The following is a 144,179-nucleotide window of genomic DNA, read 5'->3' as shown; positions in this document are numbered from 1 at the left end:
TCCTTTCAATAAGTAAGAGTGTCGAACCCAACGAGGAGCAGAAGGAAATGATAAGCGGTTTTCAGCAAGGTATTCTCTACAAGCACTGAAATTATATGTAACAGATAGTTTTGTGATAAGATAATTTGTAACGAGCAACAAGTAACAAAGGTAAATAAAGTGCAGCAAGGTGGCCCAATCCTTTTTGTAGCAAAGGACAAGCCTGGACAAACTCTTATATAGAGAAAAGCGCTCCCGAGGACACATGGGAATTATCGTCAAGCTAGTTTTCATCACGTTCATATGATTCGCGTTCGGTACTTTGATAATTTGATATGTGGGTGGACCGGTGCTTGGGTGCTGTCCTTACTTGGACAAGCATCCCACTTATGATTAACTCCTATTGCAAGCATCCGCAACTACAAAAGAAGTATTAAGGTAAACCTAACCATAGCATGAAACATATGGATCCAAATCAGCCCCTTACGAAGCAACGCATAAACTAGGGTTTAAGCTTCTGTCACTCTAGCAACCCATCATCTACTTATTACTTCCCAATGCCTTCCTCTAGGCCCAAACAATGGTGAAGTGTCATGTAGTCGACGTTCACATAACACCACTAGAGGAGAGACAACATACATCTCATCAAAATATCGAACGAATACCAAATTCACATGACTACTAATAGCAAGACTTCTCCCATGTCCTCAGGAACAAACGTAACTACTCACAAAGCATATTCATGTTCATAATCAGAGGAGTATTAATATGCATAAAGGATCTGAACATATGATCTTCCACCAAATAAACCAACTAGCATCAACTACAAGGAGTAATCAACACTACTAGCAACCTACAGGTACCAATCTCAGACTTAGAGACAAGAATTGGATACAAGAGATGAACTAGGGTTTGAGAGAAGATGGTGCTGGTGAAGATGTTGATGGAGATTGGCCCCCTCCCGATGAGAGGAGCATTGGTGATGACGATGGCGATGATTTCCCCCTGCCGGAGGGAAGTGTCCCCGGCAGAACAGCTCTGCGAGAGCCCTAGATTGGTTCCGCCAAGGTTCCGCCTCGTGGCGGCGGAGTCTCGTCCCGAAAGCTTGCTTATGATTTTTTCTCGGCCGAAAGACTTCATATAGCAGAAGATGGGAACCGGAGGGCCACCAGGGGGCCCACGAGGCAGGGGGCGCGCCCAGGGGGTAGGGCGCGCCACCCACCCTCGTGCGCAGGGTGTGGACCCCCTCTGGATTTTCTTTGCTCAGTATTTTTTATTATTTCCAAAAATAACTTCCGTGGAGTTTCAAGACTTTTGGAGTTGTGTAGAATAGGTCTCTAATATTTGCTCCTTTTCCAGCCCAGAATTCCAGCTGCCGGCATTCTCCCTCTTCATGTAAACCTTGTAAAATAAGAGAGAATAGGCATAAGTATTGTGACATAATGTGTAACAACAGCCCATAATGCGATAATATCAATATAAAAGCATGATGCAAAATGGACGTATCAACACCCCCAAGCTTAGACCTCGCTTGTCCTCAAGCGGAAGCCGATAACGATGAATATGTCCACATGTTTAGAGATAGAGGTGTCGATAAAATAAAATACGGACATGAGGGCATCAAGATCATTCTTATAACAGCAACATATATGGATATTGTCATATGATTTCTTATGCTCAAGTAATAATCTATTCACAATGTCAAGTATGTATCAGAAACTTCATTGAGAACTAACGAACTATAATCTCAGTCATTGAAGCAATTGCAATTTATCATAACATCAGGCAGAGTCAATATAAGAGCTTTTCAGCAAGTCCACATACTCAACTATCATTTAGTCTTTCACAATTGCTAACACTCACGCAATACTTGTGGTTACGGAGTTTTAATCAGACACAGAGAAAGATAGGGGCTTATAGTTTCGCCTCCCAACCTTTTACCTCAAGGGTAATGTCAACAATAATAGTTCATGCTAACTTACATCCAATTAGATATATATATATCAGGATCTTTCCAACACACTGTGCTTGCCAAAGGATAAAATGTAAAAAGGAAAGGTGAAAATCACCATGACTCTTGCATAAGGTAGAAGATAAAAGTAAAAGATACGCCCTTCGCAGAGGGAAGCAGAGGTTGTCATGCGCTTTCAGGGTTGGATGCACAAAATCTTAATGCGAAAGAACGTCACTTTATATTGCCACTTCTGATATGGACCTTTATTATGCAGTCCGTCGCTTTTATTTCTTCCACATCACAAGATCGTATAAAGCTTATTTCCTCCACACTAATCAATCATACATATTTAGAGAGCAATTTTTATTGCTTGCACCGATGACAACTTACTTGAAGGATCTTACTCAATCCATAGGTAGGTATGGTGGACTTTCATGGAAAAACTGGGTTTAAGGATATTTGGAGGCACAAGTAGTATCTCTACTTGGTGCAAAGAACTGGCTAGCATGAGGGAGAAAGGCAAGCTCAACATGTTGGATGATCCATGACAATATACTTTATTTCAGATATAAGAAAACATAACCCATTACGTTGTCTTCCTTGTCCAACATCAACTCTTTAGCATGTCATATTTTAATGAGTACTCACAATCATAAAAGATGTCCAAGATAGTATATTTATATGTGAAACCTCTCTTTCTTTATTACTTCCTATTAATTGCAACGATGACCAAAGCTATGTTTGTCAACTCTCAACAACTTTTAATCATCATACTCTTTCTATGTGAAGCCATTACTCTCCATAAGATCAATATGATCTCCTTTTATTTCTATTTATTCTTTCTTTTTTCTTTTATTCCCTCAAGATCATGGCAAAATAATCAAGAACTTGACTCAACAGTAATCTTTATTATATATAGCTCACAGACTCGATTACATAAAAGGATCATAAAGCAAAACTCAAAGCTAAATCATACTAAAACTTTATTCTACTAGATCAAGATATTACTAAAAGGATCGAACTAAGAAAACGGTAAAGATAGAGATGTGATGGTGATACGATACCGGGGCACCTCCCCCAAGCTTGGCAGTTGCCAAGGGGAGTGCCCATACCCATGTGATTATGTCTCCTTTGCTGGTGAAGAAGATGTCGGTGATGATGGGTAGTCGCACATCGAGCGTAATAGATCTTCCAACTTGCGGATAATGCCCTTGAGTGCGACGATATGCTCCTTCAACAAAATATTTTCACGTGTGAGATACTTGTTTTGTATACGAGCTAACTCAATCATGTTGAAAGCTTCGATCTCAGTTGGGGTAAGAAGATTGTGATCAAGTTGAAGGATGTCTTCTGCTGCCGGAACTTGGTCCTCCGTGGCCTTCTTGATCCCTTCATCCTTGTTGATCTCCATGGGTTCTTCCTTCTTCAGCTCTATCTTCATTAGCCAAGCATCGTTGTCACCATTGTTGGTGGAGGGGGACGACATGATGCCTGGCCTTGACAACCCTGACAGAAAACAGCTCGAAACAAGAACAGAGGATAATTGCGTGATACGGTGGTCAAAACCTTCGGGAGATTATATAATGAATTTTTACCGACTGAAAGAAGTATCGTGCAAGAAAACAGAGTCCGAAGAGCGCACGAGGTGCCCACGAGGCAGGGGGCGCGCCCAGGGGGGTAGGGCGCTCCCTCCACCCTCGTGGAGGCCTCGTGTCCTTCCAGGACTGCTTCTTATTTTCCTATTTTTCTAAATATTCCAAAACAGAGAAAAATTGCCATTAGAACTATTTTGGAGTCGGTTTACTTACCGTACCACTTACCTATTCCTTTTCGGAGTGTGAAACATTCTGGAAAGTGTCTCTTATGTATTCCTCCGGTGTTACGGTTTCAATAACATTAGTTTCAACATTTATAGGATTGCCTGAGATATAATGTTTGATTCTTTGACCGTTCACCACCTTCGGATTTGTGCCTTCGAAGTTGTTGATTTTTATGCCACCAGAACGATTGACCTCCTCGATAACGTAAGGACCTTCCCATTTAGAGAGAAGTTTCCCTGCAAAAAATCTTAAACGATAGTTGTATAGCAATACATAATCACCTACATTAAACTCACGCTTTTGTATCCTTTTGTCATGCCATCTTTTAACTTTTTCTTTAAACAGTTTGGCATTCTCATAAGCCTGGGTTCTACATTCATCAAGTGAGCTAATGTCAAATAACATCTTCTCACCGGCAAGTTTCAAATCATAATTGAGTTCTTTAATAGCCCAATATGCCTTATCTTCTAATTTGAGGGGTAAGTGACATGCTTTTCCATAAATCATTTTATACGGAGACATGCCCATAGGGTTTTTATATGCAGTTCTATAGGCCCATAATGCATCATCAAGTTTCTTGGACCAATTCTTTCTAGATCGATTAACAGTCTTTTACAAAATTAATTTGAGCTGTCTGTTACTCAATTCTACTTGACCACTAGACTGTGGGTGATAAGGGGATGCAATTCTATGATTAACATCATACTTAGCAAGCATTTTACGAAAAGCACCATGAATAAAATGTGAACCACCATCAGTCATTAAATATCTAGGGACTCCAAAGCTCGGAAAAATAACTTCTTTAAGCATCTTAATAGAGGTGTTATGATCAGCACTACTAGTTGGAATAGCTTCTACCCACTTAGTAACATAATCAGCAACTAAAATATGTGTATATGCATTAGAGGCAGGAAACGGTCCCATATACTCAAAGCCCCAAACGTCAAATGGTTCAATAACAAGTGAATAATTCATAGGCATTTCTTGACGTCTACTAATGTTACCAATTCTTTGACATTCATCACAAGACAAGACAAACTTACGAGCATCCTTGAAGAGAGTAGGCCAATAAAAACCGGATTGCAATACCTTATGTGCAGTTCTATCTCCAGCGTGGTGTCCTCCATAAGCCTTGGAGTGACACTTGCGTAGGATCTGTTCCTGTTCATGCTCAGGTACTCAACGTCTAATAACACCATCTACTCCTTCTTTATAAAGATGTGGGTCATCCTAGAAGTAATGTCTTAAATCATAGAAAAACTTTTTCTTTTGTTGGTATGTGAAACTAGGTGGTATAAATTTAGAAACAATGTAATTAGCATAGTCAGCATACCCTGGAGCAGTACGAGAAGCATTTATGACATTCAGTTGTTCATCAGGAAAGCTATCATCAATAGGTAGTGGGTCATCATCAACATTCTCTAACCTAGACAAGTTGTCTGCAACGGGGTTCTCAGCTCCCTTTCTATCAATAATATGTAAATCAAATTCTTGTAGCAAGAGAACCCATATAATAAGTCTAGGTTTGGCATCTTTCTTTTCCATAAGATATTTAATAGCAGCGTGATCCGTGTGAATAGTTACTTTAGAATCAACAATATAAGGTCTGAACTTGTCACAAGCAAATACAACTGCTAAGAATTCTTTTTCAGTAGTAGCATAATTTCTCTGGGCATTGTCTAGAGTTTTACTAGCATATTGAATAACATTTAATTTCTTATCAACTCTTTGCCCTAGAACAGCACCTACAACATAATCGCTAGCATCACACATAATTTCAAAGGGTAAATTCCAATCAGGTGGCCGAAAAATAGGTGACGAAATCAATGCTTTCTTAAGTATTTCAAATGCTTCTACACAATCATCATCAAAGACAAATGGTATATCTTTTTGTAATAGATTAGTCAGAGGCCGAGAAATTTTTGAGAAGTCCTTAATGAACCTCCTATAAAATCCTGCATGACCAAGGAAGCTTCTTATACCTTTGATGTCCTTGGGACATGGCATCTTTTCAATAGCATCAACTTTAGCTTTATCAACTTCAATGCCTCTTTCAGAAATTTTATGCCCCAAGACAATACCTTCATTAACCATAAAGTGTCACTTCTCCCAATTCAAGACAAGGTTAGTGTCTTCACATCTCTGCAAAACTCGATCAAGGTTTCTCAAGCAATCATCAAAAGAGGATCCATAAACGGAGAAATCATCCATGAAAACCTCACAAATCTTTTCACAAAAATCAGAGAATATAGCCATCATGCATCTTTGAAAGGTAGCAGGTGCATTACATAAACCAAAAGGCACATGTCTATAAGCAAAAGTACCGAAGGGGCAAGTAAAAGTGGTCTTTGCTTGATCATCAGCTGACACGGGTATTTGAGAGAAACCAGAATAACCATCTAGAAAGCAAAAATGTGTATGTTTGGATAACCTTTCTAGCATTTGATCAATAAAAGGTAAGGGGTAATGATCTTTTTTAGTAGCCTTATTTAATTTGCGAAAATCAATTACCATCCTATAACCTGTAATAATTCTTTGCGGAATCAGTTCATCTTTATCATTAGGAACGACAGTAATACCTCTCTTCTTAGGGACACAATGGACAGGACTTACCCACTGACTATCAGCAACGGGATAGATTATACCTGCCTCAAGGAGCTTTACTATTTCCTTTCGTACCACTTCTTTCATCTTAGGATTCAGCCGTCGTTGGTGATCAATAACTGGTTTGGCATCTTTCTCCAAATTTATTTTGTGTTGACATAGAGTGGGACTAATGCCCTTAAGATCATCAAGAGTATATCTAATGGCAGTGCGGTGCTTCTTCAGAGTTTTCAATAATTTTTCTTCTTCCTTCTCTGAAAGGTTAGCACTAATAATAACAGGATATATCTTCTTTTCATCAAGATAAGCATATATAAGAGTATGAGGCAATGGTTTGAGCTCAAACACGGGATCACCCTTTGGTGGAGGAGGATCCCCTAGGATTTCAACAGGCCAGTTGTGTTTCAGAATAGGTCCCCGTTTAAAGAACACTTCATCTATTTCCCTTGTTTCATTCATAAACATATCATTTTCATGGTCAAGAAAATATTGTTCCAAAGGATCACTAGGAGGTACGGCAATAGAAGCAAGACCAATTATTTCATCTTTACTAGGCAATTCCTCATCATGAGGTTGTCTACGAAATTTAGAGAAATTAAACTCATGAGACATATCATCCAAACCAATAGTAACAATATCCTTTTCGCAGTCTATCTTAGCATTAACAGTATTCAAGAAGGGTCTACCGAATATAATGGGACAAAAGCTATCTTGTGAGGAACCAAGAACAAGAAAATCAGCAGGATATTTAGTTTTCCCACACAAGACTTCAACATCTCTAACAATCCGAATTGGTGAAATAGTATCTCTATTGGCAAGCTTAATGGTAACATCAATTTCTTCTAACTTAGCGGGTGCAATATCATGCATAATTTCTTTGTATAAGTCAATAGGTATTGCACTAGCACTAGCACCCATATCACACAAGCCATGATAACAATGATCTCCTATTTTAACAGAAATAACAGGCTTGCCTACCACAGGTCTATGTTTATCTTTAGCATTAGGTTTAGCAATTCTAGCAGTCTCATCACAGAAATAAATAACATGCCCATCAATATTATCAGCCAAGAGATCTTTAACCATAGCAATACTAGGTTCAACTTTAACCTGCTCAGGAGGTGTATAGGTTCTAGTATTACTCTTATGAACCACGGTTGAAGCTTTAGCGTGATCCTTTATCCTAACAGGGAAAGGTGGTTTCTCAACATAAGCAGTAGGAACAATAGGATCATTATAAGTGATAGTCTTTTCTTCAACTTTAATAGGTTCAACTACTTTTACTTCTATCGGAGGATGATATTTAAACCACTTCTCCTTAGGGAGATCAACATGAGCAGCAAAAGACTCACAAAAAGAAGCTACTATCTCAGAGTCAAGTCCATATTTAGTGCTAAATTTACGGAAATCATCAGTATCCATAAAAGATTTAACACAATCAAACTTAGGTGTTATACCTGACCCTTTACCTTCTTCGAGGTCCCAAACTTCAGAGTTGCGTTTAATTCTTTCTAATAAATCCCATTTGAATTCAATAGTCTTCATCATAAAAGAGCGAGTACAAGAAGTATCGAGCATGGTGCGATTGTTGTCAGAAAGCCGAGCATAAAAATTTTGAATAATCATTTCTCTTGAGAGCTCATGATTGGGGCATGAATATAACATTGACTTAAGCCTCCCCCAAGCTTGAGCGATTCTTTCTCCTTCGCGAGTCCAAAAATTATATATATAATTACGATCATGATGAATAAGATGCATAGGATAAAACTTCTTATGAAATTCCAATTTCAACCGTTTGTAGTTCCATGATCCCATATAATCACATAGCCTATACCATGTCAATGCATCTCCCTTCAAAGATAAAGGGCGGGCATACCTGCAAGCTTAAATAATCCACAAACTCCATCCACATAGATTAGGTGCTCATCAGGATGTAATGTTCCGTCTCCTGCAGAAGGATTAGCTAGCAGTTTCTCTATCATACCCGAAGGAATTTCAAAGTAAACATTTTCATTTTCACTAGGTTAAGTAGGTTGAGGAGCAACTCTTTGCTCTACTGGTCGGGGTGAAGATACCCCAAACAAGCCCCTCAGAGGATTACTTTCCATGCAACAAGTGACAGTAAATTTCAGCACACTATATAAATTTTTCCTTACCAAATTCCACCTACCAAAGGCGCTTCACTCCCCGGCAACGGTGCCATAAAAGAGTCTTGATGACCCACAAGTATAGGGGATCTATCATAGTCCTTTTGATAAGTAAGAGTGTCGAACCCAACGAGGAGCAGAAGGAAATGATAAGCGGTTTTCAGCAAGGTATTCTCTGCAAGCACTGAAACTATAGGTAACAGATAGTTTTGTGATAAGATAATTTGTAACGGGTAACAAGTAACAAGAGTAAATAAAGTGCAGTAAGATGGCCCAATCCTTTTTGTAGCAAAGGACAAGCCTGGACAAACTCTTATATAGAGAAAAGCGCTCCCGAGGACACATGGGAATTATCGTCAAGCTAGTTTTCATCAGGTTCATATGACTCGCGTTCGGTACTTTGATAATTTGATATGTGGTTGGACTGGTGCTTGGGTGCTGTCCTTACTTGGACAGACATCCCACTTATGATTAACTCCTATTGCAAGCATCTGCAACTACAAAAGAAGTATTAAGGTAAATGTAACCATAGCATGAAACATATGGATCCAAATCAGCCCCTTACGAAGCAACGCATAAACTAGGGTTTAAGCTTTTGTCACTCTAGCAACCCATCATCTACTTATTACTTCCCAATGCCTTCCTCTAGGCCCAAACAATGGTGAAGTGTCATGTAGTCGATGTTCACGTAACACCACTAGAGGAGAGACAACATACATCTCACCAAAATATCGAACGAATACCAAATTCACATGACTACTAATAGCAAGACTTCGCCCATGTCCTCAGGAACAAACGTAACTACTCACAAAGCATATTCATGTTCATAATCAGAGGGGTATTAATATGCATAAAGGATCTGAACATATGATCTTCCACCGAATAAACTAACTAGCATCAACTACAAGGAGTAATAAACACTACTAGCAACCTACAAGTACCAATCTCAGACTTAGAGACAAGAATTGGATACAGGAGCTGAACTAGGGTTTGAGAGGAGATGGTGCTGGTGAAGATGTTGATGGAGATTGGCCCCCTCCCGATGAGAGGAGCGTTGGTGATGACGATGGCGATGATTTACCCCTCCCGGAGGGAAGTGTCCCCGGCAGAACAGCTCTGCCGGAGCCCTAGATTGGTTCCGCCAAGGTTTCACTTCGTGGCGGCGGAGTCTCGTCCCGAAAGCTTGCTTATGATTTTTTCTCGGCCGAAAGACTTCATATAGCAGAAGATGGGCACCGGAGGGCCACCAGGGGGCCCACGAGGCAGGGGGCGCGCCCTGGGGGTAGGGCGCACCCCCACCCTCTCGTGCCCAGGGTGTGGGTCCCCTCTGGTATTTTCTTCACTCAGTATTTTTTATTATTTCCAAAATAACTTCCGTGGAGTTTCAGGACTTTTGGAGTTGTGCAGAATAGGTCTCTAATATTTGCTCCTTTTCCATCCCAGAATTCCAGCTACCGGCATTCTCCCTCTTCATGTAAACCTTGTAAAATAAGAGAGAATAGGCATAAGTATTGTGAAATAATGTGTAATAAGAGCCCATTATGCGATAAATATCAATATAAAAGCATGATGCAAAATGGACGTATCACTACTCCACAGCCGTCAGCATCGCGAACGGCAACAAGCACGTTGCCGTGAAGTACGTTCCGCTCATGCTCCAAGGCACAGCCCGGACATGGCTGAACAGCCTGAAGCTCCGCAGCATCAATAGCTGGGTTGATTTCACCGAAGCCTTCATCCACAACTTCACCAGCACTTACAAGTAGCCGCCCAAGCCTCGCCAGCTCTCCTTGTGCGTCCAAGGCCCCAACGACTCGACTCACGACTACCTCACGCGCTGGGCCGAGCTGCGCAACTCTTGCGAAGGCGTGCACGACGTGCAGGCCATCGAGCACTTCACTACTGGGTGCCAAGAAGGCACCCTCCTCAAGCACAAGCTTCTCTGCGACGAGCCGACGACCCTCGACGAACTGCTAATCATAGCAGACAAGTACGCCACGGGCGACTCCTCCATGAAGGCGGAGATCCAAGTTGACGCATCTGGCAAAGTGGCTCCTCAAGCTCCTCGGACTCCGGCTGGCGACACCAGTCGGCGTCAGCAACCGAATGACAACAAGCACAAGGCCACGCAGCCGGCTTCCACAAGCCAGCAGGTGGCGACAGTCGAAGATCAGCAGCCAGAAGGGCAGCCTCTACCCAAGCGTGAAAAGGGCGGCAATCCCAACTGGCTACCCGCCTTCTCGTATGAGCAAACTCTTGATGCACCTTGCAAGTTTAACAGCGGCACGAAGCCGTCCAACCACACCACTCGGAAGTGCCACTGGCTCACCAGGATCACCAAGGGTGACGGACTCCTGCCTCCTCCGCCTGCCGGGCCGCTGCCTCCTCTTCCTCCCCAGCAGCCGGCGGTTCGGCCAATTGGCGCCATACAAGACGAGTATCCTGAAGAGCATGGAGCTTATGTCGTGTTCACCAGCGTGGCCGACGATAAGCACAGCAGACGATAACGGCAACAAGAAGTACATGCAGTAGCATCAGAGACTCCCGAGTTCATGCATTGGTTCGAGAAGCCTATCAGTTGGAGCAGAGCTGACCACCCGGAGGTGATGCCCTCTCCCGGTTCTTATGCCCTGGTTTTGGATGCCACTTTCGCCACAGAGAGGCGGGCTGCTCGCTTCTCCCGAGTTCTGGTAGATGGTGGCAGCATCATCAACATCCTGTACCGAGACACTATGGAGAAGTTAGGAATCAAACAAAGGCAGCTTCAGCCCAGTCGGACTGTATTCCATGGCATAGTTCCCGGCCTTTCCTGCTCACCAATCGGCAACACATAGATAGACGTCCTCTTTGGGGACAAAGATCACTTCCGCCGAGAGCCAGTCTGGTTTGAGGTGGTGGACCTTGAGAGCCCCTACCATGCGCTACTTGGCCGGCCTGCTCTGGCCAAGTTCATGGCGGTCCCCCACTATGCTTACCTCAAGAGGAAGATGCCGAGCACCAAGGGAATCCTGACCATAATCGGAGACTACAAGAAGTCGTCCGCCTGTGCAACAGATAGCAGCCGGCTAGCCGACTCCCTCGTAATCGCGGCAGAGAAGCGGCTCCTCGACCGGGTTGTGGCAATGGCCGCCAAGCAGCCGGAAATGTCACCCAACCCCAAGGAGTCGGTAGCTGAGGGCTCATTCAAGCCGGCAAAAGAAACAAAGAAGATACCCATGGACCCGGAGCACCCGGAGAGGCAGCTGTCATAGGTGCAAACCATGACAGCAAATAGGAAAGCGAGCTCGTCGATTTCCTTCGTGAGAATCGGGACATCTTTGCATGGTCTCCCAAGGACATGCCGGGTGTTCCGACGGATTTCGCCGAGCACAAGCTACATGTCTGACCTGGTGCCAAGCCAGTCAGGCAGCCCTTGCACCGCCTGTCAGAAGAGAAGAGAAGAGTTGTTGGAGAAGAGATAGCCCGGCTTCTAGCAGCCGGCTTCATCATGGAAGTGTTCTTTCCATAATGGTTAGCCAACCCAGTCCTTGTACTGAAGAAGAATAAGCAGTGGCGCATGTGTATCGATTATACCAGCCTCAACAAAGCTTGCCCCAAAGATCCCTTTGCCCTGCCAAGAATTGACCAAGTGATAGACTCCACAGCCGGATGCGAGCTGTTGAGTTTTTTGGATGCATACTCAGGGTATCATCAGATCAAGCTGAACCCGACCGACAGGCTGAAGACCGCCTTCATTACACCATTCGGAGCCTTCTGCTACTTTACCATGACGTTCGGCTTGAGGAATGCCAGCGCCACGTTTCAGCGTTGCATGCAGAAGTGTCTCCTCAAGCAACTCGGCAGAAACGCCCATGTCTATGTGGACGACGTTGTGGTGAAGACGGAGAAGCGTGGCACGCTGCTAGAAGACCTCAAGGAAACCTTTGAAAACTTGCGCCGATTTCAAATCAAGATCAACCCGGAGAAATGCGTCTTTGGAGTACCAGCCGGCCAGCTTCTTGGCTTCCTGGTCTAAGAGCGTGGCATAGAGTGCAACCCTGTGAAGATCAAGGCCATCGAGAGGATGGAGGTGCCCACCCGACTGCTGGACATGCAAAAATTCACCGGCTGCTTGGCATCCATCAGCCGTTTCATCAATCGGCTGGGCGAGAAGCCTCTTCCCCTGTATCAGCTCATGAAGAAGACCACTTTTTTTGAGTGGAATGACAAGGCGGATGAAGCTTTTCTCCAGCTCAAGAACATGTTAACCACTCCGCCTGTCCTGGCGGCTCCGACTGCTAAGGAGCCCATCCTTCTCTACATCGCCGCTACCAGTCGGGTGGTCAGCACAGTCATAGTTGTGGAGCGCAAGGAAGAAGGCAAGGCACTACCAGTCCAGAGGCCGGTGTATTACCTGAGTGAAGTGTTGTCCGCCTCCAAGTAGAACTACCCTCACTATCAGAAGATGTGCTACGGCGTACATTTTGCCGCCAAGAAGCTGAAGCCATACTTTCAGGAGCACTCAATCACTGTTGTCTGCACTGCTCCGCTTGCCTAGATCATTGGAAGCCGAGATGCTTCGGGCCGAGTGGCCAAATGGGCCATAGATTTGGCCCCCTACACCGTCTACTACCAGCCTCACACCGCCATAAAGTCCCAAGTACTGGCCGACTTCCTCATCGACTGGGCCGAGACCCAGTACCTGCCGCCAGCACCGGACTCCACCCATTGGTAAATGCACTTTGATGGTTCCAAGATGCGTACCGGTTTGGGAGCCCGTATCGTTCTCACCTCTCCCAAAGGCAACAAGCTCAGATATGTGTTGCAAATCCACTTCTCCGCCTCCAACAACGTAGCTGAATACGAAGCACTCATACACGGGCTCCAGCTTGCCAAGGAACTCGGCATTCGCTGGATCCTGTGCTATGGTGATTCCGACTTGGTGGTCCAGCAGTCGCCACGCGACTGGGACGCCAAGGATGCAAATATGGAAAGCTACCGCTTCCTCGTCCAGCAACTTAGTGGATACTTCGAAGGGTGCGAGTTCCTCCATGTGCCAAGAAATGACAATGAGCAAGCAGATGCCTTGGCACGGATCGGCTCTACCCGACAAGCAATACCAGCCGGCGTAGCCCTACAGCGCCTCCTCAAACCGTCTGTCAAGCCGTCGCCAGAATCAGACTCCATCTTCATGCCGGCTCCTCCTGAAGCAGTCGGATCCGACTTGAGGACCCCAGCAGCCGGCGCAGGGACTTCGCCAGGCGGCTCGGGGACTACGACAGTCGCACCAGGCCCGAGGACTTCAGAACCTGGCCCAGGGACTGCAGCAGTCGGCCCGGGGACTTCACCGACTCAGCAAGCGGCAGCCGACTCCAACCCGCCGCCTCCCGGCCCAACCGCCCTCGTGCAAGTAGCAGTCCTAGCATTCGAAGGAATAGCAGCGGCTCAGCCCATCCTCAACTTTCTGGTGAACAAAGAGCTGCCGACTGATGAGATCTCGGCCCGACAAGTGCAACGACGGGCAGCATCATACACCATTGTTAACAAAGAACTTGTGAGGCGCAGTGTCACTGGTGTGTACCAGCGCTGCGTGGAGCCGGAGAAAGGCCAAGCAATCCTCAAAGATATCCACCAAGGCAAGTGTGGTCACCACGCGGCTTCAAGATCACTTGTTGCCAAAGCTTTCCGCCATGGTTTTTTCTGGCTGACTGCTCTGGAAGATGCCAAAGATTTGGTTCAGAAATGTAAGGGGTGCCAGAAGTTCTGCTCCAAGCCACATCTGCGGGCTTCTGCACACAAGACTATCCCCATTGCCTGGCCCTTTGCCATCTGGGGCCTGGACATGGTGGGACCATTCAAGACAGCACGCAGCGGCATGACTCATTTGCTTGTCGCCGTGGACAAATTCACCAAGTGGATAGAAGCAAAGCCAATCAAGAAGTTGAATGGTCCGACTATTGTGACTTTCATCGCTGACATCACCATTCGGTATGGCATACCACACAACATCATCACCGACAACGACACAAACTTTGACAAAGGCGCCTTGGCTCGTTTCTACGCGACGTAGGGCATCCGACTGGACTTAGCATCCGTTGCCCATCCGCAGTCAAACGGCCAAGTAGAGCGAGCAAACGGCCTCATTTGTCCGGCATCAAGCCCCGGCTGGTCGAACCTCTGGAGCGTTCGGCTGGCTGCTGGGTCGACGAGCTGCCGGCTGTCCTCTGGAGCCTGTGCACAACTTTGAACAAGTCAATCGGCTTCACGCCTTTCTTCCTCGTCTACGGTGCCGAAGCCGTCATCCCGACGGACATAGAATTCGAATCACCTCGAGTCACCATGTACACCAAAGAGGAGGCCAAAGAAGCACGAGAAGACGGCGTCGATCTGCTGGAAGAGGGCCGGATGTTGGCACTCAGCCGGTCCACCATCTACCAGCAGATTCTACGCCGGTACTACAACCGGAAGGTCAAGCCAAGATCCTTCCAAGAGGGAGACCTTGTGCTCCGGCTGATCCAGCGAACAGCCGGCCAGCACAAGCTTTCGGTACCTTGCGAAGGCCCCTTCATCATCAGCAAAGTTCTGGGCAAGGACTCCTACTACCTGATCGATGCTCAGAAGCCCAGAGCACGCAAAAGAGACGACTCCGGCAAGGAGACAGAGCAGCCATGGAATGCAAATCTCCTTCGAAGATTATACAGTTGATGCAGTATGTACCATGCTACCTTTTGTATTAAGTACGAAGACCTCGGGTCCCCTGAGAAGAGCTTGGGGACTACCCTCTTTTATCTATATGATAAGTATTATGCCTATGAATGTGTTATTTCATTATTTCGCCTGGCACCGGGTTCGACCAGTCGGCCTGGGGGCTCGCCGCCTTGTACTATGCAGTGCTTCCTCCAGCCGGACAAGTAGTGTGTTGGCACTTAAACCTTCTCCTGCCAAGGCCGCAGCTTGCAGAGCGACTGTCCGGTAGGCTTAAAGGCAGAAAAGGGTGCCCACATGAAAAATGACTAAGGACCCAAAGCATGTACATAGTTCAAGCCGGCTTCCCGCCTCATCGACCGGCTGCTAAGCAGTCGGCCGACCGGCTTCTACTTAACTTGCTAGCGCTCTAGTCGGCTAAGTACTTTCCCTCCCAAAGTAGCTAAGTACTGGACCCAGCCACAGTCCGCAGAGCGGCTGTTTGGCTGGTAGGGCGGCAACCAAGGGAGGGCGGCAAAGGAAAAAGCCAAAGAGCAGAAAGCAAGAAAGACAGAACTCGGTAAAAATATTTACATATCAAAAGGCCCTTGGCCAGCATTCAACAGAGTTTGAAATACACCCCACGGGTGGAATTGTGCAAATTTAACAAAGTTTATCGAGACTGGTAAAGCAGGAAAAGTAAAGATAAGACGGCAGCCTAGGGAGCAGCTGAGGGGGCCGGCTGGTTGGCGGAGTTGGTGGTGCCGGTTGGTGGAGTGGACAGCTGGTCAGTCTCTGCTTGGTCGCCTCGAGTAGCAGTCGGCGCGCTCGAGCATGACTCGTTGCTCGAGGCGCGGTCAAGCTGAGGCTGGCCGTCCGCTCCGACCACTGGCACATCTTCACCTCTTTCCTCGTCCTCCTCTCCTTCTCCCTCGTCGCTGGAGTCGATCACCTCGGCCAAGTCCTCGTCGTCCTCCGGGTTCAGTCCAAACCACTCCGGTGACGCCTCGGCGCCATTCTCAGTCAGCTCCGGGATAAAGATGCTGGTGTTGGTGTACTCAGCGATCGCCGCCGCCCGTTTGACAAGATCACGCTCCACCACCACCAACTCCTCCTAGGCTTCCTGCCGAAACATGGTCAACTGGGCTAGATTTAGCCCACGGTACCACATGCCTTGATGAACTCCAAGGTCCGGCATGCTCCAGCCCGGGCCAACGAACCTTTCCAAGCCTCAAGGCGGCCGGCCGCCACCTCCAGCCAGTCGGCAGTCCGACTAGGAGTGCGCGGGGCCGGCATGTCTGGCCAGAGGGCGGAGATCGCGTGGGCCCTGACACACTGAAGACGACGCATCATCCGATGAGCTGGCCGAAGGCGGGCCTGGATGCTAAGAAGCTGCTAGCTAAGGGTCCGGGGGGCATCGACAGCGATCTGCGCGCCTTCCGCCCTCCGTTCCCCGCGATAAGCCTCCATAGCCTGGTTGGCGGCACCAGAGAGGCCAGGGAAGAAGTCTGCACGAGCAGAAAGCAAGTAAGGCAGAAGTCAGAAGCTTGAAGCCGGCCTGGTCGGCAGCCGGCGGCTCAAAGAAAGAAAAAAGAAGAAGCTTACCATCAACCATGTCTTCAATACTACCAAAGCCAGCAGTCAGCGCGTCTCTTTGTCGGCCCAGGCGAAGGATTCGGTCTCGAACTCGGCAAGGAGATTGGACACTTTCACCTTCGCCTCGTTCTGAGCCTTCTGAAGAAGCTCCGCCTGCTCTGCCAGCTGCATGGCCAGCCGGTCACGCTCCTCGGCCAACATGTTGCATTCTACCTCCATAGCACGCAACGCGGTGTTGTCTTCGCCTAGCTGCTGCTGCAGGATGACATTGGCCTCTGTAAAAGTAGAGGAAGAAAAAGACGTCAATAGTCAACAAGGGAGAAGTACAGTTGCCGGGGAGATCCGGCCCGACTGCTCAGCAGTCGGCCCGAATCTCGGGGACTACAGCCCGCTGGTGCGCTGTCGCGCCCCCGCCGAGAAAGAAGTTATCAACGATCAGAAAAGAAGAAGTGCAGTTGCTGGGGAGATCGGGCCCGACTGCTCAGCAGTCGGCCCGAATCTCGGGGACTACAGCCCGCGGGTGCGCCAGCGCGCCCCCGCAGAGAAAGAAAACGAAGACTTACTCCGGCTTTCCGACAAGTCGTGGGTCCGTTGGTCCAGCTCCCGGACATTGGAGTTGAAGGAGGCCGCGCGAAGGTTGTGATAATCCTACAACGGGGATATCAGACAAAGTTAGCACTCGGAGCCTGCAGGTTAAAGTTCCGAGCCGCCTGCTCAGCAGCCGGCCTGAAACTCGAAGGCTACATCCAGTGGGTGCGCTGGCGCGCCCCCACAAAGAAGTACAAGAATCAGAGACAGAGAAGTAAGAAACATACCCGGATGGCCGCTCGCGAATCCAGGAACGCCTTGTTGCACTGCTTGAGGGCGTCAGCCTCAGCTCGGAATTTGGCCTGGACGTCAAGGACCGCCTTGCTTAAGGCTCCTGTCCCGCCTCCCCGCACCCAGTCAGCGGGCGCGGCGCTAGTCGCTTCGGCATCTGGGGCTGATAAGCTCGCGGCGCCGGCTTCCAGTGGTCGTGGCACTGAGGCCGCCTTAGCAAGACGACGGCGCGTTGGTGTGAGGGCTTCAGGAGTCGGGCCCGTCACCATCTTGTTTCCGGTTGGTGGCGCCGGCGGGGCAGCCGGCTGCTTGTCTCGCGGCCCTTCAGATGGCGGTGGCGGGGGCACGACCACGTCCGGCATGATGACATCGCCGCCTTCCCTCTCCATGATCGGGTGCTTGTCGCCGGCTCCCCCAGTTGGTGCCATGAACTCTGGTGGAGGCGGCGCGGAGTTCAAGGGAACAATGAATAGCGGCTCCTGGCGGCGCGCGGCTTCTTCAAGCCGCTTTTTCGCTGCGGCATCAGCCTCGGCCTCCGCCAGCTTCTTCAGCGTGGCGGCCTCCGCCTTATCCGCCTCCGCCTTCTCCAGGCGGGCGGCTTCCTGCTCCTCGTGCACCTCCCGCGCGTTTCGCTCCTGCGCCTCCCGGAGGTCGGCGGCCGGATCGATTCGCCGGGTGGTGGTGGAGGTCTCCGCCGACCCAATGACGGAGGCGGCGGTCGACTTCTCAAGGGAGAGCGGGGCTCTAAGTCAAGGAAAATCAAGCATGGAAGCATAGACAGAATCAGCAAGAAAGGAAAAGCACAAGAAAAGATACTTACGCCGACACCATGGGAGGCGCCTTCGGGAGCTTCTGAAACTTGGCCGCCTTCGCTGCGGCCTCCTTCCACCTGGTCGCAGCAGTCGGGTTCTTGGCCTTCTTCGGCGCGCTGCCAAAGAAGACGACGCCCTGTTTACGCTTACGCGTGCCACCTCTAGCAGTCGGCTCGGCGGAGGGGCCCGCGTCCGCCTTGCCGGCGCCTCGCGCTTGGCGCGGCTCGTCTTCCTCATCGTCATCATCAGGCCAAGTCTCGATGCCGCCTCCTTCTTCGGAGCCGCCTACTCCGTCACCGCCGCCTATGGCGTCGTCCTCCAGGGCGGCTGCCCCCAAGTCGGGGTCGTCCATGTCTCTCACCTCCCGATCCAGCTGGTAGTCTCGACCCGGCCCTATGACGGCGGCCATTGCCGGAGACATATAGATCTACGATCGAAAGACCAACAGTTCAAGACTAAGATCAAGACCAAGACAAGTACTAAAAAGAAAGAGTTGAAAAACTTACCGCAGGCGGCGGGTCGGCACGGGAGTATGGCCGCTTGCCGAGCCGCCATGACGCCTCCGACAGCTTGAGGTCGGCGATCTCATTCACCATCTTGGCCACCTCAGCAGTCGGCATGTCCCTTGTGAACATCCGGCTCGGGTCGTGGTGCCCGCTCATCCGATAGATTAGATGAGGCCGGCCTTGGAGCGGGAGAACCCGGTGCTCGACGAAGGCGACCAGCAAGTCGGATGCCACGAGGGACTCCGCCTCTGCCAGCACCCGGAGCCGGTTGATAGCGGCGGCGGCGGCCATATGGGCTTCGGCTTGTAGCCGCAGTTGGCCCGAGGCTCAGCCGGAGGGCCGGCTTCGTAGGGCGGCAAGTTGATGAAGTAGATTGCTGGGTCGATGTTCTCCACATAGAAATACGATTTCTGCCACAGTTTCACGGACTGTGACAGCTTGATGATGGGGAAGACATTCTTCGGCGACGGCCTGCGCACCGCGACGAAGGCACCACACTGGGCCGCCTTCTCCTTGGCAGAGGTGCCCAGTTTGGTATAGAAGAAGGCTCCCCACAACTCGATGGTCGGGAGGATGCCGAGGTAGCCCTCGCATGCCGTGACGAAGGCGGACAGCAGCTTCACGGTGTTGGGCGTCAGGTAGTGCGGCTGAAGATGGTAGAATTCCATGAAGGAGCGGAGGAATCCGCTCGCCGGTAGGCCGAAGCCGCGGAGGAAGTGCGAGCGGAAGAAGACCCGCTCGCCTCCTTGCGGCACCGGCGAGAACTCCTCCTTCGGCGGCACGCGCACCTTAACGAAACCCTCGCTGGGCAACCGCCGTGTGGCGCGGAGGAAGGAGAGATGGTCGTCGATGACGAGCGAACCATCCCAGTCCCCTCCCCTCTCGCGCGTCATGAAGACCGAGCGGGATCGTGCAGAAAGCTTGGGGCGGAAATAGCCTGACGGCGGCGAGCTGCGGCGGTGCCTCGACGGAGCACGGAGGGGCGGCAGCAGCAAGAGGAGGAAGAAGATGGAAATGGCGAACGAAGGAGAGGGCGCGCGTGCAGCACCGCTCCCCCTCCTCCCCCTACTTATAGCCCTCGGGCTACGAAGCCGAGGGGGCGAGGCGTGGGATCGTGGGATTAACTGCGCCCATGACCCCACGACCCCTCGGAATCGCAACCGCTCGCCTCGGCCGCAGCGAACCCGGCCGCGCGCCGAGGCCCGGTAGTGGCGGGCCCGGCCCACTGTCACATCCCAGCGTGAGCGTGGGTTGGCAGGTTGGCCCGGCTGGCTGGCGCCGCGTGGCGTGCTTGCAGCGGGCGGCAGGCTAAGAGGCTTAGCAAGCACGCCACCTGGTTCCCGCCTTGGCGTTTCGAAATCATCACACGAAGCCGCCTGGTCGCGTCCGACTCCTGACAGGCGGCGCGCCAGGAGACGGACAAGGCACTCAGCCAAAGCACTCGAAGAAGGAAACTGCTGAGGATTCTCAACTTATCAGCCACGACGCCTCACCAGCTTCGGGGACTACTGTCGGAGTAATGGGCCACGGGTAGCCTAACCCGAGTCCCTAAACCTTTCAAGACATTGGGCCGGCTGTGCCCCACAAACATACAGAATTAAGCGCCGCCTTCTGGTGGTCGGCTGGCTCAAGTGGCCGGCTGCCGAAAGGCGGCCAAGCTCCAGAAGACGGCACCAAGACGGGCCGACTCCTAGCAGGCGGCCTCCAAGCATAAAAGAGGATGGGTCACCCTTCACCGCAGATGACTTTTTTGACACCTATTTTTTTACACCTTCACCGCAGATGACTTCGCTGCCCTTACAAGGGAAATGTGTTCTTTGGCTAGCAAACTTGCTGAAGATACTGATCTAACACATTACCAACTGGTTTATGATGCCAACAAGAAGGTGAAGGCTCCGACTCATGATGCTCCAGATCTGACTCCTCCAATTCGTAAGCACACTTATGCCCCTGACGTTGACCCAAACACACTTATAACTGATGAAGCTGTATTCAGAGCTTTAACTGGGATCGACTGGTCGACTACTGACTTCCAGCCATTGGGTGAAGAGGAGGGAGATGAACCGGTGCTGGACAAGCCGCAACCTTCAACTCAGCAAGGTCAAGGGTCATAACTCGCAGGTCGACTTAACATCTGCTTTCCGCAATACTGCTAAAACAATTATTCCTGTGGGGCATCAGATGCCTTTGTAATAGACTTAGTTAAACTCTTGATCTGCCATGCCATCGTGCATGTTTTTTTATGATACTACTGATCTGTCAAGGTGAAGATCTGCCACTTATGTTTATGATTTCATCAACTATGAGCACCAGATTAGTTATTGTACCTGCACAGACATACATGACAAGGATCCTGGCGGTTTCCCGCAGGACGGGTCACAATACCTTACAAAGAAACATTGGTGGTTAAAGATAATCCATAACCAGGGCCGGTTTAATCATAACCTTTAATAAAAATATCATACATGTGATACACCACCGGCTTACCAGCAGAATAAGGGTGGAAATCCAAAAGATGGAACGTACCAAGCTCTGTGCAAGTTGACACATACCACCGGCTTAATACACTATATGCAGCAAGTGGTGATATCCCAAACTTAGAGCATAACGCTTCCAAGCAAAACAAAATCCTCATACCCTGGTGACTTATAGTCTTAAAGCCAGGTCGGGTTAATAAAATCCAGATATGCTCAAATATAAGCCATAGAGACGAAGGCTACATGTCCTGAATTGTCTCAAGCCATATGTGAATACGGCTTAAATATAGGAATCCCAAAAATGCTCAGAAAAAGATAACAAATCAAAATCGAGAAAACGAGGCTTTCATAGGCCGCCAAGCCACTGAGTTAACCTTTTGCACTTTGTGAATTCGGCCTCACATGACCATAGGTTTGACGTACAAGTTCAGGGTCTGTAGAAGATTGACTGTCAACAGTTCGGCTTGTCATTCTAGGATTACCCAGGCGGAGTGGCAGATTCTACAAAGCAGGATTACCCGGAAGGTTTTGGTGAATACACCTGGTGTTCCAAGTCAGTTCACGATGGTAGTAACGCTATGTTCTCTTTAGTGAATACACCTATGTTTGAACAGGAAGCCCCCACGTGCTTTAGGGCGTATAAGCCGGACCAAGAGTGATATTCACAGCTATGCTCAATGAGCAGGAAGCCCCCAAGTGGTTTGTGGCATTGAGCCGATCAAGAGGGATATTCACACCTATGCTTCAAATATGAGCAGGAAGCCCCCAAGTGACCATAAGTGTGGCATTGAGCCGATCAAGAGGGATATTCACAGCTATGCTTCAAATATGAGCAGGAAGCCCCCAAGTGACCATAAGTGTGGCATTGAGTCGATCAAGAGGGATATTCACAGCTATGCTTCAAATATGAGTAGGAAGCCCCCAAGTCACCATAAGTGTGGCATTGAGCCGATCAAGAGGGATATTCACAGCTATGCTTCAAATATGAGCAGGAAGCCCCCAAGTGACCATCTGAAGACGTGGCGTTGCACTGGATCAAGAGGGATATTCACAGTTATGCTCAATGAGCAGGAAGCCCCCAAATGTCCATTTATAGTGAAAAGACTATTTATTCTTTGATATGAAACGAACAGAGGCCCTGTATTAGCAGGGGTGCCATCTTTATTATAATCATCATAATATATACATTGTCAAGATATGAACATTGTAAGAGCCGGTGGCTCAAGTGTAGTAAGGCCGAAGATGAACAATATTCCACGGCCGACGGGTCTCCTCCTCCGATGTGTGTGAGTCCTTGTGGTCTCGAACATCAATAAGATAGTATGACCCGTTGTTCAGATTCTTGCTGACCACAAAAGGCCCTTCCCAGGGCGGGTATAGTTTATGCATATCAGTCTGGTCCTGAATAAGTCGGAGCACCAAGTCACCTTCTTGAAAGGTTATGGTCTTAACCCGGCGGCTGTGATAACAGCGCAGATCTTGTTGGTAAATCGCCGAACGAGCCGCCGCAAGGTCATGATCCTCATCTAACAGGTCGAGTGCTTCCTGACGTGCTTTTTCATTGTCAGCTTCAACATAAGCCGCCACCCGGGGTGAGTCGTGACGGATGTCACTAGGGAGAACCGTCTCAGCTCCGTAAACCATGAAGAAAGGCGTGTAACCCGTAGATCTATTGGGGGTAGTATTGATACTCCCTATGACTGAGGGTAACTCCTCCACCCAACAACTCGGCGTCCTCTGCAAGGGAACCATAAGCCGGGGCTTGATGCCTCTCAGGATCTCTTTGTTGGCTGGCTCGTCTTGACAATTAGATTGGGGTTGAGCCACTGATGACACATCAAGCCGGATATGCTCACGTTGACAAAATTCTTTCATAGCACCCATGGATAGATTAGTGCCATTATCAGTTATAATACTGTGGGGAAAGCCAAAACAGAAAATCACCTTTTTGATGAACTGAACCGCCGTTGCCGCATCACATTTACTGACTGGCTCTGCTTCAACCCACTTTGTAAATTTGTCAACTACTACCAGGAGGTGTGTCTTTTTATCCTTGGATCTTTTGAAAGGCCCAACCATATCAAGCCCCCAGACTGCAAACGGCCAAGTAATTGGAATCATCCTCAATTCTTGAGCTGGCACATGAGCTCGTCGTGAAAATTTCTAACAACCATCACATTTACTGACTAGATCCTCAGCATCAGCGTGAGCCTTCAGCCAATAAAATCCTTAGCCACAAGAGACTTAGAGCCGGCATGATGGCCACAATCTCCTTCATGAATCTCACGTAGAATCTCATGGCCCTCCTCTGGGGAAACGCAACATTGAAACGCCCTTGTAACACTGCAATGGTGTAGCTCTCCATTGACAATTGTCATCGACTTAGACCGCCGGGTTATCTGCTTGGCTAAAGTTTCATCTTCAGGTAACTCGCCCTGGGTCATATAAGCCAAATATGGAACTGTCCAATCAGGAATCGCATGAAGAGCTGCCACCAATTGTGCTTCGGGGTCAGGAATAGCCAAATCTTCCTCTGTAGGAAATTTGACAGAAGGGTTATGCAAAATATCCAGAAAAGTGTTAGGTGGCACCGGCTTACGCTGAGACCCTAACCGGCTTAAAGCATCAGCCGCCTAATTTTTCCTGCGATCAACATGTTCAACTTGATAACCCTTTAAGTGACCTGCAATAGCATCAACCTCTCGACGATAAGCCGCCATGAGTGGATCCTTAGAATCCCACCAGATCTGAGTCGCCGACACACCTCACCCGGCTTAAGCTCATCTCCTTAGCCATCCGAAGACCATGGAGCAAGGCCTCATACTCAGCTGCATTGTTAGTACAAGGGAGCATCAGCCAGAGAACATAAGAAAATTTATCACCTCGTGGGGAAGTTAATACAACTCCAGCCCCTGAGCCTTCCAACTACCTAGACCCATCAAAGTGAATAGTCCAATATGTGTTCTCCGGCTTCTCCTTAGGCATCTGCAATTCTGTCCAATCATTGATAAAATCCACAAGTGCTTGAGACTTGATGGCTGTACGGGGCACATACTTTAAACCATGAGGTCCAAGCTCAATGGCCCACTTGGCTACCCGACCTGTGGCTTCTCTGTTTTGAATGATATCTCCTAAGGGGGCAGAACTAACCACAGTGATAGGATGACCCAAAAAATACTGCTTAAGCTTCCGGCTAGCCATAAAAACCCCATACACAAGCTTCTGCCAATGTGGATACCTCTGTTTGGACTCAATAAGGACCTCACTGATATAGTAAACCGACTGTTGAACCGGATATTCTTTGCCTGTTTCCTTCCTTTCCACCACAATGGCAACACTAATAACTCGGCTATTGGCAGCCACATATAACTTCAAAGGCTCTTTATCAATGGGAGCAGCTAGAATGGGCGGCTCAGCAAGCTGTTTCTTCAAGTCCTCAAATGCTTGATTAGCAGCACCACTCCAGACAAAGTGATCTGTTTTTTTCATCATGTGGTACAGCGGTATAGCCTTTTCACCCAACCGGCTTATGAACCGGCTTAAGGCCCCAATACGACCTGCCAGACGTTGAACATCATTGACACATGCCGGCCTAGCCAAGGAAGTAACGGCCTTGATCTTCTCCGGGTTAGCTTCAATGCCTCTGTTGGAAACCAGAAAACCCAAAAGCTTACCAGCTGGTACACCAAAAACACACTTGGCTGGGTTAAGCATCATCTTATAAACCCGGAGATTATCAAAGGTCTCCTTCAAATCATCAATCAGGGTTTCCTTCTTTCTGGATTTCACCACAATGTCATCCACATAAGCATGAACATTACGTCTGATTTGATTATGAAGGCAATTTTGCACACACCTTTGGTAAGTCGCCTGGGCACTCTTGAGCCCAAAAGGCATGGACACATATCAGAAGGATCCAAACGGAGTAATGAAAGTTGTCTTCTCCGGGTCCTTAACAGCCATTTTGATCTGATGATAACCAGAATAAGCATCCAAAAAGCTCAAACACTCACAACCCACCATAGCATCAATAATTTGACCAATACGAGGGAGAGCAAAAGGATCCGCCAGACAAGCCTTATTTAAGTCCATGTAATCCACACACATACACCAAGTACTGTTCTTCTTAAGCACTAGCACCGGGTTAACCAACCACTCAGGATCACAAACTTCAACGATGAACCTGGCCGCCAAGAGCCGGGCCACTTCTTCACCAATGGCTTTACGCCTCTCTTCATTAAAACAACGAAGAAACTGCTTGACCGGCTTAAACTTCGGATCAATATTAAGAGTGTGCTCAGCGAGTTCCCTCGGTACACCCGGCATGTCAGAAGGTTTCCATGCAAAGATGTCCCGATTCTCATGGATGAACTCGATGAGCGTGCCTTCCTATTTCGGATCCAAATTAGCACTGATGCTAAACTGCTTGGATGAATCGCCAGGAACGAAATCAACTAGCTTGGTGTCATCCGCTGACTTAAACTTGAAGACCGGATCATGCTCCGTAGTTGGCTTCTTCAAAGATGTCATATCTGCCGGGTCAACATTATCTTTGTAAAACTTCAATTCCTCTATTGTGCCGACAGACTCAGCATAAGCCGCATCACCTTCTTCCGACTCCAAAGCTATCTTCCGGCTTCCATGCACTGTGATAGTTCCCTTGTGACCCGACATTTTGAGCTGCAGATAAACATAACAAGGTCGTGCCATGAACTTGTCATAAGCCAGCCATCCAAACAGAGCGTGATACGGAATCTGAATCTTGACTACTTCAAAGGTCAACGTCTCAGATCTGGAATCATAATCATCTCCAAAAGCAACCTCCAGGGCTATTTTACCAACCGAATACGCCGACTTACCAGGCACCACACCGTGAAAAACAGTGTTCGATGGCTTAAGATTTTTATCAGTCAGCCCCATGTGGCGGAAACTTTCATAATAAAGGATATTGATGCTACTACCTCCGTCCATGAGTACCTTAGTGAATTTATATCCTCCCACTTGAGGCGCCACCACCAAAGCCAAGTGACCCGGATTATCAACCCGGGGCGGGTGATCTTCTCGTCTCCACACATTGGGCTGCTCGGACCATCATAAGTAAAGGGGAACCGCCGGCTCAACGGCATTCACGGCCCTTTTATGGAGCTTCTGATCCCGCTTGCATAAACTTGTGGTGAAGAAGTGGTACTACCCACTATTCAACTGCTTCGGGTTACTCTGATACCCAGATTGCTGCTGATGATTCCCCTGACCGGACTGTTGATGATAACCACTCTGATTGCCTTGATTGCTTGGGTGACCCTGGAAACCGGAATTAGAACCGCCACCACCGTAACCCGGACCATGAGAGCCGGAACCTGAGCCGCCGCCTGGCCCATGATTGTTCTGGAACAAATTTGAATTTTTGAACTCCTTCATAATTTGGCAATCTTTCATAAGGTGACCGGGCGGTCTTTCCCGCCTACCATGCTTTGGGCAGGGATCATTCATCATCTGCTCAAGATTGATAGCTGTCCCTCCTGCCCGAGGAGGCGGCTTTCCCTTACGACACTGACCATTATTCTGTGTGTTGGTGTTGGCCACAAAATCTGAATTGCCATCGGCCTTGCGCTTACCATTGCCCCCCACTGATTCGTCGGGTTATGATGCTGGCCCTTGGAGTTGCCATTCTTCTTTCCCTTTCCCGTCTTTTCACCATCAGACTCGGGGTCCTTGGTACTATCAGAGTCGGCATATTTAATCAGAGCTGCCATCAGCTCCCCCATGTCATTGCAGTGGCGCTTGAGTCACCCTAGCTTCTGTTTAAGAGGCGAAAAATGGCAACTTTTCTCCAACATTAGGACTGCTGAGCCGGCATTAATGTTATCCGATGAGTGCAGGATGGCTTTGACCCGGCGAATCCAATGGGTCATTGACTCACCCTCTTCTTGGGCACAGGCATCCAAATCCACAATTGACATGGGCTTCTTGCACGTATCTTTAAAATTCTGGATGAACCAGGCCTTCAACTCGACCCACGATCTAATTGAATTGGCAGGCAGTCCCTTTAGCCAAGTACGGGTCGTCCCGTCCAGCATCATGGTGAAGTACTTGGCACACACGGCATCGCTGACCTCCAACAGCTCCATGGCCATCTCGTAACTTTCAATCCATGCCTCAGGGGGTAAGTCGGCTGTATAGTTAGGCACCTTATGATGTCCTTTGAAATCCTTGGGCAAACGCTCATTCCGCAAAGCCGGTACTAAACATGGTACGCCCGTGGTCCTAGAGGTCACAACTGCCTCCACCGAAGTCGTTGGATAAGCCGGAGATGGTTGATGAGCTGTGTACTGAGCCGCCAGCTCAACCTCTCGACGTGCTCTATCCTGATCCATTAGGGCCTGAGTATTAACACCACCATGCACTAGGCCATGTCCACAGGGTGGGTTACGGCGCTACTCACTGCTTGATACTGTCGGGGAGTCCATGTGCCTGCTATAACTCCGGCTCGGGCGAGGGGTTGAATGGATCCTCTCAGGATTGCAAGAATAAGCCTCCTGCTGCACCAATGTAGTCTCAAGAAGCTCTCTAGCCCTCCACGTTTCCACCACAGCTGGAGACTCGCCTTCAACCAGGAGAGCCACCAATCGCGACGCCGCAGCGATCATATTATCCAAAGGGTTAGAATAATGACCCGGCGGCGCTGGCACATATTGCTGCGGAAAATTGTTCGGACGAGGTGGACCCGTTGCGTGTGGTTGAGCCGGCGCTCCAGCCCCAGGCGCGGCTACCGCCTGGTTTACCTCTGGCGGGTCACTGGCCCCTGCACCAGGTGTGTTGAAGAGGTTCCTCGCCTCGTAAACCGGAGGTAGACGACTCCGGTGTCTTCTCCTCATGACTTCGTTTGAAGCATTCTGATCCAACGAGAGCCGGAAGGAATCAGCTTGGATCCGTTGTGCATGAGCATCCAGAGCAGCTCGCTCCGCAGTCATCCTCGCGTCTTCGGCCGCTAGATCTTCCTTGGCCTGAGCTATCTCATCCCGTAGCTTTGCAACTTCCGCGTTATGCTGAGTTTGATTTGTCGGGTTAACCTCTCCTGTTAACAAGGTTGTCAAGGTGTCCAATAAGTCGGACAAGACCTGAGCCGGTGGGCGCATAGGGCCTCCTGCCCTGGCCGCCGTCGTGGACCTGGGAACCATTGCCGCTGCAGTCGAAGAATTCGGCCCCGGCTGGGTACCGGCCATGAAAATCGCAACCCAGCTTGGCGGCTCATAGGGGTCCGGAATACTGTCGCCATCGAAACAGCCCCCAAGCCTGCCGTCTTGCAGTTGATACAATGAAGTAGTCTCGCCTGTGGGTGACTCACCATCAGAATGAATGGTTGTCTCACCGCCAGACATGGATCCTTCCTCCAATTCCGCCCCATGGATGAATCCAACGAAGGCGTGCTTCACGGCGGGTTGAACCCGGGAGGGTAGTGCACGCTGAGCCGTCTCGATGATGTCGGTGCTGATGTCCGGCTCAGGGCCCGGTTCGCTGATCTCGCCGATGAAGACGTGGATTCTGCCAAAGGGGACGCGGTACCCATACTCGATTGAGCCGGCCTCGGGGCCCCAGCCTGCGTCGTCGATGTAGAGCTTACCGCGACGACTCTTGGTCATCCGGCCCACAACTTATCCCTTGATCCCTTCGAAGCTGCCCTGTAAGAACTCAAAACCACCTTGCGCTGGCCCCACGGTGGGCGCCAACTGTCATGGAATTGTCAAGGCAGATGTCCTAGTGTGAGGACTTAGTCATGGAGCCATCGCAACAGGGTTAGCTTAAAGGGGATAAACGGGACAAAGGACACAAAGAGTTTATACTGTTCGGCCCCTTGCGGTGAAGGTAAAGGCCTAATCCAGTTTGAGGTTGTATTGCTTATGTATCGATTACTAGGGAGCGAATCCGTTTAACCTAGCTTTCGATTTGTTGTTTCTTACCCTAAGTCACCGCCGGGTCATAACTTTATATACACAGGTCGATGCCCGGCGGCTCGCGGAGTCCCGGCCGGCTCATAACAACGTGTCCGGCTCGGTGACTAACTATTCATGCCTTATAATACAAGTCATACATATACAACGATTTACACTTGTCTGGGCCTTAAGCCGCCTTTGGGCTTCAGGCCTTTGATGAGTCTGCGTATTGAACCACTGTCTTAAGCTTCTTCTTGGCCTTTGTTCCTATGAGCCGCCAGGGGCTTAACCCGGCCCCTCCTGGGCGGGTTAACCCAAAAGTTATATCCCCAACAGGAGATGAGGTTAATTGTAGTAGATTGATAGATCGAACGCCAAATAAAATAAATAAAGATAAAATGCAGCAAGGTATTTTTGTAATTTTTTGTTTAATAGATCTGAATAAAAATGCAAAGGAAAAGTAGATCGGAAGGCAAATATATGAGAAAGAAGACCCGGGGGCCGTAGGTTTCACTAGTGGCTTCTCTCGAGAAAATAGCAAATGGTGGGTAAACAAATTTCTGTTGGGCAATTTATAGAACTTCAAATAATTATGACGCTATCCAGGCAATGATCATTACATAGGCATCACGTCCAAGATTAGTAGACTGATTCCTGCCTGCATCTACTACTATTACTCCAGACATCGACTGCTATCTAGCATGCATCTAGTGTATTAAGTTCATGGAAAAACGGAGTAATGCAATAAGAACGATGACATGATGTAGACAAGATCCGTTCATCTATATGGCGGTAGATATAGATCTCATATTTTTATCATTAGTAGCAACGATACATACGTGTTGTTTCCCTTTCTGTCACTGGGATCGAGCACCCTAAGATCGAACCCACTACCGGGCACCTCTTCCCATTGCAAGATAAATAGATCAAGTTGGCCAAACAAAACCCAAATATCTGAGAAGAAATACGAGGCTATAAGAGATCATGCATATAAGAGATCAAAGAAACTCAAATAACTTTCATGGATATAAAAAGATATAACTGATCATAAACTCGAAGTTCATCAGATCCTAACAAACACACCACAAAAGTGTTTCATCATATAGATCTCCAAGAGACCATTTTATTGAGAATTCAACGAGAGAGAGAGAGAGAGAGAAAGCCATCTAGCTACTAACTACGGACCCGAAGGTCTACAAGGAACTACTCATGCATCATCGGAGAGGCTCCAAGGGAAGTGGTGAACCCCTCCGTGATGGTGTCTAGATTGGATCTGGTTGTTCTGGACTCTGCGGCAGCTGGATGAATATTTTGTTGACTCCCCTAGGGTTCCGGTATTTTGGGGGTATTTATAGAGCAAAGAGGCTGTCCGGGGGGCACCCGAGGTGGACACAACCCACCAGGGCGTGCCAGGGCCTCCTGGAGCGCCCTGGTGGGTTGTCCCCTCCTCGGGACTCCCCCTAGGTGCAACCAGGACCCATCTGCTTCCTTTTGGCCCATAAAAATCATCATGAAGTTTCGTGGCATTTGGCCTCCTTGATATTGATTTCCTACGATGTAAAAAACATGGAAAAAACAGCAACTTGCACTTGGCACTATGTCAATAGGTTAGTACCAAAAAATTATATAAAATGACTATAAAATGATTATAAAACATCCAAGATTGATAATAAAACAACATGGAACAATAAAAAATTATAGATATGTTGGAGACGTATCGGCATCCCCAAGCTTAAATCCTACTCGTCCTCGAGTAGGCAAGTGATAAAAACAGAATTTTCGATGTGGAGTGCTGTTCATCAAGTCATATCATATTCTTTTCTTTATAGCATGGAAATTTGGACTTTTATGTGATTCAAAGCAATAGTCTAGTTTTGACATAATAATTTAGATACTCAAGCATATCAACAAGCAACCATGTCTTTCAAAATATCAATGCTAAAACAAGTTATCCCTAGCCCATCATGCTCAAATATTGATCCATTCATAAAACAGACTCGAATATTAACTACACCCAATACTTGAGCACGATCATTTTGCCTCCTAGTTGGTGCTTTTTATGAGAGAAGATGGAGACTCAAATTTCAAAATAAAAAATGCATAAAGTAAAAGAAGGGCCCTTCGCAGAGGGATGTAGGGATTTGTAGAGGTGCCAGAGCTCAAAGCAAAAAATTAGAGATAAAAACATTTTGGGAGGTGTATCCATCCCACCAAAGAAAACGACTTATAGTTCCCAACACTTTCCATGCTAGATATGCCATAGGCAGTTCCCAAACAGAAAATAAAGTTTATTCCTTTTTCCACCATTCTTTCACTTTCCATGGCTAGCCGTATCCACGGGTGCCTTCCATACCAACAGTTTCCAAGGAATTTATTATTTGACAACATAAAGTAAATATTTTTTGCATTTCGGGACAGGGAATCCCTAGAACCTTTCCCTTACTCTCATGCAATGACAAGTGAATAAACACTCATCTTGAGAACAACACATCCAGCATGGAAAATATTAGCCACCCGTTACCGTTCCGCGAGCGAAACAAACACACAAAAGAGAAGTTTATTTTGAAAATTAGAGATGGCACATGCAAATTTGCTTAGAACGGCAAAAGAATACCGCATATAGGTAGATATAGTGGACTCATGTGTCAAAACTAGTTTGAAGGATTTTGGATGCACAAGTAGAGATCATACTTGGTGCAAAGTGAAGGCTAGCAAAAGATTGGGAAGCGACCAACTAAGAAACGAATAATATCATAAGCAAGCATTAAGCATAATTAACACCGAATAATGCACCACAAGTAGGATATAATTTTCATTGCATGATTATTGACTTTCGTGCATGCATAGGAATCACAAACCTTAACACCAATATTCTTACTAGAGCACAATTACTCATCAACATAACTCACATATCACATCATCATATCAGAAAACTATTACTAAGAATCAAGTTTATTTTGTCCAATGATCTTCATGACATTTCTTTTTAATTTATCCTTCTTGGATATCTATCCCTTTGGGACTAACTTTTATGTGTTGCTTTTCATAAGCCCAAACAAGTATAAGTGAATATCATGAGCATAACAAATTTTCTTTCTCTCAAAATAATTTAAGTGAAGCAAGAGAGAATTTCTTCAGAATTTTACTAACTCTCAAATAAATCTAAGTGAAGCAAGAGAGCATTTCTTAAAAAATAACAAAGCACACCGTGCTAAAAAGATATAAGTGAAGCAGTAGAGCAGGTCCTAGCTCATAAAAGATTTAAGTGAAGCATAGAGAGCAACTCTAACAAGTCATGTTATAATTTTGGCTCTCTCAAAAAGGTGTGTCCAGCAAGGATGGATGACTTAAAACACAAAATAAAACAATAAAAGACTCATATCATACAAGACGCTCCAAGCAAAACACATATCATGTGACGAATAAAAATATAGCCTTGAGTAAAACACCGATAGTTGTTGGAAGAAAGCGGGGATGCCACTCGGGGGCAACCCCAAGTTTAGTTGTTTGCTCATTCTTGGATAATAGCTTGGAATACCGGGGCATCCCAAGCTTAGGCTCTTACATCCTTCCTTCATCCATCGTAAGATAACCCAAAACTTGAAAACTTCAATCACACAAAACTCAACAAAACCTTCGTGAGATCCGTTAGTGAAAGAAAAATAAACCACTACTATAAATTCTGTATCAAACCAATTCTTATTTTGTTTTTGTATTATATCTACTGTATTCCAACTTTTCTATGGCAAAAACTCATCAAAGAAAACCATAGAGCCATCAAAATAAGCAGACAACACAAAGAAAACAGAATCTGTCAAAACAGAACAGTCTGTAGCAATCTGATTTTTTCAAATACTTCTGGACCTCTAAAACTTCTTAAAATCTTGTAAAATCTGTATAAATTGTATATTGATCTGCTGCAAAAAGAATTAGCATTTTATCACGTTCCAGTGAATTTTAACAATTATGTTCGTGAGCACAAAGTTTCTGTCTTTTTGAGCAAGATCAAACAACTATCACCCAAGAAGATCCTATTGGTTCTACTTGTCACAAACACTAATTAAAACACAAAAACATAATCATAAAAGTAGAATAATTTTGCTAACACTCAATAACAGAAATCAAAAAGCAAAAATAAAATTTTATTCATTGTGTTGCCTCCCAACAAGCGCTATAGTTTTACACCCTTAGCTAGGCATAAAGCAAGGATCTAAGTTTTGTCATCTTTGGTTCGAGATCCATAAGATGCCCTCATGATTGATTCATAAGGTGTCTTAATTCTTGTTCTAGGAAGGTGTTCCGTACCCTTCCTCAAAGGAAATTAGAACTTAATATTGCCTTCTTTCATATCAATCACGGCACCGATAGTGCGTAAAAATTGTCTACCAAGAATAATTGGACATGACGGATTGCAATCAATATCAAGAACAATAAAATCTATGGGCACATAATTCCTATCTGCAAGAATAAGAACATCGTTAATTCTTCCCATAGGCTTTTTAATAGTAGAATCCGCCAAGTGCAAATTCAAAGAACATTTTTCAAGATTAGTAAGACCAAGCACATCACATAAAGAATTCGGAATTGTAGAAACACTAGCACCCAAGTCACACAAAGAAAAACACTCATAATTTTTAATCTTTACTTTGATAGTAGGTTCCCATTCATCATGCACTTTTCTAGGAATTGAAACTTCGAATTCCAGTTTCCTTCAAGAGCTTTCATCATAGCATCAACAATATGTTTAGTAAAAGCTTTGTTTTGTTCATAAGCATGGGGTGAATTTATAGTGGATTGCAACAAAGAAATACAATAATCAAAGAGCAACTATCATAATTAAAGTCTTTGTAATCCAAAAGAGTGGCACATCACTAGTTAGAGTTTTGACCTCTCCAAACCCACTTTTATCAATTTTCTCAACAAAATTTTCACCCACCGAAATATTGGGACGCCTTCTACCTAAAGTTGACTCTTCTCCAGTCCCTTTTTCATCATTCTTAACTTTACTAAACAAGGAATCAATAGAACAAACACCAATCATTTTAAGATCTTCATCATCTTTGCAAGAATAATCACTAGAAAAATCTTTCTCTAAAAATTCTCTTTTAGCTGTAAGCATAGCAGTTCTTTTCTTACTTTCATTCATAGAAACATAAAGAGCTTTAATTGATTCATCTACTTTAGGCACAAAAAATTTCATCTTGAGATTTTCCACATCATGAGCAATTCTATCAACACATCTAGACAAATCATCAATCTTATTCAACTTTTCTTCTATGGAAGTGTTGAAGACTTTTTGTGTATTGAAATTATTTAATATTATTCTCAAGATCAGAGGTGTTCCTATTATTATTATAAGATTGATTTCCATAGGAATTACCATAATTATTAGAGGAATTACTAGGAAAAGGCCTAGGAATAAAATTACCTCTATAAGCATTGTTGTTGAAATTATTTCTAGAGATAAAATTCACATCAATGGCATCACTATTTTGCTCAATCAAAGTAGGCAAAGGCATATCATTAGAATCAATAGGAGCACTTTTACTAGCAACCAATTTCATAAGAGCATCAAATTTATCACTCAAAGAAGAAATTTCTTCAACCGAATTAACTTTTTTACTAGTAGGAGCTCTTTCGGTATGCCATTGTGAATAATTTGCCATGATATTATCAAGCAATTTGGTGGCTTCACCCAAAGTAATTTCCATAAAAGTACCACCCGCGGCGGAATCTAAAAGATTACGAGAAACAAAATTCAATCCCGCATAAAAAATTTGTATGATCATCCAAAGATTTAACCCATGAGTTGGGCAATTCCTTAGCATCATTTTCATCCTTTCCCAAGATTGTGCAACATGCTCATGTTGAAGTTGCTTGAAATTCAAGATCCGGGTTCAAGGGAAATAATTTTTGCGGGAGGAAAATACTTAGTGATAAAAGCATCTTTGCACTTGTTCCAAGAATTGATACTATTACGAGGCAAATAAGAGAACCAAATTTTTGCAAAATCACGCAAAGAGAATGAAAATAATTTCATCTTGACCACATCATTGTCCACATCTTTTTTCGTTTGCATATCGCATAATTCCACGAAGGTATTAAGATGGGACGCGGCATCCTCATTAGGAGTACCATAAAATTGGTCTTTCATAACAAGATTCAGCAAAGTAGTATTAATATCACAAGTCTCCGCACTAGTGGCGGGAGGAGCAAGCGGGGTGCCAATAAAATCATTGTTGTTGGTATTTGAGAAATCACATAATTTGGTGTTCTCTTGAGCCATGATGACCACACAACAAGATTGCACTCAAAAACAGATCCGGCAAGAAAACGGCGAATGGAAAAGAGAGGCGAATAAAACGGCAAATTTTTGTGAAGTGTGGAGAGGAAAACGAGAGGCAAATGGCGAATAATGTAAATTGCAAGGAGATGAGATTTGTGTTAGGAACCTGGTTGTGTTGAAGATCCTCCCCGTCAATGGCGCCAGAAATTCTCCTTGATGGTAGCTGCAACTACATCGGTATTTCCTCGGAGAGGGAGGGATGATGTAGCACATTGACGGTAGGTATTTCCCTCAGTTATGAAACCAAGGTATCGAACCAGTAGGAGAACCAAGCAACACAACGTAAATAGCACCTGCACACAAACAACAACACCTCGCAACCCGATGAGTTAAAGGGGTTGTCAATCCCTTCCGGGGTACGACGCCTCAAGATAGGCAAGCAGACATGAGGTAAATTGTAGTAGATTGATAGACCGAACGCCAAATAAAATAAATAAATATAAAACACATCAAGGTATTTTTGTATTTTTTGGTTGAATAGATCTGAATAAAAATGCAAAGGAAAAGTAGATCGCAAGGCAAATATATGAGAAAGAAGACTTGGGGGCCGTAGGTTTCACTAGTGGCTTCTCTCGAGAAAATAGCAAACGGTGCGTAAACAAATTACTCTTGGGAAATTGATAGAACTTCAAATAATTATGATGATATACATGCAATGATCATTTCATAGGCATCACGTCCAAGATTAGTAGACCGACTCCTGCCTGCATCTACTACTATTACTCCACACATCGACCGCTATCCAGCATGCATCTAGTGTATTAAGTTCATGGAAAAACGGAGTAATGCAATAAGAATGATGACATGTGTCGGCGTCCTGGGAACGGGGGTACCCAGACCTGCCTGCCTGCGGCCCACGACGCGGCTCCACCAACAGCCCGGTACGGCCCATCTTCAGTAGCGACCACTCAAGACCCTCGCAAGGGGCCAAGCCTCGCGAGGCGGACGACACCAAACCTCCTCATGGCAGCCTCACTAGGCTGGCTCTCGAGGAGCGGAGATATCTATGCAAGGGGCACCTCGCGAGGTTCACGTGACGTGATCCATGACGATCAAGGCCATGCGGGCGCCAGCGGGCGCAGAGTGCCAGTTTCCTCTTTGGTGCTAAAGAGGCAGGCGCAGGCGAGGAGTCCTGAGGAGTCAGGCAAAGGTTTCCATATCGGTGCAACGAGACCAAGACCAGCAGGACGGCAGCACAGAGGTCACCGCGGAGCCCACGGCGGCGCCACCAGCAGAGCCTTTGGCAGGCAAAGACCACCTTTTGTCAGGATAGCTTGTACTAGTTGTCTCCCTTTGAAATTGGCCGTTATGGGATCCCTTCCCGCCTAACATTTGGGAAGAGGACCAATGCCTCTATAAATAGGACTAGCCACGACCACAGGAGGCAACTCATCTTGGATCGGATCCATTCCACCAAGGCCATCCCACCAGCTTACCGAGCCCAAGAACACCTCTCCTAAGGAGGCTGTTCTTACCTTGTACTTATTCTTCCTCAGCCTACGAGGCAATCCACCACACCACACTGGAGTAGGGTATTACACCACAACGGTGGCCCGAACTAGTATAAACAGTATAAACTCTCGTGTCTCTTGTTCTTTGGGTTCGTCTAGCTAGGCCTTGAGATCCTTGTGCGAGCGAGCTAGGGATAGAGAGAGTTGTTCGTGCGAACCCCAGTGTTCGAACCTCAAGGGTTTGCCGGAACCCGTAATCCGACATTTGGCGCGCCAGGTAGGGGTGCGCCGGAGCTTTCCTTTCATTGATCAACGCTCTGCTACTCCGCCGCATCCATGGCTGACGCTCGCCGAGCCCGTGCCGAGCGCCCGGCCGCCCTTGCCGCTTGTGTCTCTCAGACGGCGCCCGTCGGCGGACCTCCCCGCCGTTCTCCATCACCCGCTGCCAACGCTGCCTCCGGCCCGGCCGGAAACGAGCAGCAAGCCTCATCGTTGCACCCCTCTGTGCGGCGGGACAGACGCACCGCTACCCCACTGTTGACTCCGGCCGGCTCGTCGTCCCACGCTCGTCGTGCGCCCATGGACGCACAGGCCACGCTGCTCATGGCACGTGAGCTCCTGCGTTACCGCCAGGTCGACGACCTCTACGAAGATTGGCTGGACCACATCACCGAGCTCGTCAGCGCCGCTGGAGGATCTCCTGCACCGTCTCTCTTGCTACCTCGCCCACCTCCAGCTGCAGGCGATGTAGCCCATGGAGTGCTTCCACCACCTCCTCATCAAGACGCCGCCCTCGCACCAAGACGCGCAGCCTCGTAGCGCGACTCACTGTGCAGGGCACCTGCGCATGAAGAAGTAAGCTGCCAAGAAGTCCCTCGGCCGCAAGAAAATGATCCCGTGCTCCCAGCACCACCGTGTCAAGACAGCGTACCGCCTGCAGCGGCGGCGCGTGGATACCAAGACCAGGTTCCGCGACGGGCTCCGGTGACCACAGCAGGCTGTCATGCCTTCACTCCCGAGCTGCCAAGCGTCGTCTGGCCCGACAAGTTCAAGCCCGACCTGCCGCCGTGCTATGACGGCACCCCCGACCCTGCAGAGTTCTTGTAGCTCTATGAACTGAGTATCGAGGTGGCCAACAGGGACGAGAAGGTCATGGCAAACTGGTTTCCCATGGCCCTCAAGGATGGCGCGCGCTCGTGGGATCGATCTCCTCCTGGGGTGAGATGCGTGAGCGTTTCATCGCCAACTTCCACGACACTCGTGATTGCCCACCGGCCGCAGGTGACCTGCGGCGCATCAAGGTAGCAGCCAGGGGAGACCATGCAGAAGTACATCCAGCGCTTCAACAACGTCCGCCTCAAGATCCCCAAGGTGACGGATGAGACCATCATCTCCGTGTTCTTCTATGGCGTCCGCGACATCAAGATGAAGGAGGAGCTCGCCATCCACAAAGACGTATGCACGGCCCTGGAGATGTTCAACATGGCAACCAAGTGCGCGAGGGCCGAGGAAGGGCGCCTTTCTCTCCTCGAGCTCCCAGCTAGCGATCAGAAGGACAAGAAGGCCAAGATCAAGGACGTGAAGCGCAAGGGGGCTGCCGTGCTCGCGGCGGAGCCGGAGATGAAGCGCGGTCGTGACCACCCCGAGTCATCCAAGGCCAACCGCTCGTTCTGCCCCTTCCACAGCGTTCACAACCACAACACCACCAACTGTCAGGAGCTCAAGGCCATCCACGATGGGCGCTTCGGTCAACGCCCCGAGTGCAACGAACGTGGCTATGGCCGAGGAGGAGGACGAAGTGGGGGATGCTGGGACGACCGCGGCCCCCGCCAGGAGTGGCGCGACCGGCCTCTTGAGGACCGCTGGCAAGACCAGCCTCGCGAGGGCACCTGGAGAGACCAGCCTCGTGAGGATCGCCCCCAGGGCAACGCTAGCCTCCCTCGGCTGCCACCACCACCAAGAAGGAATGAAGACCATCATCAGGACGAGGGGGATGGGGGCTTCCAGGAGCCACGCGCCATCGCCTGCATCTTGGGTGGCGCTCGGGCCCCAGCCTCTCAGCGTATCTTCAAGCAGTTTGCTCGTGAGGTGAACGCGGCCCTTCCCAGGCTCGAGGCCACGCGCCCGCTCAAGTGGTCCAAGTGCGCCATTACCTTCAGCTCGGCAGGCCAGCTCAAGTGTGCGGCAACTGCCGGCGCCCTCACGATGCTCTGCTCGCCCATCATCAGTAATGTCCCAGTCACCAAGACCCTCATCAGCGGCGGTGCAGGGCTCAATGTTCTGTCCGTTGAGACTTTCGACCACCTCCAAGTGCCATAAGATCAGCTACAGCCTACCAAGCCCTTCTCAGGAGTGACTGACGGCTCCACCACCCCGATAGGGCAGGTTTGCCTTCCTGTCACCTTCGGCCAGCGCGACAATTACGGCACAGAGCTCGTTGACTTCGACGTCGCCCACATCCGCCTACCATACAAAGCCATCCTTGGGAATCCAGCCCTGGCCAAGTTTATGGTGGTGACCCATCATGGCTACAACGTCCTCAAGATGCTAGAGAGCGGTGGCGTCATCACGATCGCCTGTGAGGAAAGGGATGCGGTGTGCTCTCTCGAGCGCCCTTACCAGGCGGCAGCAGCCGAAGACCCAGACAATGAAGGTGCCATGTACCCTCCTGAGGCCATCCCCAAGAAGAAGAAGCAACTACTCCACCAAGGGCCTCAGGAGAGCAGCGTTTTCCAGTGGCACCACCTCAGGACTTGCGCCCACGGACGGGGCGCCTCCCTCCCTCGCATAGGAAGGCGCGCCCGGCGCCTTCCTCAGGTTGGGCTCGGGGGATCTCTTCTGGAGGGCCTCAGACTTGGCCAACGTCACGAGGGAGGCGCTCGGGCACCACGTGGAGGCGTGCTTCACTGCACGTTTCCCTCAGGAGGGCACAAGGCGTGGAGCGCCCAGTGCTCAGGTGTTCATCACCAAGGCAACCCAGGAGCTTCAAGAGGCAAGGACCATACGCGGCGACCGCCGCCCACCACCCGGCGCAGCTCCCCATCCTGGCGAGGACGGCGGGCTGCGCGTCTGCGTCAACATTCCAGGGCCGCATCTCAGGGGTGTCTCTAGCATTCGCGCATTGGACGGTGCGAGGGTCCACCCCACAGCTATGTTCGCATGCCATTTGTCTTGCCTAACGCGACTGTCACCTTCTAGTGCCACTTGCAGAGCATTCTGGCGGCTCAGGAGGCCAGGCATCACGTGGTCCTGGAAGAGAGGACGACGGTTCTTCATGAGCCGCCTGGGCCCCCAGAACCTCCCGAGGCTCAGGACCCTAGCGACTCTTGATGAGCAACTTCTCCAGGACGCATCTTCAGCTACTACAACACCACTCCAGCAACAGTATCAGGTGACTCTTTCCGGTTCTTTCAATTGGGAGCGCCCGTCGGGCAGCATCATCCCCAAGTCTCACGGGCCTATCCCTGCGAGGTGTATCCTTTTGCATCTTTAGCTTACTCTAATTGGGGGCGACCCTCGGGCTGCATCATCCCCAGGCGACTCGGGTCCGTCCTAGTGGCATGTATCATTCTTTCATCTATCTGAACTAGCTTGCCTCCTTGCATGATTCACCCTATGATTGTCATTTGCCTGTCCGATACTAACTTGCCTCATTGCTTGAGTCATTTCATGATAATCACTTGCTTGCCCGTGACCCCTCGCGGCCGCCCACGTTGCTGACCGGCCTCCTGCTCATCCCGCAATGGGGGCTACTCATGCTGGCACGTCGCTTGTGCTCGGGTCCGTCCCTGCAACGCTGACAAACCTGAGTGGTCGAGCTCTGGCTCGCGGCATGCCCCGCGCACGTCACCTCACCAGGCCCTCAGTGCCTTCATCTTCTTGTGGAAAGACCAGCGGTAGGCCAGTGAACGCGATTGCAATCTGTATTCCTCACTCGCGCTAACCTACAGGAACCTCCGGAGACCGACAACGGGCAGCGCCACAGGCTCCTTCCTTTTTCACGCAATTTGCTTGCGCGTTAAAGGGGGTCCTGAGCATCGCATCCCAAGAGCTCTTACTGACTCTACACCCCACACCGCCTGGACTTGACCACGGCACCGCGACCTCACATACCAGCGGCGGCTGAGCTCGCTCGAGGGTCGGGACCCGAGGACGCAGAGCACCTAGAAGGGCGTGAAAAAGAGAGGGAAGCTGGCGCGGGCCTACCCCAGCCATACCACCTCCACTAGTGCATGAATCGGGCACTACACTAGAGAACCACCTCAGGCTTGATAAGATAACTCACGTATTCAAGTCAAGCCCAGCACGCGACTTAGGATTTTCGGCTCCTACAGCCTTACTCGAGCAATGCCGCCTTCCTTTCTATCTTTAGGAAGTTGCTTGCACGCTAAGGGGGACCTCTTGAGCATCGTGCCTCAGGAGCTCTTACCGGACCCTGGGCCGCTCACCTCCTAGCCTTGACCACGGCATCGCGACCTGGTATACCAGCGACGACTGAAGCCTGCCTGGGGACTGGGAGCTGTCGGCGTAAGCACTAAGCTGCCACGAGGGCGAAAAAGGGGAACAATGCCGAAGCAAGGAGTGCAATCACGGATTTCATAATAGGATTAACATCGCTACAAAAGTACTACAGATCCTTTACACACCCCCATGGGGTTCATCTTGATTCCTCGCAGGGAACAAAAGAAGAAGGTTTCCAGGAGCCATATCTACAGGCGTCGCCGCTGACGCCATCATCAACAGTGGGCCATGGGAGGCCGGCGCCAACCCCATCCAGATCAACGGCAATGACCAGCGGACGCCGCTGCTGTGCTCCGGGCGCGCTGAGAGCTCGGAGGCACATAGCTGGCGTCGCTCGTCTCCAGAATCTCGTCAGGCTCGGAGAGTCGCTCGACTCCCAGGTGCCATCACTGCTGCTGGAGGAGCTGTCGGCGGGGCCAAGGGCGGGTACATCGCCAGCCCTCGCACCGTCCAGGCGACCCCCTCCAGGGCAGCACTCCAGGCGATGACCTTCCTCATCAAAGACCTTGAAGGACATGGTGGAGGCGCCGTCGTACTCGAAGTGGATGGCGAGGGCCCCCTCCACGCAGCAGGCGTGGGTGACCTCACCCCATCCGCGGGTCATGAAGAACTTGCCCGGGGAGACGACCTTGACCTCTACTCCCGTCGCCGGTGTGCCACACCCGGCGTGCTGTAGCCACAGCTCAAGTGGCCCCCTCGGTGGCATCTCTTCAGGGAAGAACTGCGGGAATCTGATCCACGTCTGCGGGGACATTGCTGGCCACACCACGAATTCGCGTGAGGAGCCCTCGGCATGAGTTCGTGGGCTGGCGGTGCGGGCCACAACAGCTCGGCCACCAAGGCCATGGCGCGAGCGGCGCGGCCCGCTGCTCCCTCCTCCGGAGCCTTCTGCCAGGGCGTACAAGGGCAGCGGGTAGCTGGGGGAGGCCGCTCCTGCCAAGGCCTCGTCACCTCCTGCCTCACAATGACATTGCAGGGGCGGGCCAACCTCTTCTTCGGCGGAAGTGGCCCCTGCTCTTCAAGGGTGCCTTTCCTTTTTCAGCGGCGGAGAACCTCCTTATCGGTGCCATGGGTGTTGCAGCCAGACGGTGGAGCATGGAGAAAGAAGAAAAAGCAGGCGAAGTGGAGAAAGAGATGAGCGACGGGGGCTCCGCTCCTCTCCTCATTTATAGCCAAAAGGAGGCCAACCGCCGACCTCCACGATCTAAGGTAATGATGGTTTTCTTCTGCATGCAGCAGGGTCTCGTCAAGTCGAGCAGTTGCTGAGGCGGCGTGGGGAAGCGGAGACGCCCATGTCCCGTCAGTCGCCACGCGTCAGTCAAGGCCGCAGGTGGTTGGGGCCTGCGGCGCTCCGTGTCAGTGTCAAAACCGGCGGATCTCAGGTAGGGGGTCCCGAACTGTGCGTTTGAGGATCGAAGGTAACAGGAGACAGGGACACGATGTTTACCCAGGTTCGGGCCCTCTTGATGGAGGTAATACCCTACTTCCTGCTTTATTATCTTGGATGAATATGGGGTTTACAAGAATTGATCTACCTCGAGATCGTAATGGCTAAACCCTAGCAATCTAGCCTATATGATTATGATTATTTCTCTATGGACTAAACCCTACGGTTTATATAGACATCGGAGGGACCTAGGGTTATACAGAGTCAGTTTGCAGAGAAAGGAATCTTCATATCCGAACACCAAGCTTGCCTTCCACGCAAAGGAGAGTCCCATCCGGACACGGGAAGAAGTCTTCTATCTTGTTTCTTCATGGCCCATTAGTCCGGCCCACGTCACATAGCCCGGACGCCTGAGGACCCCATAATCCAGGACACCCTCAGTAGCCCCTGAACCAGGCTTCAATGACGACGTGTCCGGCGCGCAGATTGTCTTCGGCATTGCAAGGCGGGTTCCTCCTCCGAATACTTCAAAGTAGTCCTCGAACACAGAAAACATATCCGGCTCTGCAAAACAGGCACCACACACAGCCGCAAAGAGTATAATATTTCGCAAGTCCCATCTACTGACAACCTTTGTAGTGAGACGTTACGTCCCTGCCCGGTCATTATTTTGTACCATTTTTTAGCCTCCCGCTCCATGTTTCAAGATGCGGTTTTCATTGGCACGTCTTGTCGAAGCAGAGATCGTGTCCCCCTATCACAGGATTCTCATTAATACGGGTGTGGGTAATCCAACCGCGCTGGCCGCACGACCCTTGGGGAATAGGCGAGTTTTAAGGTGAGTGGGGAGGCGTTTGATATTCGCTGCCTTTATAAGAGGATAAGGATTCACTCTTTCACCCACACCTTCTTCCTCTCTGCCCATCTGTTCTCGAACTCCAGCGCCCAAGCTTCCATCCTTTCCGCCCCCAAAAAGCACTCCGACCATGTCCGGATCTGGAGCACAGGGCAAGTGGATGGCCTCCTCCGTCACGGAGGAGAACATCACGGAGCACCAGGAAGCAGGGTACTTGGCCCAGGAAATCACCCACCGGCTTCCGGCCAAGGGGCAGATCGTCCCCACCCTGGAGCCCAACGAGAGGGTGGTATTCATTCCCCACTTCATCCGCGGGTTAGGATTTCCCCTCCCCCCTTCGTCCGCGGACTCATGTTCTACTACGGGCTAGATTTCCATGATCTAGCCCCAAATTCTTTCCTCAACATCTCGGCATTCATTGTCGTGTGCGAGGCCTTCCTCCGCATCCCACCCCACTTTGGATTATGGCTAAAGATCTTCAATGTGAAGCCAAAAGTGGTGGATGGTCAGCATGCAGAGTACGGAGGCGCCATGGTGAGCAAGCTGTCCAATGTCACATGGCCCACAGGCACCTTTGTGGAGACCGTCAAAGGGTGGCAACAACAGTGGTTCTACGTCACAAAGCCCCGTGACACCACCTGGGCCACGGCTCCTGAATTCAAGTCCGGGCCCCCAATGCGGCTTACCTCCTGGCTAAAAAAGGGCCTGGACTGGGCGTCGTCGGACAAGAACATGGTGGACAAGAACATCAAGCTTGTCAATGTGATCCAGGTGATGCTTTTTTGCCGGATCCTTCCTTGCCAAAGCCGGACCTGCCATTTGTGGGAGCTCGATCCGGCCAAGCACCAGACCTTGAAACAGTTCTTCGGCGCCACGCACGAAGGTATCTGGAAGGTGCTTTTCAAGGCCAATCAGACTTGGCCGAAGACCGAGGACCGCGGCTATAACCTGACTTATCCCGCCAATTCGGTAAGTTCCTCATATTTCAAGGTGTATCCTCTACCTATGCATTCAAGGAAGATGTCTAAGCATTTCCATTTGTCTTTTTAGCGCTGGATAAAGAAGGCGGAGCGGGTCCAGTGTCCAGCTCCGCTGCCTAAAAACCCAGCTATCCCACTTCTGATGAAGATGCTGGTTCCGGCGCCCTACCAGGCGCCGGAGAAGAAGGGCTAGAAGAAGGGTCAGGAGGCGAGAAGCAGCCTCCGCCGTAAAGGCACTTCGGACACAACGTCCGAAGACGCCAAAACCCACTCCTCCCCCGTCAGGAATGATGACGAGGAGGAGGAAAGCAATTCTCCCCCCGAGGGGGGAAGGAAGAAAAGGGCGGCCTCCACGGATTTGGAGGCGGAGGCGGATGCGTCCAAGAAAGGGAGGGTCTCCCTTGCGGACAATTCTGAACCGGACACCGATAGCAGCTTTGAGTGGCGTCCTAGGGCCGAATCGTAAGTACTAAAAGGCACTCATGCACATATATATCCAGCTCCTTTACTTCGTGGTTTTAACATGTTGAATCATGCGCTGCAGTCCGACTCACATCCACCTCCAGCGATCCTCATCTTCGGGGAATTCGCTGTATCCAAACGTGATGGACAGCGGGTCGCCTCCTCCAGCCTCCTCCCCCAAGGCTACGGACGACGCCGAGGTGTTGTCCCCAAGGACCCTCCCAGGCCAGGGAGAGGTACAGGAGGCTGTTGAGACGGTTCCAGAGGATGATACCTTGGCCGCCGGACACATGGGGGAGTAGATCCCTCTGGAAACTGGCAATGGGGGCCATACCCAATTCGGCCCCCTGCCGAATACTATTCTGGAGGCCCATACGGCTCCGGAATCAGGTAAGCAACCTCCTTCAAAAGAAGGAGGTGCACCTATTCCGCCGGTGACTTCTGTCCATCCAGAGGCACCGGATACTCTACTGGAAGGGCTTCAAGGTGCTTCCATTATAGAAGAACACCATATCCTTATGGGTACGGTGGTTGAGAGGGTTCAGTCTGCTAAGAGCGGACTGACCGAAGCCTGCGCCAGCCTTCTAACAGGCTTTGAGGTATGTGATGTAATTATGCAAAAAGAATGCCGTAGTATAGACAGTAGCCCCTGAGACTCTGTCCGGTGTTCAAAAAGAAAGGCCGGACAGAGGATCAAATAATTTTCGCAGGAGACTAATCATATATGTCTGTATGAATAAGAAGGCGTCGATGCTGGCTGCGACCTCCCATTCTGCCGAAGTCTCCAAACTGAAGCAGAGTCTGGAGCAAGCTGATGAAGAACTCGGCTGTGTCAAAAAACAACTAGAGGACAAGCAAGGTATGCAATGGCTTGTTCAGATCTAAAATGATATGAATTGTTTGTGTTCATCATGTTATTATGATGTTTCATAGGAGCTGGGGCCGAGGTGGAGTCCCTCAAGAACGCGTTGGCCGAGGCCTAGAAGAAAGCGGAGAAGGAACAAGCCGCCCACAAAAAACACAAGTCAAGGTTTGGGGAGGTTCAGCAGGAGCTCAAGGACGCCATAAAGAAATGCGAGTCCTTGGAGCGCAAGATTACGGACCAAGAGTCCGAACTTGCTAAGGCCCTCCAAAGCGCACAAGAGGCCCGGGTTGAGGCCCAGGGCGCCCTCCGGGAAATCCAGGAGGCCAAGTAGATTACGGCGGGTAATTCCTTTATTATGCAGAGCAAATTTGTGAAGAAAAGGTACCTCTTACTGACCCGGATTTGGAGTTCTCCAGGAGCGTTTGCGGATCTGCCTCGCAGTGTTGCTGATGCTGCGGAGTTCATCCGAGCCGAAGAGGGGAGCTCAATGGAGAAGCTATTCTGGTCACAATACCTTGCGCCAGAGCATCCAGTGCCCCTTAGCGATCAGCTGAAACAGCTGACCGAACTGCATAGGGTGGCCGGATTGGCCATGAAGGATTTGATGATCAGTCTGTGGCCTGCCGAAGCCATACCCAGCAGCCACTTCGGGATCGTGAAGTGGCTGGTCGATGCCTGCCCTCGGCTTGATGCCATAAAGCGATCGGTCTGCATTGAAGGTGCGCGGATGGCCTTCGCCCGTGTCAAGGTACAGTGGGCGAAGATGAACGTCGTCAAGCTTGCGACCGAGGGACCGCCTGTGGGCAAAGAGCACCGCACGCCCAAGCTGTGTTTTGATGATGTCCTGGAAGGATCCCACATTGCAGAGGGCTAGTATGCGAAGGACATTATTTTTGAATGAATGTATTCGTGTTATCCGGTCCTGTATTATGGAACAAAGCCTATATGTAATATATTGCTTGTTGTTTTGTGAAAATATTTCCTCCTATGCGGCCGTTTATTAAATCAGAGAATTGGACAGTCGTCGGCTTCTGCCCCCACGTAGGTAGTACGGGGGTGTTCGGGTTGGAACCTAAACACACTTGACCCAAGAGTTTGGTCCTTGAAGGAGGTGTTTAGTGCGTCAAACCAGGCAATCGGACTATGTGGCTTTATCACCCTCACTTAGCCATAGGAGTTTGACAATAGGAATGTAGGCGTAGGCCCTAGTTAGTATTTGTTTATCCAGACTAGGGCGCTGTAGACACCTGATCGGGTGGAGGCCGATCCGTCGCATAATGCGGAAAAAATCGCAAGAGATTTTAGCCGCATCATGACAGTCAGTTTTCAGCTTTCTCTACTGAGGTGTTTATCCGGATGAACCAGAAACACAATCGCAGTAGTTCTCCCTTTACTACCCTAGCCGATAAAACGGAACGTAAGGTAGCAAGCACAGGAGCCGGGCAACCCAACTATTGACCAAAGACATGATTCGGAGCCGATGCATATAATGCTATATTCGAGGCACCGAATTATACTGTAAAAGTGTTCAGACTTGTTGCAAACGTATGGAGTGCAATGGAGCCCCTGGCGATTTAAGTCAGACCAATGTGTACGAGTGCAATCAATAAAAATAGTGAAATATAATGAAGGAGTAGGCCAGTGCCATGTATGTTGGGCCAGAAACTATTTCCATTATAATCTGATTGATGCGTCAAAGCGTATTTTGTACAGGTAATGTGATAAGTAATAGGGCTATTTAACATGTCGAGACCAAGGGGAAGCTGCATGTGGGTCCTGAAAACAGGTAAAGTGATCGTCAAGAAGATCATCTAGGTATTCTGCCACACGTCTATGCTACTTGCCTCTTTGGTATGTTTATCCTTCGAAAGGATCAACGATCAGGCCGTCGTCAGTGGCCCGTGGAAAAGAAACCTGAAAAGGATAGAGAGAAAAGGGAAAGTATGAGTGCCCAGATGAGGTCGAGCCGTATTGTGGACCATGATCGAGTTATGCCTCCGTCTTTGCCCATGGTATTTTTAGTGCGTAGTTATGTATGCACGGTACGTACGCCGCAAGCCGGTCGGGACTGAGATGGAGGAAGAATTGCTAGTCGAACTCCTGATGAGCTGGACTGTCATGCTGCGGAGTAGTCCGGACTTGTTTAATAGTGTCCGGGGGCTTGGCCGCTGAATTGATGTTCTGCTTGATAAGGCCGCCCTGTACTTCCACTGCCAGGGCCGCGGTGTGCTCCTCGGTACGAAGGGAGCGTTCCATGTTTCCCTTGACTGTTATGACACCGCGTGGTCCGGGCATCTTAAGTTTGAGATAGGCATAGTGTGGCACAGCATTAAAGCGAGAAAATGTGGTTCGTCCAAGCAGTGCATGGTAGCCACTGCGGAAGGGGACGATGTCGAAGATCAAATCTTCGCTTCGGAAGTTGTCCGGCGATCCGAAGACAACTTCCAATGTGGTTGAGCCCGTGCAACGGGCCTCTACACCTGGTATTACTCCTTTGAAGGTAGTTTTTGTGGGCTTGATCCTTGACGGATCGATGCCCATCTTGCGGACTGTGTCCTGATAGAGCAGGTTAAGGCTGCTGCCACCGTCCATGAGGACTCGCGTGAGGTGGAATCCATCAATGATTGGGTCGAGGACTAGTGCAGCTGAGCCGCCATGACGGATACTGGTCGGATGGTCCCTGCGATCGAAATTGATCGGGCAGGATGACCATGGATTGAATTTTGGGGCGACTGGCTCTATGGCATAGACGTCCCTGAGCGCGCGTATGCGCTCCCTCTGGGGGATATGAGTAACGTATATCATGTTCACCGTTTTGACTTGGGGGGTGGGGATTTCTTCTGTCCCCCTATGTTCGGTGGACGGGGCTCCTCGTCGTTGTCCTCACTTGGAGACCCCTTCTCCTTATTCTCGGTATTTAACTTACCGGCTTGTTTAAAGACCCAACAACTTCTGTTGGTATGATTGGCGGGTTTATAGGGGGTGCCGTGGATCTGACATGGTCGATCGAGGATTCGGTCCAAGCTAGATGAGCCCAGATTGCTTCTTTTAAATGGCTTCTTCCGCTGACCGGACTTGGAGCCACTAAATCCAGCGTTGACCGCCGTGTCATCGGCATTGTCACCGTTATTCCGACGCTTGTGCCTGTTGCGCCGTGGTTTGGCACTTCTATTTCGGGCTTCAGAGGTGCCAGGTTCGCTTGCATTTTGCTGCTGCGGGCTAGCCAACTATCTTCGCCCGCGCAAAAGCGGGTCATAAGTGTCGTGAGGGCTCCCATGGAATTCGGCTTTTCTTGGCCGAGGTGCCAGGCGAGCCATTCGTCGCGAATGCTATGCTTAAAGGCCGCTAGGGCTTCAGCATCCAGACAGTCGATGATCTGGTTCTTTTTAGTTAGGAATCTAGTCCAGAATTTCCTGGCTGACCCTCCGGGCTATTGAACTATGTGACTTAGGTCATCGGCATCCGGAGGTCGGACATATGTACCCTGTAAGTTGTCACGGAAGGCATCTTCCAAGTCCTCCCAGCTGCCAATGGAGTTTTCTGGCATGCTGTTTAACCAGTGTCGGGCTGGTCCTTTGAGTTTTAGCGGGAGGTATTTGATGGCATGAAGATCATCACCGCGAGCCATATGTATATGGAGAAGAAAGTCTTCAATCCATACTGCGGGATCTGTTGTTCCATCATATGATTCGATATTCATGGGTTTAAACCCTTCTGGGAATTCGTGCTCCATTACTTCGTTAGTGAAGCAGAGGGGGTGTGCGGCGCCTCTATATCGGGCCAAGTCACAACGCAACTCGGATGGAGTTCGTCTGCGATTTTTGGCCCGGAGGTGGTTATGATTGTCGCGCCCGGCTAGATAGCCGTCCTTGCGCGTCGGGGCACGCCCCCGCGATCCGTAGATCGATATGGTCTGACCTACTCTATTTTCCAAGTCCTGCCGTAGGTCGTACGTATATCCCCGAGCTGTTGTGTCTCTATCTTTTCGGCGAGGTGGTACGAGCTGGTGTTCAGCTTGAGTTGTTGTTTTGTCACGGCCACGTGGTGGTCGGTCCGCCGCGTTACACGCTGATGGTATGGGCTCTAGCGCCTCGTCGTCGAATTGAGGTAGCAGCTTATGCTTCGGGTAACTCTTGGTTGGGCGCCTAAGGCCGTATTCCTCGGCTGCCAGAACATTAGTCCACCTGTCGTTGTGCAGATCTTGGTCAGCTTGAAGCTGCTGCTGCTTCTTTTTCAGGCTCCTTGCAGTGGCTATTTGCCGGCGCTTAAAGCGCTCCTGCTCAAGGGCTTCCTCAGGCACGATAAAGTCTTCGTCGCTGAGGCTCACCTCATCCTCGGAGAGTGGAAGATAATTACTATCCTCTGAGTCTTCGTTTACAGCCTGTTCATCCGGGCCAATTTGCCCATCTTCCCGGTCGTCCTGTTCGGAGGTTGGCTTGATGGGGTCTTCTTGGTCTTGCGCGTCGCCCGGAGTGTTGTTGTCCCCGGTGCCGGTATTGCTGTCTTTTCCACGACGTGATTTAGAGCGGCGCCGCTGACGTTGGCACTTTGGTTGTGTCTCAGGAGGTTTATCCACTACTGGGTTTTTCTCATTATTGCCATTACCCTCTTTGGGTGTAACGCCCCGAGACCGATGCTCGAGACGCCTTCCATGTTTTTTGTTATCGTCGCGTGTATTTATTTGTTTGTTGCATTCATCACCGCATGTTTTCATAAAACTTGCCGTTGCTCGTAGTTGCCACGTTCCCTTTGCCTTCGTTGACGTTCCGTGACCAACCAGATTTTGTTTCCCCCTGGCCTAGCTTCCTAACCTCTCTGCACATCCCTCAGACCCCTCGCGCACGTCCGAAAGTGTCCTGATCCCGATCCGCTCAGTCATCACCCTTGCATTCAGATCATCTCCTAACATCTATAAAACATCTCCGTTTTCTTATTTGGACTCCCTAACCTATCTATTCTCGACCGCCCGATTACGATCGGATGGACCAGATTAACCCCTACCCAAACTCAACCTACTATATAAACAGCCTAACCCTAGTCCAATCCATCCATCCCATTTCCGCCACCAGCCAACCAACTCCCTCCTTCCTCGGGATCCTCCCAGATCCCCTTCGCTCCAACCTGCGCAGCCAAGCCTCCACCTTCTCCTCCAAATTCCCACGCCGCCGTCACCCTCTCCATTTCCCTCGGGATCACCAGCAAGCCAACCACTAGCGCTCACCTCCAGATCCAAAAATCCATCCATCCTGCAGCCACCCCGCGCGCCTGCAGTCCGTCTGCCCGAGACCTCGAGCAGGAGCGCTCGGCTTCGTCTCCTCCGCCCGCTGGCCGCACGTCACCTCCTCACGTGCGCCTCCATCTCGCGCAGCCAGCCGTGCCTCCCCGCCGGCGATGAGCAGCAGCACCCGAGCCCCTGTGTCATGCTCCTCCTCGCCTCGTCGGTGCACGCCGTCAGGTCGTTGTCTCGTTTTTCTCCTCCTCCCTTCCCTTTATTTTCTCTCCGTGCTTTCTCTCTAATCTTTCTCCCTCTCCATGCATTTGCCTTCTCTACCAGGATCCGCATGGAGCGCCGGCCGGCCTGAGCCGCCCTTCTCCCTCCGCCTTGCCTGCTCGCCAGAGCTCGTGCGCTGCTTTGCATCGCGTCGCCGCACCTGCTGGCCCCTGTCGTGCTGCTCTTCTTCGCCCGCTCGACCCCGTTGACCCAGCCACGAGCCAACCCTGCCTCCTCGCCTCCCCGACGCGAACTGGCCCGATCCGGCCATCTCTGAAGCCTGCTAGCCGACCCGCTGCTTCCCGCGCCGCCGGACCCCACAGGTCACCGACCCCTTCTCTCCGTCCTCCGCTCCTCCTCTGTTTTCCTCTCTCTCAATCGCTGTCTCTGTGTCTCAGGGACGAACAAGGACGACCCACCCTCTGCTTCGATCGCCTGGACGCGCAGCCGGTCGCCCCGTTGACCGCGGCCCTCGCCCGCTTGTGCCATATCTGCGTCAGGCCCAGCGCGCCTCAGCCGCATGCATCGACCGGGCCAAGGCCCACTGGGTGAGGCCACACCCCAACGCCCTTCCTCTGTTATTTTTTCCTGTTGGGCCAGCCTGCCAGATTCAGCCTGCATCGTTTTTTCCAGTTCTAGACGATTTGCTATTTATCCAGAGAGTGCAGTTTTACCGAAAAATCCTCATGTTCATGCATGTAATAACTAATTAACCATGCATCATATGTAAAAACTTCATATATGTAAAGTGCTTAGAATTTCATCTAGTTTCATAATATGCAACTTTCATCCATGTTTAAAATGTTTAACTTGCTGTTTGCTTTAATTTGCATAAATGCCATGTTAAAATGATTTATTTCATTACTAATTAGCCGTTGCTCTGAATTTAATAAACTTTATATGTAAATGGGGTAAAAAATGCATAGATTAACATGGTGCAGTTTATTTTGCTTTTTAACAACATTAAAATATGGTTTAGGGCAGAATAGTAGCAAATTCGATATATGCATATGAGGATTTTCCGGAATTGTTGTTTGTTATTCCAGCCTCATTTGAACTTGCCTAAATAGGTAGTTTTCATATGCTTCACCCCTTGCCATGTTTAACAACATTTAATATTGTTGGGTACATAAATGAGAGAGAACTAAATAATTGATGTGGTGTTTCGTCAATATGCAACTCGTTGCATATTGAGCTCCACTTAATTTGTAGTATTGTTTGTGCACTTTGCCATGCCATGCCTACTTAAACCGGACATGCATCATACTTGATTGTGCATCATGCCATGTTTATGCTTGTGTGTTTACCATGTTGTTTGCTTCTTTCCGGTTTGCTTCTCTCGTTAGCTTCGGTTTCATTCCGGAGTTGTGAGGATTCGTTCGACTACATCCGTTTGTCTTCTTCATGGACTCGTTCTTCTTCCTAGCGGGATTTCAGGCAAGATGACCATACCCTCGATATCACTTCTATCTTTGCTTGCTAGTTGTTCGTTCTATTGCTATGCCGCGCTACCTACCACTTGCTATATCATGCCTCCCATATTGCCATGTCAGCCTCTAACCTTTTCACCCTTCCCAGCAAACCGTTGTTTGGCTATGTTACCGCTTTTGCTCAGCCCCTCTTATAGCGTTGCTAGTTGCAGGTGAAGATGAAGTTTGTTCCATGTTGGAACATGGATATATGACTTTTGGGATATCACAATATATCTTATTTTAATTAATGCATCTATATACTTGGTAAAGGGTGGAAGGCTCGGCCTTATGCCTGGTGTTTTCTTCCACTCTTGCCGCCCTAGTTTCCGTCATACCGGAGTTATGTTCCTTGATTTTGCGTTCCTTACGCGCTTGGGTGATTTATGGGACCCCCTTGACAGTTCGCTTTGAATAAAACTCTTCCGGCAAGGCCCAACCTTGGTTTGAACATTTGCCACCTAAGCCTTTTTCCCTTGGGTTCTGCAGACTCAACGGTCATCTTTATTTTAACCCCCCCGGGCCAGTGCTCCTTCGAGTGTTGGTCCGAACCGAGCAACCTGTGGGGCCACCTCGGGGCAACATGAGGACTGGATTTACTCGTAACTTGACTTATCCGATGTGCCCTGAGAACGAGATATGTGCAGCTCCTATCGGGATTTGTCAGCACATCGGGCGGCTTTGCTGGTCTTGTTTTACCATTGTCGAAATGTCTTGTAAACCGGGATTCCGAGACTGATCGGGTCTTCCCGGGAGAAGGAAAATCCTTCGTTGACCGTGAGAGCTTGTGACGGGCTAACTTGGGACACCCCTGCAGGGTATTATCTTTCGAAAGCCGTGCCCGCGGTTATGTGGCAGATGGGAATTTGTTAATATCCGGTTGTAGAGAACTTGACACTTGACTTAATTAAAATACATCAACCGCGTGTGTAGCCGTGATGGTCTCTTTTCGGCGGAGTCCGGGAAGTAAACATGGTTCTTGTGTTATGGTTGTGCGTAAGTAGTTTCAGGATCACTTCTTGATCACTTCTAGCTTCACGACCGTTGCATTGCTTCTCTTCTCGCTCTTATTTGCGTATGTTAGCCACCATATATGCTTAGTGCTTGCTGCAGCTCCACCTCACTACCTTCTTCTACCCATAAGCTTAAATAGTCTTGATCTCGCGGGTGTGAGATTGCTGAGTCCTCGTGACTCACAGATTCTACCAAAACAGTTGCAGGTCCCGATGAGACTAGTGCAGGTGATGCCACCGAGCTCAAGTGGGAGTTCGACGAGGAACTTGGTCGTTACTATGTTTCGTTTCCTGATGATCAGTAGTGGAGCCCAGTTGGGACGATCGGGGACCTAGCATTTGGGGTTATCTTCTTTTTATCTGGATTTGACCGTAGTTTGTCTATGTGTGTATCTTGAATGATGTGTGTTTAATTTATGTATTGTGTGATGTGGCGATTGTAAGCCAACTCTTTATCCCATTCTTGTTCATTACATGGGATTGTGTGAAGATGACCCTTCTTGCGACAAAACCACCATGCGCTTATGCCTCCAAGTCGTGCCTCGACACGTGGGAGATATAGCCGCATCGTGGGCGTTACAAGTTGGTAATCAGAGCCATCCCCGACTTAGGAGCCCCCTGCTTGATCGGATCGCTGACGTTGTTGAGTCTAGAACAAAAATGTTTTGAGTCTTAGGATTATATATATCGGAGAGTAGGATTCTTTTACTCCTCTGCCCCTTCGTCGCTCTGGTGAGGCCTCCTGACGTAGATGTTTTGACTTTTCCTCTCCTCAAATTTCACTAATTTTTTTCTTTTTTTAGGATCACGCGGGTATCTTGGAATCGTTCCGATGGTTTTGTGACAAGAACATTGTTCTTGGTGCCTCCTGACATTTAGGGGTTGTGGCAGTGTCCCGGGGAGTTGAGCTCCGAGGTGTTGTCGTCACAATTTTATCGTTGCAGTTCTGGAATACCTGAGTTTTTTTTCGCCGACATCGAAAATCACTTTTATGCAGTTGTTGGTGAGATCACCTCGACGCCACCCAGTACCGGGGCGGGAGTTCGGGAGTATTGCCATAGCTCGTACAACGGATGCTTTTCGAAGGTTGAGGTACACGATTTCCGGAGTTTCTTGGTTATGTGTTGACGGATGGATACAGCTGGATCTCGGGATTGTTAGTTTGGGTGAGATATATTGTGTCCCCTGTATCCCCAACACCAGATTGCATAACCAAAAAGTTTCGGGAGTTTTATAGGTGGGAGTTCAAGTAGCTCCTAGGATATCTTTTTGACGGATGTATGATTTGAGATTGGGGTCCAACGTCTAGTGGTTCGCTTTTCACAGTCGATTTACAGTGGTCACGAGACGTCTTAAAGAATCCTTGGCTATGCCGATTCGGGGACGTCTTGTTTGTCATTCATGACGTCCGCTGTACGTCGTGCCCGTGGGGCCTCATCCCGAACACTTTGGGCGAAATCTCTATCATATGTTTGTTTCCGGCTTATTCTGCGAGCCAATCCTTTGTTTTGTTTTAAGTTGTGGTATTCGAGTTGCTTCATTGTCAGGTCTTGATTCCTTACCTTTCCTAAGCGGTGTTCTCATACTTCTATGTGAATACCAATCCTTCTTCATCATCGAGATTGTCATGCCAATTCTTTTCCAACCGACGTGCTCTTTTTCAAGTGGATCCGATCATTTCAACATTCGCGAGATCAATTCTCAGTTCTTTGCAACGGTGTTTGCTTCATCCGTCCCAAGTTGTCTTTGTTTTCCCCGCCCTCCCACCCTTTTCTTCAAGGACTCAGATTTCTTAACCAAGTATCCATTTTATTGAGTGAAGTTTCTTCATTCTTTTCCTTTAATGTTTTTATCCGGTGATTTCTCATGAAGACGCTAAGGAAGCTTCAACTTTATCATTGTTCCATTCTAATTTTCTTCTCCGGTGGATTTAATTCAAGATTTTGGTGTTGATCTTATCCCTTTTCCTCTTTTCACAATGCTTTCCCATTTCGGTGCACCAATTAATCATTCACCTCTCACTATTCATTTGTTCCGGAGTGTTGAAGATATCTCAGAAGATTCAAGTTTCCATTCTCAATTCACTCAAGTTCTTTTGAGGATGCTATCTCATTCAAGCCATTTAATTCAACCGGTGCAATCTCTCTTTTCAAGCAATCATTCAACGGTGGTTCTTTTGAGTGGGCCCTAACCCACATGTCTTTTCCCAGGATCTTACCTGACTCTTCTAATTTTCCCGAGCTTCTAAAAATTCTTTTCAAAGTTTGACGTAAGAATGAATTGTCACCAGTCAAATGTCTTTCTCCAAGATCTTTCAAATTCTTTCATCGTTGGTTCAACCTTCTATTCTTCATTTCGGAGTGCCTCAACAATTCATGGTGGTGTTTACCGTCGTCATTCTCGGATTTTGAAGACCGAAGAAGAGTTCCTCTTAAACCCTTACCCGTTCTTCCAAAGATTCATGGTTCTAGCGTCATGCCATCCTCTCATAATTGTTTTCAATTGTGAGAATTCGTTTCACCCATCCAGAGCAATTCATGAGTCTTTTCAGTTTGATTCTCCGAAGGCCGTCATTTCAGAAGATTTATTCGTTCTCAACATTCAGCTCTCGTTCTCCAAATCTTACGAGTGCATCATTCAAGTATTCTCTAATCAGTTCATGATCTCTTCGTTTCACTTGTATCTAAATTATCTCAAGTATCTTCGTTCATTTTCTAATTTTTCCCGGTGTTTCTTTATCTTTTCTTCGTTCATTTTCAATTCTTACGGTGGTTCGTTCAAGAGTTCTCTTCCTTCATTATCATATAGATTCATTGGTTCTTTCCAATCCTACCGGTGGTTCTTTGAAGACCTTCGCAAGTTTGCGCCATATATATCTTAATCCTTTCTACGAGAATAAGTAGTATGCCAAATCCATTGCTTGTCATCAATTTAATTGGTGAAGGATGAGCATAATGTAATTCTTATTCTTGTTTCATCGAGTAAATGCAATTCCTTATTCCGGAGGTTCATCAAAATTCTTGTTTTCATTTGTTCATCTTTCTTTCCGGAGTTCCAAGTTTTCTCGGTTATATCATTTCAAAGCTTCATCTTATCACTGCAAGGCTTCACCTTGTGTTTTCAACTTCTCTTTCTTTCTATCATCCTTTTATTACCGGAGTTCTTCATGGAGTTTCTTCATGGTGGTTCATCAAGGATTTAATTCATTCTCGAAGTGTTCTCAAGATTCTTGTTGGAAGAGCTCAAATATTCTTCTTCATGCATTCCAAAGTGCAATTCGTTCTACCTTATCATTTGAGGTAGTGTTATGTCATTCTTGAAAATTTGAGTTCACGTTTCATGATTCACATGTTGTCAAGAATGAGATATTTTAAATCCACCAATCTCTTCGTTGGATTTATCTTGTGTCATGTTTCACCTAAAGCCTTCCCTAAGGAATGTTGCTTACTGTGGCGTCTATCAATGATCCAAGTTTTTTTTCACCTATCCTCTCGGCGAAAGGAGTTGTCATCTCCTTGTTGACCTCAATCCAATCTTTTGTTTCCGTAGTGGCAGTATTTCGCCTAAATTTTGAGAAGTTTTCCATAAGCCCACTACAAGTTTATTCGTTTCGTTGTTGGTTTTCCCAACAACTCCGTTATAACCTTCTTGGAAGGGTGCTCTCCGAGCTCTTTTGTGCCAGAAGTTGCATTTTCTTCTCCATTCTTTCATTCCAATGATCTATCTTCTATTCTTTCTTCTGGAGGCATTGTGACGTTGCTCTCTTCGCTCGTCATCTCGAATTGTGAGGATCGTGTTCTTTTCTTACTTATCCATTTAGCCGGAGTGTTGTGTCTATCATTCCTCTTTTAACCGGAGTCTCATCCAAGTGCTTTCATTTTGCCAAGTTCATATTCTATCCCTTCCATTTTCCAACCGGAGCGTTATCGTAATTGATCCTTATCGTTCCTTGTACATCTCGTTTCATCCAGAGTGCTTGCATGTACTTCTCGTCCATTGTTCTCGTCATTCATAGCTTTGCAAACTCCAAGGTTCACATGGTGTTCCTTGTTTCTCTTTTCTACCGGTGTGCTTTCATATTCCTTTTGATCCGTTAAGCTCTTGTTTCATATTCTTCAACCTACAAAGGTTCTCGCAATGTTCCTTGTTCCTCTTTGATAACGGAGTGTTTTCAATCTCGTTCATCTCCCATGTATTCTCTCTTTTCGTTCATTCAATCTCTCAAGGTTCGTGGTTTCACTCGTTTGTCAAAGAAGCAACTTAGCTTTACCTCTTCTCTTCCTCTTTCGCTTTTCTCCGGTGCCGTCCTTAGATCTCGGGACGAGATCCTCTTGTAGTGGTGGAGTGTTGTAACGCCCCGAGACCGACGCTCCAGACGCCTTCCATGTTTTTCGTTATCATCGTGTGTATTTATTTGTTTGTTGCATTCATCATCGGATTGCATCCGCATGTTTTCATAAAACTTGTAGTTGCTCGTAGTTGCCGCGTTCCCTTTGCCTTCGTTGACGTTCCGTGACCAACCAGATTTTGTTTCCCTCTTGCCAGGCTTCCTAACCTCTCTGCACATCCCTCAGACCCCTCGCGCGCGTCCGAAAGTGTCCTGATCCCGATCCGCTCAGTCATCACCGTTGCATTCAGATCATCTCCTAACATCTATAAAACATCTCCGTTTTCTTATTTGGACTCCCTAACCTATCTATTCTCGACCGCCCGATTACTATCGGACGGACCAGATTAACCCCTACCCAAAATCAACCTACCATATAAACAGCCTAACCCTAGTCCAATCCATCCATCCCGTTTCCGCCGCCAGCCGACCAACTTCCTCCTTCCTCGGGATCCTCCCAGATCCCCTTCGCTCCAACCAGCGCAGCCAAGCCTCCACCTTCTCCTCCAAATTCCCACGCCGCCGTCACCCTCTCCATTTCCCTCGGGATCACCAGTAAGCCAACCACTAGCGCTCACCTCCAGATCCACAAATCCATCCATCCCGCAGCCACCCCGCGCGCCTGCAGTCCGTCTGCCCGAGACCCCGAGCAGGAGCGCTCGACTTCGTCTCCTCCGCCCGCTGGCCGCACCTCACCTCCTCCCGTGCGCCTCCATCTCGCGCAGCCAGTCGTGCCTCCCCGCCGGCGATGAGCAGCAGCACCCGAGCCCCTATGTCATGCTCCTCCTTGCCTCGTCGGTGCACGCCGTCAGTTCGTCGTCTCGTTTTTACCCTCCTCCCTTCCCTTTAGTTTCTCTCCCATGCTCTTTCTCTAATCCTTCTCCCTCTCCATGTGTTTGCCTTCTCTGCCAGGATCCGCATGGAGCGCCGGCCGGCCTGAGCCGCCCTTCTCCCTCCGCCTTGCCCGCTCGCCGGAGCTCGTGCGCTGCTCTACATCGCGCCGCCGCGCCTGCTGGCCCCTGTCGTGCTGCTCTGCTTCGCCCGCTTGTCGCCGTTGACCCAGCCACGAGCCGACCTTGCCTCCTCGCCTCCCCGACGTGAACTGGCCCGATCCGGCCATCTCCGAAGCCTGCTCGCCGACCCACTGCTTCCCGTGCCGCCGGACCCCGCAGGTCACCGACCCCTTCTCTCCGTCCTCCGCTCCTCCTCTGTTTTCCCCTCTCTCAATCGCTGTCTCTCTGTCTCAGGGACGAACAAGGACGACCCGCCCTCTGCTTCGATCACCTGGACGCGCAGCCGGTCGCCCCGTTGACCGCGGCCATCGCCCGCTTGTACCATATCTGCGTCAGGCCCAGCGCGCCTCAGCCGCATGCATCGACCGGGCCAAGGCCCACTGGGTGAGGCCACACCCCAGCGCCCTTCCTCTGTTATTTTTCCTGTTGGGCCCGCCTGCCAGATTCAGCCCGCATCGTTTTTTCCAGTTCTAGACGATTTGCTATTTATCCAGAGAGTGCAGTTTTACCGAAAAATCCTCATGTTCATGCATGTAATAACTAATTAACCATGCATCATATGTAAAAACTTCATATATGTAAAGTGCTTAGAATTTCATCTAGTTTCATAATATGCAACTTTCATCCATGTTTAAAATGTTTAACTTGCTGTTTGCTTTAATTTTCATAAATGCCATGTTAAAATGATTTATTTCATAAGTAATTAACCGTAGCTCTGAATTTAATGAACTTTATATGTAAATGGGGTAGAAAAATGCATAGATTAACACGGTGCACTTTATTTTGCTTTATAACAACACTAAAATATGGTTTAGGGCAGAACAGTAGCAAATTCGAAATATGCATATGAGGATTTTCCGGAATTGTTGTTTGTTATTCCGGCCTCATTTAAACTTGCCTAAATAGGTAGTTTTCATATGCTTCACCCCTTGCCATGTTTAACAACATTTAATATTGTTGGGTACATAAATGAGAGAGAACTAAATAATTGATGTGGTGTTTCGTCAATATGCAACTCGTTGCATATTGAGCTCCACTTAATTTGTAGTATTGTTTGTGCACTTTGCCATGCCATGCCTACTTAAACCGGACATGCATCATACTTGATTGTGCATCATGCCATGTTTATGCTTGTGTGTTTACCATGTTATTTGCTTCTTTCCGGTTTGCTTCTCTCGTTAGCTTTGGTTTCGTTCCGGAGTTGTGAGGATTCGTTCGACTACATCCGTTTGTCTTCTTCATGGACTCGTTCTTCTTCCTAGCGGGATTTCAGGCAAGATGACCATACCCTCGATATCACTTCTATCTTTGCTTGCTAGTTGTTCGTTCTATTGCTATGCCGCGCTACCTACCACTTGCTATATCATGCCTCCCATATTGCCATGTTAGCCTCTAACCTTTTCACCCTTCCTAGCAAACCGTTGTTTGGCTATGTTACCGCTTTTGCTCAGCCCCTCTTATAGCGTTGCTAGTTGCAGGTGAAGATGAAGTTTGTTCCATGTTGGAACATGGATATCATGAACTTTGTTGGGATATCACAATATATCTTATTTTAATTAATGCATCTATATACTTGGAAAAGGGTGGAAGGCTCGGCCTTATGCCTGGTGTTTTGTTCCACTCTTGCCGCCCTAGTTTCCTTCATACCGGTGTTATGTTCCTTGATTTTGCATTCCTTACGCGGTTGGGTGATTTATGGGATCCCCTTGACAGTTCGCTTTGAATAAAACTCTTCCAGCAAGGCCCAACCTTGGTTTGAACATTTGCCACCTAAGCCTTTTTCCCTTGGGTTCTGCAGACTCAACGGTTATCTTTATTTTAACCCCTCCCCCCCCCCCCCGGGCCAGTGCTCCTTCGAGTGTTGGTCCGAACCGAGCAACCTGCGGGGCCACCTCGGGGCAACTTGAGGACTGGTTTTACTCGTAGCTTGACTTATCCGGTGTGCCCTGAGAACGAGATATGTGCAGCTCCTATCGGGATTTTTTGGCACATCAGGCGGCTTTGCTGGTCTTGTTTTACCATTGTCGAAATGTCTTGTAAACCGGGATTCCGAGACTGATCGGGTCTTCCCGCGAGAAGGAATATCCTTCGTTGACCGTGAGAGCTTGTGATGGGCTAAGTTGGGACACCCCTGCAGGGTATTATCTTTCGAAAGCCGTGCCCACGGTTATGTGGCAGATGGGAATTTGTTAATATCCGGTTGTAGAGAACTTGACACTTGACTTAATTAAAATACATCAACCGCGTGTGTAGCCGTGATGGTCTCTTTTCGGCGGAGTCCGGGAAGTGAACACGGTTCTTGTGTTATGGTTGTGCGTAAGTAGTTTCAGGATCACTTCTTGATTACTTCTAGCTTCACGACCATTGCGTTGCTTCTCTTCTCGCTCTTATTTGCGTATGTTAGCCACCATATATGCTTAGTGCTTGCTGCAGCTCCACCTCACTACCTTCTCCTAACAATAAGCTTAAATAGTCTTGATCTCGCGGGTGTGAGATTGCTGAGTCCTCGTGACTCACAGATTCTACCAAAACAGTTGCAGGTGCCGATGAGACTAGTGCAGGTGATGCACCGAGCTCAAGTGGGAGTTCGACGAGGAACTTGGTCGTTACTATGTTTCGTTTCCTGATGATCAGTAGTGGAGCCCAGTTGGGACGATCGGGGACCTAGCATTTGGGGTTATCTTCTTTTTATCTGGATTTGACCGTAGTCGGTCTATGTGTGTATCTTGAATGATGTATGTTTAATTTATGTATTGTGTGAAGTGGCGATTGTAAGCCAACTCTTTATCCCATTCTTGTTCATTACATGGGATTGTGTGAAGATGACCCTTCTTGCGACAAAACCACCATGCGGTTATGCCTCCAAGTCGTGCCTCGACACGTGGGAGATATAGCCGCATCGTGGGCGTTACAGGTGTATCCACCATGTACACGTCATACAAAGAGCTGGCCGTCTAGCATCCGATAAACGGCGGGTTTTGGGCCTGCTCTTCTCCGGCATCGTCGTCCATACCGTCGATGTCTTCGGAGCCATAATCGATCATGTTGGTTAAGTCATCGACTGTGGTTATGAAGTGGGTGGTGGGTGGGATGTAAAATTCCCCGCTCTCAGCCCCTAGTCCGGGCTGGGCGTAGTTCGGACGTTGCCCCGCTGTAATGACGAGGGATCGCATTAAGTCTAGAGCCTCATTTAAAGGCGAGGTTTGGTCAGGGAGAAAAGAGTCCGTGGAGTACGGCGGGAAGAAAACTCCTTGGCCGAGCTCACACGATGCTGATCTGAGGGTTAGGAGCCAGTGTTCGGAGAAGAGTCCGGCTTCATGGTGATTGCCGGTGGCGCTGCTTCCTCCGGCTCTCCCGTACCAGGCTCGATAGCCGCAGAGAGTCCGGTGGGCTCGGGAATCCCATCTTCGGACTTGGTGATGCTCTCCGGATCTAAGGCCAGAGCAGAGGTTGGGGTCGCGAACCCTTGGAAGATCAAGTCTCCTCGGATATCAGCGACATAATCCAGATTTCCAAAACTGATCTGGTGACCTGGGGCGTGGCTGTCGATCTGCTCTAGATGGCCAAGCGAGTTGGCCCGCAGTGCGAAGCCGCCGAACACAAAGATCTGGCCGGGGAGAAAGATCTCCCTCAGGGCAGCATTGTTGTAGATGAATGATGGAGCCATCGAACCTTCTAGCGATGACACAGCGGAACTCTCAATGAAAGCACCAATGTTGGTGTTAAAACCGGCGGATCTCAGGTAGGGGACCCCGAACTGTGCATCTGAGGATCGAAGGTAACAGGAGACATGGACACGATGTTTACCCAGGTTCGGGCCCTCTTGATGGAGGTAATACCCTACTTCCTGCTTGATTATCTTGGATGAATATGGGGTTTACAAGAGTTGATCTACCTCGAGATCGTAATGGCTAAACCCTAGCTGTCTAGCCTGTATGATTATGATTATTTCTCTATGGACTAAACCCTCCGGTTTATATAGACGCCGGAGGGACCTAGGGTTATAAAGAGTTGGTTTGCAGAGAAAGGAATCTTCATATCCGAATGCCAAGCTTGCCTTCCACGCAAAGGAGAGTCCCATCCGGACACGGGAAGACGTCCTCTATCTTGTATCTTCATGGCCCATTAGTCGGGCCCACGTCACATAGCATGGACGCCCGAGGACCTCTTAATCCAGGACTCCCTCACTCTGCACTTGCCCTTTGGCTTCGCCTAGAAGCCAAGTCCGAGCGCGCCTTGGGCCCGGGGGCTATAGTCGCATCCTGGGAACGGGCGTACCCAGACCTGCCTGCCTGCGGCCACGACGCGGCTCCACCAACGGCCTGGTACGGCCCATCTTCAGTAGCGACCACTCAAGACCCTCGCGAGGGGCCAAGCCTCATGAGGTGGACCATACCAAGACCTCCTTAGGGGCGGCCTCACTAGGCTAGCTCCCAAGGAGCGGAGATATCTATGCAAGGGGCACCTCGCAAGGTTCACGTGACGTGAGCCATGACGATCAAGGCCAGGAGGGCGCCAACGGCCGCAGAGTGCCAGTTTCCTCTTTGGTGCTAAAGAGGCAGCCACAGGCGAGGAGTCCCGAGGCGTCAGGCAAAGTTTTCCATATCAGTTCAACGAGACCAAGACCAGCAGGACGGCAGGATGGAGGTCACCGCGGAGCCCACCACGGCGTCACCACCAGAGTCTTTGGCAGGCGAAGACCACCTTTTGTCAGGATAGCTTGTACTAGCTGCCTCCCTTCGAAATTGGCCGTTCTGGGATCCCTTCCCTCCTAACATTTGGGAAGAGGACCAAGGCCTCTATAAATAGGACTAGCCACCACCACCACAGGAGGCAACTCATCTTGGATCGGATCCATTCCACCAAGGCCATCCAACCAGCTTACCGAGCCCAAGAACACCTCTCCTCAGAGCCTGTTCTTACCTTGTAATTGTTCTTCCTCAGCCTGCGAGGCAATCCACCACACCACACTAGAGTAGGGTATTACACCACCACGATGTCCCGAACCAGTATAAACTCTCGTGTCTCTTGTTCTTTGGGTTCGTCGAGCTAGGCCTTGAGGTCGTTGTGCGGGCGAGCTAGAGAGAGAGAGAGTTCTTCATGCGCACCCCAGTGTCCGAACCTCAAGGGTTTGCCGGAACCCGTAATCCGACAACATGATGTAGACAGGAACCGTTTATCTATATGGCGGTAGATATAGATCTCATCTTTTTATCCTTAGTAGCAATGATACATACGTGTTGTTTCCCTTGTCACTAGGATCGAGCACCGTAAGATTGAACCCACTATCGGGCACCTCTTCCCATTGCAAGATAAATAGATCAAGTTGGCCAAACAAGACCCAAATATTGGAGAAGAAGTACGAGGGTATAAGACACTGGTGCGCGTCGGTCCTAAACAAATGGTTTAAAACCCCTTTCCGCGACGTCATTTGGAACCGTCGCCAAGTGAGTGTGTGCGATAGGGTGTCCTTCCCACACGACCCAGAAATCATCGGGGATAGGCCCTCTTGGGACCCAGGCTGGGGCCTTGTGCGATCGGGTGAGGCATCGAAACCCAATCATTTTCGTAGGTATGTACATCCCACACGGTGAATCCCAGAAATCATTTCTGTAGGTAGGTATGTACATCCCACACAGTGAATCCCAGAAATCATTTCCGTAGGTATGTACATCCCACACGGTGAATCCCAGAAAAACATTTCCGTTCGTATGTATATCACACACAGTCAATCCAAGGAATACGTTTCCGTTCTTATGTACATCCCACACAGTCAATCCAGGGAAAACGTTTCCGTTCGGATGTACATCCCACACGGTTTTATGTATACGCTCGTGTGTGAAAGGTGTAACTATCACACATGCTCTGCCTTGGTTAACTGTTTCCTTTCATTAACTACATCACACATGATTTGATGTCGAAAACTGTGTGGCTTTGGGCTATCCATCGCAAGCGTTTTACTGCTAGAACCGTTTGCAAAGGTCCATGACCATCTGTTCTATTTTTATTTTTGCCTGTAATTTATTATTATAATTGGAAATTTTGAAATACGAAACGTGCAATTCAAATTCTCAGCACAATGGTTCAACAATGAATCCATAAATAAAATTGCCAGTACAATATGTTCAGTAATTATGGGATTAGGCAGCAATTAACTATGATGAACCGCAGTATTTAAAGGCGGTAAGGGTGAAGAGAAAAGTGTAAATCATTTTGACTGCCGACGGTGTTAAAGAAGCGGAATGCCCATAATGTGCCTTCCTGCATGCCATAGGCATGAACCACTTTTGTCCAACCCCTTGTGACGATCGCCCGCCCATCCTTCACCGCCTTCAGGAAGACTTCTAGAGCATTATCATGGTAGCATGAATTATATACTTTAACCTTAGTTGCCTCCACTCCGGTCATGTAGTTTGCAAGGTAATCATCAGTAAATAGCTTCGGAAACCACTGAAAAGAGAAAAGTATCAGATACTGAGGTCTAATAGAGTAACTTGTTGTGGGTAGGGGAAATGGCAACACATTACTTACCATCCTAAAGTTCACTGTTGTCTTCGTCAAATTGTAAATAAAGAGCTTAATTCCAATCACCCGTTTCTTTCGCCTAACAATTTTTCTCAGTTTCCTCACTTGACACTTGTTCATGAATATCTCATAGCCCCAGACGCAAAAGGGATCGAAGCGTGGATCAGTACCCCTCATATATGTACCTACAAGCAACCAGTAAATGTTAGAAGCTAAACTGAGATTGCACAAATGATGTAAAATACAACTACCTATGTTCCTAAGTACAAGTATTTTTTTTGAGATTTCAATATGAACTACATACGGATGTATATAGAATTATAGATATAGTTTAGATTAGAATCTAGATTCACTCATTTTGCTCCTTATGTAGTCTATATTGGAATCTCTAAAAATACTTATATTTAGGAATAGATGGTGTATAAGAATGGGATGCAGCTAACCTCGACGGCAAACAACAGCATCGCCCATTGTAGCCCTGTGTAAGTACATGGAAAGCCAATGTTAACTACAACAGGGTTAACATCCACCAAAAATAGCAAATGGTAATAAAACGGCAGCATCTGTAGTGATATCTTCATTTCGAAAGAGTAGCACGGTAGCAAAGGGACGGATTAAAAAATGGATACAACTGTTAATTGCAACAGGCTTAACAACATCCTAATTCATGTTTTGTAAGTTTGTAGCCAGCGAAATACAACTCTTTAAAAATGGATACAACTGTTAGTTGCAACAGGCTTAATGGCCATTGAAACCGGTACTGATAAAAATGCAATTGGCAGAGTTAAACATCACAGGGCAGGTGCTGCCACAGCAGATAATGGCCCAGTTGTCTATAAAAAGGTAGGGAAAATAGCTCAAACGTGTTAGGCATGTTTACTACAACATGCTTAATACATCGACAGTACAAAACATAGCCATTAATTGCAACTGGTATTGGTAAGATTGAACTCGTGGGTACATACTTGTTAAGTCCTGAGAGGTAGTTGCTGGGGCACTTCATCTTGGCCAGAGCCCGCCCAAAGTCAGCGGCGGCGCAGGCGAGCTGTTCCTCCGGGTCGAAGCGTTGATCAGTAACACTAACATGTGTACCTACAGGCAACCAGTAAATGGTAGAAGTTAAACTGCAATTGCACAAATGATGTGAAATACTGTAACGCATGGGATGCAGCTAACCTTGACGGCAAACAATAGCATCGACCGTTATGACTCAGCGTAAGTACATGGACAAGCATGTTAAGTACAACAGGGTTAGCATCCACTAAAAATAGCAAATGGCATAGTTAAACGTCACAAGTCATGTTTTGTAAGTTTGTAGCCATTGAAATGCAACTGTTTAAAAATGGATTGAACTGTTAATTGCAACTGGCTTAATAGACATTGAAATCGGTACTGATAAAAATGCAATTGGCATAGTTGAACATCACAAGGCAAGTGCTGCCAGAGTAGAGAATGGCCCAGATGTCTATAAAAAGGTAGGGATAGTAGCAAAAACGTGTTAGGCATGTTTACTAGAACATGCTTAATACATCGACCGTACAGAACATAGCCATTAATTGCAACTGGTATTGGTAAGATTGAACTGGTGAGTACATACTTGGTAAGTCATGAGAGGTAGTTGCTGGGGCACTTCATCTTGGCCAGAGCTCGCCCAAAGTCAGCGACGGCGGAGGCGAGCTGTTCCTCCGGGTCGAAGCGTGGATCAGTGCCACTGACATGTGTACCTCCAGGCAACCAGTAAATGGGTAGAAGTTAAACTGCAATTGCACAAATTATGTGAAATATTGTAAGACATGGGATGCAGCTCACCTCGACGGCAAACAAAAGCATCGGCCATTATGACCCTACGTAAGTACATGGATAGGCATGTTAAGTGCAACAGGGTTAGCATCCACTAAAAATAGCAAATGGGCAGCATCTATAGTGATATCCTGAGTCATGTATTGTAAGTTTGTTGCTAGTATTGGTGAAATTGAGCTGGACACGGTAATATTTGAACATCACACAGTGTGTAGTACTGAAATAAACAAGGCACGAACATGCTTAATACATCAACCGTACAAATCATAGCCGTTGCAAGTGGTATTGGAAGATTTAGCTGGTCAGATCTTACCTGTTAAGTCCTGGGGGGTAGTCGCTGGGGGACTTCATCTAGGCTAGAGCCTGCACCATGTCGGCGGCGGCGGAGGCGAGGTGTTCCTCTGGGTTAACACGCACAGCGGCCATCGGCCATGGACCGCCATCAGCTCCTGGCGGGGGGGATTTTGAGGCATGAGGATGTTTCGCAGGCGCCATTTAAGCAATCAGGCCGGGGACGTGATAGAGATCGGTGGGTTACCTGACTGGATCCGAGCAGAACGTAGATGTGGTTGAAGCTGTAGTTGCGGTGGCGGCGGTTTGAGATGCCGGTAGGGGGAGGCGCGAGGGCGGGGGAAACTAAGGGGAAGGGGATGTGGTAGGAGGAATAAATTCTGAAATCGTGCGCCTAATGAAAATATCGGTGCGAAATTTGAAACTTAGGCGGGGGAAACACACAACACACACGAAGCGCGTAAAATACTTGTGTGCGAGAAAAAAGAAAGTTGGCAGATCCCGTCTCCAAAAAAAATGTACACGTGTACTTAATTTTTTGTGGTCAATGGTACGCCTGGTTTATTAGGAAATATCGCACAGGTAACTGACTTATGGGTCATTAACACAAAAAACGCAGACAGGTACAGCATAGAAACCATGTGTTTTATGATCTTTTAATGATTAACGCAAAAAAACGCGCACGGGCACACATGCTAATCAACGCTAAAAGCCCTCAAAGGATACCCTTACCGACATTGTACGTTAATACTACAAACATAAAGTACTACTGGTAATTTGCTCTAATACTACAAACTTAAACTACTTCTCACATGCTGCCATCAGGGCATGCTGGCCAGACGCCGCCGTTCTCCTTCCCGGCCTTGTAGGCGGCAGCCCACCTGCTTCGATCTCCGCCAAGCTCTCCTCACCATGGCGTGCGGCCTCTTTTTTCTTGCGGCGGCGGGACTCACTTTTCTTGACTGCTTTCTGCCTTTTCCGCTCCTTCCGTGTGGCTTTGGCCACCTCTAGATCCACCACCCATTCGGCCATGGCAGCCTCAAAGTCCACCCATGTAACTGTCTGGCTGCCGGCAGCAATGAACTCGGCGCGGCGAGATGCCGTCGCATCCTTACCATGTGCGTGGTCGCGGGCGGCGAGGAACGCGGCGCGGCAGGATGCCATCGCTTCCTTACCAGTTACTGTGAGCCGCGGTGCCATGGACGACGCCTGGAGAGAGCTCTGGGACGGACGGGCCGGGCAGCTGTAAACTGCGGTGGTATTCAAGAGCTCAACCACAAACGACAACTGAAATTTGGCTTCCCTTACAATTTTGCTCGTTCATTATCGCACACGGTTCATCTCCATCGCTTCCGGAAACAGTGTGCACTGAGCCTATTGTGTGTTGCGTTATGATTGGTCGGAACCCTGGCCACGCGGATCACGCGTGTGCACCATTGGATGCGCCGCGATCGAACGGCAATCCATGTCCCTCACATCACACCCGTGCACCTGTAGCTGGATTGGATTTATATGCGCTAAATGCCTAGAAAATACACATAATCCCTTAAATATGGTAAATGAGCCTGGAAAAATGCCAAATTTGAACACGGTGATTTGCAGGGTGTATGTTCATCGTAGAAAAAAAACTCCAGGGCAAAGAATGAAGAAAATTTGGATTCCCCTTCAATCTTGAGGATTTCCCTTTCGAAAGCATGGAACTTTCTCGGTGATGGTTCGATGTACGAAGGGCGTGCATGACAACATAAGCCGAACCTTCTCAAATTTTTACCAAGGCATGGTGAGGTCATACCATGGCACCATGCCAGGCATCATGTTTTTTAAGCATTTATTTCATTTTTTATAGTTGAAAACCCAACAAACAGAAATTTGTGGATGACTATTGCCACACATTTCATCGAAATATCTGTCCATTCCTTGTAAAAGGCATGAGAATTTACTAAATGGCACGAGCATGGTTTTCTAGGCCGTTCTTGTGGACCCTTTCATGCATCGATTGTTTGAACTTGAATTATGCGCATTAATGCCTAGGAAATGCACATAATCCCCTAAATATGGCAAATGAACCCGGAAAAGTGCCAAATTTGAACACGGTGATTTGCAGGTTGTATGTTCATCGTAGAAAAAACTCGTGGACAAAGGACAAAGGAAATTTGGACCCCCCTTCAATCTTGGTGATTTCCCCCTTGAAACCATGAAACTTCCTCGGTGATGGTTCGATTTATGAAAGGCGCGCATCACGACATAAGGAAAACATTCTCCAATTTTTACCAGGGCATGGTGAGGCCATACCATGGCACCAAGCCAGGCGTCATGTTTTCCAACCATGTGTTTCATTTTTTGTATAGTTGTTAACCGAGTAAACGACGCGTTTATGGTTGACTATTGCCACACATTTCCTTGAAATATCTGCCCATTCCTTGTAAAAGGCATGAGAATGTGCTAAATAACACGAGCATGGTTTTCCAGACCGTTCTTGTGCACCTTTTCATGCACCGATTGTTCGAATTTGAATTATGTCCATTAATGCCTAGAAAATGCACATAATCCCCTAAATATGGTAAATGAGCCCGGAAAAATGCCAAATTTGAACACGGTGATTTGCAGGGTGTATGTTCGTCGTAGAAAAAACTCCAGGGCAAAGAACGAAGAAAATTTGGATTCCCCTTCAATCTTGAGGATTTCCCTTTCGAAAGGATGGAACTTCCTCGGTGATGGTTCGATTTATGAAGGGCGTGCATGACAACATAAGCCAAACCTTCTCAAATTTTTACCAAGGCATGGTGAGGTCATACCATGGCACCATGCCAGGCGTCATGTTTTTTAAGCATTTATTTCATTTTTTATAGTTGAAAACCCAACAAACAGACATTTGTGGTTGACTATTGCCACACATTTCATCGAAATATCTGTCCATTCCTTGTAAAAGGCATGAGAATTTACTAAATGGCACGAGCATGGTTTTCTAGGCCGTTCTTGTGGACCCTTTCATGCATCGATTGTTTGAACTTGAATTGTGCGCATTAATGCCTAGGAAATGCACATAATCCCCTAAATATGGCAAATGAACCCGGAAAAGTGCCAAATTTGAACACGGTGATTTGCAGGTTGTATGTTCATCGTAGAAAAAACTCGTGGACAAAGGACAAAGGAAATTTGGACCCCCCTTCAATCTTGGTGATTTCCCCCTTGAAACCATGAAACTTCCTCGGTGATGGCTCGATTTATGAAAGGCGCGCATCACAACATAAGGAAAACATTCTCCAATTTTTACCAGGGCATGGTGAGGCCATACCATGGCACCAAGCCAGGCGTCATGTTTTCCAACCATGTGTTTCATTTTTTGTATAGTTGTTAACCGAGTAAACGACGCGTTTATGGTTGACTATTGCCACACATTTCCTTGAAATATCTGCCCATTCTTGTAAAAGGCATGAGAATGTGCTAAATAACACGAGCATGGTTTTCCAGACCGTTCTTGTGCACCTTTTCATGCACCGATTGTTCGAATTTGAATTATGTCCATTAATGCCTAGAAAATGCACATAATCCCCTAAATATTGTAAATGAGCCCGGGAAAATGTCAAATTTGAACACGTTGCATTTGAGGCGGTATGTTGATCGTTGGAAAAAACTGAATGACAAACTAGGACGGAAATTAGGATTCCCCTTCAATCTTGGGGATTTTCCCTCTCGAAAGCATGGAACTTCCTCGGTGATGGTTCGATTTATGAAGGGCGTGCATGACGACATAAGCCAAACCTTCTCAAATTTTTACCAGGGCATGGTGAGGTCATACCATGGCACCATGCCAGGCGTCATGTTTTTTAAGCATTTATTTCATTTTTTCTATAGTTGAAAACCCAACAAACAAACATTTGTGGTTGACTATTGCCACACATTTCATCGAAATATCTGTCCATTCCTTGTAAAAGGCATGAGAATTTACTAAATGGCACGAGCATGGTTTTCTAGGCCGTTCTTGTGGACCCTTTCATGCATCGATTGTTTGAACTTGAATTATGCGCATTAATGCCTAGGAAATGCACATAATCCCCTAAATATGGCAAATGAACCCGGAAAAGTGCCAAATTTGAACACGGTGATTTGCAGGTTGTATGCTCATCATAGAAAAAAACTCGTGGACAAAGGACAAAGGAAATTTGGATCCCCCTTCAATCTTGGTGATTTCCCCCTCGAAACCATGAAACTTCCTCGGATGATGGTTCATTTTATGAAAGGCGCGCATCACGACATAAGGAAAACATTCTCCAATTTTTACCAGGGCATGGTGAGGCCATACCATGGCACCACACCAGGCGTCATGTTTTCCAACCATGTGTTTCATTTTTTGTATAGCACGAGCATGGTTTTCCAGACCGTTCTTGTGCACCTTTTCATGCACCGATTGTTCGAATTTGAATTATGTGCATAATTAATGCCTAGAAAATGCACACAATCCCCTAAATATGGTAAATGAGTTCGGAAAAATGTCAAATTTGAACACGTTTCATTTGAGGCGGTATGTTGATCGTTGGAAAAAAACTGAAAGACAAACTAGGACGGAAATTTGGATTCCCCTTCAATCTTGGTGATTTCCCTCTCGAAAGCATTGAACTTCCTTGGTGATGGTTCGATTTATGAAGGGCGTGCATGATGACATAAATCAAACCTTCTCAGCTCTTAACCAGGGCACGGTGAGGCCATACCATGGCACCATGCCAGCCGTCATGTTTTTCAAGCACATATTTCATTGTTCTATAGTTGATAACCCAGTAAATGACGCGTTTGTGGTTGACTCCATTGAAATCTCTGCCCATTCCTTGTAAAAGGCTTGAGATATTACTAAATACCATGAGTATGGTTTTTCCAGACCGTTCTTGTGCACCCATTCATGCAGCAATTGTTTGAATTTGAATTACATGCATTAATGCCTACAAAATGCATATAATCCCCTAAATATTGTAAATGAACCAGGAAAAGTGTCAAATCTGAACACGGTGATTAGCAGGGTTTATGTTCATCGTAGAAAAAAACTCATGGATGAAAGACAAAGGAAATTTGGATTCCCATTAAATCTCGGTGATTTACTATCGCACACGGTTCATCTTCGTCGCCTCTGCGAACCGTGTGTGTTCACTCACACATGCAAAATGAAAAGAAAACCCTCACCCACTTCGTCCCCCACTCACTCGCCACGGACTCCTCCGCAACTCTGCAACCTAAGCTCGACGGCTGTTGGTGACGACCGTAGGTCGTGCTCCAAACGGCACCGGATTTCGCCTCCACCGCTTTCCGCCGCCTATCTGCACCGACATTCTAGACTCTGGTCGACTGGGGTTTTCCGCGGGATTGGGCTGGGGATTTTTCTCATGGAGAAGGTAATCAACTTAATTAGCAAAATATTCACTCATCTCTTATCGCAGTCCGTCCTTCGCTGTTAATCAACCGGTGGAAAACGCCGTGGAATCATTTTTGTTCTAGCTGATTCGTGGGTGTTCCTTCATGTGTGCACAGTGTGAGCACAAATCGGGCAACTGTGGTCGTGGCCAGTCGGAAACGAAGTTCTATCTCACCATTCCGGATGACTTCAGGGAGCGCTCGGTATGTTCAATCTCAACCTACCACGGTCGGCATGGCCTAAATTTGTGAACATATACCGTCTGTTGCTACATTATCTATATATTTGCATCAAATCTTTGTTACATTATCTATTTTTAATTCTATATTTTTGTACTTTGCTTGCATCTATATATGGATATGTTCTATCAGTTACTCCCATATTTGCATCTTGCTCGGTTATTTCAATATATCTAATTTACGATCTTAATTTTCATTTCAAGCAGTACATCCCTTGCTTTGCAAGAACAGGAGTAGAAGGAAATCTTGGGCTTTACTTTGCTGATGACTCCCAGGATGTCATATTGACAACGCAACATGGGTTTACAATGACGGTTAGCGTAATACTTGATAAAGATGGTCACTCCTATTTTAATGCGGACCTTTGGAGAAAAATGTCTAAGTGTTATGAACTGAAAGCTGGCAATAAAATTCTAGTGCGTGCACCACAGCCTGGTCTAATTAACATGGATGTTTACTTCCCCAACGTCATCAGCCGATCAAAGTCTGATCGAGGTTAGTGTCCTTTCAACTTTCTCCATGCTGTCATATTACTATTTAAGCAACCAATTGATCACTATTTAAGCAACCAATTGTGATATCATATTCTGACTCCGTTCCTAGGCAGTAACAAATTCTGTTTACCAATTTATGCGCACTATATATTCTTCTGCCATGTTCTGAATAAATAATACCTTTCCACCTTTTAAGCAGGATATGTTGGATGCATAGTGAACGATCTGTATGTTACTAAGCGTACCAAATTTCACTGGAAGGACTTGAAGCATGTCATAAACTTTGTTGATAATCTGACAGAGATAGCACAGCGTATGAACGCTGGATTTTGGATGGGATTAATTAGACCTATGGTGCACACACTGAACAAGACCAATTGTGTGCACAAAGCGCTGGTAAAAAGTCTTATTTTAATGTTGATGCTCATAAACTATATATATATCTTCAACGATATGTTACAATTGTTTTTTATTCTACATGTCAACAGAAATTGCCCCCTGTAGCCGTTCCTGGATCGATTTCCCGGCGTGGTCGAATTACACTTGTGCCTGCTAATAACGCCAAAGTGATTGCAAGGTACTGCATTTCCCGCAAAAATGGAACCATTCAAATTAACAAGTTCTCGCTTCTCGTGGCAATGCATCCATATTGGAAAATTGGAGACACTGTTCTACTCCTGCTCTACCAAGGCACAGGAGGGCTCTTCCTTTTCATTGACGAGATGCCGAGTCGCCGTGATCAAGCTGCTTCCAGTGGATAGTTGTGGTTGTTGGCCCTCAGCCTCTTAAAATGTGCTAGCTGTTACTATATATGTTAAGTATGTAGATATGGACCATATGGTTGTTGGCCCTTAGCCTCTTAAAATGTGATAGTTGTTACTATGTTAAGTATGTAGATATGGACCATATGGTTGTCAAAACCGTGTTACGAAGATCCTCCTTTTGTCGAATAGTGTAACCACTATATATATGTTACTCAAATGCTGTTACCCAAGTTCATAAATTTTCATGGAAAGTATTAGTATCGTACACAGTTCATTGAGTTTAAGCGTGTGCCCGATGTCCAGAAGGCATTTGCATATTAACTGTCCATATTGCAAATTCACACACATGTTCACATAAGGAAACGTATGTGTAACATACTAATCATCGCACACGAGTACTCGCAGACGCATCGTGTGCGATACTCCTAGCCACCGCAAGCAACTAGTTTGCATTTTTCAAAGTTTTTTGTACACACAGAATCACACACGAAGTAACTGTATTGACCGTCTGTGTTGTAATTTCTCATCGCAAGCAGGTCATCCGAGTCGGTTGTTTGCCACGTATCACACACATCTTGTTTACACGACTCGTTTGTGTTCTTTTGGCTCATCGCAAACAGTTCATCCATGTGAACTGTATGCTGCATATCACACACATCTTGTTAAGTTGAACCGTTTCTGTTGTGTTCCCTAATCGAAAATAGTTCGTCTGAGTTAACCGTATGCCGTATATCGCACACACATTGATATGGCTGCCCATTTCTGTTGTTCTACCTCATCGCAAACAGTTCGAATTGATTAACTGTGTGTCCTGCATCGCACACACATTGTTATGGCTGCCCGCTTCTGTTGTTCTGCCTCATCGCAGACAGTTTGAATGGATTAACCGTATGCCCTGCATCGCACACGCAACTAAAACCTAAACCGTGTTTGATGCATACATCATCGCAAACGTTTTGCACCTTTTTTGACGGGTTTTTTACACCACCGTTTGCGATTATTGCATCGCACACAGTTTCGGCAAAGGGTCTCTGATCGTAGTGTCGCTTTAGCAGTCTCCTGCAGTAGTGAGAGATCATGCATATAAGAGATCAAAGAAACTGAAATAACTTCCATGGATATAAAAAGATATAACTGATCATAAACTCAAAGTTCATCAAATCCCAACAAACACACTGAAGTAAATATGCCCTAGATGCAATAATAAAGTTGTTATTTATATTTCCTTATATCATGATAAATTTTTATTAATCATGCTAGAATTGTAGTAACCGGAAACTTAGTACATGTGTGAATACATAGACAAAACAGAGTGTCCCTAGTATGCCTCTACTTGACTAGCTTGTTAATCAAAGATGGTTATGTTTCCTGACCATAGACATGTGTTGTCACTTGATGAACGGGATCACATCATTAGAGAATGATGTGATGGACAAGACCCATCCGTTAGCTTAGCATAATGATCATTTAGTTTTATTGCTATTGCTTTCATCATGACTTATACATGTTCCTCTGACTATGAGATTATGCAACTCCCGAATACCGTAGGAACACCTTGTGTGCTATCAAATGTCACAACATAACTGGGTGATTATAAAGATGCTCTACAGATGTCTCCAAAGGTGTTTGTTGGGTTGGCATAGATCGAGATTAGGATTTGTCACTCCATGTATCGGAGAGGTATCTCTGGGCCCTCTCGGTAATGCACATCACTATAAGCCTTGCAAGAAATGTGACTAATGAGTTAGTCACGGGATGATGCATTACGGAACGAGTAAAGCGACTTGCCGGAAACGAGATTGAACTAGGTATGATGATACCGACGATCGAATCTCGGGCAAGTAAAATACCGATAACAAAGGGAATGAAGTATGTTGTTATGCGGTTTGACCGACAAAGATCTTCGTAGAATATGTAGGAGCCAATATGAGCATCCAGGTTCCGCTATTGGTTATTGACCGGAGATGTGTCTCGGTCATGTCTACATAGTTCTCGAACCCGTAGGGTCCACACGCTTATCGTTCGATGACGATTTGTATTATGAGTTATGTGATTTGATGACTGAAGTTTGTTCGGAGTCCCGGATGAGATCACGGACATGACGAGGAGTCTCGAAATGGTCGAGAGGTAAAGATTCATATATAGGACTCCTCCCCCCTTGGCGCGCCCCTTGTGGCCGGCCGGCCGCCTCCTCCCCTCCTATATATACGGGGGAGGGGGCACTGTGAAGCCCCCGATTCAATCGTACACTAATCGCACACGCAAACGTGTACTATCAAGATCAGGAACTCACGGGAAGATATCACATCACAACTCTAAACACAAATAAAAGTCATACAAGCTCCATATTACAAGCCAGGGGCCTCGAGGGCTTGAATACATAGCTCGATACATAAGCGAGTTAGCGGAAGCAACAGTATCTGAGTATAGACATAAGTTAAACAAGTTTTGTCTTAAGAAGGCTAGCACAAATGAAGCAACAATCGAAGAGGCAAGGCCTCCTACCTGGGACCTCCTAACTACTCCTGGTCGTCGGCGGGATCCACGTAGTAGTAGGCACCCTCGGGGTGGTAATAGTAGTCGACTGGGGTGGCATCTGGCTCCTGGGATCCACCATCTGGTTGCAACAACCAGAAAGAAGAAAGAAGGGGGAAAAGGGGGAGCAAAGCAACCGTGAGTACTCATCCAAAGTACTCGCAAGCATCAGATCTATACTAAGTATGCATTGGTATCAAAGGAAGGGATGTATCTGTGGACTAAACTTCAGAATGCCAGAATAGAGGGGGAAGGCCTAGCCTATCGAAGACTAGCATGTTCAAGCAGCTCCAAGCATCTTGCAGCATGTAGAAGAGTAAAGAATAGCAGTTTATAATTAACAAGCATGTTGTAACATTAATGCCCAAAGATCCTTCCTCGCCCTGCGAGAAGGCAATCCCGGGGCCACATATCCATCACATATCAAGTGTCCATTTCTAGTTGTATAAGTTCAGGATACAAGTCTGAACGTCCATTACCGTGGACACGGTATTCGAATATATATCTTCCCTGCAGGGGTGCACCACGTTACCCAACACGCTCGATCACTCTGGCTGGACACACTTTCCTGGGTCATGCCCGGCCTCGGAAGATCAACACGTCGTAGCCCTACCTAGGCTCAGCAGAGAGGTCCCCGCCGGTCTACATCCTAAGCACTCCGAAGTCTGGGCCCATCGCCCGTTGCACTCCGGGTCGTTGCGAGCAGGGTGGACCAGGCTCCACCACTATAGGATGGTGCCGGCCCAGCCGTGCCACAATGCTAAATTGGACGTCTGACAAAGCTTTGGCTGATACTACGACGTCGAGGCCCATAACTATTCTCGCGTGGTGGTTAGTGCATAAAGGCCAAAGGCCAACTCAGAACAAATACCGAAACCTGTTAGTGCATTAACAATTAAAGTAGTGACGGCTGTCGGGACAAGTCCGGAGCTATCACCCCCTCCTGGTGATACCTCTAAACAGCCAGCCGCCACCGTCACATCGCACGGGTGCTCTCCGGGCCCGCCCGGCTTTCACAACGGTCTTAAGTAAAGTCAAGGTAACTGTGTGTCCAGACATCAAGGGGAAAACCCGAGGAATCACCCCCGGTGGATTCCACCCAATGTAATCATCAAGGTGAACGTAAGAGGGACCACCCTCGAGGTTCACACTTGAGGTGTTGCACGTCAGAGCCGTATCGGAATGGTGAAGGAGGAAATCACCCTCATTGACCACGACCGAATAGCTACACTACAGAGATCTCGTCAGGAGTGATGTATGAGGTTCCACCCTCGGCACTCCATGGTAACTTTGCCGAGTCGATCGACAAAAAGGGGCATGATGTGATGTGAGGTGTCGGGCTCTGGTCGTCGATCACGTTGATCGAGTCGTCGATGATGAAGCAGGGGCAACAAGGACAAGGTGGGGGTCACTGATGGATCACTAACCAACCTATACTAAGCAGTTTAGGATAAGCAGGTAGGTAACAATAGCAGGTACAAAAGCAGGCTATGAATCAGAATAGGAACAATCAAATAAAGTAGCAAAATCAAATGTAAGCATGAGAGAATGGAATGGGCGATATCGGGATGATCAAAGGGGGGGCTTGCCTGGAAGCTCCACTGAAATGGAAGAAGGGTCGTCGTCGAAGTAGTTAATCATAGGGGCATCCGCAGCGGTCTCGGGGTCTACCGGAGAGAAGAGGGGGAAGAAACAGTAAATATAATGCAAACAGATGCAACACAGATGCATGACGGCGATAACACGAAGGGCTAGGGGTGTTCTAACATGGTGCTACATGATACCGGCGAAGGGGGAAAACATCCGGGAAAGTATCCCCGGTGTTTGGCATTTTCGCACAGGCGGACCAGAGGGGGAAAGTTCCATGTTCGCTGTGCTAGGGGCATGTGACAGATGAACGGAGAGCATATTCCAAAGCGTCTCGACATTCTGAGCAACTTTCATGTATAATACCTTTTCATCCGAGTTAGAGATTATTTTCTATAATTTTTCAAAGATTTAAACAATATTCTGAATTTGTTATTAATTCGACATTAAATAGCTAAAATGCTATGTGCACCCAGAACTGTCTACACTGAGGTGTACCAGAGGGTGACATGCGGGCCAGGGGGACCCAGTTGACCAGTCAATTAGTTAAACTAGGTAATTAGCCTAATTAAACAGTATTAGTCTAATTAATTATTAATTATTATTATTTTAATATAACTTTTTTTAATCTTCCTTTTTATTTATTACAGGGGGTGGGTCCCACGTGCAGTGGCATAGGGGCCAATCCGGCGCAGCATAGCGGGCGAAACAGCCGCGCGGGCGGGCGTGCGGCCACGGGCGTGAGCTCGCCCGGCCGGACGAGCAGAGGGCAGCGGTGGGCCGCGGCGGCCTGGCTCGGCACCGGCGAGGGCGGTCGCCGGCGGAGCAGCAGCGGCGAGAGCCCAGGAGGGGTGCGGCAATGACGAGGCGGGCGCACGCCTAGGAGGTCGCGGGCGCGGTGATGGGCTGCGGTGGAGGACAACGCGGGCAGGGCGGCACGAGCGGGTGGTGGCGAGCGGGGTGAGGACGGCGGGGCGCCGACGGGCAGCGGTGGCTGGTGGCGGCGTCGCGCCGGCGATGCGAGGGACGAGCGCGGTCGCGGCAGAGCAAGTGCAGCAGCAGCAGCAGTCGGCAGGGGGAGCGAGGCCGTGCGTGGGGCAATGGCGAGGCGAGGCTGCGGCGGGCACGAGCACGCAGTGCTTCTATGGCGGTCGTGGCAAACTCAAGGCGGCGATGTAGGACACGGGAAGCGGCGGGGTTAGGTGCTATGGGTTCCTGAGAACTCCAGGAACACGAGGCGGAGCTCGTTGCGAGCTTCGCGAGCAGTGGCCGCGGTGGCGACATGAATTGCGACGGTGAGCTTCGGACGTGACATCTAGCTAGGCTACGGGCACGGATTAGATGGTGAAACAGAGGGGTTTCGGGCGCCTGCTCACATCGTTGACAAGGAGCTGCTCGGTGATGCAGGAGGGACTCGTGGTGGAGCGAATCGACGACGAGTGTGCGGTGTCTGTGGCGGAGGAAGACGTGTCAACGGCGTCGATGTAGTGACGCCCAATACGAGCTGATGGTCGTAGTGGACGTAGGGGACAACGAGGCGACGGGGAGGCAAGGACCAACGGCGACGCGGCTCCGGGCGTCCACGGGCAGGCTCGAGCTCGAGCTCGAGCGGTTGGGGGCGCAAGGGGGGAAGTGGGGATTAGGGTTCGCGTGGAGAGGGGGCGCCGGTTAAGTAGGCGCCGGGGGGTGGCGGATGGGCGCCACGGCGACGTCTGGTGCCGTGGCAGGCATTGGCACTACCCACGATTCCCCCGTGAACAGGGAGGGAGGGGTAGCGGGGAAGTGGGCCGGCCTGGTTGTTAAATGGGCCAAGTGTCCCAGGGGGAGGGGGTTGTTTAGTTTAATTTCATCCTTTTATTTATTAAACTTTTATCTTTAACCTTTAAATGTTTTATTCAATTTCCACAATATTTTAGTTTAAGTAAAATACAAAACTAGTTTCTAAAGTAGTAATAACATTTATACCTCTGCCACAAAAGTTTCACTCACAAATAAAATAGTTTAACATTTTTAGAAATTATAAAAGGCATTTAAGTGATTGTTCAAGCCACTGTTTTAATCATTTTGAGCACTTAAGAATTTTATAAAATTTTGGTTTCTGCACCAACAATATTTAGCATTTATTTACCATAGCTTGCACATTTTAGTTTTGACATTTGAAAACTTTTATTTTTGACTTTACCTTTTAAATTTGAATCATTTTTGAATCAATGGGAGTTTAACAACAATAATCATGGTGACGTGGCGTCATTAGCAGAGGATTACTGTAGCATAATTATCCGGGCATTACAAATCTCCCCCACTGCAAGAAATCTCGTCCCGAGATTTACGAGGTAGAAGGAAACAAAAGCGAGGTATCATCTCAAAGACGATCCTCGAGTTCCCAAGTGGGTTCATCTTCAGAAGGATTTGACCACTGAACTTTTTAGAATTTTGAAAGCCCTTTGACGGTGCGATGTTCAATTTGACCGAGGACGCGGACCGAACATATACTTCAGGCTTCGAAGTAGTGTTTTTCACGCATCCCAGGAATAAATCCGTGCTTCGACATTCCGAACAAGGTGAGCATGGTAGCTCACTATCTCACTTGATGGATGTAGTAGATGCACGGTTTTAGTGGCGCAAATGATAGAAGCGGTATGTGTTTTCAACCATTCCATTCCCAGAATGAGGTCGATATTGGACGACTTCAGAACAATGGGGGAAACATGGAATTCCAGCCCTTCAATTTCAACAGGGACATTGAGGCTAACCATGGTGGTTGGACATTGGCCTGTAGGGGTGTGTACCACTAGCGGATTTTTCATCTCTTCGAACTTAAGGCCATGCATGGATGCAAAATCTTATGATATGAATGAATGTGATGCTCCTGAATCGAATAAAACAGAAGCTGGTATTGAGTTAACAAGAAAGTACCCAACACAGTAGCAGGCTGGTCTTGAGCTTCATTCAGATCAATGTGGTTGGCCTGACCACGACCATAAGGCCTGACATTGTTGTTGCGGGGCTAGTTGTTACCATGGCCAGTTGGAGGAGGTGCAAGCTGGTACTGATTCTGAGAGCAGTCCCGGGCACGGTGACCTGGTTGACCACACCTGAAGCATAGCCCGTCATTGGGATGGGGAGCAGGAGCTCGGGGTGGTGCAGCTTGAAGTCTTGGCTGTCCAGGCGGTGGAGGAGGCAGGCGAGATGCAGTAGGGGACTATGTTGGTGTAGGGGTAGCTGGTGGATACATGCTGTGAGGGATCCATATCTTACGCTTCTGCGATGATGGGCCCGAAGATGAACCCACATCACGGTTGCGCCTGAGGGATCCGAGGTGTTCCTGAAGACCAGTTTCGACATGAATGGCCTTGTTCACCAAGGTGGCGAAATCAGCAAAGTCATGCACTAGGAGCGCCAGTTTGATATCAGCTTGAAGTCCATCATGAAACTTTTCCTGTTTACGTGCATCAGTGGCAATGTCATCTTCAGCATAGTGGGACATGTCAAGGAACTCCCATTGATAGGCATCCATAGTCTTGTTGCCTTGGGTGAGGTTGCGAAACTCGCGCTTCTTCCTGTCCATAATTCCCTGAGGAATGAAGCGGGCACGGAAAACAGCTTGGAAACACGGCCAAGTGATGACCGTTCCAGCAGGTCTTGAACGCCTGTGGCTGTCCCACCATTGAGCAGTGGGACCCTTCAGATAATATGCTGCAAAGGTGACATAGCTGGCAGGGGCTACACCAGCAGACTCTAGCTCGAAAGTGATGTCACGAAGCCAGTCATCAGCATCAAGTGGCTGAGTTGAGCTGCGGTAGATGCTTGGTTTGAGATGTGCAAAGTCATTCAGTGTCACAGTGGCTGGCTGTTGGTTCAAGTTGGGGCGAGGAAACTGAGCTATCACTCCTTCCATGAACTGGTGGTTCAGCTCAAACTGTTGGATCATACCAGCCATGTACTCAGGCGGTGGTGGGGCGTTGCCACCACGACCACGACCAGCGGGTCTAACCATCCTGCTAACATGTAACAGGGGTAGTTCAACATGACGAAATTTTGCAAAGACAAGGAATCATTCATGATGAAACATACATACTAAAAGAAGTTCGATGGATACAATATAGTAGCCAAACACAACACACAGATCGATACATAAGTTTGGTTACAAGCCATAAGTACGAGTTCAGAAAAGGAAAGGTAGTCTAGACCAACTAGGCGGCGTGCAGGCACGCGGTGGAAGGATACAACAACGCGACATAGCAGTATGCTACATCAACGTCGGGGAAAAACCTCTGAAGTCAGGCAGCTGTCGGTGAAGGAAAGCATGGCGGTGCTCGAGGGAAGGAGGCTGCATGCCGTGGCGGCTCTGGTGTACCAGCTGATCTCCAAGCAGAAGAAGAGGTCCACGAGCAGGTGTATCACCCTCAACCTCAGGCCACACAAGACCTGGTGGCATCTCCGTCCGGCGCAGGTAAGTAATGAACGGAGGAAGAACCGTTGTGGTGCCTACTGGACGCATCTGTTGCAGAGTGTCGTAGTGGTGTGCATGCGTGGCGTATAGCTCAACAGTCAAAGCTCGAACAGTGCGATCCAGAACCTCAATGTATCGAACCATATACTGAGGGTCGTAACGACGGCTCACGTAGGGGGTACACACAGTAGTGTAGCGCCTAGTATCATCCCCAGCTGGTGGGTATGGGAAGTATCTGAACCCAGTCTCCTCCAAGCGTGGATGCTCTCTACGGAGGCTGGTGATAGCAACATAGGCAACCTCCTGTACTGCCATATCAACAGTCACTCCAATACCCTCAAAGGTATGCAACTCGTGAGTGGAGTAGTTCTGCCGATCATAGATATCAACCTTAGCGTGATACATCTCCTGGTTGAACTCGCGGTAGATCTCGTACACAGTGTACTCAGGATACCAGCGATATCCCAGCAGGGTCAAGAGTTCGACCAGAATGGCCGGGAACCCAGGCGTGCCGACCGCCATGATCTGGCGGACGATCTATGTTGCGGGGCGCAGCTGAAATAAGGAACTTCAAGGATGTCAAATGACGATGTGAGTATTATTCAAAATACAATTCAGAGGAATAGTTGTAGATAATCCAGCTCTCCGGGTGAATGTGATTACGAGATCCTAATGTGGGAGTTAGTAAAATCATTTAACCCGAGTAGAAGAGAGATCAGAATCCCAGAGTATAGACGAGGAGTAAAAGATCCTAATACCACCAATGGCGACGTGGGCCCGTAAGCCACCAAGCCATGTTAGTAAAACTGTTTTTCAAAGTCTAGATTCAACTTCAGCCAAGGAGTTGGAAAGGGGGTTCCTACAGGCAGTCGGCTCTGTTACCAACTTGTGATGCCCCCGATTCAATCGTACACTAATCGTACACGCAAACGTGTACGATCAAGATCAGGGACTCACGGGAAGATATCACAACACAACTCTAAACACAAATAAAAGTCATACAAGCTCCATATTACAAGCCAGGGGCCTCGAGGGCTTGAATACATAGCTCGATACATAAGCGAGTCAGCGGAAGCAACAATATCTGAGTACAGACATAAGTTAAACAAGTTTTGTCTTAAGAAGGCTAGCACAAACGAAGCAACGATCGAAGAGGCAAGGCCTCCTGCCTGGGACCTCCTAACTACTCCTGGTAGTCGGCAGGCTCCACATAGTAGTAGGCACCCTCGGGGTGGTAGTAGTAGTCGACTGGGTGGCATCTGGCTCCTGGGATCCACCATCTGGTTGCAACAATTAGAAAGAAGAAAGAAGGGTGAAAAGGGGGAGCAAAGCAACCGTGAGTACTCATACAAAGTACTCGCAAGCATCAGATCTATACTAAGTATGCATTGGTATCAAAGGAAGGGATGTATCTGTGGACTAAACTGCAGAATGCCAGAATAGAGGGGGAAGGCCTAGCCTATCAAAGACTAGCATGTTCAAGCAGCTCCAAGCATCTTACAGCATGTAGAAGAGTAAAGAATAGCAGTTATAATTGACAAGCATGTTGTAACATTAATGCCCAGAGATCCTTCCTCGACTCCCTACGAGAAAGCAATCCTGGGGCCACATATCCATCACATATCAAGTGCCCATTTCTAGTTGTATAAGATCAGGGTACAAGTCTGAGCATACATTACCGTGGACACGGTATTCAAATATATATCTTCCCTGCAGGGGTGCACCACGTTACCCAACACGCTCGATCACTCTGGCCGGACACACTTTCCTGCGTCATGCCCAGCCTCGGAAGATCAACACGTCATAGCCCTACCTAGGCTCAGCAGAGAGATCCCTGCCGGTCTACATCTATCGGATCACGGGTTCCGGCAAAACCCTTAAGGTTCGAACACTGGGGTGCGCACGAAGATTTCCTCCCTACCGATCTACGCCCTAGCTCGCTAAGATCTCGTGGAAGAACTCGACGAACTCACAGCACAAAGGCACAAGATTTATACTGGTTTGGGCCACAGTTGTGGTGTAATACCCTACTCCAGTGTGGTGGTGGTGGATTGCCTCTTGGGCTGATGATGAAGAGTACAAGGGGAAGAACAGCCTCCTGAGGTTGAGGTGTTCTTGTGCTCGGTGTGTGGCTAAGGATTGGCTCAAGACTAGATGCCTGTACTGCGGTGGCTAGTTCTACTTATATAGGCCCTGGTCCTCTCCCCAAATATTGAGCAGGAAGGGAGCCAACAACGGTGGCCAATTTGGAAGGGGACAGCTAGTACAGCTTATCCTGACAAAAGCGGTCTTCGCCTGCAAAAGGCTCTGGTATGACGCCGTCTTGGGCACCATGGTGACCTCCGTCCTGCCGTCCTGCTGGTCTTGGTCTTGTTGCACCGATACGGAAACCTTTGCCTGATGCCTCGGTACTCCGCGCCTACGCTTGCCCCCTTTGCACCAAAGAGGAAACAAGGACGCTGCGCGCGCTGGCCCCCGCCTGGCGCCCGCCTGGTCTTGATCGTCATGGCTCACATCACGAGAGCCTCGCGAGGTTTGCCCCACCTTGATTTCTCCGCTCCTCGCGAGGCAGCTTGGTGAGGCCGCTCCTGAGGAGGTCTTGCGTCGTCCGCCTCGCGAGGCTTGGCCCCTCACGAGGGCCTTGAATTCTTCGCTGATGAAGATGGGTCGTACAGTCCTAAAGCACAGCCACGCCGTGGACCGCAGGCAGGCAAGTCTGGGGACCCCCGTTCCCAGAACGCCAACAACATCCTAAGTACTCCAGGGTCTGGGCCCATCGCCCGTTGCACTCTGGGTCATTGCGAGCAGGGCGGACCAGGCTCCACCACTACAGGATGGTGCCGGCCCAGCCATGCCTCAATGCTGAACTGGACGTCTGACAAAGATTCGGCTGATACTGCGACTTCGAGGCCCATAACCATTCTCGCGTGGTGGTTAGTGCATAAAGGCCAAAGGCCAACTCAGAACAAATACCCAAACCTGTTAGTGCATTAACAATTAAAGTAGTGACGGCTGTCGGGATAAGTCCGGAGCTATCACCCCCTCCTGGGTGATACCGCTAAACAGCCAGCCGCCACCGTCACATCGCACGGGTGCTCCCCGGGCCTGCCCGGCTTTCACAACAGTCTCAAGTAAAGTCAAGGTAACTGTGTGTCCACTCAACACTACAAAAAAAGACACATTCGTGACATTTTGGGCCGAACGAAAGTTTTTTCTATCATACTTATGACACTTCTATGACGATAATTGTGACAAAACCCGGTATCATCATGGATGTAGTGGGCTCCTATTTCTATGACAAAAAATCATGACAGAAAATGGGCTTTTCGTCCTGGGCGGGCCGGAGACACAGCTGCATGACATTCTTTGGGCCGCCCATGACGGAAAAAACCGAGGTAGAAGCGAGGGCGAGGAAAATATCGGGTGTTCCCGGTTACGGTGGGTGGTCGGGGCCGAGCGATGCGCGTTTCTCTCGTACACGCACGCGCATGGATGTGAGGCGTTGGGCTCTAACTGAACCCGAGCGAGGCGTTGGGCTCTAACTGAACCCGAGCAATTACACTGCAGGCCACGCGTCACTGAACCCGAGCGATCGATCGATGGCTATTAACTGAACCCGATCGAGCGATTCCTTAGCTACTGCTGCTAACTGAAGCCGATCGATGCTGCCTCTAGATGAACAGTGAGTGTTGCTGGAGGGGTTTGTATGAACAGTTCCCGGTGGGGGTGGATGAACAGGACACCGTGGTGTTGCCTTTGGATGAACAGGACCCCGATCGATTGAGCCGGTTGGGGCTGGATGAACAGGACCCCGTGGAGGGCTGGATGAACATGACCGCCCCGTGGAGGGCTGGATGAACAGTAGCCCGTGGAGGGGTGGTTGAACAGGAGCCCGTGGAGAGGGCTGGTTGAATAGTAGCCGGTGGAGTAGCGCGCGGTGGAGGCTGGATGAACAGGAGCCCATGGATGAACAATCGAAGGTGGAGGCTAGAGGAGGTCGACGGTGGATGAACAGTAGCCCGTGGAGGCTGGAGGGGGTCGACGGTGGAGATGAACAATATCCCGTGGAGTCCCGTTTTGCGGTACGCCACACCCCTCCCGATGAATAGGACCCCCGTTTCGACCGTAGCGCTCCAACACAAGTCTGTTTCCTCTGTTTTGCGGTATGCCACACCTGTCCCATCAACAGGACCCCCGTTTCAACCGTAGGAGGTCCATTTCCTCCGTTTTGCGGTACGCCAGACCCCTCCCGATGAACAGGATCCCATTTCGAACGTGGCAAGTCGAACACAAGGCCGTTTCCTCCGTTCTGTAGTATGCCAGGCCTCGTTTCCATCGGCTGTTCCGTCCAAGCCCTCCCGATGAACACGACGACGCATTTTGTTCCGACCCAGCCGGTTGGCTCCCCATGAACATGACGACGGCGGAGTTTCCTCGTTCCGACCCAACCATGTACATGAGCCCTGGCCATACGTATGCGCGAGTAGGCGTTCGAGACCCCGCCCGTATGTACGTACGTGGCCGTATTTTCTTTCTTGCACACTGGCCACTGTACGTATGTGTACATGCTACGTGTGCGCCTCTACTACGACACGTGCGCACCTCTACATCGACCAGTATGTACGTACACGTTCGCAACCTAAATGACAACACTACTTACGCTTCGACCAGGTGGGTCCCGACTATCACACACTTCCTTGCGTGTGAAGATGTAGCTGGTGGGTCCCAGCAGTCAGGGGGGTGAATCGTTTTTTTTTCCGGACGCCCTTCCTTGCGTGCGAAGGTGTAGCTGGTGGGTCCTAGCAGTCAGGGGGAAACGTTTTTTTCGAGAAATACGGTGGCCCGTCCGGTGTGTCCCCACTGTCAGGTGGAGGAATAATTATTTTGCGCGTAATAAGGTGGCACTTCCTTGCTGCGGTCGTGGACCCAGCTGTCAGCCTCTCCACGTACAGTCCATGTCCGATGGAAGCCATTCCTTGACCACGTTGACCATGCCGCGCCGAGAGCACCAGGGCGGTGGACGACGGCGAGGCCTAGGAAGGGGACGACGCGGAGCCGGAGAAGACGCGGTAGTGGATGCCCATGCATAGAGGAGTATGAGGGTTCACTGGTTCCCTGCGGTGTGAGGCTGTCCTCGGCGCAGAATAACAGGGGGTGTGGGTGAGTAGAGGGATGGCCTGGCCAGCGGTGGGAGTAGTAGGGGGCGGTGAGGCCTCCGTCGCATCGCAGCCGGCCATGGGAGGCAGGAGCACGAGGCACGACCGGCGCTAGTTTGGGCGGCTGGAGCAAGAAGACAAGAGGTTGAAGAAGCACTACGGCCGTTGGATGGACATCGTACGGTCACTGGAGCTAGAATCGTGCATATTGACTATGTTGACAAAGCCCCCCGTCCCCGTCAACTTAGTAGGCCCACAAGTCAGCCTGCCACTATACTGGTTCCCAGCTAGTCGGGGGAGTATTCATTTTTTTGTGCGTAATAAGGAGGCACTTCCTTGCGTGCGAAGATATAGCTGGTGGGTCCGAGCTGTCAGCGGCGGTAACGTTTTTTTCATGAAATACGGAGGCCCTTCCGGTGGGTCCCAGATGTCAGGTGGAGGGATCATTATTTTGTGCGTAATAAGGAGGCATTTCCTTGCGTGCGGCGGTGGACCCAGCTGCCAGCCTTTCCATGTACAGTCCACTTCAGATGCATGTCGGTTGTTCACCATGTTGACGAGGCCGCGCCAAGAACACCAGGGCGGTGGACGACGGCGAGGCCTAGGAAGGGAATGACACGGAGCCAGGGAAGACTCGACAGTTGTTTCCCACGCGGAGGGGAGTACGATTGTACGAGGGTTTACTGGTTCGTCTACCATCGCCGGAGAATAACAGCAGGTGTGGGTGAGTAGAGGAATGGCCTGGCCAGCGGTGGGAGTAGTAGGGGGCGGTGAGGCCTCCGCGGCATCGCAGCCGGCCACGGGAGGCAGGAGCACGAGGCACGACCAGCGCTGGTTTGGGCAGCTGGAGCAAGAAGACCAGAGGTTGAAGAAGCACTACGTCCATTGGATGGCCAGCGATGGGAGTACGATGGGGCGGTGAGGCGTGTGCGGTAGCACAGCCGACCACGGGGAGGAGGGAGCAGGCCGTCCCGCCGGCGCTTGTTTGAGCGGGTGGAGCAGGAAGAGCAGAGATTGAAGAAGCACGACAGCCGTTGGATGGACATCCAACAGTCACTGCTTGTGCGTCATCCTTTTTTTAGGAAAGCCTCAAATCTGTGGAAAATGGCATACGGACCATCTGCCATTATTTCTAGTAATTTACAGCCCATTTTCTAATTCTTATGGTTTTTTGTGGAGCCCATATTCTTTTTGTTAGCATTACAACCCATATTGTGGCCACAGTTAAAAAATTGTACGAAATTTTGCATATTTCGGTGCGGTCCGAACTGTTTTTAATCCCGAAATTTCGAGTCACGTTCAAACTAATTTTAAAAATAAATGTATATCAATATAAAATCCAACAAATTGTCCACACATAAAAATCAATGCAATTTAAAATCTTGAAATGAAAAAAAGAAATTTGAAACTAATTGTCAGTTTGATGTGTTTTACAAATGTACAACCCATTTCTCATTACTGATAGGCCATTTTCTCGGCTAGCCGAATGAAGCTCTCCTCCTCTCGAAAGATTTGCAGCCCAACAGGCCTGACAAAGCGACTTACTTGGCAAATCACAAAAAAACTGGGCTAGCCATTTTCAGAAAGAAGAAAAACTGCTGGGCTGGTCTGTGGTAAACATAAAAGAGAAGGCTGTCTAGACAGGCCAGAGTGCCCCGCACAGCCTAGTTGACACCTTGCTTCTGTCTCAAAAACAAATTAGATAAATGCCACTCCAATTATGGCGATTCATAAAAATGCCACTGCAATTTCCAAACTTTGAAAAAATGCCACTGCAATTTTTGCAAACTTTGGAAAACGCCACTGCAATTTGCAAACTTTAAAAGCGCCACTCCAGACTTCGAAAAATGCCACTGGAAATGGCATGAAATGGCATTTTTTAAAGTTTGGAAATTGCAGTGGCATTTCTTGGAAACACCATATTTGCAGGCCTTATATGGGCCGGCCTGCTAATTTTTACTAGGCCGGCCTTTTTCACCAGAATGGACCACTATTGGGCCGTGCCACGTGTCGACCTATCATAGGCGCCTCCTGTCCAATGAGTGGATGACATCTGTCCCAACGGTGAGGAAACACGTGTTTCCTCCGGCCAATGATGATTTTACACTTGGAAAATCCTCATTGGTCCGGGCTGTTAACGGGTTATCGGATCCAAAACCGGAACCGATAGCTTAACGGCGTTCCGTTACGGTGGATGCCACGTGTCGGTCACCCTTGAAGAAAGCACTTCTGTGACGCGCGATTTATCGTCATGGAAGTGGACACTTCCGTGATGATAATTTTGGTAATGTCATGGAACACTTCTACGAAAGCACAGGTATGACTATCTTGATTCTGTCATAAAATCATCATGGATGTACATGCATGACAAAAAACCCGACCTACTGTGACAAACACGTATCATCACGTAGGTGTCTTTTTTTGTAGTGCAATGTAATCATCAAGGTGAACGTAAGAGGGACCACCCTCGAGGTTCACACTTGAGGTGTTGCATGTCAGATCCATATCGGAATGTTGAACGAGGAAATCACCATCATTGACCACGACCGAATAGCTACACTACAGAGATCTCGTCAGGAGTGATGTATGAGGTTCCACCCTCGGCACTCGATGGTAACTCTGCAGAGTCAAGCAACAAAAAGGGGCGTGATGTGATGTGAGGTGTCGGGCTCTGGTCGTCGATCACGTTGATCGAGTCGTCGATGATGAAGGAGGGGCAAAAAGGACAAGGTGGGGGTCACTGATGGATCACTAACCAACCTATACTAAGCAGTTTAGGATAAGCAGGTAGGTAACAATAGCAGGTACAAAAGCAGGCTATGCATCAGAATAGGAGCAATCAAATACAGTAGCAAAATCTAATGCAAGCATGAGAGAATGGAATGGGCGATATCGGGATGATCAAAGGGGGGCTTGCCTGGAAGCTCCACTGAAAGGGAAGAAGGGTCGTCGTCGACGTAGTCGATCACAGGGGCATCAGCAGCGGTCTCGGGGTCTACCGGAGATAAGAGGGGGAAGAAACAGTAAATATAATGCAAACAGATGCAACATAGATGCATGAAGGCGATAACACGCAGGGCTAGGGGTGTTCTAAGACGCTGCTACATGATACCGGCGAAGGGAGAAAACATCCGGGAAAGTATCCCCGGTGTTCAAAAACCTCTGGAGCAAGGAATTTACAAGTGATGACGCAGGGTGCCCGCGATAAAAGGATCCTGCGGTCAGTGAACAATGTGAAGCAGTTCTTGGCCCCCCATTCAAGAAAGGCATAATACAAATCTCCGGATGGATGTTTTCCCGGATGTTTTGATTTCTGTCTAGAGTTGTGTTGTGATATCTTCCCGTGAGTCCCTGATCTTGATATTACACGTTTGCATGTATGATTAGTGTACGGTCGAATCGGGGGCGTCACAGGCACCCCATAGACACACAAGTTGATCTTTAGCCGTGTGCGGAGCCCCCCCCCCCCCCACAGTTTTACACCTCGGTCATATCGTCGTAGTGCTTAGGCGAAGCCCTGCGCCGGTAAATTCATCATCACCGTCACCACACCGTCGTGCTGACGGAACTCCCCCTCGGCCTCAGCTGGATCTAGAGTTCGAGGGACGTCACCGAGCTGAACGTGTGCAGATCACGGAGGTGCCGTGCGTTCGTTACTTGATCGGTTGGATCGCGAAGACGTTCGACTACATCAACCGTGTTACTAAACGCTTCCGCTTTCGGTCTGCGAGGGTACGTGGACACACTCTCCCCGCTTGTTTCTATGCTTCTCCTAGATAGATCTTGCGTGATTGTAGGATTTTTTTGAAATACTACATTCCCCAACACTGGCATCTGAGCCAGGTCTATGCGTAGATGTTATATGCACGAGTAGAACACAAAGAGTTGTCGGCGATAATAGTCATACTGCTTACCAGCATGTCATACTTTGATTCGGCGGTATTGTTGGATGAAGCGGCCCAGACCGACATTACAAGACCGCGTTCATGACGCACACAGGTGGCTAGTGGGTGTCTGTTTCTCCCACTTTATTTGAATCGAGTGTGACTACACCCGATCCTTGTTGAAGGTTAAAACAACACACTTGACGAAAAATCATTGTGGTATTGATGCATAGGTAAGAACAGTTCTTGCTAAGCCCGTAGCAGCCACGTAAAACTTGCAACAACAAAGTAGAGGACGTCTAACTTTTTTTTGCAGGGCTTGTTGTGATGTGATATGGTCAAGACGTGATGATATATAATTTTTTGTATGAGATGATCATGTTTTGTAAAAGTTATCGTCAACTGGCAGGAGCCATATGGTTGCCGCTTTATTGTATGAAATGCAACCTCCATGTAATTGCTTTACTTTATCACTAAGCGATAGCGATAGTTGTAGAAGCAATAGTTGGCGTGACGACAACGATGCTACGATGGAGATCAAGGTGTCAAGCCAGTGACAATGGAAATCATGACGGTGCTTTGGAGAGGGAGATCAAAGGCACAAGATGATGATGGCCATATCATGTCACATATTTTGATTGGATGTGATGTTTATCCTTTATGCATCTTATTTTGCTTAGTATGGCGGTAGCATTATAAGATGATCCCTCACTAAATTTCAAGGTATAAGTGTTCTCCCTGAGTATGCACCGTTGCTACAGTTCGTCGTGCCGAGACACCACGTGATGATTGGGTGTGATAAGCTCTACGTTCACATACAATGGGTAGAAGCCAGTTTTGCACACGCAGAATACTCGGGTTAAACTTGACGAGCCTAGCATATGCAGATCTGGCCTCGGAACACTGAGACCGAAAGGTCGAGCATGGATCATACAGTAGATATGATCAACGTAGTGATGTTCACCATTGAAAACTACTCCATCTCATGTGTTGATCGGACATGGTTTAGTTGATATGGATCACGTGATCATTTAGATGACTAGAGGGATGTCTATCTAAGTGGGAGTCCTGAAGTAATATGATTAATTGAACTTTAATTTATCATGAACTTAGTCCTGATAGTTTTTGCATATCTATGTTGTACATCAATAGCTCGCGTATAACTCCCCTGTTTTATTTTTGATATGTTCCTAGAGAAAATTAGGTTGAAAGATGATAGTGACTTGAGGATTATCCTCATTGCTGCACGGAAGAATTATGTCCTTGATGCACCGCTAGGTGACAGACCTATTGCAGGAGCCGATGCAAACGCTATGAATGTTTGGCAAGCTCAGTATGATGACTTCTTGATAGTTTAGTGTGCTATGCTTTACGGCTTAGAACCAGGACTTCAAAAACGTTTTGAATTCCACAGAGCATATAAGATGTTCCAAGAGCTGAAATTGGTATTTCAGAATCATGTCGAGAGGTATGAGACCTCTGACAACTACGTTGCCTACAAGATGGAGGAGAATAGCTCAACCAGTGAGCATGTGCTCAGAATGTTTGAGTACTAGAATCGCTTGAATCAAGTGGGAGTTAATCTTCCATGTAAGATAGTGATTGACAGAGTTCTCTAGTCACTATCACCAAGTTACTGGAACTTCGTGATGAACTATAATATGCAAGGGATGACGAAAGCAATTCCCAAGCTCTTCGTGATGCTGAAATCGACGAAGGTAGAAATCAAGAAAAGCATCAAATGTTGATGGTTGACAAGACCACTAGTTTCAAGTAAAAGGGCAACAGAAAGAAAGGGAACTTCAAGAAGAATGGCAAGCAAGTTTCCACTCCCATGGAGAAGTCCAAAGCTAGACCCAAGCCTGAAACTGAGTGCTTCTACTGCAAAGGACATGGTCACTAGAAGCGGACTGCCCCAAATACTTGGCGGATAAGAAGGATGGCAAAGTGAACAAAAGTATATATGATATACATGTTATTGATGTGTACTTTACTAGTGTTCATAGTATGTAACGCCCCGAGACCGACGCTCCAGAAGACTTCCAAATGCTCTGAGTTTCGTCGTGTGATTTGTTTTGTTTGTTGCATCTCTTGCATTGCATCATGTCATCATGCAACCCTTTTTAAAAACTCAACTAAATAAATTGCATGGATCTTCGATCCATTTAAATCGAGGGAAATGCACATCGTGATTTCTCTTCCCAACATATAAAAATCTCCCAATATTATTAGGGAGCTATATTAAAATATTCCATTAACTTTGGAATTAACCATAACACACTTGCAAAATAATTCCGTGCCTTTTCTGCTTCAAGTTTGGTCTCCAAACTTTGCCCTAAATTCTTTCTTCACTTCCCGGAGCTCCACCAAAAATCTCAACATTTTGGCCACTCCTAAACCTTGTCCTAGTTCAAATCATTTGTATTTAAATCAAATGAGTTTGAATTTAAATATTTCAACCATGGCCTTTTCTATTTTCTCGGAACAAGCACATTTTTGTGAGTCCAGGAAAATTACCCGCATGCGCAAATTCTTTCCCTAACCCTATCTTGCTTTTTCTTCTCTAATACTTTTCTGCTAAAAGGAAATAAGAGAGAGAGAAGAGAAGCCCAGCTGGCCACTTGGTCCTCCCAGCAGACCGACCATTTGCTCCTAGAGGCCAAGCCCCCGCTGCTAACCCTAGCCCGATGCCCTCACCCGATCTCCTCCTCTCCCTCTCGTCCTCCCACACCGCCGCCACTCACACACGCAGCGCCCGAACCCGTCGCTCACTAGCCACTCTCCCTCCTCTCGATCTCTCCCTCTTGCTTCCCCGCAGCGCCGCCATCTCTCTCTGACCCCTCGCTCTCACCCTCTCGTGCCCTCCCATGCCACCAAGAAGAGAGAAGGAGCGCTCGCACCCGATCGCCGTCATGCTCGTCCCCTGACGCCGCTTCTGCAGCGCCTCGGTTGATCTCCGCCCTCGCGCAAGCCGCTCCAGCGCCGCCACTATCGTCGGAGATGGGCTCCCGCCGCCCAGATCTGCGTCTCGTCCTCGTCCACGGGGTTCCCCTCGCCGCACCTCCCCGAGCAGGAGCTCCGCCTCCCCTGCTTCGTGCCAAGGCCGACGCCGGCCACTTCGTCCTTCGCCGCCCCATGGAGGCCTAAGCCGCCGACCTCGTCGGGCCTCCACCTCCGTCTCGTGCCCGCATCCGTGCTCTGGATCGAGAGGAGCTCGATCCCGAGCGCCTTCTGCCCGTCCATGCCGCCCATGAGCCCTTACGTCCCCTTTGCTTTGTTGCACGCCCATGCCATTCCCACCGCTCAAGCTTTGCCTCGCACCCTGCTGCCTTCGGTCGCTATTGGTTTGTTTGGCCATCATGGACATGTTGATGCGGATGCCAAGTACGACTACACCACGGTGATACGTGAACGACTACACGGCTACGACAAGTGTACCTCTACATCCTGGAATCGCTAAGTACCGCACCGAAACGCAAGTACAACAAGGAACCCGACTACTTCCACCACGGCCGTGTACCACAACTTCCACTACCATCGCGAGAACGACTACTTCCAATACCGTCGCGACGTGAACAACTACTTCCCACGACGACCCGTGAATGACTACTTCCTCTACATCGTACCGAACTTGATCCGTTCCAAAATGCACGCTTCGAAGGTATAACCCCGAGACGACGCCCGTGAACGGATGCATCATGTTGTATGAGATGCTCGCATTTGCACCGTGTTCGAATTTGTCGCTTGCACGGTCCTCCTCAGTTGCCATGCCTCGACCCATGGGAACCCGGTAATCGGGATCACCCCACCATCTTTTGCATGTTCTGCACATCCACACTTTCGTTCGCACCGACATCTCGATGAGTTGTCGGATCATTGGGATGTTGCCGTGGATCCATTTCCGTTTCGCCGCCGTGGCACCCTTTCCCTTCCTCCATGGCGACAAATGTCTCATATCATGCTCATGTCAACATTTTCATAAAATTGCTTAAAACTTGCATATGTCATTCGCATCATGATAACAACATTTAAATGTTTAAAATTGTGTTTGCATTTAAATTGCAATATGCACATGGGGATTTTCCGGACTTGTTGTTTGTTATTTCCAGCCTCATTTAAACTTGCCTAGATAGGTAGTTTTCTTATGCTTCACCCCTTGCCATGTTGATTAACATTTAATATCTTTGGGTACATAACCGAGAGTTTGTTGCACTTAACTTGTAGTATTGTTTGTTGCACTTTGCTATGCTATGCATATTTAAACCGGACATGCATCATACTTGGTTGTGCATCATTCCATGTTTATGTGATGGTTGTTTACCATGATGTTTGCTTCTTTCCGGTTGTGCTTCTCCTTGATAGTTCCGGTTACTTTGCGATTGTGAGGATTCATTCGACTACGTCCGTTTGTCTTCTTAATGGACTCGTTCTTCTTCCTTGCGGGATCTCAGGCAAGATGACCATTACCCTCGATATCACTTCTATCTTTGCTTGCTAGTTGCTTCGTTCTATCGCTACGCTGCGCTACCTATCACTTGTTTACCATGCCTCCCAAATTTGCCATGTCAGCCTCTAACCTTTTCACCCTTCCTAGCAAACCGTTGTTTGGCTATGTTACCGCTTTTGCTCAGCCCCTCTTATAGCGTTGCTAGTTGCAGGTGAAGATGAAGTTTGCTTCATGTTGGATCATGTTTATGTTGGGATATCACAATATCTCTTATTTAATTAATGCATCTATATACTTGGTAAAGGGTGGAAGGCTCGGCCTTATGCCTGGTGTTTTGTTCCACTCTTGCCGCCCTAGTTTTCGTCATACCGGTGTTATGTTCCTTGATTTTGCGTTCCTTACGCGGTTGGGTGATTTATGGGACCCCCTTGACAATTCGCTTTGAATAAAACTCCTCCAGCAAGGCCCAACCTTGGTTTTACCATTTTCCTACCTAAGCCTTTTTCCCTTGGGTTTCCGGAGCCCGAGGGTCATCTTTATTTAACCCCCCCGGGCCAGTGCTCCTTCGAGTGTTGGTCCGAACCGAGTAGACTGCTGGGCCACCTCGGGGAAACATGAGGGCTGGTTTTACTCGTAGGATGTCCCATCCGGTGTGCCCTGAGAACGAGATATGTGCAGCTCCTATTGGGATTTGTCGGCACATCGGGCGGCTTTGCTGGTCTTGTTTTACCAATGTCGAAATGTCTTGTAAACCGGGATTCCGAGACAGATCGGGTCTTCCCGGGAGAAGGAATATCCTTCGTTGACCGTGAGAGATTATAATGGGCTAAGTTGGGACACCCCTGCAGGTTATAAACTTTTGAGAGCCGTCCCCGCGGTTATGTGGCAGATGGGAATTTGTTAATGTCCGGTTGTAGAGAACTTGACACTTGACATAACTAAAACGCATCAACCGCGTGTGTAGCCGTGATGGTCTCTTTCCGGTGGAGTCCGGGAAGTGAACACGGTTTTTGGGTTATTTTTGACGTAAGTATGAGTTCAGGATCACTTCTTGATCATTACTAGTTGACGACCGTTCCGTTGCTTCTCTTCTCGCTCTTATTTGCGTATATTAGCCACCATATATGCTTAGTCGCTGCTGCAACCTCACCACTTTCCCCTTCCTTACCCATTAAGCTTTGCTAGTCTTGATACCCATGGTTCACAGATTACTCGTGGCTCACAGATTACTACAACAACAGTTGCAGGTGCCGATGATACCAGTGCAGGTGCTGCTACCGAACTCAAGTGGGAGTTTGACGAGGACTTGATCGTTACTATGTTTCGTTTCCTGGTGATCAGTAGTGGGGCCCAGTTGGGACAATCGGGGATCTAGCATTTGGGGTTGTCTTCTTTTATTTTGGTTCCGTAGTCGGACCTTGTTTGTACTCTGAATGATGTATGTTTGATTTATGTATTGCGTGAAGTGGCGATTGTAAGCAACCTCTTTATCCCATTCTTGTTCATTACATGGGATTGTGTGAAGATGACCCTTCTTGCGACAAAACCACCATGCGGTTATGCCTCCAAATCGTGCCCCGACACGTGGGAGATATAGCCGCATCGTGGGCGTTACATAGTAGCCCCTGGGTATTTGATACTGGTTCAGTTGCTATGATTAGTAACTCGAAACAGCAGTTACAAAATGAACAAAGACTAGTTGAGGACGAGGTGATGATGTGTGTTGGAAATGGTTCCAAAGGTTGATAAGATCACCATCGCACACTCCCTTTACCTTCGGGATTAGTGTTGAACCTAAAATAAATGTTATTTGGTGTTTGCGTTGAGCATAATATGATTGGATCATGTTTATTGCAATACGGTTATTCATTTAAGTCAAAGAATAATTGTTATTCTGTTTACATGAATAAAACCTTATGTGGTCATACACCCAAGGTGAATGGTTTATTGAATCTCGATCGTAGTGATACACATATTCATAATATTGATGCCAAAAGATGCAAAGTTGATAATGATAGTGCAACATACTAGTGGCACTGCCGTTTAGGTCATATTGGTGTAAAGCGCACGAAGAAACTCCATGCGGATGGACTTTTGGAATCACTTGATTATGAATCATTTGATGCTGGCGAACCATGCCTCATGGGCAAGATGACTAAGACTCCGTTCTCCGGAACAATGGAGCGAGCCACCGACTTATTGGAAATAATACATACCGATGTATGCGGCCCGATGAGTGTTGAAGCTCGCGGCGGGTATCGTTATTTTCTCACCTTCACAGATGATTTGAGCAGATATGGGTATATCTACTTAGTGAAACACAAGTCTGAAACATTTGAAAAGTTCAAAGAATTTCAGAGTGAAGTTGAGAATCATCGTAACAAGAAAATAAAGTTTCTATGATCTGATCATGGAGGCGAATATTTGAGTTACGAGTTTGGCTTTCATATGAAAAAATATGGAATAGTTTCGCAACTCACGCCACCTGGAACACCACAGCGTAATGGTGTGTCCGAACGTCGTAACCGTACTTTATTAGATATGGTGTGATCTATGATGTTTCTTACTGATTTACTACTATCGTTTGGGGGTTATGCATTAGAGACAGTTGCATTCACGTTAAATAGGGCACCGTCTAAAAATCCGTTGAGACGACACCGTATGAACTGTCGTTTAGCAAGAAACCTAAGCTGTCATTTCTTAAAGTTTGGGGTTGTGATGCTTATGTGAAAAAGTTTCAGCCTGATAAGCTCAAACCCAAATCGCAGAAGTGCGTCTTCATAGGATACCCAAAAGAAACTGTTGGGTACACCTTCTATCACAGTTTCGAAGGCAAGATCTTTGTTGCTAAGAGTGGATCCTTTCTAGAGAAGGAGTTTCTCTCGAAATAAGTGAGTGGGAGGAAAGTAGAACTTGATGAGGTAATTGTACCTTCTCTCGAATTGGAAAGTAGCTCATCATTGAAATCAGTTCCAGTGATGCCTACACCAATTAGTGAGGAAGTTAATGATGATGATCATGAAACTTCAGATCAAGTTACTACCAAACCTCATAGGTCAACCAGAGTACCATCCGCACCAGAGTGGTACGGTAATCCTATTCTGGAAGTCATGTTACTAGACCATGATGAACCTACGAACTATGAGGAAGCGATGATGAGCCCAGATTCCGACAGATGGCTTGAGGCCATGAAATCTAAGATAGAATCCATGTATGAGAACAAAGTGTGGACTTTGGTGGACTTGCCCGATGATCGGCAATCCATTGAGAATAAATGGATCTTCAAGAGGAAGACGGACGCTAATAGTAGTGTTACTATCTACAAAGCTCGACTTGTCGAAAAGGGTTTTTGACAAGTTCAAGATGTTGACTATGATGAGATTTTCTCACTCGTATCGATACTTAAAGTCTATCCGAATCATGTTAGCAATGGCCACATTTTATGAAATCTGACAAATGGGTATCAAAACTGCATTCCTTAATGGATTTATTAAAGAAGAGTTGTATATGATACAACCAGAAGGTTTTCTCAATCCTAAATGTGCTAACAAAATGTACAAGCTCCAGCAATCCATCTATGGACTGGTGCAAGCATCTCGGAGTTGGAATATACGCTTTGATAAGTTGATCAAAGCATATAGTTTTATACAGACTTGTGGTGAAGCCTGTATTTACAAGAAAGTGAGTGGGAGCACTACAGCCTTTTTGATAAGTATATGTGAGTGACATATTGTTGATCGGAAATGATGTAGAATTTTCTGGAAAGCATAAAGGAGTGTTTGAAAGGAGTTTTTCAAAGAAAGACCTCGGTGAAGCTGCTTACATATTGGGCATCAAGATCTATAGAGATAGATCAAGACGCTTGATAAGATTTTTCAATGAGTACATACCTTGACAAGATTTTTGAAGTAGTTCAAAATGGAACAGTCAAAGAAGTAGTTCTTGCCTCTATTGCAAGGTGTAAAGCTGAGTAAGACTCAAAACACAACCACGGCAGAAAATAGAAAGAGAATGAAAGTCATTCCCTATGCTTCAGCCATAGGTTCTGTAATGTATGCTATGTTGTGTACCAAACCTATTGTGTACCTTGCCATGAGTTTGACAAGGGGGTACGATATTGATCCAGGAGTGGATCACTTGACAGCGGTCAAAATTATCCTTAGAAGACTAAGGAGATATTTCTCGGTTATGGAGGTGATAAAGAGTTCGTCGTAAAGAGTTACGCCGATGCAATCTTTTACAGCAATCTGGATGACTCTGAGTCTCAATCTGGATACATATTGAAAGTGGGAGCAGTTAGCTAGACTAGCTCCATGCAGAGCATTGTAGACATAGAAAATTTGCAAAATACATACGACTCTGAATGTGACAGACCCATTGACTAAGCTTCTCTCACAAGCAAAACATGATCACACCTTAGTACTCATTGGGTGTTGATCACATAGCGATGTGAACTAGATTATTGACTCTAGTAAAACCCTTTGGGTATTAGTCACATGGCGATGTGAACTAATCACATGGTGATGTGAACTATTGGTGTTAAATCACATGGCGATGTGAACTAGATTATTGACTCTAGTGCAAGTGGGAGACCGAAGGAAATATGCCCTAGAGGCAATAATAAAGTTGTTATTTATATTTCCTTATATCATGATAAATGTTTATTCTTCATGCTAGAATTGTATTAACCGGAAACTTAGTACATGTGTGAATACATAGACAAAACAGAGTGTCCCTAGTATGCCTCTACTTGACTAGCTCGTTAATCAAAGATGGTTATGTTTCCTGACCATAGACATGTGTTGTCATTTGATGAATGGGATCACATCATTAGAGAATGATGTGATGGACAAGACCCATCCGTTAGCTTAGCATAATGATCATTTTAGTTTTATTGTTATTGCTTTCATCATGACTTATACATGTTCCTCTGACTATGAGATTATGCAACTCCCGAATACCGGAGGACACCTTGTGTGCTATCAAACGTCACGTAACTGGGTGGTTATAAAGATGCTCTATAGATGTCTCCCAAGGTGTTTGTTGGGTTGGCATAGATCGAGATTAGGATTTTTCACTCCGTGTATCGGAGAGGTATCTCTAGGCCCTCTCGGTAATGCACATCACTATAAGCCTTTCAAGCAATGTGACTAATGAGTTAGTGATGGGATGCTGCATCACGGAATGAGTAAAGAGACTTGCCGGTAACGAGATTGAACTAGGTATGATGATACCGATGATCGAATCTCCGGCAAGTAAAATACTAACAAAGGGAATGACGTATGTTGTTATGCGGTTTGAGCGATAAAGATCTTCGTAGAATATGTAGGAGCCAATATGAGCATCCAGGTTCTGCTATTGGTTATTGACCGGTTTGACGAGGAGTCTTGAAATGGTCGAGAGGTAAAGATTCATATATAGGATTCCTCCCCCCTTGGCGCGCCCCTGTCGCCCGCCCGCCTCCTCCTCCCCTCCTTTATATACGGGGGAGAGGGCACCCCATAGAGACACAAGTTGATCTTTAGCCGTGTGCGGTGCCCCCCCCCACAGTTTTACACCTCGGTCATACCGTCGTAGTGCTTAGGCGAAGCCCTGCACCGGTAACTCCATCATCACCGTCACCACACCGTCGTGCTGACGGAACTCTCCCTCGGCCTCATATGGATCTAGAGTTCGAGGGACGTCACCGAGCTAAACATGTGCAGATCACGGAGGTGCCGTGCGTTTGGTACTTGATCGGTTGGATCGCGAAGACGTTCGACTACATCAACCGCGTTACTAAACGCTTCCGCTTTCGGTCTACGAGGGTACGTGGACACACTCTCCCTGCTCATTGCTATGCGTCACCTAGATAGATCTTACGTGATCGTAGGATTTTTTTTGAAATACTACGTTCTCCAACACACACCGCAAAAGATTTACATCATATGGATCTCCAAGAGACCATTGTATTGAGAATTCAGCGAGAGAGAGAGAGAGAGAGAGAGAGAGAGAGAGAGAGAGAAAGCCATCTAGCTACTAACTACGGACCCGAAGGTCTACAAGGAACTACTCACGCACCATCGGAGAGGCACCCATGGAAGTGGTGAACCCCTCCGTGATGGTGTCTAGATTGGATCCGGTGGTTCTAGACTCTGTGGCGGCTGGATGAATATTTCATCGACTCCCCTAGGATTCTGGTATTTTTGGGGTATTTATAGAGCAAAGAGCCAGTCCGGGGGGCACCCGAGGTGGGCGCAACCCACCAGGGCGCGCCAGGGCCTCCTAGTGTGCCCTGGTGGGGTGTCCCCTCCTCGGGACTCCCCCTAGGTGCAACCAGGGCCCATCTGCTTCCTTTTGGCCCATAATAACCCATCGTGAAGTTTCGTGGCATTTGGACTCCATTTGATATTGATTTCCTACGATGTAAAAAACATGGAAAAAAACAGCAACTGACACTTGGCACTATGTCAATAGGTTAGTACCAAAAAATGATATAAAATGACTATAAAGTGATTATAAAACATCCAAGATTGATAATAAACAACAATCAAAAATTATAGATACGTTGGAGACGTATCAACCACATGAAAGAGAAACTCTTCGGATCTGTAGTTTTCGGGCGTGCCGAATACCACATCCAGTTTAATTCTCCCAGAGCACCGTGCTTCTCGACTGGGGATAATGCCTCGAAAGGTGGTATTGCTTTGCTCGATGCGTGATCTATCCATCTGCATTTTATTGAGCGTGTCTTCATAAATGAGGTTAAGCCCACTGCCGCTGTCCATGAGCACTTTAGTAAGCCAAAAACCATGTACAATGGGTTTTAGTACTAGGGCAGCGGGTGCTCGGACTGACCAAGCCTTTGGTTCATCTTCGGTTGTTAAGGTTATTGCCGTGTCGCATGGGCTCAGTGCGGTAACTTGGGGGACTCCGGCGAGGTAGCAGAGTGCCCTTTTGGGCCGATTATTCGAAGAAATGGTCTTGAAGACCGTGAGGACATTAAAGTCGTCCCTCTCTGTAGAGTATTTCTCTGGAGTGGTGGTGAGGATGGCCTCTCCACTTTTTGCTACTTGTCGGAGTACCCAACATGCTCGAAGGCTATGGGTTGGGTCTGTGCGTGGAGTGGCGTGTATCGGACAGGGATGGTCAAGGAGTTCGTCAAGAACAGACCTGTGCCCCGTGAAGGGTTTATTTTTCCTGCCCATCAACTGGTGGTCGGATGACCACCCAAGATGTATATGTTTAGTCCGGGCCGCACACTACTTAAAGGCAACAGGCTCCAGTTGAGTTTTCTGGGCCCTCCATGTGTTTTCCATCGCACAATACTTTTGCACTCTCTATGATATTTCCGTAAAGCTCTGTATGTGGCGACGGTCGAGGGCATTCAATATTCCCTCGTCGGTGCAATTACGATGAAAGACCGAAACTACGTCGTCGTCTGGGCAGTCTTTGATCCTGTTTTTAACAAGCAGGAATCTGGCCCAAAAGTGGTGGACCGTTTCGTGAGGTTGCTGCCGCACATACATCAGGTCGTATATATCTGGAGAACCTGGGTTGCTTGGAGAATATTGATTGTGGTGGGTGGGTGGTTTAAAATTTAGATCCAGTCCCACATCTGCATTTGGAGCTTGAAAGATCTCCAAGGCGACCGATTCAGGTCCGGGGCGGTCCAAGGGCTTCTGCGATCCTATAGCTGAGCCAGAGTACGGAGGGCGTGAAGTGCCGCCTGAAGGAAGAGTATCCGGCTCAGGGGATTCAGACATCCGAACATACTTGGTCTTCAACATAGGGAGGGAAGTGTCTTCGGCCGGTTCCTCAAGGACCGCTACGAGGTGGGTGATCGCCGGTTGATTAATTTCCTTCTGGTCAGGCTTGAGCCCGATCCGATCATAGTTAGTTAAGACCCCCAGGGCGGCGATGTTGTCCAGTAGTTTGTTTAAAGACGAGACATTTGCCGGATCCATCTTTTCGAAGTACTCGAGGCCAATGCGAAGACGGTGTTCAGTGGCCATAGGGGGTGCCACGGGCTTGACGACCGTACAAGCTCCTACGATGAAACCATCGAGCTGGAGGGTCTGCCCAGAAGCCATGCTCCTTCCAGAAGTGATATTGTCAGTGAGGACTAGGCGAGCCATAGATCTCTTTTGTAGACAGCATGGCGGAGCTCTCAATGAAAGCACCAATGTCGGTGTCAAAACCGACAGATCTTGGGTAGGGGGCCCAAGCTGTGCATCTAGGGATCGATGGTAACAGGGGACCAAGGGACACAATTTTTACCCAGGTTTGGGCCCTCTTAAAGGAGGTAAAACCCTACTCCTGCTTGATTATATTCAAAGATTTTAGAGATTACAAGAGTTGATCTACCTCGAGATCATGGAGGCTAAACCCTAGATGTCTAGCCTATGAATATTCCGATGACGGTGATGAGGATAGCCTCTACGGACTAACCCCTCCATTTTATATACACACCGGAGGGGCCTAGGATTTGTACAAGGTCAGTTCACCAGGGAAGGAAATGATACACCCGGACTCTAATCTCGCTGTTCACGTATGGAGAAGTCCCACCCGGACACGTTGGATGGTCTTCACCTTGATCTCGTACGACCCATCCAACCCGGCCCATACTCCTGGGCTGGACACCTGAGGACCCCTGAATCCAGGACTCCCTCAACCACCTAGGAGACAGGTGGGGCTGGTCCCTGGTCGGCGTCCGCGGTTACTTCTGAATAACATGCTTAACGAGATCTTGGTATTTGATCTGAGTCTGGCTACGAGCCTATACACACTAACCTAGTACGCGGGAACGGTTATGGGCACTCAACATCGTGGTATCAGCAGAAGCTCTTTTGACATCAACTACCGAGCGGCGCGTGCCTGATTGGACCGTAAGCCTACGCTTGTATTAAGGGGGCTAGGTCTGCTTCTGGCCGCCCTCGCAACTTGCAGGAGTGCAAGACCCCTGCGTGCTTAGGATTTAGACTGGGGTGCTAACCTCTCTGTCGAGTCTATGTGGGGCTGCGACGTGTTGATCTTCCGAGGCCGGGCATGACCCAGGAAAGTGTGTCCGGCCAGAGGGATCAAGCGTGTTGGGCAATGTGGAGCACCCCTGCATGGAAGTTTATCTATTCGAATAGCCATGTCCCGTGGTAAAAGGATGACCCAGAGTTGTCCCTTGAACTTATGACAACTAGAACCGGATACTTAATAAAACACACCCTTTCAAGTGTTAGATACACCCGGTGATCTCTCTCTCTCACAGGGCGACGAGGAGAGGATCGTCGGGTAGGATTATGCTATACGATGATACTTGGTGAACTTACCATCTACTCTCTTCTACATCCTTCAAGATGGAGGCCGCCAGAAGCGTAGTCTTCGATAGGACTAGCTTTCCCCCTCATATTCTAGCATTCTACAGTTTACCCATAGATATTACCCCTTTACATAGATACCAATGCATATGTAGTGTATATCCTTGCTTGCGAGTAATTTGTATGAGTACTCACGGTTGCTTTGCTCCCTCTTTCCCCCCTTTCCATTTTTCTAGGACGTCGCAACCAGATGTTGGAGCCCAGGAGCCAGACGCCACCGTCGACGACGACCCCTACTACACCGAGGGTGCCAACTACTATGTGCAGGCCGCCGACAACCAGGAGTAGTTTAGGAGGATCCCAGGCAGGAGGCCTGCGCCTCTTTCGATCTGTATCCCAGTTTGTGCTAGCTATCTTATGACACCTTGTTTAACTTTATGTCTATACTTAGATATTGTTGCTTCCGCTTACTCGTCTATGATCGAGCACTTGTATTCGAGCCCTCGAGGCCCCTGGCTTGTATTATGATGCTTGTATGACTTATTTTATTTTTAGAGTTGTGTTGTGATATCTTCCCATGAGTCCCTGATCTTGATCGTACACGTTTGCATGCATGATTAGTGTATGATGGAATCGGGGGTGTCACAAGTTGGTATCAGAGCTGACTGCCTGTAGGAATCCCCCTTCCACACTCCTTGGCCGAAGTCGAGTCTAGTCACTACAAAACTTTTACTAACATGGTCGTGTGTCTTACGGTCCCACGTTGCCATTGGGTGGTATTAGGATCTTTTACTCCTCGATCTTTACTCCGAGGCTCTGAACTCTCTTCTACTCGGGTTAAACGAATTTACTAACTCTAACATTAGGATCCCGTGACCACATTCACCCCAAAGTTGGATAAGCCATAGTTATTCCTCAGAATAGTATCTTGAACAAATACCCACACTGTCATTTGACTCCTTTGAAACATCTTTGTTTACAGATGGAACCCACGAGGCAGGTTGTGCGCCACACAACGGCCATTGGTGTCCCAGGTCCACCTGCTGTGTTAGCTGAGTTGATGACTTATCTGGGTTATCGCTGGCACCCTGAGTACACCGTGTATGAGCAGTACCAGGACTTTAACTAGGAGCAGTACCGTGCCATCGTCCACCTCTACTCTCCGGAGTATGACTGCACTACTGTGCTGCACACCGCTCATGGTGTTGGAGTGACCATCGATATGGTAGTCCACGATGCTGCTTATGCTGCTCTGACACATCTTCGTGGAGATTATCAGGCGTTGGACACTTCCCCTTTTAGGCACATTGCTATCGCATCCGACGTTGGTGCGGGGGGGATACTACACTGCTGCCTACTCCACCGTCACCCGAGAGCCCTTCCACCATCATAACCTGGTTCTGCATGCTGACGGGCTAGATCGAGTTAATCGAGCTCTTCGCCATGAGTTATACACCACCCGTCAGCACCTTTACAGTGCTCTGACGCTGTTGCACCCCTTAGTCTGATCTGGTGATCTGCCACGTTCTGCGATCTACCCAGCCAGGACCGTGATGCCCCACGGTGTCGATTGGCCAGATGTGGGAGGCTACTCTCCCGCACTTGGTCCTCTTCTGCCATCTGAGCATCGGGTTCTGCACCAGAGTATCCGTGGACCCTAGGATACTGACATGGAGTTCCCGATGCGACACTACCAGCTGTCAGGCTACACCTACCTCCACAGCTCCTCTTGGGACTGATGTAGTCTTCCTTATTAGTATTAGATGCATTCGCCGCGAGCCTGCATGCCGCCTATGATGTCTTTAGTCAATGTACTGAACTCTATGCATGACCCCTTTTGTAAGTTATGTCTACTACTATGTAGTATCTATCGTGCTTCTTTCATTGTGCATGCTTCATCACGAATGATGCTTGTCTTTGAAAATTTCTCAATGCTGAACTACCCCTGTTATATCTTAGCAGGATGGTTAGACCAGGTGGTCGTGGTCGTGGTGGCGACGCCCCACCACCGCCTGATTACATGGCTGGTATGATCCAATAGTTCGAACTGAACCGCCAATTCATGGAGAATATGATGGCTTAGTTTCCTCGCCCCAATATGAACCAGTAGCCAACCCTAGTAACTCTGCAGGATTTCATGCATCTGATACGTCCATTTTGCATCATGCTTTTATATCGATATTTATTGCATTATGGGCTGTTATTACACATTATGTCACAATACTTATGCCTATTTTCTCTTATTTTACAAGGTTTGCACGAAGAGGGAGAATGCCGGCAGCTGGAATTCTGGGCTAGAAAAGGAGCAAATATTAGAGAGCTGTTCTGCACAACTCCAAAAGTCCTGAAACTCCACGAAAGTCAGTTTTGGAATATAAAAAAAATATTGGGTGAAGAAAGTACCAGAGGGGGGCCACCCACCATCCACGAGGGTGGGGGCGCGCCCTACCCCCTGGCCGTTCCCCCTGTCTCGTGGGCCCCCTGGCAGGCCTCCGGTGCCCATCTTTGGCTATATGAAGTCTTTTGCCCTGAAAAAAATCAGAAGGAAGCTTTCGGAACGAAGCGCCGCTGTCTCGAGGCGGAACATGGCGAAACCAATCTAGGGCTCCGGCGGAGCTGTTCTGCCGGGGACACATCCCTCCGGGAGGGGGAAATCATCACCATCATCATCACCATCGATCCTCTCATCGGGAGGGGGTCAATCTCCATCAACATCTTCACCAGCACCATCTCCTCTCAAACCCTAGTTCATCTCTTGTATCAAATATTTGTCCCAAAACCTCAAATTGGTACCTGTGGGTTGCTAGTAGTGTTGATTACTCCTTGTAGTTGATGCTAGTTGGTTTATTTGGTGGAAGATCATATGTTCAGATCCTTTATGCATATTAATACCCCTCTGATTATGAACATGAATATGATTTGTGAGTAGTTACATTTGTTCCTGAGGATATGGGAGAAGTCTTGCTATAAGTAGTCATGTGAATTTGGTATTTGTTCGATATTTTGATGAGATGTATGTTGTCTTTCCTCTAGTGGTGTTATGTGAACGTCGACTACATGAAACTTCACCATTGTTTGGGCCTAGAGGAAGGCATTGGGAAGTAATAAGTAGATGATGGGTTGCTAGAGTGACAGAAGCTTAAAGCCTAGTTTATGCGTTGCTTCGTAAGGGGCTGATTTGGATCCATATGTTTCATGCTATGGTTAGGTTTACCTTAATACTTCTTTTGTAGTTGCGGATGCTTGCAATAGGGGTTAATCATAAGTGGTATGCTTGTCCAAGGAAGGGCAGTACCCAAGCACCGTTCCACCCACATATCAAATTATCAAAGTAACGAACGCGAATAATATGAGCGTGATGAAAACTAGGTTGGCGATAATTCCCATGTGTCCTCGGGAGCGTTTTCCTCTATATAAGAGTTTGTCCAGGCTTGTCCTTTGCTACAAAAAGGATTGGGCCACCTTGTTGCACCTTGTTTACTTTTGTTACTTGTTACCCATTACAAATTACCTTATCACAAAACTATCTGTTACCGATAATTTCAGTGCTTGAAGAGAATATCTTACTGAAAACCGCTTGTCATTTCCTTCTGCTCCTCGTTGGGTTTGACACTCTTACTTATCAAAAGGACTACGATAGATCCCCTATACTTGTGGGTCATCAAGACTCTTTTCTGGCGCCGTTGCCGGGGAGTGAAGCGCCTTTGGTAAGTAAAAATTTATATAGTGTGCTGAAATTTACTATCACTTATTACTATGGAAAGTAATCCTTTGAGGGGCTTGTTCGGGGTATCTTCACCCCGACCAGTAGAGCAAAGAGTTGATCCTCAACCTACTGAACCGACTGAAAAATTTTACTTTGAAATTCCTTCGTGTATGATAGAGAAACTGCTAGCTAATCCTTTTACAGGAGATGGAACATTACATCCCGACTTGCACCTTATCTATGTGGATGAAGTTTATGGGTTATTTAAGCTTGCAGGTATGCCCGAGGATGTTATCAAGAAGAAGGTCTTCCCTTTATCTTTGAAGGGAAATGCATTGACATGGTTTAGGCTATGTGATGATATTGGATCATGGAATTACAACCGATTGAAATTGGAATTTCATCAGAAGTTTTATCCTATGCATTTGGTTCATCGTGATCGTAATTATATATATAACTTTTGGCCTCGCAAAGGAGAAAGCATCGCTCAAGCTTGGGGGAGGCTTAAGTCAATGTTATATTCATGCCCCAATCATGAGCTCTCAAGAGAAATTATTATTCAAAAAATTTATGCTCGGCTTTCTCTCAATAATCGCTCCATGCTCGATACTTCTTGTACTGGTTCTTTTATGATGAAGACTATTGAATTCAGATGGGATTTATTGGAAAGAATTAAACGCAACTCTGAAGATTGGGAACTCGACGAAGGTAAGGAGTCAGGTATAACACCTAAGTTTGATTGTGTTAAATCTTTTATGGATACCGATGTTTTCCGTGAATTTAGCACTAAATATGGACTTGACTCTGAGATAGTAGCTTCTTTTTGTGAATCCTTTGCTACTCATGTTGATCTCCCTAAGGAGAAGTGGTTTAAATATAATCCTCCCATTGAAGTAAAAGTAGTTGAACCTATTAAAGTTGAAGAAAAGACTATCACTTCTAATGTTGATCCTATTGTTCCTACCGCTTATATTGAGAAACCACCTTTCCCTACTAGAATAAAGGATCATGCTAAAGCTTCAACTGTGGTTCGTAAGAGTAATACTAGAACACCTACACCCCCTGAGCAAATTAAAGTTGAACCTAGTATTGCTATGGTTAAAAATCTCTTGGTCGATAATATTGATGGGCATGTTATTTACTTCTGTGATGAAGCTGCTAGAATTGCTAGACCCGATACTAAAAATAAACATAGACATGTTGTAGGCATGCCTGTTATTTCTATTAAAATAGGAGATATTGCTATCATGGCTTATGTGATATGGGTGCTAGTGTGAGTGCAATACCTCATTCTTTATATGGAGAAATTACGCATGATATTGCACCTGCTAAGATAGAAGATATTAATGTTACAATTAAGCTTGCCAATAGAGATAATATTTCACCAGTTGGGATTGTTAGAGATGTTGAAGTCTTGTGTGGGAAAGTTAAGTATCCTACTGATTTTCTTGTTCTTGGTTCCCCACAAGATGACTTTTGTCCCATTATATTTGGCAGACCCTTCTTGAATACTGTTGTTACTATTGGTTTAGGGGATATGTCTCATGATTTTAATTTTGCTAAATTTCGTAGACAACCCCATGATAAAGAATTGCCTAGTAAAGATGAAATTATTGGTCTTGCTTCTATTGCCGTGCCTCCTAATGATCCTTTAGAACAATATTTGTTAGACCATGAAAATGATATGTTTATGAATGAAAGAAGGAAAATAGATGAAGTATTCTTTAAACAGGGACCTATTTTGAAACACAACTTGCCTGTTGAAATCCTAGGGAATCCTCCTCCACCCAAGGGTGATCCCGTGTTTGAGCTTAAACCATTACCTGATACTCTTAAGTATGCTTATCTTGATGAAAAGAAGATATATCATGTTATTATTAGTGCTAACCTTTCAGAGCAGGAAGAAGAGAAATTATTGAAAAATCTGAAGAAGCACAGTGCTGCTATTGGATATACTCTGGATGATCTTAAGGGCATTAGTCCCACTCTATGCCAGCACAAAATAAAATTGGAGAAAGACGCTAAACCGGTTATTGATCACCAACGACGGTAAAATCCTAAGATGAAAGAAGTGGTAAGAAAAAGAAATACTAATGCTTCTAGAGGCAGGTACAATTTATCCTATTGCTGACAGTCAGTGGGTAGGTCCTGTCCATTGTGTCCCTAAGAAGGGAGGTATTACTGTTGTTCCTAATGATAAAGATGAATTGATCCCACAAAGAATTGTTACAGGTTATAGAATGGTAATTGGTTTCTGCAAAATAAGTAAAGCTACTAAAAAGGATCATTACCCTTTACCTTTTATTGATCAAATTCTAGAAAGATTATCCAAACATACACATTTTTGCTTTCTGGACGGTTATTCTGGTTTCTCTCAAATACCCGTGTCAAAAGAGGATCAAGAAAAGACCACCTTTACTTTCCCTTTTGGTACCTTTGCTTATAGACGTATGCCTTTTGGTTTATGCAATGCACCTGCTACCTTTCAAAGATGTATGACTGCTATATTCTCTGACTTTTGTGAAAAGATTGTTGAGGTTCTCATGGATGATTTCTCCATGTATGGAACTTCTTTTGATGATTGCTTAAGAAACCTTGATCGAGTTTCGGAGAGATGTGAAGAAACTAATCTTGTCTTGAATTGGGAGAAGTGCCACTTTATGGTTAATGAAGGTATTGTATTGGGACATAAAATTTCTGAAAGAGGTATTGAAGTTGATAAGGCTAAAGTTGATGCTATTGAAAAGATGTCGTGTCCTAAGGACATCAAAGGTATAAGAAGTTTCCTTGGTCATGCCAGTTTTTATAGGAGGTTCATTAAAGACTTCTCAAAAATTTCTAGGCCTCTGACTAATCTCTTACAAAAAGGTGTTCCTTTTGTCTTTGATGTTGATTGTGTAGAAGCATTTGAAATACTTCAGAAAGCCTTGATTTCTGCACCTATTGTTCAGCCACCTGATTGGAATTTACCCTTTGAAATTATGTGTGATGCTAGTGATTATGCTGTAGGTGCTGTTCTAGGACAAAGAGTTGATAAGAAATTAAATGTTATCCAATATGCTAGTAAAACTCTAGACAGTGCCCAAAGAAATTATGCTACTGCTGAAAAGGAATTTTTAGCAGTTGTATTTGCTTGTGATAAGTTCAGACCTTACATTGTTGATTCTAAAGTAACTGGCCACGCTGATCATGCTGCTATTAAATATCTTATGGAAAAGAAAGATGCTAAACATAGACTTATTAGATGGGTTCTCTTGCTACAAGAATTTGATTTGCATATTATTGATAGAAAGGGAGCTGAGAACAACGTTGCAGACAACTTATCTAGGTTAGAGAATGTTCTTGATGACCCACTACCTATTCATGATAGCTTTCCTGATGAACAATTAGCTGTCATAAATGCTTCTCGTACTGCTCCATGGTATGCTAATTATGCTAATTACATTGTTGCTAAATTTATACCACCTAGTTTCACATACCAGCAAAAGAAAAAGTTTTTCTATGATTTAAGACATTACTTCTGGGATGACTCACACCTTTATAAAGAAGGAGTAGATGGTGTCATTAGACGTTGTGTACCTGAGCATGAACAGGAACAGATCCTACGCAAGTGTCACTCCGAGGCTTATGGAGGACACCATGCTGGAGATAGAACTGCACATAAGGTATTGCAATCCGGTTTTTATTGGCCTACTCTCTTCAAGGACGCCCGTAAGTTTGCCTTGTCTTGTGATGAATGTCAAAGAATTGGTAATATTAGTAGACGTCAAGAAATGCCTATGAACTATTCACTTGTTATTAAACCATTTGATGTTTGGGGCTTTGATTATATGGGACTGTTTCCTTTCTCTAATGGGTATACACATATTTTAGTTGCTGTTGATTACGTTACTAAGTAGGTAGAAGCTATTCCAACTAGTAGTGCTGATCATAACACCTCTATTAAGATGCTTAAAGAAGTTATTTTTCCGAGGTTTGGAGTCCCTAGATATTTAATGACTGATGGTGGTTCACATTTTATTCATGGTGCCTTTCGTAAAATGCTTGCTAAGTATGATGTTAATCATAGAATTGCATCTCCATACCACCCACAGTCTAGTGGTTAAGTAGAACTGAGCAATAGAGATATTAAATTAATTTTGCAAAAGACTATTAATAGATCTAGAAATAATTGGTCCAAGAAACTTGATGATGCATTGTGGGCCTATAGAACTGCATATAAAAATACTATGGGTATGTTTCCGTATAAAATGGTTTATGGAAAAGCATGTCATTTACCTCTCGAACTAGAACATAAGGCATATTGGGCCATTAAAGAGCTCAGTTATGATTTCAAACTTGCCGGTGAGAAGAGACTATTTGACATTAGCTCACTTGATGAATGGAGAACCCAGGCCTATGAGAATGCCAAACTGTTTAAAGAAAAGGTTAAAACATGGCATGCCAAAAGCATACAAAAGCGTGAGTTTAATGTAGGTGACTATGTCTTGCTATACAACTCTCATTTAAGAATTTTTGCAGGAAAACTCCTCTCTAAATGGGAAGGTCCTTATGTTATTGAGGAGGTCTATCATTCCGGTGCCATAAAAATCAACAACTTCGAAGGCACAAATCCGAAGGTGGTGAATGGTCAAAGAATCAAACATTATATCTCAGGTAATCCCATAAATATTGAAACTAAGGTTATTGAAACCGTAACCCCGGAGGAATACATAAGGGACACTTTCCAGAACGTTTTAAACTCCGAAAAGGAATAGGTATGTGGTACGGTAAGTAAACCGACTCCAAAACAGTTCTAATGGCAATTTTCTCCGTTTGGGAATATTTAAGAAAATAGGAAAATAAGTAGTCCGAAAGGGACACGAGGCATCCACGAGGGTGGAGGGAGCACCCTACCCCCTGGGCGCGCCCCCCGCCTCGTGGGCACCTCGTGTGCCCTCCGGACTCCGTTTTTTGCACGAGACTTCTTTTGGTCGGTAAAAAATCATTATATAATCTCCCGAAGGTTTTGACCACCGTACCACGCAAATATCCTCTGTTTTTGTTTCAACCTTTTTCTGCCAGAGTTGTCAAGGCCAGGCATCATGTCGTCCCCCTCCTCCAACAATGAGGGCAACGATGCTTCGCTAATGAAGATAGAGCTGAAGAAAGAAGAACCCGGGAAGATCAACAAGGATGATAGGATCAAGAAGGCCTTGGAGAATCAAGCTCAGGCAACAGAAGAAGAAGACATCCTTCAACCTCATTACAATCTTCTTACCCCTACTCAAATTGAAGCTTTCAAGATGATTGAAACGGTTCGGGTGCAGAACAAGCATCTAACTCGTGAAAATATTCTGTTGCAAGAGCATATCACCGCACTCAAGGGCATTATTTGTAAGTTGGAGCACCTCCTATGCTCGATTGGACGATAAGCCTACATCATCAACAACTGCATCATCACCACCTCCGAGGAAAGAGACATAAATACATGGGTATGGGCACTCCCCTTGGCAACTCCCAAGCTTGGGGGAGGTGCCCCGGTATCGTATCACCATCACACTTCTATCTTTACCATTTTTCTTAGTTCGATCCTTTTGGTAATTGAGGGAGTCCTAGATTAAGGGGCCCTCGGGCGTCCAGACTATGGTACGTAGGCCGGACTGATGGGCTTTGAAGATACAAGACCGAAGACTCTCTCCCGTGTCCGGATGGGACTCTCCTTGGCGTGGAAGGCAAGCTTGGTGTCCCAATATGAATATTCCTTTCTCTGTAACCGACTTTGTACAACCCTAGTCCCCTCCAGTGTCTATATAAACCGGAGGGCTTAGTCCGTAAGGATAAGAATCATAACCATAGTCATACAGTCTAGACTCTAGGGTTTTATCCATTACGGCCTCGTGGTAGATCTACTCTTGTAATACACATATTCATCAAGATCAATCAAGCAGGAAGTAGGGTATTACCTCCATAGAGAGGGCCCGAACCTGGGTAAACATCGTGTCCCCTGTCTCCTATTACCATCGACCTTAGACGCACAGTTCGGGACCCCCTACCCGAGATCTGCCGGTTTTGACACTGACATTGGTGCTTTCATTGAGAGTTCCACTATGTCGTCCTCAAGAGGTTCGATGGCCCCGTCAATCATCTACAACAATGTTGTCCAGGCAGAAGTCTTCCTCCTTGGACAGATCTTTGTATTCAGCGGCTTTGCACTGCGGGTCAACTCCCTTGGCCAGCTAGAGCAGATCGACAGCAACGCCCCTGGCCATCAGGTCAGATTTGGAAGCTTGAACTACGTCGCAGATATCCGCGGAGACTTGATCTTTGACGGATTCGAGACCACGGCAGCCGCTCCCTGTCACCGCGATGAACATGTGTTAAATCTGTCATCGGACCATACCCAGGAGGTAGCGCCTGTAACTGCTCTGGCCCTAGATCAGGAGCAGACCGCGCCATCCGAGGACGAGAGGCTCAACCCCGCCACGGAAGCCGCAGACTCAGCAGCGTCGGAGCCGCACACAGACCCAACCTCGAGTGGGATCTGTGTCACTGGAACCTCGGACTTGTTTCCGGCTACAGGTTCTGAACCATGTGCGTTTGCGCACGTCGAGCTTGATCGGACATCGATCGTCAAATTCAGCTCCGCGGACATCTTCCGACACTCGCCCTTAGGCGATGCGCTAAACTCATTAAAAACACTCTCCTTAGAGGGGGACTCACAGCCGAATTATATCCGGTTCGAACTGGAGGCTGATGACGGAGAATTTCACTTCCCACCCACCGCCCACTTCATAGCCACTGTCGAGGACCTAACCGACATGCTAGATTACGGCTCCGAAGACATCGACGGTATGGACGACGATGCCAGAGAAGAGGAGGCCCAAAACCCGCTGTTTACCGGACGTTGGACGGCCACTTCCTCGTATGACGTATACATGGTGGACATACCCAAAGAGAATAACAGGGACGACAAGGAAGACCCAGTCAAGGATAAACCTCCTGAGATACAACCAAAGCGCCGACATCAGCGCCGCCGCTCCAAGTCACGCCGTGGAAAAGACAGCAATACCGGCACAGGAGAAAACAATACTCCGGACGATGCCGAAGACAATGAAGACCCCGTTGAGGCAACTTCCGAATAGGACGAATGGGAAGACGGGCAATTTAGCCCTGATGAATAGGCCATACACGAAGACTCGGAGGACAGTAATTATCTTCCACTCTCCAAGGATGAGGTGAGCCTTGGCAACGAGGATTTTATCGTGCCTGAGGAACCTCTCGAGCAGGAGCGCTTTAAGCGTCGGCTAATAGCCACTGCAAGGAGCCTGAAAAAGAAGCAGCAGCAGCTTCAAGCTGATCAAGATCTGCTCAATGATAGATGGACTGATTTCCTGGCAGCCGAGGAATATGGCCTTAAGCGCCCAGCCAAAAGTTACCCGAAGCGCAAATTGCTACCTCAGTTCGATGATGAGGCGCTGGAGCCCGTACCATCATCGTGCAATGCGGCTGACCGACCACCACGTGGTCGGGATAAAGCGGCAACTCAAGCCGAACACTAGCCCGCCCAACCTCACCGTAAAGGCAGAGATAAAACAGCTCGGGGACATACATACGACCTGCGGCAGGACTTGGAGAGTAGAGCAGGTCAGAACAGATCGATCTATGGATCACGGGGACGTGCCGCGACACGCGACAACGGCTACCTAGCCGGACGCAATAATCATACTCACGCCCGGGCCGAGAACCGCAGACGGACTCCCTCCGAGCTACGTCATGACGTGGCCCGATATAGAGGCGCCGCACACCCGCTTTGCTTCGCTGACGAGGTAATGGAGCACGAATTCCCAGAAGGGTTTAAACCCGTAAACATCGAATCATATGATGGGACAACAGACCCCGCAGTATGGATCGAGGATTTTCTTCTTCACATTCATATGGCCCGCGGCGATGATCTCCATGCCATCAAATACCTCCCACTAAAACTCAAAGGACCAGCCCGGCAGTAGTTGAACAGCCTGCCCGAAAACTCCATCGGCAGCTAGGAGGACTAGGAAGAGGCCTTCCTTGACAACTTCCAAGGTACATATGTTCGACCTCCGGATGGCGACGACTTAAGTCACATAATTCAACAGCCCGGAGAGTCAGCCAGGAAACTCTGGACTAGGTTCTTAACTAAAAAGAACCAGATCATCGACTGCCCAGATGTCGAAGCCCTGGCGGCCTTTAAACATAGCATCCGGGACGAATGGCTCGCCCGACACCTCGGCCATGAAAAGCTGAAGTCCATGGCAGCCCTTACGGCACTTAACTCGCTTTTGCACGGGCGAAGATAGCTGGCTAGCCCGTAGCAATAACAATGCAAGCGAACCTGGCACTGCGGAAGCCAGAAATAGCAACGGCAAGCCCCGACGCAACAGACACAAGCATCGGAACAACAGTGATAATACCGATGACACGGCAGTCAACGCCGGATTCAGTGGCTCCAAGTCCGGTCAGCGGAAGAAGCCATATAAAAGAAACAATTCGGGGCCATCCAGCTTGGACCGAATACTCGACCGTCCATGCCAGATTCATGGCACCCTAGACAAACCAGGCAATCATACCAATAGAGACTGTTGGGTTTTTAAACAGGCCGGCAAGTTAAATGCCGAGAACAAGGAGAAAGGGTCGCAAAGCGAGGACGATGACGAGGAGCCCCGGCCACCGAACACAGGGGGACAGAAGAAGTCCCCCCCCCCCAAGTTAAAATAGTGAACATGATATATGCTACCCATATCCCCAAGAGGGAGCGCAAATGCGCACTCAGGGACGTCTACGCGATGGAGCCAGTCGCCCCAAAGTTCAACCCATGGTCTTCATGTCTGATCACTTTCGATCGCAGGGACCATCCGACCAGTATCCGTCATGGCGGTTCAGCCGCACTGGTCCTCGACCCAATCATTGATGGATTCCACCTCACGCGAGTCCTCATGGAAGGTGGTAGCAGCCTGAACCTGCTCTATCAGGATACAACACACAAAATGGGCATTAATCCCTCGAGAATCAAGCCCACAAAGACTACCTTTAAAGGAGTCATACCAGGTGTAGAGGCCCGCTGTACGGGCTCAATCACACTAGAGGTTGTCTTCGGATCCCCGGACAACTTCCGAAGCGAAGAATTGATCTTCGACATCGTCCCCTTTCGCAGTGGCTATCACACACTACTTGGACGAACCGCATTTGCTCGATTCAACGCAGTGCCACACTATGCTTATCTCAAGCTCAAGATGCCCGGACCACGAGGCGTCATAACAGTCAATGGAAACACGGAACGCTCCCTCTGTACCGAGGAGCACACCGCTGCTTTAGCAGCAGAAGTACAGAGCGGCCTTCTCAAGCAGAACCTTAATTCGGCGGCTGAGCTCCCGGACACTGTCAAACGAGTCCGGACTACTCTGCAGCAGGACAGCCCAACTCGTCAAGAGCTCGACTAGCAATTAGGCCTCTGTCCCAGTCCCGAGCAAGTGGTTGCGTTCGTACCGCGTGTACATAACTACGCACTCAAAATACCATGGACATAGACGGAGGTTTAACCAGATTGTGATCCATAATACGGCTCGACCGTTCCTGGACACACATACTTTCACTTTTTCTGTTTATCCTTTTCAGGTTTCTTTTCCACAGGCTTTTTCTGACAACTGATCATCGGTCCTCTCGACAAGATAGACACACCAAGATGGCAAGAAGCACTGACGCATAAGGGAATTTCTAGGTGGTCTCTTTCAATAATCACTCTACCTGTTTTCAGGACCCGCACGCAGCTCTCCCTTGGTTGTGGCATGCTAAATAGCCTGTTGCTTATTGCACTCCTTGTACAAATACGCTTTGACGTATTAATCAAACTATAATGGAAACAGCTTGCGGCCCAACTTCTGCGGCACTAGCTTACTACCCCTTTTATTTTTCCTTTTTTCTGATAATCTTATCAAATTGCACCCGTACATTTTGGTACACTTTAATCTGCCAGGGGCTTCATTGCACCCCATAATACGGCAACAAAGTCCAAACACTTTTTACAGTATAGTTCGGCACGCGGAATTTAGCATTATATGCATTGGCTCTGAATCATGTCTTTGGTCAATAGTTGGGTTGCCCGACTCCTGTGCTTACTACCTTACGTTCCGCTATATCGGCTAGGGTAGTAAAGGGAGAACTACTGCGATTGTGTCCTGGTTTATCCGGGTGAGCACCTTAGTAGAGAAAGTCGAAAACTGACTGTCATGATGCGGCGTGAGCCAGTCAGCTCTTCGGAGGTCTCAAATCGTTAGCAATTTTTTCCGCATTACGCGATGAATCGGCTCTTACCCAATCAGGTGTTTACAGCACCCTAGTTCGGATACTAGGGGCTGCGCCTAAATTTTCATTGTCAAACTCCTATGGCTAAGTGAGGGTGATAAAGACTCATAGTCTGATTGCCTGGTTCGTTGCGCTAAACACCTCCTTCAAGGACCAAAAAATTGGATCAAGAGTGTTTAGATTCCATCCCGAACATCCCCGTACTACCTACGTGGGGGCTGAAGCCGACGACTGGCCAACTCTCAAAATTTCATACACACAGCCGCACAGGAGGTAAAATATTAACAAGCATTATATTACATAGCCGAACTTGTTTCATAATACAGGGCGAGATAACATAAATGTATTCATTCAAAGATTACATCTTTCGCACATTGCTCCGCTACAAGGCGGGATCCCTCCAGGACATCACTAAAATATCGCTCGGGCGTGCGGTGCTCCTTGCCCTCGGGCGGTCCCTCGGTCGCGAGCTTGACGGCATTCATCTTCGCCCACTGCACTTTGTCACGGGCGAAGGACATCCGCGCACCTTCGATACAGACCGACCGCTTGATGGTGTCAAGCCGGGGGCAGGCACTGACCAGCTGCTTCATGAGCCCGAAGTAGCTGCTGGGTATGGCTTCGGCAGGCCACAGCCGGATTATCAAGTCCTTCATGGCTAGTTCGGCCACCCTATGCAGTTCGACCAGCTGTTTCAGCTGATCGCTAAAGGGCACCGGATGTTCTGGCGCAAGGTATTGCGACCAAACAGCTTCTCCATTGAGCTCCCTTCTTCGGCTCAGAAGAATACTACGCTGCAGATCCACAAACGCCCCTGGATAACTCCAAATCCGGGTTAGTAAGAGATACCTCTTCTTCACATACTTGCTTTGCATACTAAAAGCCTTACCCGCTGCGATTTTCATGGCCTCCTGGATTTCCTAGAGGGCGCCCTGGCTTTCAACCCGGGCCTCTTCTGCGCTTTGGCGAGCCTTGGCGAGTTCGGTCTCTTGAGCCAAAACATCACGCTTCAAGGACTCGCATTTCTTCACGGCATCATGGAGCTCTTGCTGGACCTCATCGAGCCTGGCCTCATGCTTCTCACGGGCGGCTTGTTCCTTGGCAGCTTTCTCCTCGGCCTCGGCCAGCGCCTTTTTAAGGACCTCGACCTCGGTCGCCACTCCTACAAATATCATGGCACTATGGTCAATAACCATCATTCATTCTTTCCGAATATACAGCAGGTCACCACATACCTTGCTTGTCCTCCACTTGCCTTTTTACAAGGCCGAGCTCTTCTTCGGCCCGCTCCAGACGCTGCTTTAGTCCAGAGACCTCAGCAGCATGAGAGGTTGCGGCCACCAACGATGCCTGGTTATTCACATAAAACATATTTAGTTAGTTTCCTGCGAAATTTACTTGATCCGCTGTCCGACTTTTCTTCCCGAACACCGGACAGTGTCTCAGGGGCTACTGTCTATACTATGACTTTCTCTTTTACGTCGCTTACCTCAAAGCCTGTCAGTAGGCTGGTGCAGGCTTCAGTCAGTCCGCTCTTGATGGACTGAACCCTCTCAACCACCGTACCCATAAGGATACGGTGCTCCTCCACAATGGAAGCGCCTCGTAGCGCTTCCAGCAGATTATCCGGTGCCTCTGGATGGACAGAGGTCACCGGCAGAATAGAAACACCTCCTCCCTTCGAAGGAGGCTGCTCACTTCATTCCGGAGCCGTGTAGGTCTCTGGGATGGTATCCGGCTGGGGGCCGAATTGGATATGGCCCCATCGCCAGTCTCCATGGGGGTTTTCTCCCCGAGGTGTCCGGCGGCCGAGGGGTCATCCTGTGGCGCCACCCGGACGGCCTCCTGAACCTCTCCCTGGCCGGGGAAGGTCCTTCGGGATAGCACCTCGGCGTCGCCCTTGGCCTTGGGAGAGTGAGCCGCCGGTGGTGACTCGCTGGCCATCGCATTTGAATCCAGCGAATCCCCCGATGAGGACTGTAGGGAGCCGTCGCGGGCCGGACTGCAATTGCATAATTAATCTTGTAAAAACTATGAAGTAGAGAGGCCAGATATATGGACGCATAAGAGTTTATTAGTACTTACGATGCGGCCAGGGGCTTGTTTCGGGGGCGCGGCTCTGGGCTGCTGTCAACATCCCACGCAGAGTTATCCGCGAGGGAGCCCTTCCCCCTCTTGGACACCTCTGCCTCCAGATTTGTGGAGGCCGCCCTCTTCTTCCTTCCCCCCTCAGGGGGAGAGTTGCTTTCCTCCTCCTCGTCGTCGTCTTCGTCGGCGGAGGAGTGAGTCTCGTTGTCTTCGGACGTCATGTCCGAAGCTCCTTTGCGGCGGGGGCCACTCCGGACCCCCTTGGCCTTTTTCTTGGCCTTCTTCTCCGGCGCCTGGTAGGGCGCCGTAACCAGCATCTTCATCAGAAGCGGAATTGCTGGTTCCTCAGGCAGCGGAGCCGGACACCGAATCCGCTCCGCCTTCTTTGTCCAGCCCTGGAAAAATAAATAGTGAGGTTTAGATATCTTCCCTGACTAAGCAAGAAAAGTATGCGCCTTGAAACATGAAATACTTACCGCACTGGCGGGATGGGCCAGGGCGTGCTCGCGGTCTTCGGTTATCTCTGGTGGCGTCTCGTTGCCCTTGAAGAGCACCTTCCAGATATCTTCGTGCGTGGTCCCGAAGAGCATTTCCAAGGTTTGGTGCTCATCCGGATTGAATTCCCATAAAGGGCAAGTCTAGCTCTGGCATGGAAGGATCCGGCGAACTAGCATCACCTGGATCACGTTGACGAGCTTAATGTTTTTGTCCACCATGCTTTGGATGCGCGTTTGCAGCACTATCAGCTCGTCCGATGAAGACCAATTCGGGCCCTTCTCTAGCCAGGAGGTGAGCCGCATTGGAACTCCGGACTTGAATTCGGGAGCCGGGGCCCAGGTGGCGTCACGGGGCTCTGTGATATAGAACCACAATTTCTGCCACTCTTTGACGATCTCCACAAAAGTACCTTTGGGCCATGTGAAATTGGGCATCTTGCTCACCATGGCACCTCCGCACTCTGCGTGTTGGCCATCCACCACCTTCAGCTTCACGTTGAATATCTTAAGCCACAGAGCGAAGCGGGGTGGAATGCGGAGGAAGGCCTCGCACACGACAATGAATGCCGAGATGTTGAGGAAGTAGTTTGGGGCTAGATCATGGAAATCTAGCCCGTAATAGAACATGAGTCCGCGGACGAAAGGGTGGAGAGGAAACCCTAACCCGCGGATGAAGTGGGGCATGATAACCACCCTTTCATTGGGTTTCGGTGTGGGGACGATTTGTCCCTTGGCCGGGAGCCGATGGGCGGTTTCTTTCGCCAGGTACCCGGCCTCCCGAAGCATTGTGATGTCCTTCTCCTTGACGGAGGAGGCCATCCACTTGCCTTGCGCTCCAGATCCGGACATGGTCGAGTGCTTTCTTGAGGCGGAAAATATGAGGACTTGGGTGCTGGAGCTCGAGAATGGGAGGGCAGAGAGAGAGAAGGCGTGGATGAAAGAAGGGAATCCTTATCTCCTTATAAAGGTAGTGAATATCAAGCGCCTCACCACTCGCCTTAAAACTCGCTTGTTCCCAAGGGTCATGCAGACGACACGGTTGGATTACCCACGCCCGTATTGATGAGAATCCCGCAATAAGGGGACACGATCTCTGCTTTGACAAGACGTGCCAATGAGAACGCATCTCGAAGCGTCAGGCCGAAAAACCATTCGAAATAATGACCGGGCGATGACGTGATATCACGTTACCGAAAGTTGTCAGCAAATTGGACTCGTGAAATATTATACTCTCTGCGGTTGTGTGTGGAATTTGTTTTGCAGAGCCGGACACGTTCGTTGTGTCCGAAGACTGTGTTGGAGTATTCGGAGAAGGAACCCGCCTTGCAATGCCGAAGACAATTTGCGCGCCGGACACATCGTCATTGAAGCCTGGTTCAGGGGCTACAGAAGGAGTCCGGGATTAAGGGGTCCTCGGGTGTCCGGACTATGGTACGTAGGCCAGACTGATGGGCTTTGAAGATACAAGACCGAAGACTCTCTCCCATGTTCAGATGGGACTCTCCTTGGCGTGGAAGGCAAGCTTGGCGTCCCAATATGGAGATTCCTTTCTCTATAACCGACTTTGTACAACCCTAGTCCCCTCCGGTGTCTATATAAATTGGAGGGCTTAGTCCGTAAAGGATAGAATCATAACCATAGTCATAAAGGCTAGACTTCTAGGGTTTTAGCCATTACGATCTCGTGGTAGATCTACTCTTGTAATACTCATATTCATCAAGATCAATCAAGCAGGAAGTAGGGTATTACATCCATAGAGAGGGCCCGAACCTGGGTAAACATTGTGTCCCCTGTCTCCTATTACCATCGACCTTAGACGCACAGTTCGGGACCCCCTACCCGAGATCCCTCGGTTTTGACACCGACAGTAATATCTTGATCTAGTAGAATAAAGTTTTAGTATGAGCTAGTTTTGAGTTATGCTTTATGATCCTTCTATGTAATTGAGTCCGTGAGCTATATATATAAAGATTAGTTTTGAGTCAAGGGCTTGATTAGCTTGCTATGATCTTGAGGGAATAAAAATAAAAGAGAAGAGAAAGAATAAAAAGAATTAAAGAGATCATATTGATCTTATGGACAGTAATGACTTCACATATAAAAGAGTATGATGAATAAAAGTTGTTTAGAGTTGACAAACATAGTTTTGGTCATCGTTGCAATTAATAGGAAGTAATAAAGAAAGAGAGGTTTATACATATAAATATACTATCTTGGACATCTTTGATGATTGTGAGCACTCATTAAAATATGACATGCTAAAACTTGATGTTGGACAAGGAAGACAACGTAATGGGTTATGTTTTCTTATAACCGAAATAAAGTATATTGTCTTGGATCATCCAACATGTTGAGCTTGCCTTTCCTCCTCATGCTAGCCAAATTCCTTGCACCAAGTAGAGATACTACTTGTGCTTCCGAACATCCTTAAACCCAGTTTTGCCATGAGTGTCCACCATATCTACCTATGGATTGAGTAAGATCCTTCAAGTAAGTTGTCATTGTTGCATGCAATAAAAATTGCTCTCTAAATATGTATGATCTATTAGTGTGGAGAAAATAATCTTTATACAATCTTGTGATATGGAAGCAATAAAAGCGATGGACAGCATAATAAAGGTCCATATCACGAGTGGCAATATAAAGTGACGTTCTTTCGCATTAGGATTTTGCGCATCCAACCATAAAAGCACATGACAACCTCTGCTTCCCTCTGCGAAGGGCCTATCTTTTATTTTGCTTTATACCTTATGCAAGAGTCGCGGTGATCTTCACCTTTCTTTTTTTACACTTTATCCTTTGGCAAGCACATTGTCTTGGAAAGATCCTGATATATATATATATATATATATATATATATATATATATAAATATATATATATATATATATATATATATCCAATTGGATGTAAGTTATCATGAACTATTATTGTTGACATTACCCTTGAGGTAAAAGGTTGGGAGGCAACACTATAAGCCCCTATCATTCTCTGTGTCCGATTAAAACTCTATACCCATAAGTATTGCGTGAGTGTTAGCAATTGTGAAAGACTAAATGATAGTTGAGTATGTGGACTTGCTGAAAAGCTCTTATATTGACTCTTTCCGATGTTATGATAAATTGCAATTGCTTCAATGATCAAGATCATAGTTTGTTAGTTTTCAACGAAGTTTCTGATTCATACTTGACATGGTGAATAGATTGTTACTTTAGCATAAGAAATCATATGACAATATATATATATATATATATATATATATATATATGTTGTTGTTATAAGAATGATCATGATGCCCTCATGTCCGTATTTTATTTTATCGACACCTCTATCTCTAAACATGTGGACATATTTTTCGTTATCGGCTTCCGCTTGTGGACAAGCGAGGTCTAAGCTTGGGGGAGTTGATACGTCCATTTTGCATCATGCTTTCATATCGATATTTATTGCATTATGGGCTGTTATTACACATTATGTCACAATACTTATGCCTATTCTCTCTTATTTTACAAGGTTTACACGAAGAGGGAGAATGCCGGTAACTGGAATTCTGGGCTGGAAAAGGAGCAAATATTAGAGACCTATTATGCACAACTCCAAAAGTCCTGAAAATCCACGAAAGTTAGTTTTGGAATATATAGAAAATATTGGGCGAAGAAAGTACCAGAGGGGGGCCACCCACCATCCACGAGGGTGGGGGGCGCGCCCCTGCCTCGTGGGCCCCCAGGCAGGCCTCCGGTGCCCATCGTTGGCTATATGAAGTCTTTTGCCCTGAAAAAAAATCAGAAGGAACATTTCGGGACGAAGCGCCGCCGTCTCGAGGCGGAACCTGGCGAAACCAATCTAGGGCTCCGGCGGGCTGTTCTGCCGAGGAAACATCCCTCAGGGAGGGGGGAATCATCACCATCGTCATTACCATCGATCCTCTCATCGGGAGGGGGTCAATCTCCATCAACATCTTAACTAGCACCATCTCCTCTCAAACCCTAGTTCATCTCTTGTATCCAATCTTTGTCCCAAAACCTCAGATTGGTACCTGTGGGTTGCTAGTAGTGTTGATTGCTCCTTGTAGTTGATGCTAGTTGGTTTATTTGGTGGAAGATCATATGTTCAGATCCTTTATGCATATTAATACCCCTCTGATTATGAACATGAATATGATTTGTGAGTAGTTACGTTTGTTCCTGAGGACATGGGAGAAGTCTTGCTATAAGTAGTCATGTGAATTTGGTATTCGTTCGATATTTTGATGAGATGTATGTTGTCTTTCCTCTAGTGGTGTTATGTGAACGTCGACTACATGAAACTTCACCATTGTTTGGGCCTAGAGGAAGGCATTGGGAAGTAATAAGTAGATGATGGGTTGCTAGAGTGACAGAAGCTTAAACCCTAGTTTATGCGTTGCTTCGTAAGGGGCTGATTTGGATCCATATGTTTCATGATATGGTTAGGTTTACCTTAATACTTCTTTTGTAGTTGGGAATTCTAGCAATATGGGTTAATCATAAGTGGGATGCTTGTCCAAGGAAGTGTAGTACCCAAGCACCGGTCCACCCACATATCAAATTATCAAAGTAACGAACGTGAATCATATGAGCGTGATGAAAACTAGCTTGACGATAATTCCCATGTGTCCTCGGGAGCGTTTTCCTCTATATAAGAGTTTGTCCAGGCTTGTCCTTTGCTACAAAAAGGATTGGGCCACCTTGCTGCACCTTGTTTACTTTTGTTACTTGTTACCCGTTACAAATTACCTTATCACAAAACTATCTGTTACCGATAATTTAAGTGCTTGCAGAGAAAATCTTACTGAAAACCGCTTGTCCTTTCCTTCTGCTCCTCGTTGGGTTCGACACTCTTACTTATCGAAAGGACTACGGTAGATCCCCTATACTTTTGGGTCATCAGCGTCTCAACCCAACCATCTACCGCAGCTCAACTCAGCCTCTGGATGCTGATGACTGGCTCCATGACATCACCTATGAGATGGAGTCTGCTGATGTAGCCCCTACCAGCTATGTCACCTTTGCTTCCTTCTTCCTGAAGGGACCCGCATCTCAATGGTTGGACAGACATAGGCGTACTCTGCTAGCTGGAACAATCATCACCTGGCCAAACTTCCAAGCTGATTTTCGTGCCTGCTTCATTCCTCGGGGAGTTATGGACCGAAAGAAGCGTGAGTTCCGCAGCCTCACCCAGGGCAACAAAACTGTGGAAGCTTATCAGCGGGAGTTTCTAGACTTATCCCACTATGCTGAAGAGGATATTGCAACTGATGTTCGTAGGCAGGAGAAGTTTCGTGATGGACTACAAGATGACATCAAGCTCGCACTGCTAGTGCATGAATTTGCCGACTTCACCACCTTGGTGAACAAGGCCATCAATGTCGAGACTGGTCTGCAGGAACACCAGAGCTCTCACAGGCGCAACCGTGACACGGGCTCATCTTCGGGCCCGCCCTCGCAGAAGCGTAGGATATGGATTCCCAACAGCATGTACCAGCCAACTGCACCTGCTCCAAGGTAGTCTTATGCTGCACCACGTCTGCCTCCTCCACCATCTAGACAACCAAGGCTTCCAGCTCCACCACCCTGAGCTCGTGTTCCCACTCCCAATAATGGTCTGTGCTACAAGTGTGGTCAACCAGGTCACCGTGCCAGGGACTGCTATCAGAATCAGAATCAACTAGCCCTTCCTGCAGCTGGCCGTGGAAACAACCAGCCCCGCAACACCAATGCCAAGTCATATGGTCGTGTTCATGCCAACCACGTTGATCTCAATGAAGCTCAAGACCAGCCTACTACTGTGATGGGTACACTCCTCGTAAATTCAGTACCAGCATCCGTTTTATTTGATACATGTGCATCGCATTCATTCATGTCAGAGGATTTTGCATTCATGCATGGCATTACAAGTGAAGACATGAACGCCTCGCTATTAGTACACACCCTTGCGGGCCAATGTAGAACCTCCATGATTTGCAACGACGTCCCCGTTGAAATCAAAAGACTGGAATTCCTTGTCTCTCCCATCCTACTGAAGTCCTATAGCATTGATCTCATTCTAGGAATGGATTGGTTGAAAGCGCATACTACTTCTATAGTTTGTGCCACTAAGACCGTCCATCTACCACACCCTTCCGATGAAATAATAAGCTACAATGCTCGTCTGGTTCAGAATGCCGAGGCAAGGCTTTATGCGTTGAATGCATTGAATGTTGCACCAGTCGAGGGCATTGAAAACATTCCCGTCGTGTGCGAATGCCTTGACGTCTTTCCTGAAGAACTTCCAACGATTCCCCCTGCTAGAGCTGTGGAATTCATCATCGACTTGAAACCAGGCACCACTCCTATAGCCAAGTGACCCTACAAGATGCCGCCGCATGAACTCATTTAGCTTAAGGTGGAAATCGACAAATCTCTTCGCAAAGGTTTCATTCGCCCAAGTTGCTCTCCTTGGGGAGCACCTTCTCTCTTTGTCAAGAAGAAGGATGGGACAAACCGATTGGTCCAAGACTACCGTCCTATTAACCAAGCTACCATTCAGAACAAATATCCTCTTCCTCGGATCAATGATCTGTATGATCAACTAGCTGGTTCATTAGTGTTCTCTAAACTCGACTTGAGGTTGGGTTACCACCAGATCCGTGTTCGTGAAGAGGATATCCCAAAGACCGCCTTCATGACTCGATATGGTTCATACGAGTACACCATCATGTCATTCGGCTTAACCATTGCTCCAGCCACCTTCACTTGTCTGATGAACTATATATTCATGGAATACCTCGACAAGTTCGTTGTGGTTTATCTAGATGATATCCTGGTATTTTCCAAGAACAAAGAAGAGCATGTTGAACATCTTCGTCTTGTGCTGGAAAAACTACGAGAGCATCAACTATATGCCAAGTTCTCCAACTGTGAATTCTGGCTACCCGAAGTAACCTATGTTGGGCATGTCATCTCTAAGGATGGTATTGCCGTCAACCCTGAACGAATCCAGGCTATTCTCGATTGGACTCCTCCAAAGAATGTCAAGCAAGTTAGAAGTTTTCTTGGACTCACCAGCTATTGCTATCGATTCGTCGAGAATTTCTCCAAGATTGTCAGGCCTCTGACTAACCTATTGCATAAGGGTCTCAAGTTCCAATGGACAGACAAATGTCAGGAAAGTTTCCAGGCGCTCAAAGACAAGCTGACCTCTGCCCCAGTGCTAGCTCCTCCAGATACTAAGAAGGACTTCATCATTTATTGCGATGCTTCTCGTCAAGGCTTAGGCAGCGGCCTAATGCAAGAGCGCAGAGTGATTGTTTATGCCTCTCGTCAACTACGCCCTCACGAAGAGAACTATCCATTTCATGACCTCGAGCTTGCTGCTGTTATACATGCAATTAAAAAGTGGCGACATTACCTTCTCGATAATCGTTGCGAGATCTTCACTGACCACCAAAGTCTGAAGTATCTGTTTACTCAGCCAGACCTGAACCTTCATCAGCAGAGATGGATGGAGACTGTAGCAGATTTTAACTTGGGTATTCGTATACCCCAGGCAAGGCTAATGTAATGTCTAATGCCTTGAGCCGGAAGTCATATTGCAACCACCTCCAGGTTCACAAAGTTCAGCCCTCGCTGGTTGAAGAATTCAGAAAGCTGAACCTCCATATTGTTCCTCCTGGTGCACTCGCTCCCCCTCCCAAAGATTTCCCCAAACTGAACCTCCATGTTGTTCCTGAGGGTTCTCTCAATACCCTGGTTGCTAAACCAGATATTACGGACACCATCAAATGGATACAGAAATGTGACGATGAAGTGGAGAGGATTAAACGTTATCTCGCAGAAGGAAAGCCCTCATTCTTCACTATTGATGACGCTAGCACTTTGTTCTTCAAAGGTCGCCTAGTGGTTCCGAGTAAGAGGAAAAACCTAGATTTGACTCCAAGGGTTATGAAAGAAGCTCATGATACGCATCTGTCTATCCATCCTGGTAGTACAAAGATGTACCAAGACATACGTCAGAGATTCTGGTCGTCTAATATGAAGCAAGACATTGCTCGTTATGTTGCTGAGTGTGACGTTTGCCGTCGTATCAAAGTAGAGCATCAAAGGCCTGCTGGAACTCTACAACCTATCTCTATTCCTGAATGGAAATGGGACCATGTTGAAATGGACTTCGTCACTGGATTTCCCAAGTCATAGAAAGGTAATGGTGCTATTCTTGTTGTCATTGACCAGCTTTCTAAAGTTGCACATTTTCTGGCCGTCAAAGAAACTATCACTGCTAGTCAACTGGCAACTCTCTACTTGTCCAGAATTGTTTCACTTCACGGTATTCCACTGGTAATCAGTTCGGGCCATGGTAGCTTATTCACTTCAAGAATCTGCGCAAGTTTCCAAGAAGCTATGGGGACTCACTTATCATTCAGTACTGCATTTCATCCTCAGTCACAAGGGCAAGTTGAACGCATCAACCAAGTTCTTGAAGACATGCTTCGAGCTTGTGTTATCTCCTTCGGCAAGAAATGGGAGGAATCTCTCCCGTATGCTTAGTTCTCTTATAATAATAGCTATCAAGCTAGTCTGAAGATGGCCCCCGTCAAAGTGTTATATGGACGAAAGTGCCGAACCCCTCTGAACTGGTAAGAAACTCAGGAACGTCCACTCTTTAGTCCGGATATTATCCAACAGGCTGAAGAACAAGTCCACATTATTCACGAGAACCTGAAGACTGCTCAGTCACATCAGAAGAGTCAGTATGACCGTCATCTTTAAGACATGGTCTATCAACCTGGTGAAAAGGCTTATCTTCGAGTTACACCAATGAAGGGTTCTCACAGCTTCGGGATCAAGGGCAAGCTAGCTCCTTGCTATATTGGTCCATTCACTATTCTGGAAAGGCGTGGAAAAGTGGCATACCAACTGGAGCTTCCGTCGAACCTTTCTCAAGTTCAGGATGTGTTCCACGTGTCACAGCTCCGCCGCTGCTTCAAGGACCAAATCCGAGCAGTGGATCATGAAGTGCTCGAATTGCAATAGGACCTCTCCTATAAAGAGCATCCGGTCCGCATTCTCGACCAAGCTGAACGCCGGACACATCAAAAGGCGATCAAGTTCCTCAAAGTGCAGTGGTCACATCACTCTGAAGACGAAGCCACTTGGGAACGCGAGGATCGTCTACGCGAAGAATACCACGCACCGTTTCCTTCCACCTCCTAAATCTCGGGACGAGATTTCTTGAAGTGGAGGAGAATTGTAACCCCCGGATAATTATGCCATAGTGAACCTGTGCTAATGATGCCATGTCACCTCCATTACTGTTGCTAATATCGCGTTAGTTCAAAACCGATTCAAATTCAAATTCAAAATATGGCAAACAACAAAAGTTTCCAAATATTAAAACTTAAATGTCCTATACTAAATTAGGTACAACTTTGTATTTTACTAAAACTATAGTATGTTGAAAATTAGAGAAAATAGTAAAGTAAGAAAATAAATTAAACGAAAAGAACAAGACACAAAACAAAAGAAAAGAAAAAGGAGCCCCCCACCCCACTGGGCCAACCGGCCCATCTGCCAGCCAGGCCAGCCTACCGGCCCCGCCGGCGCCCCACTCCCCTGTTGGAAATATGCCCTAGAGGCAATAATAAATGGTTATTATTATATTTCTGTGTTCATGATAATAGTCTATTATTCATGCTATAATTGTATTGTCCGGAAATCGTAATACATGTGTGAATACATAGACCACAACCTGTCCCTAGTAAGCCTCTAGTTGACTAGCTCGTTGATCAACAGATAGTCATGGTTTCCTGACTATGGACATAGGATGTCATTGATAACGGGATCACATCATTAGGAGAATGATGTGATGGACAAGACCCAACTTAAGCATAGCATAAAAGATCGTGTAGTTTCGTTTGCTAGAGCTTTTCCAATGTCAAGTATCTTTTCCTTAGACCATGAGATCGTGCAACTCCCGGATACCGTAGGAGTGCTTTGGGTGTGCCAAACGTCACAACGTAACTGGGTGACTATAAAGGTGCATTACGGGTATCTCCGAAAGTGTCTGTTGGGTTGGCACGGATCGAGACTGGGATTTGTCACTCCGTGTAAACGGAGAGGTATCTCTGGGCCCACTCGGTAATGCATCATCATAATGAGCTCAATGTGACTAAGGCGTTAGTCACGGGATCATGCATTGCGGTACGAGTAAAGAGACTTGCCGGTAACGAGATTGAACAAGGTATTGGGATACCGACGATCGAATCTCGGGCAAGTAACATACCGATTGACAAAGGGAATTGCATACGGATTGATTGAATCCTCGACACCGTGGTTCACCCGATGATATCATCGTGGAACATGTGGGAGCCAACATGGGTATCCAGATCCCGCTGTTGGTTATTGACCGGAGAGGCGTCTCGGTCATGTCTGCATGTCTCCCGAACCCGTAGGGTCTACACACTTAAGGTCCGGTGACGCTAGGGTTGTAGAGATATATGTATGCGGAAACCCGAAAGTTGTTCGGAGTCCCGGATGAGATCCCGGACGTCACGAGAGGTTCCGGAATGGTCCGGAGGTGAAGAATTATATATAGGAAGTCCAGTTTTGGCCACCGGGAAAGTTTCGGGGGTTATCGGTATTGTACCGGGACCACCGGAAGGGTCCCGGGGGTCCACCGGGTGGGGCCACCTGTCCCGGAGGGCCCCGTGGGCTGAAAGTGGAGGGGAACCAGCCCCTAATGGGCTGGGGCGCCACTTTGGGCCTCCCCCCCATGCGCCTAGGGTTGGGAACCCTAGGGGGGGAGTTTCCCCTTGCCTTGGGGGGCAAGGCAACCCCTTCCCCCTTGGCCGCCGCCCCCCCCCCCCTTGGAGATCCCATCTCCAAGGGCTGCGCACCCCCCCTTGGGGGCCTATATAAAGGGGGGGAGGGAGGGCAGTACACTACAGCCTTTGGCGCCTCCCTCCTCCCCTGCAACACCTCTCTCTCGCGCGCAGAAGCTCGGCGAAGCCTTGCCGGAGAGCCGCTACATCCACCACCACGCCGTCGTGCTGTTGGATCTCCATCAACCTCTCCTCCCCCTTGCTGGATCAAGAAAGGAGGAGACGTCGCTGCACCGTACGTGTGTTGAACGCGGAGGTGCCGTCCGTTCGGCACTCGGTCATCGGTGATTTGGATCACGGCGAGTACGACTCCGTCATCCACGTTCATTGGAACGCTTCCGCTCGCGATCTACAAGGGTATGTAGATCCACTCCTTTCCCCTCGTTGCTAGTAGACTCCATAGATGCATCTTGGTGAGCGTAGGAAAATTTTAAATTATGCTACGATTCCCAACAGTGGCATCATGAGCCAGGCCTATGCGTAGTTACTATGCACGAGTAGAACACAAAGAAGTTGTGGGCGTTGATGTTGCCAATTCTTCTTGCCGCTACTAGTCGTTTCTTGTTTCGGCGGCATTGTAGGATGAAGCGGCCCGGACCGACCTTACACGTACGCTTACGTGAGACAGGTTCCACCGACTGACATGCACTAGTTGCATAAGGTGGCTAGCGGGTGTCTGTCTCTCCTACTTTAGTCGGAACGGATTCGATGAAAAGGGTCCTTATGAAGGGTAAATAGAAATTGGCAAATCACGTTGTGGTCATACGTAGGTAAGAAATCGTTCTTGCTAGAAACCTACAAACCACGTAAAAACTTGCAACAACAATTAGAGGACGTCTAACTTGTTTTTGCAGCAAGTGATATATGTGATATGATATGGCCAGAAGATGTGATGAATGATATATGTGATGTATGAGATTGATCATATTCTTGTAATAGGAATCACGACTTGCATGTCGATGAGTATGACAACCGGCAGGAGCCATAGGAGTTGTCTTTATTATTTTGCATGACCTGCGTGTCATTGAATAACGCCATGTAATTTACTTTACTTTGTTGCTAAACGGTTAGCCATAGAAGTAGAAGTAATCGTTGGCGTGACAACTTCATGAAGACACAATGATGGAGATCATGATGATGGAGATCATGGTGTCATGCCGGTGACGAAGATGATCATGGTGCCCCGAAGATGGAGATCAAAGGAGCATGATGATATTGGCCATATCATGTCACTATTCGATTGCATGTGATGTTTATCATGTTTTTGCATCTTATTTGCTTAGAACGACGGTAGCAAGTAGGATGATCCCTTATAATAATTTCAAGAAAGTGTTCACCCTAACTGTGCACCGTTGCGAAGGTTCGTCGTTTCGAAGCACCACGTGATGATCGGGTGTGATAGATTCTTACGTTCGCATACAACGGGTGTTGACGAGCCTAGCATGTACAGACATGGCCTCGGAACACACGCAATACACTTAGGTTGACTTGACGAGCCTAGCATGTACAGACATGGCCTCGGAACACGGAGGACCGAAAGGTCGAGCATGAGTCGTATAGAAGATACGATCAACATGGAGATGTTCACCGATCTTGACTAGTCCGTCTCACGTGATGATCGGACACGGCCTAGTTGAGTTCGGATCATGTTTCACTTAGATAACTAGAGGGATGTCTATCTGAGTGGGAGTTCATTAAATAATTTGATTATATGAACTTAATTATCATGAACTTAGTCTAAATCTTTACACTATGTATTGTAGATCAAATGGCCCACGTTGTCCTCAATTTCAACGCGTTCCTAGAGAAAACCAAGCTGAAAGATGATGGCAGCAACTATACGGACTGGGTCCGGAACCTGAGGATCATCCTCATAGCAGCCAAGAAAGATTATGTCTTAGAAGCACCGCTAGGTGAAGCACCAATCCCTGAGAACCAAGACGTTATGAACGCTTGGCAGCAGCGTGCTGATGATTACTCCCTCGTTCAGTGCGGCATGCTTTACAGCTTAGAACCGGGTCTCCAAAAGCGTTTTGAGAAACATGGAGCATATGAGATGTTCGAGGAGCTGAAACTGGTTTTTCAAGCTCATGCCCGGGTCGAGAGATATGATGTCTCCGACAAGTTCTTCAGCTGTAAAATGGAGGAGAACAGTTCTGTTAGTGAGCACATACTCAGAATGTCTGGGTTGCACAACCGCTTGTCTCAGCTGGGAGTTAATCTCCCGGATGACGCGGTCATTGACAGAATCCTCCAGTCGCTTCCACCAAGCTACAAGAGCTTTGTGATGAACTACAATATGCAGGGGATGGAAAAGACCATTCCCGAGGTGTATTCAATGCTGAAATCAGCTGAGGTAGAGATCAGAAAAGAACATCAAGTGTTGATGGTGAATAAAACCACTAAGTTCAAGAAGGGCAAGGGTAAGAAGAACTTCAAGAAGGACGGCAAGGGAGTTGCCGCGCCCGGTAAGCCAGTTACCGGGAAGAAGTCAAAGAATGGACCCAAGCCCGAGACTGAGTGCTTTTATTGCAAGGGAAGTGGTCACTGGAAGCGGAACTGCCCCAAATATTTAGCGGACAAGAAGAAGGCCGGCAACACCCAAGGTATATGTGATATACAAGTAATTGATGTGTACCTTACCAGTACTCGCAGTAGCTCCTGGGTATTTGATACCGGTGCGGTTGCTCATATTTGTAACTCAAATCAGGAACTACGGAATAAACGGAGACTGGCAAAAGACGAGGTGACGATGCGCGTCGGGAATGGTTCCAAGGTCGATGTGATCGCCGTCGGCACGCTACCTCTGCATCTACCCACGGGATTAGTTATAAACCTCAATAATTGTTATTTAGTGCCAGCTTTGAGCATGAACATTGTATCTGGATCTCGTTTAATTCGAGATGGCTACTCATTTAAATCTGAGAATAATGGTTGTTCTATTTATTTGAGAGATATGTTTTATGGTCATGCCCCGCTGGTCAATGGTTTATTCTTGATGAATCTCGAACGTGATGCTACACATGTTCATAGTGTGAATACCAAAAGATGTAAAGTTGATAACGATAGTCCCACATACTTGTGGCACTGCCGCCTTGGTCACATTGGTGTCAAGCGCATGAAGAAGCTCCATGCAGATGGACTTTTGGAGTCTCTTGATTACGAATCATTTGACACGTGCGAACCATGCCTCATGGGTAAGATGACCAAGACTCCGTTCTCCGGAACAATGGAGCGAGCGACCAACTTATTGGAAATCATACATACCGATGTGTGCGGTCCAATGAGCGTTGAGGCTCGCGGAGGATATCGTTATGTTCTCACTCTCACTGATGATTTAAGTAGATATGGGTATGTCTACCTAATGAAACACAAGTCTGAAACCTTTGAAAAGTTCAAGGAATTTCAGAGTGAAGTCGAGAATCAACGTGACAGGAAAATAAAATTCTTACGATCAGATCGTGGTGGAGAATATTTAAGTCACGAATTTGGTACACACTTAAGGAAATGTGGAATAGTTTCACAACTCACGCCGCCTGGAACACCTCAGAGAAATGGTGTGTCCGAACGTCGTAATCGCACTCTATTGGATATGGTGCGATCTATGATGTCTCTTACCGATTTACCGCTCTCATTTTGGGGTTATGCTTTAGAGACTGCCGCATTCACTTTAAATAGGGCACCGTCTAAATCCGTTGAGACGACACCGTATGAATTATGGTTTGGGAAGAAACCTAAGCTGTCGTTTCTAAAAGTTTGGGGATGCGATGCTTATGTCAAGAAACTTCAACCTGAAAAGCTCGAACCCAAATCGGAAAAATGCGTCTTCATAGGATACCCTAAGGAAACTATTGGGTATACCTTCTACCTCAGATCCGAAGGCAAGATCTTCGTTGCCAAGAACGGGTCCTTTCTAGAGAAGGAGTTTCTCTCGAAAGAATTGAGTGGGAGGAAAGTGGAACTTGATGAGGTGATAGTCACCCCTTCCGAACCGGAAAGTAGCGCAGCGCGGGAAAATGTTCCTGTGGTGCCTACACCGACTGGGGAGGAAGTTAATGATGATGATCATGAAGCTTCAGATCAAGTTACTGAACTTCGTAGGTCCACAAGGACACGTTCCGCACCAGAGTGGTACGGCAACCCTGTCCTGGAAATCATGTTGTTAGACAACGGTGAACCTTCGAACTATGAAGAAGCGATGGCGGGCCCGGATTCCGACAAATGGCTAGAAGCCATGAAATCCGAGATAGAATCCATGTATGAAAACAAAGTATGGACTTTGACTGACTTGCCCGATGAGCGGCGAGCCATAGAAAACAAATGGATCTTTAAGAAGAAGACGGACGCAGATGGTAATGTGACCATCTACAAAGCTCGACTTGTCGCTAAGGGTTATCGACAAGTTCAAGGGGTTGACTACGATGAGACTTTCTCACCCGTAGCGAAGCTGAAGTCCGTCCGAATCATGTTAGCAATTGCCGCATACTATGATTATGAGATATGGCAGATGGACGTCAAAACGGCATTCCTTAACGGCTTCCTTAAGGAAGAGTTGTATATGATGCAGCCGGAAGGTTTTGTCGATCCTAAGAATGCTAACAAAGTATGCAAGCTCCAGCGCTCAATCTATGGGCTGGTGCAAGCATCTCGGAGTTGGAACGTTCGCTTTGATGAGATGATCAAAGCGTTTGGGTTTACACAGACTTATGGAGAAGCCTGTGTTTACAAGAAAGTGAGTGGGAGCTCTGTAGCATTTCTCATATTATATGTGGATGACATATTATTGATGGGAAATGATATAGAATTCTTGGAAAGTATAAAGGCCTATTTGAATAAATGTTTTTCAATGAAGGACCTTGGAGAAGCTGCTTATATATTAGGCATCAAGATCTATAGAGATAGATCAAGACGCCTCATTGGTCTTTCACAGAGTACATACCTTGACAAGATATTGAAGAAGTTCAGTATGGATCAGTCCAAGAAGGGGTTCTTGCCTGTATTGCAAGGTGTGCAATTGAGCACGGCTCAATGCCCGACCACGGCAGAAGATATAGAAGAGATGAGTGTCATCCCCTATGCCTCGGCCATAGGGTCTATTATGTATGCCATGCTGTGTACCAGACCTGATGTAAACCTTGCCGTAAGTTTGGTAGGAAGGTACCAAAGTAATCCCGGCAAGGAACACTGGACAGCGGTCAAGAATATCCTGAAGTACCTGAAGAGGACTAAGGATATGTTTCTCGTCTATGGAGGTGACGAAGAGCTCGTCGTAAAGGGTTACGTCGACGCTAGCTTCGACACAGATCCGGATGACTCAAAGTCACAGACCGGATACGTGTATATTTTGAATAGAGGAGCAGTAAGCTGGTGCAGTTGCAAGCAAAGCGTCGTGGCGGGATCTACATGTGAAGCGGAATACATGGCAGCCTCGGAGGCAGCACAGGAAGCAGTCTGGATGAAGGAGTTCATTACCGACCTAGGGGTGATTCCCAATGCGTCGGGCCCAATGACTCTCTTCTGTGACAACACTGGAGCTATTGCCCTTGCGAAGGAGCCCAGGTTTCACAGGAAGACCAGGCATATCAAGCGTCGCTTCAACTCCATTCGTGAAAGTGTTCAAAATGGAGACATAGATATTTGTAAAGTACACACGGACCTGAATGTAGCAGATCCGTTGACTAAACCTCTCCCTAGGGCAAAACATGATCAACACCAGGACGCAATGGGTGTTCGATTCATCACAATGTAACTAGATTATTGACTCTAGTGCAAGTGGGAGACTGTTGGAAATATGCCCTAGAGGCAATAATAAATGGTTATTATTATATTTCTGTGTTCATGATAATAGTCTATTATTCATGCTATAATTGTATTGTCCGGAAATCGTAATACATGTGTGAATACATAGACCACAACCTGTCCCTAGTAAGCCTCTAGTTGACTAGCTCGTTGATCAACAGATAGTCATGGTTTCCTGACTATGGACATAGGATGTCATTGATAACGGGATCACATCATTAGGAGAATGATGTGATGGACAAGACCCAACTTAAGCATAGCATAAAAGATCGTGTAGTTTCGTTTGCTAGAGCTTTTCCAATGTCAAGTATCTTTTCCTTAGACCATGAGATCGTGCAACTCCCGGATACCGTAGGAGTGCTTTGGGTGTGCCAAACGTCACAACGTAACTGGGTGACTATAAAGGTGCATTACGGGTATCTCCGAAAGTGTCTGTTGGGTTGGCACGGATCGAGACTGGGATTTGTCACTCCGTGTAAACGGAGAGGTATCTCTGGGCCCACTCGGTAATGCATCATCATAATGAGCTCAATGTGACTAAGGCGTTAGTCACGGGATCATGCATTGCGGTACGAGTAAAGAGACTTGCCGGTAACGAGATTGAACAAGGTATTGGGATACCGACGATCGAATCTCGGGCAAGTAACATACCGATTGACAAAGGGAATTGCATACGGATTGATTGAATCCTCGACACCGTGGTTCACCCGATGATATCATCGTGGAACATGTGGGAGCCAACATGGGTATCCAGATCCCGCTGTTGGTTATTGACCGGAGAGGCGTCTCGGTCATGTCTGCATGTCTCCCGAACCCGTAGGGTCTACACACTTAAGGTCCGGTGACGCTAGGGTTGTAGAGATATATGTATGCGGAAACCCGAAAGTTGTTCGGAGTCCCGGATGAGATCCCGGACGTCACGAGAGGTTCCGGAATGGTCCGGAGGTGAAGAATTATATATAGGAAGTCCAGTTTTGGCCACCGGGAAAGTTTCGGGGGTTATCGGTATTGTACCGGGACCACCGGAAGGGTCCCGGGGGTCCACCGGGTGGGGCCACCTGTCCCGGAGGGCCCCGTGGGCTGAAAGTGGAGGGGAACCAGCCCCTAATGGGCTGGGGCGCCACTTTGGGCCTCCCCCCCATGCGCCTAGGGTTGGGAACCCTAGGGGGGGAGTTTCCCCTTGCCTTGGGGGGCAAGGCAACCCCTTCCCCCTTGGCCGCCGCCCCCCCCCCCTTGGAGATCCCATCTCCAAGGGCTGCGCACCCCCCTTGGGGGCCTATATAAAGGGGGGGGAGGGAGGGCAGCACACTACAGCCTTTGGCGCCTCCCTCCTCCCCTGCAACACCTCTCTCTCGCGCGCAGAAGCTCGGCGAAGCCTTGCCGGAGAGCCGCTACATCCACCACCACGCCGTCGTGCTGTTGGATCTCCATCAACCTCTCCTCCCCCCTTGCTGGATCAAGAAAGGAGGAGACGTCGCTGCACCGTACGTGTGTTGAACGCGGAGGTGCCGTCCGTTCGGCACTCGGTCATCGGTGATTTGGATCACGGCGAGTACGACTCCGTCATCCACGTTCATTGGAACGCTTCCGCTCGCGATCTACAAGGGTATGTAGATCCACTCCTTTCCCCTCGTTGCTAGTAGACTCCATAGATGCATCTTGGTGAGCGTAGGAAAATTTTAAATTATGCTACGATTCCCAACATCCCCTCCTCCATATCCCCCCACCCGGGGGAAAATCCTAACCCAACCGCCCCACTTCCCCCCTCCACTCGCTCTCCTTCCCCCTCCCCCGATCCAGATCTGGATCAGGGACAAAATCCCCTCGACGTCAACGCCTCGCCGCCCCCTGGACGTCGACGTCGCCGCCACCGGAGCCCGGCGTTCGCTGGGCCTCCCCGCCGGACTGCACGCCGTCCTCTCCATTGTCGCCCGCCTCGTCCCCGTTCTCCTCCTCGACACCCGCTGTCGTTGCCCTACGACCCCTCGGTGAGGCCCCCGGCCTCGCTCTCTCTCTCTACTCCCTTGCCATGGCTTCCTGCCGTCACGCGCCTCCCCTGCATGCTCGCGCTCGTGTGAGCACGCGCCTGTCCTCGACTACTCCCCCCCCCCCCCGCGCGCCATCGACCCACACCCCCGTGTCACGCAACGCGCGCCCCACCATCTGCCCGCGCACGAGTCGCCCTCGCTCGCCTGCTATCGCCCGTGCCCGTAGTCGCCATCTCCACAACGCCTGGCAGTGCCTGGCCCCGCCTCCTTGGCCGCACCCCCGCAGGCGCCCGCGCAGCGCGCCCCCCTTCCCCCCCGTGCGCCCCGCGCCTGAGCTTCGGATGGGCTCGCGTCCGCCGCGCCCGCCGCCATGAGCCCCGCCTCGCCCGCTGCCGCCTACTGCGGCTACTGCCTCCCTCCGCCGCAGCCTCCCTGCTACCTTCGTCGTCGCCCGCATCTGCCGTGGCCTCGCCCCCACCCACGGCCTCTACTCCGCCACTCGTTGCACGCCATCCCGCGCCGCTCACCCACCCCTGGCACCACGCGCTTGTGCCGCCCGTTGCCTCTGGTGCCCCGGCCCGGCCTCACCCTACCCTGGCCGGCGCCGTGCCCGTCGGCGCCCCTCTGAGTGTCGCGGTGCACGCAAACGGGCGCCCGCGCCTGCATGCCCGGCAGCTGACCCGCTACGGCCATATGGGCCTATGACAGCTGGGCCCTGCCCCATGTGTCAATGACTGGTGGGCCTAGCCCCTCAACATTTAGAAATTAAAAATATATATATATATAATAAAAGTAAAAATATTAATTAATTAATTGAAGAGTTAATTAACTTAATCAATTCTGTTTAGATTAGCCTAATCACTAGTTAAACTAATTAACTCTGCTTAGTTAGTCTTAGTCAATGATAGTAGGATCCACGTGTCACTTTGACCAGTCAACAATCAGAGTTGACCGTTGACGTCATGCTGGTGTCATGATGATGTCATAAATGATTTTTGATTTAATTAATTCTGTTAATTCTAAAAATGAATTAAAACTTTAAAAATTAATATAAAATAATCCGTAGCTCGAATGAAAATACGTTGTACATGAAAGTTGCTCAGAACGACGATGCGAATCTGAATAAGCAGTCCGTTCATTGACCACATGTCCCTAGCATAGCGGACGTGCAACAATCCACCTCCGGTTCACCTGTCCAAAAACGTCAAACATCGGGGATACTTTCCCGAATGTTCCCCCTTCGCCAGTATCACCTACTACCGCGTTAGGGCACACCTAGCACCGCTTAATGTCATGTCATGCATCGATATGCATCTGTTTGCATTGTATTCATTGTTTCTTCCCCCTCTTCTCTCCGGTAGACTACTAGGCGGACGTCGTTGTTGCCCCGATCGACTACGTTGTTGACGACCCCTCCTTGCCAGAGCAACCAGGCAAGCCCCCCCTTTATCAACCCGATATTGCCTATTCCTTTTCTCTACTGCTTGCATTAGAGTAGTGTAGCATGTTACTGCTTTCGGTTAATCCTATTCTGCTGCATAGCCTGACATTGTTGCTACAGTTGTTACCCTTACCTGAAATCCTAAATGCTTAGTATAGGATGCTAGTATTCCATCGGTGGCCCTACATTCTTGTCCGTCTGCTATGCTATACTTTCGGGCCGTGATCACTCGGGAGGTGATCGCGGGTATATACTATACAAATTACACATGATACATGTTGTGACTAAAGTCGGGTCGGCTCGTTGAGTACCCGCGGTTGATTCACAGATTGGGGGATGAAAGGACATACTTCCCGACGGTCCTCTGTGTGGATCTTTGTGGCGGAGCGACAGGGCAGGTTGTGACCACCTAGGAGACAGGCGGGCCTGGTCCCTGGTCGGCATCCGCGGTTACTTCTGAATAACACGCTGAACGAGATCTTGGTATTTGATCTGAGTCTGGTTACGAGCCTATACGCACTAACCAACTACGGGGTAACAGTTATTGGCACTCGACGTCGTGGTATCAGCCGAAGCTCTTTTGACGTCAGCGACGAAGCGGCATGCGCCGGATTGGACCGTAAGTCTACGCTTGTATTAAGGGGGCTAGGTCTACTTCCAGCCGCCCTCACAACGTGCAGCAGTGTAGTGGGCGATGGGCCCAGACCCCTGCGCGCTTATGATTTAGACCGGCGTGCTAACCTCTCTGTTGAGTCTAGGTGGGGCTGCAACATGTTGATCTTCCGAGGCCGGGCAAGACCCAGGAAACTGTGTCCGGCCAGAGGGATCAAGCGTGTTGGGCAATGTGGTGCACCACGGCAGGGAAGTTTATCTATTCGAATAGCCATGTCCCTTGGTAAACGGATGACCCGGAGTTGTACCTTGACCTTATGACAACTAGAACCGGATACTTAATAAAACACACCCTTTCAAGTGCCAGATACACCCGGTGATCTCTCTCTCACACAGGGCGACGAGGAAAGGATTGCCGGGTAGGATTATGTTATACGATGA

This window comes from Triticum aestivum, chromosome 1D (genome assembly GCF_018294505.1).
Source record: "Triticum aestivum cultivar Chinese Spring chromosome 1D, IWGSC CS RefSeq v2.1, whole genome shotgun sequence".
Classification (NCBI taxonomy): domain Eukaryota; kingdom Viridiplantae; phylum Streptophyta; class Magnoliopsida; order Poales; family Poaceae; genus Triticum; species Triticum aestivum.
Note: the sequence above shows the minus strand (reverse complement) of the source record.